The sequence below is a fragment of the Paramormyrops kingsleyae genome, chromosome 17 (genome assembly GCF_048594095.1).
Source record: "Paramormyrops kingsleyae isolate MSU_618 chromosome 17, PKINGS_0.4, whole genome shotgun sequence".
Lineage (NCBI taxonomy): Eukaryota > Metazoa > Chordata > Actinopteri > Osteoglossiformes > Mormyridae > Paramormyrops > Paramormyrops kingsleyae.
The window spans coordinates 6,003,116-6,144,967 of record NC_132813.1 but is presented as its reverse complement, the minus strand read 5'-3'; the positions used below and the strand labels follow the sequence as shown (position 1 = coordinate 6,144,967).

Sequence of the window (141,852 nt, the reverse complement as noted above, 5' to 3'; positions counted from 1 at the left end):
TTGAAGAGATAATAACAGGCGTGAGCGAGAGCTGTCCTAGGGAAGAGGGGCCTTTTAATGGTAGCTGGTGCTACTGGTGGTGGTGGGGGTGTCCTGTAGAACCCTTGCTCCAGTTTCATTGAGATTCCGTTAGGGCAGCGGAAGTTGGCAAGATCTTGCCCCCTCCCCCACTGGTTTGGCTGACACTTGTGCAGGATTGTGATTTTTTATTTTTTTTTTCTTTTCTGACATTTTGCTCAGATGTGCGAGCCAGATAGTGTCGGAATCTTTCTCAGGACTTGAAGGGTATTGACGACTTCCGATTTGAGCCGGTCCCCTTCTAATCATCAAACGTGGTGGTGAAATGGCCCCACTGTCCTGAAAATGTCCCGGCTGGTCATTCTGTGACTGCAGTTGTTTACTTTCCCCATCTAGCCAATGTGGAAGCTGCAGCAATGGTTGCCATAAAGTTTTTTTTTCTTTCTTAATCTCGATAAACGGGCTGTGGGTGGTGTTCTCCAGAACATCCTCCAGGTGAGGGCAGTGTGGCAGTCGAGACGCTGAAAAATGAGGTCCCATCTTTGTAATTCAGTCGTGAGCTGATAGCATCACGCTGCAGCGAACTATCAGGCAGGTATTACCGCCCGCAGACTGTAATCGTTAATGAAGCCAGTATTGAGTTTATAAGGCGCTAAATGATGCAGCCCACTCGAGATAAACACATCCTAAATAAACGATTTGAGTGGTAATTGCACTCTGCCAGGCTCTGTTAATAGAGTCAACTCCTCTGATGAAAGGGTTAACTTCTTTCCGAAGGATCCTCTCACTGGCTCATTGCACTCTCATTTCTACTGAGATCTCGGCATTCCCTTGGTTATCTGTGCACTTAAAAAGAAAACCTAATTAGACAAAAAAAGGCTTCTTTTTTCCTAATTAGGTCCTTAACATAATTAGCAGGTAATGTTAATAACCCTCTTTTAAAATCTATTAAAAAGCTGTTTGGAAGTAAGTGGTTGAGGGAGGATGTCCTGTGGGTGGTAGGGGCCCCTCGGAGGGCCGGAGTATCAGAGAGAGGGGCATGCTGGGACGGTGGCTCATCAGGACTGGAGTGCCTCTGCATTACCACCCTTTCCCCACAGGAGAGCCTGATGACATGCACCACGTATTAATATGACTGCTGTCCACAGCAGCTGCATCTTTCTCTATGTCTGGTTGTTAAAAACCCATCTCTTTTCGGTGCCCGTGGCCCATGTGCCTTCAGAGACGCGGACTGGAAAACTATGGGTGTTTTGGGAGGGCTGTGCAGGCGGCGGGGTGGGGTGGGGGCATAGCCACCATTTGGGTCCAGCAGTGTTTGCTGTCAGTGTTGTTTGCGTTGGGGTGGGGCTAAAATCCACCAGGGGGCATTGTGCGTTCAGTAATGTTCTCAGAAAATTACCATAGAGGGTTCTGGGACTAGCATTATTAACACAGTTTGAGTGATATATTCATACCAGTTCGGAGGTGCTCCGGGTTCTGGTGCACAGTCTGTGAGCTTTGCTGAGGAGGATGAGGGTGAGGAAGAAACCGCCGCCGAACAGAAGAGCCCAATACTCGTCTTTAATTAAGTATCTGAAACATCAATTTAAATGTAAATATCTGTGGTGCCTCTCCACTCATGCGTGAACTGGAGGGCTACCCCGCTGCATCTCTCTTCTCCAAGTCCCTGCTCACTTACGCTGACATCTGCTCACAACTGCTGGGCCCCAGGCTGTCCCATCTCAGACACACAGCCATGCGCGCGCGCATGCACACACACACACACACACACACACACCATCATACACAACGCACTGTCTACATTACCTTTTGTTGTTCCCCTCCTGACGGCCTGAAATCAGTTATTGTGCAGTTCTTATTCAGCAATATTTTGTGTTTGTGAATTCTAGACGCAGACGTTTCCTGTGCAGCAAAAATAAGGGTTACAGTGTTCTCAGAACTGCATATGTGTGTACAACTGTTTATTTTCTTTTTTGGTTATATGTATGGATCTATTTATTTATGCATCTTGTTTATGTGTATCAAGGTACAAGCCTAAAACTAGCTACAGTCAAACCTCATCGCCGTTTATTTCTGGTTTTTAACCCGCCAGATCAATTGGTTCATATTTGCTGCATGGTGTCTGTGCAGTGTATGCGTGTCTGTGCAGTGTATGCGTGTCTGTGCAGTGTATGCGTGTCTGTGTAACGTTTAACCACAGAGCCTCTTTTCTGCTTGAGCCCACAATGCTTTATGATTAGGATGTGACCACCGTGGACTCATCACTCAGCTCACGGGGCTTTTGCTCACTGGGGACTGTGATTCCTACTCACTACATCCTCGCTGTCTCCTCAGCTCAGACGGCCGCCGCTTTCGCTTGGCAAACACAGCGACACGCCGGCTGAATTTCCGCGCCCGCTTTGTGAATTACAGACTCGAGCGCTGGCGCAGAGTAACCCGCTCTGTCCACTAAACGGGTTTGTTTGGCAGGCTCTCCACGGCTCGCACTATCCTGCGTGCCAGACCTCCTTACCTCCATCGCCGTGACGTCTTGGCTCGGGCCGGCGTGAGGCCGTGAGGCGGAACGGCGCGGGTAGCCTTGGCGGCAGTCCCCTGCCGCGAGTGCCGCTCGGTGCTGTTCCACAAGCTCGAGTGCGAACCCGAGTAAGTGCCCTGCAGTTTTTTTTTTTTTTTTTTTAACACCACCGTCATCCCATGCACTCGTGCCCCACCCCTGAGCTGGTGTGGAGATGTCCACTTGGTTTGCCAGGGCGTGGGGGAGTAAGGCGATCGAGCAGGCCAGGCACGCCTCGCTGGAGCGTGATGGCGGGTCTCCACCTTCCCTGGCTGTTAGGCGATCAGGACACATCTCATAAAGGCACATCAGGAGGCGGGATGATTTAATGGGGGACGATGTGGGGAGCAGATCTCAGTTACAGCCCCCCGAGGAGCCCCAGCCTCTTATCCATATTACCCCACCCTAATGACCGGAGAGTGGCTTGGTAGGTACCACACACTGTTCCGCTATATAGCTCCCTTTACCCACAGTACAGCAAATTAAATGACTAATATTCAGTCATTTGTATGAAAGGGGGTAAAAAAAAAAAAAAGAAAAGAAAACGCTGAGCCTCACAACCTCCTTCTGAGTTCATCATTTTTTCTGCTCTTTTTTTTTTAGATTGGGCTAATCTAGATCATTATATTAAATGGTGACAGTCTTGTAATGCCTTAAGAAAATCTTAGCGAAGCACTTAAAGCTGCGTGGCCCAGTGCAGGGCTGGATTGCTCTGTACTCTCTCACTGCCCTTTTAGCCCAAACCAGAGTAGCTGGAGTGACGTTTGCATTCCGTTTGACTGTATAATACATGCGCAGCCGCTGTTGGGACTCTTCTTTACTTTTGTAATTGATTGCTCTGCAGCCCTTGTGACTGACACACTGTCATGACAAAGCAGACGCAAATGAGGTGACACTGCAGTGTCACCGTTATAGCTGGCCCATCACCTGACAGGCACTAACCCATCCCAACTGCCGGCTTTGGCGGGGGCTCCTACCTGCCAAAAAAAAAAAAAAAAAAAACAGAGGCTCCATAATCTCTGGTAATGCCTCCCACGGCCATCTAATTGAGGATAGGCAAGACCCGCGGAACCATGATCCATGAGTCAATTTGCAGCTCCGTCCTGACGTTGTGATTTGTGAGAAGGCCTGTATTCCAACTCTGAGCGGGGAGAAATTGCTACCCCCCCCCCCCCCCATTCCCAGGGGATGTGGTGGGTGTGGGAATGGGGGGGGAGCCGGGATCACCCGTGTGCCAGGCCTGCGCCCGTGCCCATTGGCAGCGGAGGCGTCTCGTTGAGGGACTGGCCCCCCACCAACTCCCCTCTGCGGTGAGGAATTCCCCCCGCGCTCACAGCAGCAGACTGAACCCAGTGCGTGCTGGCATGGGCCCCTGTGCCCATTCTCAGTCAACAGGATTAGGCTTGCCTATTGCTGCCTCTCTGGGATCACCTATACTACGCATTGTGTGTGCACAATGCTGGCTCGCCAATTTGGCTACGACTCTGCCCCCCCCCTCACCACTCCCCCTTTGTCTTTAAATTTGTTTTTGTCTGGTGTGTCTCTGTGTTGTGAGGGAGGGTATAGAGAGACGATTGAGAGGAAAAAAAAATATCCAGGCTTGGCCTCTGAATAGTGGGCCAAGTTCATTAGCGGTGATGTTTACAGCACATTCTGCCTCGTGTTAGTTAAACACACATACATAGACAGATATTTGCCTTTGGGCTTGTTTTCCGTGGCAAATACAACACCAGGGTGGCTGGTGCCAAGCCTCTAGAGTGTTAAATAAAAAAAAAAAATAGACAATAAAAGTTGTGTGTTCTAGCGGCTAAAGTATTTACGTTAAATATTCAGTTTGAATGGTTCATCCAATAAGCCCAACGGATATGCTGTGCTGAATTTGCCGCTTAAATCACTTCTTCTCCCATTGGTTGAAGTTCCAGGTGGGTTACTGCCAGACTGCGTCTGGTTTCTTCGACTGAAGACTCCGTATAACGTGAACCTTTAACCGTGCCTGCTCTCCATCGCTAAGCAGTGTAGCTTCTCGCCGTGAGACTTCACGAGTTGTGTTTGGCGTTTAACATGTCAGAAAATTCGCCGACCCCCTTTTCCCTGTGTGTTCGGCTCCACCGTGATGCAGTTTGAGGCTGGTCGCTGCTCCGCCACTCTCCGCACAAGCACAGACCATGAAAGACCTATTGAACCTAATTTCGCTTTATTTAACTTGCTGGGATTTGTTTTGTCTTTGCATACAAGGAAATATTAATGAGTCCAGTTCACATGGCAGTAGTCTTACAGACCTAGAACCCTAGAGATGGTCCCCTTGCATGGTGAGATCATTGTCATGCAGCGAGATTCTTGTCTTGGCGGCGTGTCTGTGATGCTCAGCTTATTATTTGGGTTTTAGGTTGTGCCTGGTGCCATTTATGTCCCATTTAAAATGCTAACAGTAAAGGGGGGAATGTGTCATTTACAGAATCGGGGCGTTTGCTCCAGAAAATTAATTCGGCTAACCCCTCTCTCCTCATTCCTGTCTTCAGGCCAGTATTATGCTACTCCTTTGACAAGAGTAATATTTAATGAATAGGGCTATTAATATCACCAAGGTCTCCAGGGGTGTTTCTTGGTAACTGATAGGCCCAGACAAGATTATGTGAGTGAGTGTATATTGTATGTAATTCAGTTTTTGTGCACATGCTCAGTATAGATGTGTGTGTCTTTAATGTGTGTTTTAATATAGTCTGTTTGCTTACATGCATGTGCTGAATGACTGAGCAAATCCCAGACTTACACCTGCCTTTCTGTTCGCGCTTGTTGTATTCTGCGCATGATCACGTCTGCGCCTGAGACAGTGTGCATGTGTGTGTGTGTTTTTGTCTTTTGTCTGTGTGACGACAATAATGATCACGTGGTGCGAGTTAATGTTCCGTGAAAATAGAAGGCAGGAGTTTAATTATGGACCATAGGGAAAAGGGAGCCGTGAACTTGGTAGTTATTTTAATATTCCTAATAAAGAATTTTTCATTTCCAAAACAAATGGCATATTTACTGCAAATGAAGAAAGTCTAGCCGTACTAGTAGCTCTTTGGTTAAAATTCTCCCCATGGTATCACATTTAAAAGCCTTCAAATAATTGTCAGTGCTCCTGGGTTGTATTTCAAATGTAGAAAAATGAAAATAAAATAATGATAAAACGTTATGGTTTTGAAAAGCGGATGTGTTTGTCATAATTTGTTATTTTTATTTAATTTTATGGCATACTCGTGATAAATTACGAAGGAATTACCGCACAAAAATAATAACCCATCTAAGGAAAGCACAGCACATGTATTAATTCTGTAGGGAATCACCTAATGGCTCAACGAGCTTCTCTTAATCTGCATGCTGTTTACGTTATTGCGTGAGTAGTGGACATTTCGGTACCTTGATGGCAGACACTAAGCGAGACAGTGGCCTGCCTCCTCGCCCCCTCTGACATCCCTGCAGAGTGGCGGCAGTTTGTCGCTGACCCCCGAGTGTCCTTCGCACCAAGCGAAGACCCCGTTATAAGTACGGCGGGGCAGACGGGCAGAGGCTCAAACCACCAAATAATAAAAGCCTGGAGAGGGATCCGGTGAATTACGAGGAAATATGGCCTTCCTTTACAGCGAGGGCCGTGAATGAAGCCGTAAAATTATGAGCAGTTTTTATGATGGCCCATTGAAGGGGGATGCTTGTATATTGATGGTTCGCAGCCTGTATCCCTCTCTCCCCCGCACGGGGGAAGAGCTGGCGAGGGGCCCCTGTGTAACTATTTTTCATGCATTTAATATATTAATTATCCGGTAAATGTTCCCCAGGCAGTGCTTGGGATGCCGACGAGTGACAGCTTTCCGATGAAGCTCCCCAGTAGCCCATCAGGCTGCAGTGTATTACGTGGGAAAGGTCAGCCCGGGGTTAATGTAACTTTTTATTTGCTGATTTTTCATAGACGGGGAGGGAGGAAAGAGAGCAAGGCTAGTTTAGAGAAAGAAAGGAGGGGGAAAAGACTGCGCAAGGAAAGCTGCGAGGCCAGTACACAGACAGATAAGGCTCCAGGGCTGGGTATCTTTCTCCTTATATTCTGAACCTGGGTTGGCTCAGTCCCCTGAGCAGACACCTCTATTGCCTGCCTGTCCCGGAGGATTGACCTGACTGACATTGTCCAACAGAAGAGGGGAAAGCATTTATAAGGTGTTTCAATTAAAAGTACCTTCCGTTTGGCTGGCATGGCCTTTTTTATAATGTTGTCATTTGCTAATGAAGTTCACAAAATATATTATTAATTTAATATATGTTTGGAACATTAAAAAGTGTTTATAGTGGTTATTTAAATATGTATCATCTACACACTGGCTAGACATGGCCAGTAATATTAGTAGATGTTTATGTGAATGATTTGTTAGACTTTTTCATGGAGGAAATTTTGCTTTTCAGTCCTCATTTTCTACCTTGACAATTGAAATGTTCTGAAGTGCTGTTGAAAGACAATTGAGTGGAGTGGGTTTGAAGTGATCAATTGTCTCTGGTTCTCATTTTCAACACATTCCACTGTCTGATTGAGTTAATTACGCTGCCCTCCACTCTGCTGATTGGATGTAAACATTAATATGCCAGAAAATGACTCTGTCAATGCTTACTGCCATGTTCCAAGGCTAACCAAATTGGTCAGCTATTGAAAAATCTTTGCTAAGATTTCGTTTCACTGTCAGAATACTTTCTGTCAGAAGTCTTATTGTTTAGCATTTCCAGAAATCTAGAAAGTGGTTCCAGAATTTAGTCAAGTCCTCTGCCTGAAAATTTCTTTCAAATCTGTTTTTTTAAGAACAGCTACTTGGTGATAGCCCAGCGCATGCCTTCATCAGCGATGCAGAGAGAATCCACAGCAAAAAAACAACACAAACTAGTTAATTGGTTAATATGGGATAAAAAATATGTTCATATTTTCTTGTTTTTGTTGGGTTAGTATTTTGCATGAGGCTTTACTTGCTGCCTACAGTCTATGTTAATACAGTCTATATTAATACAGTCTATGTTAATGTGTTTCAGGTGTTCTGTCTGCTTGAGCAGTCTCAGGGGCTTGGCAGCCTGCGAAAAAGCCTCATGCTGTTTAAAACCGCATTTTCTGTGCTTGATCCTGCAATGCCACTGTTAAGATACCCAAAGTAAGCATCGACAATAATATAAATATGAAAGGGAGATCCATTTCTGTACAGTTTCATATTGGAAACTGATCTGTTTCAGACACGCAAGGCCGCACTCAGGCACGCTAGGGGGCAAACGTGTTGTTCCCGGTGCACCCAGTAGGTGGCGTTGTAAAAGTAGGACTGGCACTGCCCTATAGCGTGTTCACCTGACCCATCATCAGGGTGCACTGGTGGCTTTGAGTCACTCTCCTCATTGCCGATTTTCTTTTTTTTTTTTATTCTGTACAGATACTGTAATTACACTCAGTACAGGGGTGTTATGGGGACATTTTTCTGAACAGTTAAAGCCTAATGAACTGTCTCTAGTGTATGATGTGAAAAAGCAGACCTACGCGTAACACTCCCAACACCTCAACAAATTCTGACTACATTTTTTTACCCAATTTTCACCACGCCCTGTGGCATTTGGATCATTAACATCATATCAATCAAAGGCTATTCCTGTTTTATTGTTGTATTACTATATTTCTATATTTTAATGGCGAGAGTGATATGGACACCTTGCTCCTGATGAGGAAATGTATGGTTCTCTGAATGGAAAAGCTACTCACTTACTGATCTTTGCAATCAGTTAAATTCAGCGATTGCGCTTGGCTTCTGAATATGGTGACGGGGAGTCACTCATTCTTAGTGCTGAAACCTTGCTGGCATATGTATAATACTCATCCATATTTACTTTGAGTTGGAAGTCTGGCATTTATTTGTTTGTGTAAGTGTGTTGTTGTGTGCATGTGTGTTTGTGTTTGTGTATGTGTTTGTGTTGTTGTGTACGTGTGTTTGTGTGTGTGTTTGTGTATGTGTGTTGTTGTTCGTGTGTGTTTGTGTATGTGTGTGTGTGTGTTTGTGTATGTGTTTGTGTATGTTTGTGTGTGTGTTGTTGTGTGTGTTTGTGTATGTGTTTGTGTATGTACGTTGTTGTGTGCGTGTGTGTTTGTGTATGTGTGTTGTTGTTCGTGTGTGTGTTTGTGTATGTGTATGTGTGTTGTACATGTGTGTTTGTGTATGTACGTTGTGTGTGTTTGTGTATGTGTGTTGTTCGTGTGTGCTTGTGTTTGTGTATGTGTTTGTGTATGTACGTTGTTGTGTGTGTTTGTGTGTGTGTTGTTGTTCGTGTGTGCTTGTGTATGTGTTTGTGTATGTGTGTGTTTGTGTATGTGTTTGTGTATGTACGTTGTGTGTGTTTGTGTGTGTGTGTTGTTGTTCGTGTGTGCTTGTGTATGTGTGTTGTTTGTGTATGTGTGTTGTGTGCGTGTGTGTGTATGTGTTTGTGTATGTACGTTGTTATGTCCGTGTGTGTTTGTGTATGTGTGTTGTTGTTCGTGTGTGTGTTTGTGTTTGTGTATGTGTGTTGTTGTGTACGTGTGTGTTTGTGTATGTGCTTGTGTATGTACATTGTGTGTGTTTGTGTATGTATGTTGTTGTTCGTGTGTGCTTGTGTTTGTGTATGTGTTTGTGTATGTACGTTGTTGTGTGTGTGTTTGTGTGTGTGTGTGTTGTTCTTGTGTATGTGTTTGTGTATGTGTGTTGTGTGCGTTTGTGTATGTGTTTGTGTATGTACGTTGTTGTGTGTGTTTCTGTGTGTGTTGTTGTTCGTGTGTGCTTGTGTATGTGTGTTGTTGTGTACGTGTGTGTTTGTGTATGTGCTTGTGTATGTACATTGTGTGTGTTTGTGTATGTGTGTTGTTGTTCGTGTGTGCTTGTGTTTGTGTATGTGTTTGTGTATGTACGTTGTTGTGTGCGTGTGTGTTTGTGTGTGTGTGTTGTTGTTCGTGTGTGTTTGTGTATGTGTGTTGTGTGCGTGTGTGTTTGTGTATGTGTTTGTGTATGTACGTTGTTGTGTGTGTTTGTGTGTGTGTGTTGTTGTTCGTGTGTGCTTGTGTATGTGTGTTGTGTGTGTTTGTGTATGTACGTTGTTGTGTGTGTGTGTGTTTGTGTGTGTGTGTTGTTGTTCGTGTGTGCTTGTGTTTGTGTATGTGTTCGTGTATGTGAGTTGTTGTGTGCGTGTATGTTTGTTTGCTCAGGAATGTGCATAGGGCTTTTCTCCACTCAGTCCTGCCAATCCCCCCCCCGCCCCCCCAAACCTTAAGGATATCTCTCACCACTTCCGCTCTTTCCTCCCTTATCTCTCTCTCGAAACCCGCTTTTACTATCTTTCTCTCTCCTCCCATTTTGACTTTTCTGCCTTGGCTCCCTCTTCCTCCGTTGCTCCTTCCCTCCCACCCTCCATGTCTCTCTCGCTCTTTCTCTCTCTCGCTCTCTCTCTCTCTCTCAGCCTGCCTGCACAGCCGTCACTCTGAATTATTTTCAATGAGCTCCTTTATAGTGGGCGCCAGATCTCAGCTCGAACCCATCACAGAGCGCCGCGTTATGGACGCGCTCTGCATTTCTATCAGGGCTGCTCTTTCACTGTGCTATTAACCTCTCTCTTTCAGTATATATGTACTGTGTGTGTGTATATACATTTTTTATATATATAAACACACATTCATTTTTCTCTCGCAAACTCTTTCCCACCTACGTGTTTAGCCACACTAGCTAACCCTCTCTTTTCTCTCTCTTCCTCTCTCATTCTCTCGTTCACTCGGTTTCTCTTTCACCTGGACCAGCAGACGCCCGATCCTGCTGAAAGGACGACCCACAGTGCCAGCCACAGTGCAACACACACAGATTATACAATCTGCAGTGTACCCCGGAGGTACTTGTGCAAACAGGTCCACTGTAAAAACCAGTAAAGCTTTTTCTTTTCAGTTCTGTCTAATGTTGTTCTGCCTTTTACTGTTGCAATAAAAGAGAGGAAGATGTTTATTTGCTACAGGATCCCAGTTTTGGGCCAGTTTCTTTCTCAGAAAACAATCAGAAAGTCAAAAAACAAGTTAAACAGTGGGGCCGCACCATTTTTATGCTAGTGCAAAACTTTAACCGTGGCTTTAGGAGGCTGTCCAGAAACTTTTTGAAAGAAACCCTTATTTTCCTGCAGCCAGATGTTGACTGCTGAAGTCCAGCATTAAGTGGTAAATCGCTCCCAGTAATGACAGCCGAGCAGCACTGTTATCAGATGGCTGGAAATGAGTTTAATTAAAATAAGAAAACCTGTGTTCTAATATGATAAAATGCACCCAGCTCTCTCCATTGGATGAACATGGGATCAGTGTCCAATGGAAAGGTAGAGTCGGGTGTCACATGATCCTCAGCGAGGCTTCTTCTTATAACCAGGATGAAATTATGTTTGACTGGATAACATCCATGCTAACTATGCTACGATCAGAATGCTCCTAGCCAGGATTAAGCTATGTTTTTGGAATTCCTGGAAGGGATGTCTGTCTTTTTGCTGGTGCTTTTTTTTTTTTACCTGAATTGTTCTACAGCACTCATGCTTACTCTGCACTCAAGTAGTAAAACATATTAATGGAGAAATGAATTCGAATCAGGATGCCGAATTGTTGATGTGTGCATGAGAGGTCTACAGGGAGGTCAAGTTCTTCCTGCATGGCTCTTCTCTTTGATAATGAGCCTGTTGAACTAGCTGTACTGTAATTTGCTTATCTTTTCAACTAAAACTCCAACACCCGCACATTGTTTTGAAGTGGCTGCAAAAAAAAAAAGAACTGATCGTATAGAGGAGATGGGAGGAAAATGAGGTTTGGTTGTTGTTGTCTTGCAACGTTTAAATGAGTTTTTGTGTGATTGAGTACTCAGCTGTGCTTAAGCTCAGTCTTGATTGTAAAAAACAGAAGTAGCTTAAGGGTAGGCAGCAGATTAAAAGTCAAGATTTTATAGGCTTGTGTGGTTTTAGGGCCATTATATGTCTCTCTGTCGGGCATGTTTGTTAATAGACGGTTTGTATAGGATGTGTGTGAACCCAATGAAATGACAGGACAGTATGGGCAAGAGGGTTTGAAATATATCACTGGAATGGCAAACATATTTTTAAACTATCTCCCCATCCCCCCAGCCCCTAATGGCAGGATTTTGGACAATCATGCTGGGTTGTCAGTTGATCATGTGTGTTGATGCAGTGTCTCCATATTCATCAGGCCAGGGAGTGATAGCAGGTGGTTCGCCCATGGCTCCGCTGTGCATCCTGACCCTACGGCTCATATCAACGCTGCCTCATTACTGTCTTCTCATGTGAAGTAGGCTTGCTAATTGAGCTCTCGCTGTCATTTTAAAAGCTGCGCAATTGGAAGGACCGTTGCGTCCGTGTAATCACTGTAATTGTTGCATCTGTGTGTGAATTCTGAAAGAAAATTTTGCCATCAGGATTCCCTAGACACGGGCCTCTGTGATTCGTACGTGTAGAATTAGCCCTGTTGAATCTGTTTGCTCATTTTTATCTATAGAAATGTTAATCTCATGTATCAGGCTGCAAACGCCCATTGCTGTCGAAGGCTGATTATGCCTGTTGCTCATTCCGTTAAGACCTTAAGCTAGTTGCTTGATTTGGATTTCCTAAATAAGGTTGTCTATAAAATAACCACAGAGAAAATCTTGACTAATGTCAGTGAGCCTAGATGGACGCATCCACTGTTTAAGCGCAAGTATTATCCTTTGATTGGTTGCACATGAGTAGAAAATGTGTGGTAGCTGAACACTAATCGTTGCTAATGTGCAGACGCATGCGGTGGGGTGGGAGGGGGCCGCACAGTCCAGTCTCCTCTATCCAGATGCCGCACACTCAGAGTAAACACAAATAACCTACATAATTGCCCAAAGAAGAAACTTTGCCTTCGCCATAAAGGGACTGGGTTAACAAGTACTGGCAGCAATCCAGAGGAAAATAAAAAATAAAAAAAAAACAACAACAACTGAAACACACAGTTTATATATAAATTAAGCTGCAAAGTGCAGGAAATTGCAGACAGCACAAAAGACAGATACGAAAGTGAGGTCCCTGTCAATAAAGGGAGAGGTGATTATAGTAGATAGTAGTAACTATTGCATATAACCTCCCTCCCTCTCACCCACCCATCCATCCCCCTGCCCATCCCTGTTGCACTCCCCCTACCTTCACATAGCAACCTCTTCTCCTGTAATAACAGTTTACAGAGCAACATTGTACTGCAACATAATAGCCGTGTTATAATTTGCCCTAACAACTCCAATTATGCCTCTTATTGATTCAGCCACACATTTAATAGGAACAGCCACACCTCTTGCATTAGGAGTCATTAAAGGTGTTGAACAGTGAAAATTTAAAATTGTCCCTTCCTTCATCCGTGCTGGATGTGTCTCTGACAGCATAATGTGTCCCCGATTTGAGCACTGTAAACACCCCACAACAGTCGTTTTGCTCTAGCCATTTTTCTTCTGTAACAAAAGACAGAGGCAGTAGGCATGGAAACAAAAAAAAAGCAAAAAGAAAAGCAAAAAAAAAAGAGAGAGAAACGCCACAAAGGTTGAAAAGCTACTTTTTGTTGACTGTATTTAAGTGGGTCAATTTCTCTGACTTTTATTTTCCTTTCTCTTCTTTGGGCCTTTGGTGCTTTCTAATTGCGGCCCGGGCCTGGCCGCGCGTTAGCCAGGCGGAGCGGCTCGGCGGGCTGCCGCCGTCGCTCTCCTCCGTCACCCTCACGCATCGATCTTCGGCAAAAACGAACTCCCCCTCTTCTGCCGCGGCCTGTGTGTACCCCGTGAAGGATGCGGGGATTCCGCTGTTTCCTGCCGGCGTGTCGCGGCGATGCCGGGGGCCCGTTAGGCCTATACTGAATCTGCAGGATGGCCAGCCCACGTCGGTGCTCCCCAGATGCCGGCGTGGGGCGAGGGCCTTCAGATCGGTTCCTGCGGCCTGTTGATGTTGGAGGTCCTGGAGGATGGGCGATGTCCCCCCATGGCCACTTTGTTTAGACCAGCCCTCGCTCCGCTGGCTCTTTAAAAAAAAAAAAAAGAGTGCCCTTCACACGCCCCATAGTCCCTCTGGGCCATATTTCATTTTCAATACACCAGCAGTAAAAGGAAAAGATAAAATACGGGTCACCTTCAAAGCGCTTGCCTTGGTTATTGGCTAATTCACCGTCAGAGAGGGTGTTTTATAACGTTTTTCTGACAACTGACTCGCACCACGTTCGTGGGGTGGGGTGAGGGGGGTCTTTACCTGTGCATAAAACCTTTAATGCAGTTCACAATCGCCTTTATAAGAGATGGACATTAAGATAAAGATTTGAGCTCGGGGTTTAATTGAATTCATAAGGAGCGAGGCATCCAGACCGTGCTTCTGAAGTCTTTAAGTTGGCTTTAACAAGCCCCTTTCCCTGTTCAACTTATGACTAGAAGTTCAGTTTCTAATGAGGCAAACTAATAGATCAGGCACTTGGAGTTTGCCGGCAACAGTACGGCTGTAACGGGGTTAGATGATTTTTGTGAAAACGGCACTGAATAAGGTTTGAATAAGAATAAATTTTCGACAAGATGGATAAGTATTGAGTTTAAAGTATCGCATGTACCGTAAGTCGAAAGTACATATTCTGTGACTTTGATGTTAATGCCCGTCGGCTTAGCTGTGGACGTGTAGAGAGGTGCCAGTGTTTATTTTCGGCCCGCTGGTGTTTGCTTGTGAGCTCGGCTCACTCGGAGGGACCGGGCCGCGGTGCGGAGTGTGGCTGGACGTCCGGGTCGGCCTGGGCTCGCAGCCGGCTCTGCTGTTTCCACCACGTCCGACAGGCCCACGCCACAGAGCTGCATTGTCAGGCCCGCAGCGTTGTAGGGGCCGGCAGAGGAGTGCTTCCAGCTTCAAAGTGCGAGTGCTCACACCCCTCCCCCCCCCCCCCCAACCGAGCCCGCTGCCCCCACACACGCTGACACTGACCTGTGGATGAGCGAGGATAGCGGGCAGGTGTGAAAGGAGGCGGCCCACCAGTTTGCTGCCGGGCCCAGCTGGCGGGGCGAGCCACGCATGCGGTTCCTGGAACAGACGGGGTGGGTTTGTGTGTGGGGGGGGGGGGAGGCCTACGCACACACACACACACAAACACACAGGCATGGCACAGCACCCCGCCTCAGGCTGGGAGGGTGGCTCTGTTTAATTTTCAGCCTCCCTGTGAAGCGTTTCAGAGGCGCCTTTGAGGCAAACGACCCGGAGGCGCCGCTGGCGAGGTGCTGGGCCGGGCGCAGGGCACTTCCCCCCCCCCCCCACCAGTGCGGCAGCCATGATCAGACATGCCGGTGAGGGAGAACGGAAGAGGCGGGGGTCGAGGATGCTGTGTGGCAGTTCGGTGGTGTGACATCAGCACCGGCCTGGCTCAAGGTCGGTAGGCTGGGCTGGCCGAGCTGGGGCCCAACGGGCCGCAGATAAATATATTCCCCATTCTGCTGCTCCCTACAACACTCCGTCTTTAATCCCTGCTGCTCTGAGTGAACTATATAAACTATTAACTGCACATCCAGTAAATCCCACTGCAGAAAGGGCTGTAAAATTGCATCCCCCCTAGCAAACACCACAGTAAAGTGCCCTTGCTGTATGACATGATGGGGGCCAAAAACAGTCATTTCCCACTACAGTGTTTTCAAATTGAGTCTTATCCACTCTTGCCACCACCCCCCCTCCCATATTCGTTGCCCCCCCCCCCCCCTTGCTTAAACCATGCTTTTATCATCAGCGAGTGAGGGTTGGTGGAATGGGGCTGACCCCGGAGATGGGATCTGACTGCACCTGTTCTATAGTCAGTGCGACTAGGCCGCTTCATTATCTCAGTGACGAGCCGCGGCACCACCTTGGGTGATACTGCTTTTAACCTCTTAACCCCCCCCAGTCCGCCAAGCCGCACTCACCTGCGTCTGGCGTGCGGCACGGGCGCCGGAGGTGCACGGCTCTGCGATCGGCGCTCCGGAGGTAAGTGGCCCTGTCCGTATCGATCCGGTCAGACTGATTGCGGTGCGATTCACTTCTGAATGCCAGTCTGGGATCGGATGGCACATGGGGAGAGGAAGGTGACGACGCGCTTTGGTCCCCATCCGGCCGTCACCTGGGCGGTGTCATGTGGCGGGAACACAGACCCGCTTAAGCATCTTAGAGAAGCTGTGCGTCTCTCCCCCGGTAGCTGTAGTGTCCCCGGCGCTGTTTGAGTTCCCTGGACCTGGCCTTTGTAGAAGGGGGTTCCGAGTACGCGGCTCACTCCCCCCCCCATACAGCTCCCCCTAAAATATCTCACCCTTTACATGTCCTCTCAGTGGGGGGGGCGGGGGGGGGAGTGCAAAATCACATTGGCCATGCTTCCCCATCGCTGACCTGAATTCGGTGACGGGCAACAGTGTGACAGTTCACAGGGAGACAGGGAGGGAATAAATAGATAAATAAGGACTGGGGAGGGAAGAAAAAAACAGAAATAAATGACTAAGAGGCACCCGGCCGGAGGTCGGCCCTGAGAGCCGGGGCCAGATTGGGGTGGGTGTAAATGAACCGGCAGCACCTTGGAGAGGGGGCTGCTCTTTCTGCACGGCTACTCTGCTCCCCCACCCTGCATCCTCCTCACCTGCCCCTGTTCCCCGCTCTCCCAGAGGGGTGCTTCCTCAGCAGTGCATGCTGGGAGTGTCTGATTTCATCTACCAGACATCTTTCTGTCCCACCCACACCCCCCCTGCTGCCCGATCGCCATGGTTTTCTGCCGTTTGATTGTTTTAATTTCTGTCTGAAGTCGGGTATGGCGGCGCTGGGGACCACACAGGTGGTGATTGATCTTCCTGGCCCAATATCCCGCTCCCTCCGGGTCCCCTTCCCCGCAGGTGACTTCTCCGAGCCAAGCCAATGCTTCCTGTAAAGATGTGAATACTGTAGCCCGCCGGCCTTCGTGGGGACAGCAGACACAGAGTCCCACCTGCCGCTCCGTTAGCCGGCGGCGAAGCTCGCGCTCCGATCTAGATAAACATGGCAAACCGACAGCATTTCCGTGTTCATGTTTTATTGCCCTGTTTATTGTTATCTGATGGTTAATTGATTATGTTTCGATGAAGAAAAGCCATACGTGTCACAGTTAGCTGCATAGGGGTGGTTGTAGTGGGGTCTTATACTACCCTACTGTACAACGTGCAGCTCCATTGTTCTGGAAAGTGCTGTTATGGCCGTAACATCGCTTTCTGTAATGTATATCTTACTGAGTGAAAGGTTTGCTGCCAGTGGGGGCAGATCCATACCAGCCCCCTCTCCTCCACACCCCCCTACTGGGGGACTTGGGGTAACTACGCCCCAAGGGTTGTTGGCATGGCGGGGGGATGTATGGCAACTGCTGCTTTACCCTTTGCATCTTCGTCATACTCAGGCTATGTCTGGTGTGCAGGAACAATAGCAAAATAAAGCAGAAACAAAAGCGTTTCGTAGCATTAAAGTAGCTGCAGTTTCACAGTTTTTTTTTTCTCTTCAAATTAATTCATTAGTGTAACATCTAGGAGTTATTTTCACCAGTCAAAGGAAGGTCACGGTGGTTTTGAAAGGTATCTCTGTGAAATTTTTCAGTTGATGTCAGCACATTGTCTGTGAGACGCACATGTCACGTGCTGAATATGTTCTGATGCAATAAAACCGTATGTCGTAATATATATCGGCTTCTGCAACTCTAGTGGGATTTGCGCTCCGAGTGCAATACATTAATAAATACAGGCAAACAAAACAGGGTTTTTTTTTTTTTTGATGAGCCTGTATTTATTACTAAATCATCTCCTACATGGACTCATGTAACCGGCACATGTATTAATAAGAGGCAGAATGTCAGGATGGCAGTGATGAGCGTGCTGTTGGGATGTAGCTTGTGGCCGTGTGGCCTCACAGCAGCTATGGTGATAAACATCGGGGGGGGAGGCTGTTTGAACTTTACCGCCCACTTGCATGTAATTTAACAGTCCCAGAACACTGGGGGGACAGGCGTTATGTACACCGGCAAAAATCTACACCCGCTGTGAAGGAACCTTAAACACAGTCCTGTGCTTCCACCTGGGTTAACCCAGACCCTGCTGAGTGTCCCAGCTGCCCTGTACCCCTGACCCCCCCTGCCCAATGCTGCGGGTGGCTTTACGGCTGCGGGGGGGGGGGCAGAATTGGCCTCACGGCAGGTTTCGAGATGATGTTAGCTTGAGACACTGGAGCTGTAAGCTGAGGGGCCCTTTGATGGCGTTTCCAGGTTTGCCATCATGAATAAATACAAACAGGAGTGTGTTTGCTGTGCACGCGACCCCCGCCCACCCCCCCCCACCAGACAGCTGGGTGCAGGAAGCTCCCAGTGGCTTTGCATGCGCCGACGTGCTGTTTGCTACGTGACGCGTGGGGCAAGCCATGGAGCCCACGTGGAGTCCATTACCTTTCCAAGATAGCCCCCCCCCCCTTCCCCAGTCCCAGAGCTCTAACAGTAACATCCCTTCCATTTTATATTGCGGGGGGGTGAAGCAGGAAGAGATAGTAAGAGGAGCTGTAGGAGCGAGGCGAAAGGGGTGGGGGGTAGATCCGATGCGCGAGCACCTTACAAATGTTTGCGTCAGTTTCCTTTTTTTAAAGCAGAGGCCAGTGAGAGGCAGAAGGAGCTGTGGAGAGGGACGCAGGAAAGTAATGTCCACAGCTCGCCTTTTTTTTTTCTCCACCTCTCCTTTTTTTCCCCCCCAAACTGTAGTGAAAGTGAAAAGATTAAATTGTTTACGAGCTGGGAGCCTGGCTGGCTGGAGCGGATGAGCCACGAGCGACAGAGATAGACATTCTAATTCACGGCTGTACTTAGCGCCCTGGTCCCTCTGTGCAACCACTAATTCTTTTATCTGGCTTCAACACTCCAGGCTGCAGCCACATTCATAATAAAAAAAACTAAGTGAAAGAGGCAAAAATTACTGTTTTATACGCTGTACAACTGATAAAAAAATCTCTACTTGAATACTTGATTTCTTTTTTTTTTCTTTTTTCCCCTTCCCTTCTTTCTCTCCTCTTCCCCTCATCTCACAAAGAAGAGGCCCAACTATAGTCTTTAACCCTTTATCTTTGGTGAGCAGAAAGACTTTTACGACATCTCCTCGCTGAGGCTGCTTTGGCGGTGGCGCACCGAGGGTGCTGGTTGGAGGGGGTCGGATATTGTCGGGTACAGCTGCAGTTCGAGTGTGGGGCTGCAGAGATTGGTGTGAGTCGTTTTTTTTTTTTTTTTTGGAGGGGGGGGGTGGTTGGTGGTTCTGAAGGGGGCAGGAGATACAGCGTGGTGAAGAATTACTGTTATCTCCGAGGCAGAAGAGGGAGAGCAGAGATAAGGAGCAGCCGTGGCTGGGAGGGAGACAGGCACGCAAGAAGTCGTGTTTCGAGGGGGCCGGGAAGTTGTAAATTCGCCGGATATTCACGGCGAGCTGGCCCCGTGTGTCCGTCACATGGGGCTCTGTATTTTTTTTCCATCTTCTCCTTCTCTTTTTTTTTTTCCTCGAGGTCTGCTCCTCTGATACGGCGCATTGTGTGGACCCCACTATATAGAAAGCTCATCAGCGCTCGTTGCCTTTCGGCCGTTATCGGCCGGTAAGGTAACTGCGCGCTTATAGACTGCACGCAGATAATAGCAGCAGAATAAAAGAGATAAAGGGGGAACCTCTTCTCATTAACAGCTATCTCCAGCGCTGCAGACGCTGCCAGTATTGAGTGGTTAGTATGCCGGGCATAAATTAAAAGAACTGAAGAAATAAAAGGGGAGGGATGGTGGGGGTGGGGGTGGTGACTGGGTGGGAGTTGGGGGGGGGGGTAGTCAATGAGTGAAGGAGAGGACAATGGTACAGGTAGGCCATGGCTGAGCCTGCTGTCTTATCCACACTCAGGGTGATGTAGGGCTCCTTTACAGGTCTGTGAGTGTGGTCGGTGTGACCAGGAGGCCGCCTCCATAAGAGGCCTGTCTGTGTTGCCTTCTTTGTGCTCTTTATTGAGCGTGAGAGCTGGCAGAATGGCACCGCGAGTCGAGGGAGATCGCCGGGCATTGGTTCTGGTGAGTCATCTAACACTGGGACCCTCACAAAAGCCTGATGGATGTGCATTTTTTTGTTGTTGTTGTTTTTGTTTTGTTTTTTTGTTTTGTTTTGTTTTTTTGCCAGACCGTCTACGGGGTGGCACGTGGCCCATCCGAGTTTGGCAGCACTGAGGCAGAACAGGCGTTGCATTTTTTAATTTGCGGAGCCCATAATATTATCCATCTGAGGCAATATTTTCAGCTGACGTGCCCCTTTAAAGGCCGTCCTCTTCCGGGCCCTTGCCCTTTACGGCATTGCGCCTGACTGGTATGTGTCACGCATGGGTCATTTCCACCGGGGAGGTGGCAGCGGCGGCGACGACATGCACGGGCGGGTTAAACCCCTCTCAAACGTCTCTTACACCGGCTGGCGCCGCATCTGAGAAGCAGACCCGTAATGTTTCTCATCTATGAGATTTAAACTCACTTTTAAGGCCGGCAAAAAACGTCCCCCTCGCATCGCCCCCATAGAAGGGAAGAGCACAGAATTGTCAACTTCTAAAGAGCTGGACGGAATGCTGGGTCGATTCTGGGCACCTCCCATGGACACCCACCCATTCAGCACACCAATAGAATCATGTCGCAGCTCTAAAAAATGAGATTGTGGAGAGGGCAGGGTTAGGGATGGGCCATGATGGGAACTAGACCTCCCTGCCAGGCAGGTTTATCTCATCTCTGCACGGGGTTCGCGGACGACCATTGAGCTGTAAACAAGGTGGCGCCCTAGGCGGCCCCCCGCACGGTTGGGCAATCCGGGGCCCCTCCAGAGTGGGGGGGGGGGTGGGGGGAGCATGGCGCTGATAAACCGGAGCTAACCCGCAGCATCCACAATGGGGCTGTGGCTCATTTGCATGACACAGCCAGCCCTCCGTGCTGACGTGCTGCGGCCAGACAAGTGTAGCATTACGGGGGAGAACAAGTTACCATGGGGAAGGTTAATGTAGACAATGGGGGAAGCAGATAATGTGAATTGGGTTCCTGTTTTGCAAACCTCTTATCGGGGAGCTGAGGAAAAATTGGCCTGCTTTGAATAAAGGGGTTTAAAGGGCCAGTGTACTGCAGCGGCTGTCACATCCTCGCCGTCATCCTCACACACACACAGACTCACACACATTCTCTACAGTAAGGCATGTCATGATCCCCCCCCCCCCACACACACACACACACCTCCTGATTGTGGACAGTGTGAGTGATGTTCGACACCTCTCTACACTGTTTAAAAAGCTGCTTTTGTGTGTCTGCTCACTGTTTTCTGAATATTAAACAGCCAGCGCTTAAAAAAACGCATTAAGTTGACAATTCTACGTATTGCTTCAGTTTTTTTTTTAACTGACTGACGAAATTGCACGCGCATTACGATAAATACTAGGCAGTGACAGTGGGAATAGCACTGGTCAAAACGTAGATTAGGATATGACAGATTATTAAATGAGCATTGCTATGTAAATTGTATTAAATGAAATCTGATTTGTATGTGGTATAACATTGCAATTAGTAATGAAGTGAGCCCATTTGTTACTTGTTAAAGCCACTGTTTATTTTCTTGGCCATTTTCATATTTCATGATTCCTCTTCAATGACACAGTAAGAAGTGGTGTGCTTGTAAGGTGTGCATTGATTCTCTACTGGTTTGGCACAGAGAATAAAAGACTGTAGTTTTGTTTTGTTTTCCTTTTGTTTTGTTTTGTTTTTGTTTGTAGATTGCAGCATAAAATAGAAAAGTAGTGGAACGTAGCGTGAATTTATATCTGATATCTGAGTCTCTGATAATCCGTTTATCTGCGTCCATCTTTCAGGAAGGGAGGAAGGTGGAATCAGAACAGCCCGTCTCTCCTTTCAGGACTCTCCGCTCTTCTCCTCCCGGAGCCTGGCCAGCAAGCCTCCATTACCATCCTTTACAAAGGCCCCTAACAAGGCGACAAAAAGCACTAATTTTTAATTTAATATTTGGGCTGCTGATGAGCGGAGGCGGGGAGGGGCAGGCAGGGGCGGCACTGAGGGGGTGATTGGGGTGGGGGGGGGGTTGTATGGGGGAGAGAACGGACCTGCAAGAGCCTCCCACCGTGGCTCCAGATGGGGCTTGCTGGCAGAGAGGTTGTTAAGAGGGACGATTGAGTGCCTCACGCTCGGAATTAAGTTTGAACCCTGGGGTATCTGGGCTCTGTGGCAAAGGCTCTAAATCACACGGACCGGGCCCTGCACCCCTGTCAAGTGCTCCCCATCACCATGACATTTAAACCATTTGGTAATTAGAAGGGTGTGTGATGAGGTTTTTTGACCCCCCCCCATGACCACCCCCTTTTCCCTTAAAGAAATAAATAAATAATATATCTCACACACACACACACACACACACACACACATCCCACCCGGATCATTCAAAGAAACAGTCGATATGTATCCAATAGGTGGAGAGTGGTGGCGTGATAGTGGGTCCAGGGAACATGGATCCGTTAAAACATTGAAGCGAAGAGCCGGCGATGGGGTGGGGGTGCCGGCGATGGGGTGGGGGTGCCGGCGATGGGGTGGAGGTGCCGCCGATGGGGTGGGGGTGCCGGCGATGGGGTGGGGGTGCCGCCGATGGGGTGGGGGTGCCGCCGATGGGGTGGGGGTGCCGGCGATGGGGTGGGGGTGCCGGCGATGGGATGGAGGTGCCGGCGATGGGGTGGGGGTGCCGGCGATGGGGTGGGGGTGCCGTGTCGTAGGCCTGCCCTGCCGGCACTCGGGGAAACACCGCGATATCCTACAGCATCAGGGGCTGCAGGACATGGGTGCACTGGTCTCTGAAGCAGTGTTCCTGTGCTTACAGGACCATAATATGCTCTGCGATGGATGGATGGTGGATTCTGTATTGTGGCCAAGGGACGGCAGTGCTTGGGCTGATCTTGTGTTTTTTTCCCCTGTGTTCCTATGTGTTTGTCAGAATTAAAGTCTTGAGTGTATGTGTGAATAATTTTGTCTAGGTTCAGTTTTATGAGTCCCGCAGATGTGTTTGTGCCTCGGGGGGGGTTATTTATATATTACATTGTGGAGACCAGTGTGATAAAAACTTGCTATTTTGACATTGTAGGCACCATTTTTTTGTCCCCCACTTTTTTGGATTAGGATTGTGGACAGTCCCCACAAAGATGTGAATATGTGTGTCTGTGCGTGTGTGTGTGTGCGCGAGCGGGTGTGTGTGTGTGTCTCACCATGTTGATGTTTTTGACAGGTCAGTGCTGAAGGTTTGTGGCTGGAGGTATTGATGCCTAAAAATAGAGGCACAGGGATGGGTTCCCTTCTGAGGATGACACCCCATTTGTTTTCATTTTGCAGACGGTCCTAGAACCCAGATTACACGGCTGCTCACCCGCTGGGCAGCAGGCTTATCCACTATGGCTGCCCCCCCTAATGTTCCTCTTATTATCCATTAATGGATCAAAGGGAAAACAATGACCCCCCAGTAAAGAGCAGACAGAGAGCTCACCTATGATTTATTTATTTATTCTCTCGCTTACCTTTGCAGGTGTCAAGTCAAAAATTCTGTTTCGGGTTGGTTTCTATCCAGAGGGTCCCGGCCTTTATGCCCAGTACAAGCAGAATTAAAGTCTGGTCATGCCCCATTAATCAGTTCTGCGTTGTGTTATGTATTGTGTATTTTTGCCTTTGTTTGGAGATTTCAGCTATACATATATACATGTTGTATGTACCAAAAATGGTTGTTTACTGGATTACACACTTGTACATGCAAGGGGTACAACATTTTTGGCTTTTTATGTGGTGTGAAAACAGTTCTTAATATCATTGGCATTGCTGGAGTAGATACTGTAGTCGTCCTTTAAAAGTATGACGACTTTAAGCTTGTGGTTCTCGAGTAATTAAAAACAGAGGACTGAGGAAGTGGTGGGTCGTAAATGGCAGGAAGATGGCTTTTTCTTTGGACATTCGGGGAGGGTGCACGTGCCATTTAGCCAATAACGGGAATTCTACTCCAGCTCACGTCGGGATGTATTATTCATACAATTTTTTTTATTATTAATTCTTTGTGCTTGTTTTGTCCAGACTGATGCGGCGCTCTGATAAATTGCCTGGTTAAATTTTGATGAAGGAAGAGGGGCCAGTAACGGTGCCGGTGTGCAGGTACACAGACAGTCTGTCTGGAGGAGGACGTCCTGGACCCTGGCAAAGCTGGCAGCCAAGCCTCCAGCTGACTCTGCTGGGTGTCAGAGCACAAGCCCAGGGGCGTCGTGGGGACATACATACCATGACAAATTCAGGGGGCCCAGCATTTTGTAGTGGCCCCAATCCCCACCTCTGGCGCGACGAAATCAACTGAGCACAAATCAGAACTGAAAGTGCCAACCCATTGGGGGGGCCCAAGGTGACATTTTCTCAGGGGGCCTGGGATGTCTAACTACCTCCTGCACAAGCCCACCAAGTCTTGGGAGGGAGGGGTAGCTGGTTTACCAGGTCTCCGCATACTTAATATAAAAGGTGTAACTGTTGTAATGATCCCAGGGTGCAGAGTGTAATGATGGTGATTCCAGGTTTGGATTAGCTCTGATAAGGGCCCGGGGGGCGGGGGGGGACTCCTCCCCCTTAGATTTTTTTTTACCCAACATTAATTTTGTCTGTATGGACTCATGCAGGCTGCGTAGCCATCTTAAGTGCCAGTCTGAGACATTTGGGGCTGGGGGGGATGGGGGGGGGGGGGGGCGAGGATAGGTGCCTCTTGTGACGCACTCGTCTCCTGTGCTGCTCGGCAACTCTTTGTTGTCAGCAGAGATTCATTTTGCGGTAGAGCCTGCACATGCTGCCTCCTTGGGGGGCACCCCCCCCCCCCCCAACTTCCCCCTCCCTGCCCGCACCAATTATTGACCGTTAAACTGTCAATTAACATGTTCCCTGTCCTCCCTGTGACAAGTCCCCTTTACATTTTATAATGGAAACGCCAGCCACAATTTATGTGACGTGGTCACTTTGCAGTGTTTTTATATGTACGTTGTAAACCTTTACCGGCTAATGTTTTAAGAATATCCTCCTTAATAAATTCATCACAAACACCCTAAGTGGGCCTCGCTCCTTTTCTGTTCTCTGCCGTCGCTGTATTTTCTGCTGAAGAAGAAATAACAGAATTACCATAGTCCATAAAATTTGCCCTCGCTAGAAACCTCATCCCCCATCTCTCTTATCCTCTGCCCATACCTTCTGGCCGCTCCCCCCCCCCCCCCCGATGTTAGTTAAGGTGAGCAGTTTAAGGGTTATTTTATCTTAAATTTATCAGGGTCAGACTGTTCCCTGGTCATTGTGAGGCAGCTATAACCCTCCGCGTCGCCCGCATTGTGCCAGGTGATAAAGTGTCGGGGGCCAGACGGGTGGCTGGCGCGAGTCGTGGCGGCCCTTCTGCCCGCTCCTAATGCGTGTGAAGATGACTGCAGCCCGCGTTCGCTCAAGTGTACAATACAGGAATGTCGTTTTGAAAAACACTCAGGGAAAAAAAAATTATAAAAAAAAAAAGAGGGGGAGAGAGCGAGCCCATTTCCATCATCGCACCCCAGGATAAAAGGCATCATTTCAGGATTTTTCATTGCCCATTTAACCATCCCTGTTCCCTAGGCCTAATATGGCCTGTAAATTATCATTTGGGAATCGACGCGGGATGGCGCACGGGGTGGCTGCACTATGGGGCCGACCCGTGGTCTCCCAGTCCTGCTGGTGGTACTCACACCCTGGCCAGCCCCCCCCCCCCCCCCCCCAGGGAATCTCCCCTATTAGATTTGTAAATCAAAAACCAATATATAACATGCAAGAATTAATCTGTTTTATATTCCTTGGTTACATTTTTCGAGGAGCACATTCAGAAGATTTAGAACATATTTGCGCCCGCTGCTTTCAGCCATTATATGCTTCAGTTCATACATCTATTTGTGAGGCTGTAAAACAGGCATTGACTACCCATGTAAATTGTGTTCCCCACAATAAATTATATGCATACTTGCAAAAATAAAGGACTGCTGTCGGTTCCTCTGTGTATTCAGAATACTAATAACAAGGTGGCTTGAGTCAGATACTTATATATTCTTTTTTGTTTGACTAGAATTTGGGGAGGTCAGTGTCAGGCCGCTGAAGATGTCATCGTCTTGCAGTGACGCTTGACTTGGGGCTTGTATCACGCCAGCGTCATGCCGGTGCTGTGCTCAGTCAGGCCAGCCGCAGCGCATGACACATATTGCCACGTTTTACACACCCAGTGCGCGATATAGATGCGTACGGCCGGGCATTAATCATACCTCGCGTCGTGATTAAAGTGAGCTACCGGGCCAGACTTTGAAGTAATGTGGAGGGTTTGCTTTATATATGTGTGCATTTACATGGGGACTTTTTTCATAAATGAAGCAATAGAGAAATATATTTATTACAGATGCAGGGAGCAGTGGATTAAAAGGGCAGGGAAACAAAAAGACACAGATAGATGGTAACGGAATAGCAATTAGGAGCGTGTGGCGGAGACCCAGTGCCAGCCTCGGTGTGGGAAGCACAGGCTGAATCTTCTCTTTATTATTACTGTTATTTACATGTTTAGCCAGCACTTTTAGCCGAAGGGACTTGCAATTTTACCCATTTATACAGCTGGATATTTTGCAGGCAATTTAAGTCAAGCATTTTACTCGAGGGCCCTCAGGAGGGGCCCCGCTGGCACTGGAGCGGTCGGCATTCTCGTCCGCCGTGCTGCCAGCTGTCGCCGAGGTACCGGGGTCCTTAACTTTCCCCCCAGTCTGCCCTGTAGTCAGAAAGGGACAGGCATGGGATATTTCGGAATGGGTAGTGTCGCTGAGCCAGAGCACGGGGGCCACACACCCCCTCACCCTCACCCCCCCAACACAGCCTCTGCCGCTGCCCTCGCCACCGCAGAGCGGAAACCAATAAAATTGCAAATTTCCGAGTATTCCACAATATCCTAAATAAACAGGAGCTGAGCACACGTCCCCCCTCTGCCTGCATCAAATATTAATCTGGGCATGGCTGGGCCCGCGTGCCGCTGCAGCCGACCCTCTCTGGGTAAACAGTCGGGAGATTGGTATTCACTGCCTCTCATCGGCACGCTGGCTGGAGAGCATGACAAATTCTCCTCCTAATTACAGCCCACGCGGCGTGCTCTTCTGTGCTGGAAACCCACCCTGCACCCGCTCTCCACAAATTTGGGATTAGGACTCCATGCCCCCCCCCCCCCCCATGCCATGTTTGAAAAGTGGGGACATGCAAAGTGGGGCAGGCGATGAGTCGTCCCCCCTACTCCTCGCGCCCCATGGATGTCGGATCGCGATGGATCAGTTGGAGGACAGAGCCCCCTCCGTGAAACTGCGTGACACTTTGCAGACTCCTGCACGTATAACCCAATAGGTACAAGAGGCTCCCATTACTACCCTGGTTTTGGCCAGATCTATAAGCAGGATGGATTATTCCTGGTGTTTTATGATAGGGCTCTGTGAATGACCAGTGTGACGGATGGTCAAGGATGAAAGCCTGTGAAAAGTCACAATAGCATCTGTGCCACCGTGTGGTGGGTGTGGTTGGCCCTTTTTACCCGAGAGAGGTGGCATGGAATGTGTTGTGCTGGGCATCTCAGCTGGCTGTGGGCGACAATCAAATCCCTCAGGGTGGGACTGTCATAAGGTTCCCATAATGCCACTGCATTAAATAAAATAAAATAAAAATAAACAGAATAATCTGTTAAATAATGATTGGTTTATCATGGATTTCTACGGTTCTTTGAAAACAGCCATTCAGAAGAACAACTGTAAACAGAGACATGCTAATGCTGTCCTGTGCCACAAGAGGCAGCAGAGTACGGAGCATACTAATTCAGTTATTTGAGGATTTCCCTTTCAGGCATGGACCGTGGAGTGTTACCCCAATCAAAAAGTGGATCTATGAAAGCATTAAAAAATCATAGCATAGCTGCTGACTTTCAGGTTTAATATAGTTTGCTTTTCCTCAGCATTTACGCATATGTGTATGTGTGCGTATTTTTGTATATATAATTACATCATTGTGTGTTTAAACTTTACCCCTATTTTTGCTTTGCCTTTGGGCTTTCGAGACATAATAGTTATAGTCATATTGATTTCTATGCTCAAAATTGGCTGTCATTTTACGCATTATTATTATTATTATCATTATTAGTCATAGTAGTAGTAGTATTGTTAGTATTACTATCATCATCATCATCTCTTGTCAACTTTATATAAAGTATCATCATTTTCCTGCTATAACATTACTGTATAGTGATACCCATTAATGAGCGCAGGTCTTATGTGAGTGACCCTCTCATTCACTTACAAATTTCATCTCGGAGTGCTGCCCTGTCCTTCCTTTGATGGCGCTCAGACGCTCTCGTGTGACTAAGTGCATCCGAGTGCACCTGTCACTTCTGTTCATCTGGCCTGGGATGTGAGACGGTATGGTACCGTGTATCTCTGCATTAATCTTTGGCATTAATACCAACAGACTTCATTAGTCTCCATCATTAGCGTGAGCGCTGGGAGGGGAGTCATTACTGGATGCGTGACGCTAGGAGACGTGCCACTCGTGTGAAAGCGTCAAGGAAAAGAGGCTGTACCGTGAATATGTGTGTGTTATTTATGGGTTATTGTAAAAAGCATTTGTAGAACTCCACTGTGGTCTCTCACCAGCTGAAAATCTTTGTAAAAGTAGTGGACTGCTCTCATCTCTGTACAGTTAGGATTTTGAGAGCAGTTCATGGTTAGGAATTGACCAGTGGTACTGAGAATGTGCGACTGTGCTGGATGCTTTTGGTTTGTGATCTCTGCATACTCACCTCACCCCTTCCTGTTTCTGTGTGCATCTCGGCATCCACTCCAAAAGCTTCCGCCCCTCCCAAAGCTTCGCCGGTGCATCTAACGCCACATCAGCCCGCTTCCTCCTAATTTCGCTCCCCAGCGATCAAAGGCTCCCCCCGTCCGCTGATGGGCCCTGTCAGGCACGTCCCTGCCTCCCCCGGACCGTGCGATTGTCTTACAGGCATGCCGCAGACACCCCGCAGGGCCCTACTGACAGCCCCCACCCCGCCCCGGCCCATCGCTGATTTACTGGGATTGGCTGCTTCTGTCACAGTGTGTGCCTGCGACCTCCGTTTGACCCGCGCAGGATATATATCGTCCCAGGTTATCTACATAATGCAGGGGGAGAGGTGGAGAAAGCCATTAGAGGGAGCGAGCGGGTTAGCCGTTTTAAATAGACAAAGGCGTTTGTCTGTTAAATGACTGGAAAGGACCTTGTTTCCTGCAGCCTGCAATGGGCCATGCTTCAGCGCTGGCTCCGCTCACTTTCTGCCCTCGGTGGCTGACTCGGGATCAGCCCACCCCCACCCCCAAGTTCTGACCATAACCATTACGAGTTAAGCCCATTGGGCTGATCTATCGCACACTTTGACGGCGTAATGTACCTAGGTCTTCCAGGAGACGGACCTGTCTGGACAGGGTCTACGTGAGTGGTCCTGAGCTCCCACAGATTTACGTGATGCATCTGTATGGTTTTGGGTGGATTGAGTCCAAATAACAGCCAAGTATGGCCCATTGATCATCACTGAGTATGCATGATGCATGGCATTCCCCTAATGCTTTTTTCATAATCATAACAGCCAGTCCCAGGAATGTGCACAAATAAAAAGTAAGTGAAATTATAAAGAGATGAATGCGTATGGCTTTCTGTTTTTAAGAAGTGGGCCATTAGGAGACATTTCCCACTTTTACGATACTGAATGATCAATTACCCATATGGCAGGAGCAGGAAGCCTTGGCGATGGAACGCATTGGTCTTTATGACCGTACACATTCTGCATGTGGTTCTCAACAGCTGCTGCCTCTGTCGGCATTCACCATCAGCCGTTTTCCTCGGGCTCATGTTTCCATAACTAGCACCTGTGCCACGGCCATCCAAAGCCGCTGTTATGTTGAAATCTAGTCAAGGCACCTCTCACAGAAAGGCACCTGAACAGGGTCATGTGGTTTAAGGAGTAAAAATGTGTGCCCCACCCGCAAATGCTGATGCCTGTTAAGTAAACTGAAATTAATATAAGACTGAAGCAAAAGTGTATTTAGCCAGTATTCTCGTCTTCAGCTCACATCGGTAAGTAATAAGCATGTCACTGTCAAATAAAGTAAATAAGTAGTCTTGCTTCCCATTAAGCTAGATGGAGTTAGAATAGAGCTGAGGTGCTGTGGAGAAGCCTTGGGAATGAGTGGAAGAAGGGGGTGGGGTGTTTAGGGATGGTCGGCGTCCATGTGTGGGTGTAATTATAGTCAACGTCAGCCAGTGGGACTCATTATAGTCAACACCAGCCAATGAGCCTCATCATGGTCAACGCCAGCCAATGGGCCTCATCATAGTCAACGCCAGCCAATAGGCCTCATCATAGTGAAGGCCAACCAATGAGCCTCATCATGGTCAACGCCAGCCAATGGGCCTCATCATGGTCAACGCCAGCCAATGGGCCTCATCATAGTCAACGCCAGCCAATAGGCCTCATCATAGTGAAGGCCAACCAATGAGCCTCATCATGGTCAATGCCAGCCAATGGGTGTCATTATAGTCAACACCAGCCAGTGGGCCTCATTATAATCAACGCCAGCCAATGGGCCACATCATAATCATCACCAGCCAATGGGCTTCATCATAGTCAACACCAGCCAATGGGCCTCATCATGGTCAACACCAGCCAATGGGCCTCATCATGGTCAACGCCAGCCAATAGGCCTCATCATAGTCAATGCCAGCCAATGGGCCTCATCATGGTCAATGCCAGCCAATGGACCTCATCATAGTCAATGCCAGCCAATGGGCCTCATCATGGTCAATGCCAACCAATGGGCCTCATCATGGTCAACGGTAGCCAATGGGCCTCATCATGGTCAACACCAGCCAATGGGCCTCATCATGGTCAACGGTAGCCAATGGGCCTCATCATGGTCAACGCCAGCCAATGGGGCTCATCATGGTCAACGGTAGCCAATGGGCCTCATCATGGTCAACGCCAGCCAATGGGCCTCATCATGGTCAACGGTAGCCAATGGGCCTCATCATGGTCAATGCCAGCCAATGGGCCTCATCATGGTCAACGCCAGCCAATGGGCCTCATCATGGTCAACGCCAGCCAATGGGGCTCATCATGGTCAACGCCAGCCAATGGGCCTCATCATGGTCAACGGTAGCCAATGGGCCTCATCATGGTCAATGCCAGCCAATGGGCCTCATCATGGTGAACGCCAGCCAATGGGCCTCATCATGGTCAACGCCAGCCAATGGGCCTCATCATGGTCAACGCCAGCCAATGGGCCTCATCATGGTCAACGCCAGCCAATGGACCTCATCATTGTCAATGCCAACCAATGGACCTCATCATGGTCAACGCCAGCCAATGGTCCTCATCATAGTCAACTCATGGCATCCTTCCGAGGTCAGGCTTTGTGGCCTGACACTGCTAAGTCGCCGGAATGATGCCTCAGTGATGTCACATCGTTTTGTGTCTCTGTTAAAAAGCCACAGAGGCAAAGGCTAAGCTAACGAGAGAATTGCTGTTCCTCTTATTGAGTGTTACTGTTTATCTGGTGCTGTTTAAGGCACTGCTTTAAAGTGTGAGGTGTGCCTCAAGCTAATCCCCCCTCACCCCTCGGCAGGGCACAATGCTTGTGCGTGTGTGTGTGTGTGTGTGTGGTTGTGTTTGTGTGTGCGTGGTGTGTCATTTTTGTGAAAACGGTGCACTTGGAAAAGCAGGTTGTGGAAATGGCATCTGATGTGACCTCCATTTTAGAGAATGGAGCTGTGATAATGGAAACCCTGGGGGCTGGTGAGTGCAGGCTGCCCCCTGGCCCATGCAGGGACCCCTGGCCAGGCATTAGAGGGGATGAATGACAACAGCGGCAGCATGCGTGTGTGCTTAATACACAATCTCTAAGCCGCCTCCTCTCAACAGGGACACCGCCTTCTCTCTCTCTCTCCCTCTCTCTCTACAAATCACTGCCTGTAACATATATGTGCATATGTGGAAATGCTTCATTTGTGTGTCTGTCAGTGCATTTCTTGGTTAGTAATGCTGTGTTTATTTCTGTCATTTCGTGCATGGATATGACTCCTTCTTCCCTCTGATACAATAGTCATTCATCATCACGTCAGCTTTTCTAGGGTCTCCGCATCGCAGGGTCACCGACCTTCTGTTTTATTTGTTGACTTTTTATTCTCCCAGTTTGCGCCGTCAGGGAGCCCGACCAGCCGCCCGCATCTTGGCATCGGGAGCAGATTAACCGCGGTAATTAGGTAGGTTTTTATTTTGCGGCGAAAGCCCTTGTCACGCCGGTGCCTTTCAGCGTGGATGAATAGGTGGCGTAGCCTCGCGGGCCGCCGCCTTTCATACCCGGGCACACGCGACGAGTCCCTCAGCCGGGCCAGCTGCCTCTTCACACAGCCTCCCAATTAGCCACATTCACCCAGAGTGCCCTGCTGAAAGGCAGGGGGCGGAGCTCTGACCCGCAGGCCGCCCGGCGTACCCGCTAAAGCACTGCCATCGCTGCCGCCAACCTGCGCCGTCCCACCGATTAATCAAGAGGGACAAAATGCAGGGCGGAGGGAGGCAGGGCGCCTTCGGGGTGCAGGTTTCAAGATCCGTTCCGCACAAATTCAATTTTAACGCGCAGAGTTCACCGTGCGTGATCTAATCTGGGTCGGTGAGTCTAAGGTGTGATGTGAGGGAGGGGCCCGGCTACCTGGGTCCCCCGAAGCAGTAGGTGGGTGACATCATTGGTGGGTACGTGTTGGTGAAGACGTGCGAGCTGTAATGTAAGTATGTTTCTTATGTCGCTGTGCCTCCCTAATGAACATGAACAGGAGCGGTACGACTATATTTGAGATGATGCTGAGATGCGTCATTTGTTGCTGTAACACACCACTTGTTGATGTAAACGGTGTGTCCCCACCATGGGCACAACATTAGTCCCACACTCCTCCACATCTCTGCTAGTGCCATCTGGCTTAGTGTGACCCCCCCCACATCTTTTTTTTTTGTGCAGCCGTGGATTCGGCGACGGAGAGGGTCAGATGCCAACCCCCCCCCCCCCCCAATTCCCTTCGCCCCAGGTCGCTGTGCTTTAATGAACAGCTGTAGGCTCGTCATTAAGAACCAGAGCAGCCTCACCACCATGGGCAGAAAGGGGCTGGTAATGGATGCTGTGACCAGTAATTAGGGTACAGTCCTGTGGTAAAATGTCGGGACTTCGTGAAGCCGATTCGCGAAATAATTAGTCTCCAGCAGTTTATTGATGACACTCTGGCAGTTTCCGATGTGTTCCTTCAGCCCCTTAGCCCACATTACCAACGCTCTGGGTCTCCCCAAACAGTCATCCTGTCTAATTAATTGAAATTAGGGCAGATCAAATGCATTTCAAGTTTCTCATATTAAAAATGACCTGAGGGAATGAATTTCCAATTTAGAACTTGGGATTTCTGTCTTGTTAAATGGTGTTAAACGATGATCTTAATATGCACACAGTGATAATGCAATGAAATAATGACTGAAAATCAGTAGTGGATCTCGGAGTATTATTCTTGTTGCTGTGTCTCAGTGCTCTGCGAGTTCGTTTCCCCAGACGACGAGGGAGCCCAACCGGTTAACCCGGAACCTCCTCCTCGCTCCCCCGTAAGTCCCCTTTAAAGGAAGGAGGAGCCGCGTGTGATGTTGTTTGCCCTCGTGACGAGCCTGTCCTTCGTTTAATATTCTGGCTCTTCATTAAGACAGCTGCTGTGGTGTCTGCGATCAGCTCGTTTGAAATGCTGAGCTTTGGTTGGCCGGCGAGCAGCTACCTGCTTCCCGGACTGACTCCGCCGCAGTGTGACTGTCACTCCATTTGCCCCGAGGCGGCCAATCGGCTTGGCGTTCCCCGCTGTGAGGGCGTGGCCCTTCCCGCGTAAATTATTTAAGGGTTAGCCGGCGCGCCCATTTACCGTGTGTGACTCCTCTGTGTTTAATGTGTGAGGTGAGTGCACACAGGAATGCCTACGTGTGTCTCTGTGAGTGAATGTGTGTGTGTGTGTGTGACAGAGAGTTAATAGGCATGGGGGGGGGGGCTGAATTATACATAGTAGCACCATCTTAGACCGGAGGCTCAATCCCAGACCGTAGTGATAAACCACTGGTTATGAGCTGTCAGAGCTGCCCAGTTCTCTCTCCCTCAAGCTGCCAGACCGATCGCGCTGCACACCTCTGTGGCATCGTACGAGGGGACCCTTCCATTTTTCCCCCCTTTTGGCACAAGGACCTGTCTCATTCAGCCGTTCGTTCAAAGAAAATTAATTAAACAAACTGAATGTGGTAGGTTAGGGGGCCAGGGCAGGGAGCAGCATAAAGGCTGAACGCTGTAGTAGCTGATGTTGGTGCTTAATCTGCATCGCTCCATTAAAATAGTCAGTTATATAAATGACATTCCTCGGATATAAGCGTCAGCTTTCAGCTGCCATTTCACTGTTTGTTTGCCACCAAGACTCTGTTAATGTTCGGTTTCATTTCGCTCGTCTGCTCCCTGTTTACTGACCGGGTCTATGAGGGCAGCAGTCCCGACACACTCGGCTCCACTTTCTCTATCAGTCCCTTTTCGTCTGGCTCGGTGCGTGTATAAGCACGGCCGAGAGCAGGTCTTTCTATCCCGAGTAGCTTTTTGTCTTTATGTTTGCCTCCCAGTGTCCCTTTAGGTCATCGGTGGCTTTGCGGAACTGCTTGACAGATGGGCGTGGAATGCAGCGCAGGGACGCGTCCAAGGAGTCACTGCCGCTCTCCTGTGTGTCCCTATTAAGGGGACTTATTGGCGTTTTGCTCGCGTGTCAACACCGCCGCACGGCCCCCCTTAGGTGTCCGGCTGGACGAGGCCTGGCAGATTGATTAACAAAGAGGGCAGCTTCACGCTTGTCACCACGCAGCCGGCACAGGGGACGTCGGCCCCAAGCCCCAGGGGCCCCCGGGGAGCACCAGCATTTGAGGGGAGTTGTGGACCCCGAACCCTCCCCCTGGCCCCTACAGCGGCCCCCACCCCAGGAGTGGGATTAACCCCACAGCGCCACAATAGACACACATGTCTCCGTGGCAGTGGCCGGTCCATTCAGAGCGGCGTTACTTACACCCTAATAAGGATTAGGCTTAATGAACTGGAAGGAGTTAACAATAATGAAGAAGTCCTTAAGCAGGCACTAATTCCATTTTGTGTCGTGTCGCCTTTCTTTTCCTTTTTTCTTTTGCTTCTATTTGAACACAAGGTGTAATCCTCTTGAATATCAAAGGTGGTTAGAGAGTATGAATTTAGGCTTCCCACTCCTGGTCCTGGGCAGATTAACTCCCCAAATGAATGTTTCTGAAGATGACGACTCCTGCACCCACCATCTGCTCTTCCTTTCTGCTGCCACCGCCTCTACACTTTCTTTTTCTCAGTCCCACTCTCCTCTTTTATAATCCTTTTCGTATCTTTAAACCTAGATTTATTCCCAGGAATAAATCTGCGCTTTATACGAATCTGCACTTTGCCTTGCCGCTGCCACTTTTGTTTACGCTTCATATTTTATTTGGGATTCTGTAGAAGTAATAAGTGTTCCTGCGATTAAACTCCTTTGTTTAGGCTACAAAACACTTGTGTTTATTACTCTCTGGGTATACTGACCTATGTTTAGTGTGTCCAGCTATTGTTTTTTCCTGGGTTTCTTTCTGATGGTGAATCATCTTATACGCCTTTTTATTCTGCCTTCAGCCGCTGCACAACTAAATGACAAGCTACATAAAGTACTTTTAAATTTATATTTAAATACAGTCAGAGATTGTGTTGTGTACTATTAAACTATGGCTTACTGTTATGTCAAGCTTAATTTTTCCTAGGAATTATATATTTTTTATAAAAATAGACTAGTAATACGAATGGGAAAAAAACTCTTCTGTTACTAGGAACAAGTACACTATGATTTAATATTGTTACTGTAACAGATGCATCATCGCAAAGCTTAGATATCTTTAGTGCAATGAGGCATTCTTTATTTCTTTCTACACAGCAACCATTTCTCCTGGAGGTACTTACGGACAGTTCCGGGTGTCACCAGACCAAAGTATGCTGTCTATAATTTGTATATGTCTGTCTAGACTCTGTGTACGTCAGTTTATACACTATTTGCCTGAAGATTGTCCTGCAAAAATCATGAATAGCGGGTTAGTTTTGACAAAGGAAGAACCCAGTCGATCTGAGGTTGTTTGTTCCAGTCCCAGTAATCCCAGCAATCTCTGGGTTGTGACTGGCAATGAAGACAGCTGTCGGACATGATTTGGGCTGTGGCAACACTGGGAGAGTTTGCCTTTGCGGGGAACTGGGTCTTACCTACAGACAGTTAATTTCATGTCAAATTTAAGTTCAAACCCAACAAGATGACTCTCTTTGGGCAGACTGTTTTGTTTTGGTTTTTATTTTGACAGGGAATTATTCCTTTTAGGTTCAAATACGACATTAGTGAATAATTTGAATTGCATAGTTTAAATTATTATTTAACACAACAAATTATGATTCAGTATCAAACTGGGAGTAAAGCCTTTGGGTTAGCCAGCTAATTCTTTAAACCATGTTGCATTTAAATATGTTAAGTTTTAATACTCACTTCGGATGATGTAATTTTAATTGCTGAAAGCCATTTCCACTGACAAGTTTGTCATGCATTTTTAGAGAACAAAAATGCAACCTAAAATTTATTTTACTGCAAAAGTCAAAACATGTAACAATATATAGATCTCGCATTTATTCTGCAATGTTTTTTCACTTGTTTTGCCTGTCTTTATGAGAACAAATATGTAGGTTAGTCATATAGCTAATTAAGCTGCAGTAAGCTTTCACTTGTTTTAAAGGTTTAGTGTTTCCTCATAAAAATGTACAACTTAAATGCTGTACGTGTTTTCGGAATGTGATTTTTAAATTTTTTTGTGGTGTAAGAGAAAGTTGTTGTTGTTCATTGGGTCCCACCGTGATTGTGATGAAACTTTTTTTCAGCTCTGTTTTTTTAAGATTCATGTAGTTCTCTAGACAGATTGACTTGTGAGTTGTTTTTACTGTGCACCTGGGGGGTTTTATTGATGAAGAAATCAGCCGAAGGGCTGAGGGCTAACATGGTGGAGGTGCCCCAGTGTGTGTGACTCCCCATTGACTGCAGGGGGGCAGCCAGCTAGATCGTTACCTCTGCTTCCCTCTCCTCTGATCCCCACCCCTTCACTGGGAAAGTGACATCTGCCTGCAAACAGACTTCAAAGTGTCACCCGGCAGGCCATGGTGGAGCAACGATTTGTGACGTGTTGGGAGTCATCACCCTGGCTTGGGCATCGTGTGCCCCCCCCCCCCCTTTTCAAATTGAGCAGGCCCGCATCCCTGAGCCATTTTATACAGGGTCCTTTTATGGCTGGTGACCCTGCATAAGTGTCTGGTATTCAGAAGCCGTTATGCGTAAACTGGTGTTGACACTCAGGAAACAATGCCGCCCTAAGTTCACTGGCGGTCCTACCCCTTTGCCCGGGTAATGAAGCTCATTCTCCATCCTTTTTCTGATACCTAATGTGTTTATATACCACATTATGTAAAAGACACAAGAAGGGAATGTTTTGCTCATCACTCATGCTTTGGGTGTTAAGGTAGAATTATGGTATGAAGAGTCAGGGGCTCCAAAATCAGTACATAAAAGGTATGGCAGATGTTTGCTAGAATTTGGATGGCTTCAGTTCCCTCACAGCAAGTCAAAATCTTTTATGCGTGGAAATGAGAAACACTCATTGAAGGTCGATTGAACACGTTTGTTCTCGCGATTGATTTGTCAAAAGCCATCCTTTCCGGCTCTGATCAGAATGGACATGCAGGGAGAGCCACCCAAATGGAGAGATGCTCAGTGTAATTTGCTGCAGCCTCAATTGTTGGGAAAACGTAGTGGGCGTGACTGGCTACAGTGCTGTGTGGGTGCTAGGGAGAGGCTCTTTTCCAGGGGGGGGGGGGGGGGGCGTTAGTCTCTGTGGAACCTGCGAGCATCGAAACTGAAGATGGCTCTTTGGATGGAAGCCCATGACCGTGAAGACCAGCCATGGTCTACAGATTAACTCGCAGCTCTGCTCAGCAGATTCCAGTGTTGAAATAGCAGCAGGCAGAACTTCTGGGAAACCACTACTGGTGTTACCAGTATGAGGGCCATGCAGTCGGGAGTGTAAGCTGAGCTGCAGGAGTCACTGGAAAACATCTCAATCCTATACAAAAGAGGAAGTGGTTGATTTGCTGTCAGCGTGGATATTGAATAGGCATGAGAAGCACTGATTAATTAGGGCTGCTGAGCTGTTCCTTGTGCGCTGCTCTTTCGTCCGGTTCTCACTTCAGATTAACCAATAATTACTTGTTCGGTCAGTGATTATCTTTGATTTCTACCAACACCCACGCTGATGTAGAAATTAATCATTTGGAGAGACCTGGTTTGTCCACTGGGCCGGGGTATCTGATACGGAGATAGAAGTGTTACTGAAACCCGGATGCTGTGTTTTTCATGTCCTGGTCGCGTAGAGGCTTGTCAGGGAGGTTGCCTATCAGATTCTAAATGACTGAGTAACGATTTGGCAAATGGGGGAAACTTTTGGAGCTCCTATCGTTCTCTATTCCAAAGGCTTCCATCACGTCTGAGATCCCAAAGCCGTCGCCGTAATATCAGCGGTGGCGTGAGCGCTAATTTCTCTGACGTCTCTGAGAGGACGGCTCTGAATCAATTCCAGCTGTCAAAGTCTCGAACACAGGTGCTCTGAAAAGGCGCTCGGGCCGTGCAGTGGAGGGGCGGGGGGGCATTTACATTTATATGTATATGTAGATGCGCGCACCGTGTTCCCGGCGACATGTAAAGACGCTGACATGTTAATCACAGGGCTGGGGGTGCCTCCTGTCCGGCTGCGTGACAGGTAGACATCAGGCAGACAGCGCCTCACGGCAGGAACACACACCCCTCAGATAACGGCTCCCAGCCATCACTCCCCTGACAACATTCACTATTATGCAAATGTGCGTCCACCAGTCACATCCGGGCTCCGCACCTCGGTCGTCCTGAAATCCGTTTTCTGCTGCAGGTGTCCATCTTCTGTTTTTTGTTTGCTCCCCCCACCCCTCGCCTGACTCTAGAGCTGAGGATGCACAATTAGATAAGGTCATCTGTCAGAATCTGCACCAGGCCAGCAGCATCGCGGTGCACCGCATCGCCCTCCACCTCATCTCTTTCTCCTGGTCTGGCACAAATGGCACGGAGAAAAATAAAGAGTCATGTGTCCCAGTCTCAGTTGTGCCAGCACTTTGTGTGTGTGCACATATGTGTGTTCAGTATTTTCCTTTCCTGGCCTTGTGGTACCGACTCACTGTTGTGAAGTTTTACGCTGAACTCTGAGGGCAGCTCTTTGAGAACAAGGCCCAGATTCACATTCTCAGCCACCACCCCCCCACACTCAAACCCCCCCCCAGGTCTGACCTTCTCAGCTCCTTTAGAGCTCCTGCTTGTTTGTTTGAGGAGGGCCAGGTGTCCCTCTCTCTGTTCCAGGCTATTTTTTCCCTGCCTGATTGGTGCTAAGGTCTGAGAAGGTCACAGTTCAGGTTGTGCAATCCAATCAGATAAAGGAGAGGGAAAAGGTGGACAAGGAATCTCACCTCTGACCCCTGCTGTGGACCACCCGAGGACTTCACATCCAAGTAAATCTCATTCAAATAATAAAGGTACCCTTTAACTTCTCAGCCAGATGTTGCCTCGGAAAGAGGATTTGGATGATTGTGAATGATGTTGAGTGTTGTGTGCATGTATTTGATTGGCCAGGTGTGGTGTGACCAAGACCTGGGAGAAAGCATCAGCTAGCCTGTTAGTGGTGCAGAGCCTTTGGGTGAAGGTGTATAAGGAAGTGAAAATGTACTATGAACTTTACGCAGAGACATACCACCAAGACAATGGTGATTAAATCCGTCCTCCAACCAGACAGGCTTTTTTTTTTCCTCATTTACATTATCAGATTTGCCCTTCTTCATCCTCCCTGGTCAGACTGAAGACCATTTAAGGCGCACTTATTAAACATAATCTAGTGAAGTTATTAAAACAAACCAGCTTTCCGAGATCTCTGCCACAATTCAATTACCTGTCTTGCTGGAGGGGAGAGCTGACAAGTCCTGTGCTTTTGCAAAGCCAGTGAGGAGCGTCGTTACCGCGGCTTCAATTAACATAACGGGGACGGGGCAGTAATGAGCTTCGGGAGGATCTGACAAAATAAAGTCGAATCGGGTGACTGTTGCGAGCTCCCGGGGCGCGTTTTTGGCAGGACTTCCTCGTGTCGTTTCTCGTCCGCCGAGGTTGTGACGAGGTGAGAGTGTCCTTTGGGCAATAGAGCCTCGTAACGGGTATCGCCACGGCGCCTGCATCGTCATCGTCATCGTCAGCTCCTCTTTCAGTGAAAGTTGCTGGTGTCTGTTGACTTTCCTGAGACATGTTACTACCGAGAAGCGCGTGTGATCGTGTGTCACACACGTCACGTGAGTGAGGACGTTTGTAAAAAGGCAACACCTGTTGGTCTCTTGCAAGAACTGGGGAATAACAAGTTGCACCCAGACACCTCCACTGTGAACAAACAAGCAGTCTGAAAGGGAAAAATGGTTCTTCCACTTGGGCATGCATGTGCCCGCTCAGGGTTTTTTCACGGGTCTTTGGGTTATCACTGATAATTGGATCTCCTCTTTGTCATGATGTCTTGGCGTGTTTGTAGATAGTCCATTTTTAATTTCTCCTTTGTCTTTAATCTGCAGTAGCTGGCCCCAGTGCAGTAATCCTGTAGATAGGTGGCAGACGGATTGTGTTTCCGAGGAGTCGCATCCAAACGATGGCGGCTGTTTATAAGCTTGTGTAAATATGAGCGGATATTCAATCGGGGGTGCGGACGGGGAGGAGGCTGTTGTTTCACCGCTCTCGTGCTTCGGGGCCTCTCGGTGGAGTGTGAAGGAGTTTGTGGAACTTTTGAGAGGTCACACGCAGGTCAGGAAAGGTGTTTGCCGAGGGTCAGGCGAGGTCCCGGTATCAGGGTTTCAGTAAAAACAGGCGATGGTGTGAGCAGCCCCTGGACTCTCCAGCTGAAGACCAATGACCATAGTAGCTGCCTTTACAGCCAAGATAAGAGCTTAATGAAATCCATCAAAACCAATGAATGCTTCGCCCTCATAAAAGGCAAGATGCCTCAGCGATCGGTCCCACAGCCAAGGCTCAGTGGCTCCTGGGAAAGGGTCAGGCCTCCCTTGGGAAAGCCACGGTGGGAGTTATGGGGCAGTGGGGGGGGGGGACCTTCCAGGGTCCTGAGGATGGGAGGATCTGACAAGTGAAATTAGGTAATCATAAATTTTAATCAGGACTCCCTTTGTCCATAGTGGGAAAAAGCCACAAACTGCAGCAGGTGGTTGAGAACAGGGTGCTGGGGCGTGCAGTGGGAAAACTCTGCCGTGGGACTTCCTGGAGAATTTAGCAGACGAGGCGTTGTGAGTCACACTCAGATGCAGCCCCACTAGAGAGCTAACGTCTATCATTGTTTACTTTCCATTTGTTATCTATCACTTCACCAGCGTTTGTCTGCATCTAGAACAATGACAAGCATAGTTTTTGCCTGGTGGAGTTTTTATTACCTGTAATGGGTTGGTGCCCCGTGCTGGGTTATTCCCTGCCTTGTGCCCAGACCTTGCTTAGGACAAGCGGGTATAGAAGATGGATGGATGGATGGATTTCTTATAACCAAATATAAATGTTTAGTTTTAATAGTTGTTTGCACTCTGTACCAAATGCGTACATCGCAAGTTTTCAAATAGGGTAGAGAAACTGCTGTATATTATATATGCGGTGAGTGTATTTGTTCATCAAAATAGAAAAAAAAAAAATCTTTTTGTTAGTTGTATGTAATGGAGCTAGTTTCTTATTCTGCCAAGGAACCTGGTTGTTCACTCATTAGCAGAGGTTGTGATTTGTGTATGTGTGGTATGTGTGATACTTTACGGTGTTTATCTCTTTTTCTTTCTTCTTTCTTTCAGCTAACAGCTTGAATGAGATTTTATTTCAGTGTTACGGGTTTTCATTTCATTTCAAGCAGTATCCCCTTTCTATTGAGGGTTAAAAGAGGATTATGGGCTGGGAACAATATTAATATCTCTTCTGGGGAGCCAGTCCACATAAGGATACACATTCCATCTGCTGCAATCACGATTCTCTTGAGTGCCAATTACATCGCGGGTCCTTTCCCTGATAGTCACCCAATAGGCCATAGACATCACATCACAAATTATACCACAGACCTACGCAGCTGGCTGTGATTGGCCGAAAGCTACTTTGTTGTTTGCTCATTTCTGTCATGAGATCCTGGCTGGCCACTGCGCATCAGATGTTTATCAGGCTGTCAGCGTGCAGGGGTTGGAATGGTGGGGCAGAGGGTTGGATTGTCCTGGCACTCAGGCAGACAGTCTCACTCTTCTGAAACTCGGACACTTCTCTGCGTTATGGAAACACACCTAATTCAATTAATGGAGAATTGGACGCCTATGAGAACTTTCACATGCTCCTCAAAGGCCAGGAAATCAGATCCTTAATCTTGTCCAGTTTGCACGCCTTTTTGAGCCTGTGTCATCTCTTAAGATAAGTCATAGCGATCAGACATAGGCCAGGAGTCCATCTTGATCCTCTGTGCTGTTTGTGCCAAGGGTAAAGACAGTCTGGCCAAAATGCATGCCATTGCTCCGTGCTGGATGCCAATTCCCTGTTGTAGTCTGAGGACAATAACATTGTTGTGATCCTACAGTTTCATGACCTTAAATGAAAAGCCAGTACTGAACAATCGGCATGCCTTTACACAATGTTTTTCCATTAAAAACATGTTTTAATCACAGCCCCGAAGTAAGAATTAGATATGATGTTTAAAAAACAATTAGCTTTTTGTTTATGCAAATAAGAACACAATGATACCAGCGTCTAACGCATAAGATGAGGTTGCCAGTGGGAACTGATGGAGTAATTTTCTGCCTGTTAAAGCATAACTTATCAGAATCAAAGGAGGAACTTTGCAGGTGCTCAGAGAAGCAGGGAAGATGACTCTAAGGAAAGCCAAGGCTGTGTTGGCCCGCGGATGCTAGTCCATAGGAATTTAAACACGTTTCATATTTTTATGCTGCAGTTCAGACCCTGTAACGCTGATAATCCTGCTGTTATTAGGAGCTTTTCAAGGGTCACAGGGATACATAGTCGATGGGATCAGTGTAAGCATTCATATATATTTCCTTAGCTGTGTAAGTGCAATCATAGTTAGGCAGATTATAATAATTATCATTCTGTTTGCTTCAGTGATGTGATTTGTGCAGCTTAGTTTAATGTCTTAACTACCACTAGGTCTTAACTACCACTTAGTACTGGTAGATGCTTAGAAGACAGCTGTTGTGTTTTTGGACCTTTTACCTTATTCTGTTTGCTTAGTACCAGGTATTGAACATTTAGGCTAGACCCCCTACCCCATGGCCTCTCACGTGTCCTCATAGCTGTAATTGTGAATCCCACAGTCATCCAGCACAGGGCCGGTAGGAGGCTTTGCCGTAGCCCAGGGAGTCTCCAGCAGCCGATGCCAATTTGATCTGCCCTGTTTGTCTGCTGGGATTGCATTGCTGTTTGTTTTAATTAGCAATCTGTTTGCCAAAGGGCTTTTTCCGGAGACGGGAGTCCTTGTGCGGTCTTCTGTCATGCAGGGAGGACAGAGGAGAACTCTGTCTCTGGGGCTTTGAGGATCATCGTGAGGACACAAGCCCCTCAACTGCTATTTGTGCATAGTAGACATGGGGCAGCTGCCTGAAATTATACCCGGGATCATCCTAGGCTGATTCAAAGCAAGACATGGAGATGGTCCGCAGTTAGTTGCAATGCAGAGTTTTCCCAATGTCTTCCATCCCCTCCTCCTCCACTTTTATCTCCAGACTTTTTTTTATCTTCCTCTGTGGTGATTGTCTGGAACACGGTAGAGCCTCAGCTATTCCTCAGACGTGGAAAGAGCCTCGGGATGGAATTATACCCCCTACCCTCCTTGCTCTTTCTCTGCCATGAGCCCTGCACTCATCCTGCGTTCCTTTTGTTAACTTCAGAAAGTTTGTTTACCTATCAGTCGCCCGCCTGATATCTCTTTCTCAAACAACTGTGAAGGGAAGCGGAGATGTGATCCACCTTGGCCTCTCTCTGAATCGTCCGCTTGAAGCACCGTTAGATGTAATATCTAATTCAATCACTTTTTTCCCCCCAGAAAGCTTTTAGCCACATTTTAGCACACAAAAGATGTTGCTTTTTCCTTTGTAGCTTGAGCTTCTATTTAAGAAGGTAAGAAAAAAAAATCAATAAACTGTTCTGGTTCTCAATCTTCCTGGGCCTGGAGTGAAGGAGTTTTTGGGGGGATGTTTTTGTCATTCATAAGCTTTGCTGACAAATCCTTGACATCATTTGCGGATTGTATCGATAACTTCTTCCTTTGCTGCAGAGGACAAATAGAAATCATTTATCTGTCTGCGCCGGGGGAGAAACCACCAGAGACAAAGGTCCTCCTGCCAACCGCCCATGACATTGGCAGCTGAAGGTATTAGCACTAAAGTTCAAGTTCAAAGGTCGCAAAGGACAAGTCGGTTGTCATTGCTTTCTCACAGCCGCTCGAAAGGAAGGAAACAGCTGCCGATTTCCTGAGGCTGGGTACTGAGCCAGGACAGCGTGGATACCGGGGCCAGAGCACGTCTTGGTGTTTGCTTACTTCTCCATACACATAGCTCCTTCCTGTAAGCACAGCCCCTACTTTTATGAAGAAAAAAGTAAACTTACAGCATGTGTCCGTGCCGCATGTGCACGACATTCGTAATAGGATGATTTGATTACAAAATGAAATCCAGTAAGATCTCATGGGACACATTGCTGATCAAAAAAATCTCACATGATATGCGAAAGAGGGCACGTAGTGTTGTAGGATGCTGGGTTTTACAGATGTTGGAAAAATAAAGAAGTGATATTTTTAGGTGGCTCGGTATGTATCAGTTTTGCCTTGTACCTGCAGTATTGGGGGTTTAAATTCCGCTCTTCATGTGGAGTTTGCATATTCACACACCGTGTGGGGTTCCCCCACATTCCGTATACATGCAGTTAAGTTGATCAGTGTCTTTAGTGTTTGGATGTGTGATGGACTGGCATCCTGTCTATGGTCTTGCTGGGGACTGGCTCCATGACCCAGACCGGAGTAAGTGGTTCGATGATGGATTACATTGCCCCCAGAAATGCTGGGTTTTTCAGCTTAAAGGTGCATGGATTGGAACTTGTTTTCAGCATGCTGGGTCTTTGGAACCTCTGGTTTTGAATGATGGGCAGTTTTTTTGGAATCACTTGGTCGGCCACCCTCTCATGCGTAGGCCGGAGATAGCAGGCACACTTGGAGGCCCGCGTTAACGGTGGGTGGGTTTTTGGGAGCCAAGGCGGCTTTCGTAGGCAGTACAAAAGGATAGAGGTTGGGGGGGCGAGGAGTGAGGAGGACGAGCTTTTCCTGCTCAGTGTTTGTACAGTTGTGTGGTTTGTGAAGGAATGGCAAATCTCTTAATCCATGGTTTTTAATAAAACGGCGCGAGTGTGGCTAATGTCCCCGATCAGCTTCAGGTCCACCCCTGCACTCGCGTTGAACTTGGCTGCGGGTTCTGGGGCGAGGGAGTGAGCTGGGTGTTGAAGATGTCAGAGCTAGAAGTGAGAAAACGGAGAAGAAGCGTGACACAGAACCAACCCCTAAAGAACTTGCCCCGGGGCCGGTTCTCTGGGCCCTTGTCCAGCCCTCATGCGGCACACTGAAGAGCCCGCATGTGCGAGACGGTGTTAATTGCAGCGGGGTGTCTGGGGCTGTGGTTTATTTTCGGAGTCTATTTGAGCGCCGGTGTGGCCTGCGTTGCTCAGGAGGCTGGATTAATCGGCTTCAGCCGTGCCGGGTCGCTCAAAAAGGTCACTGGTTTTGGGACGTCGTGGACCAACCTCAGCCGGCTGCGCTCCATTCCCCCCCATGTCTCCCACATCCTTTCCCAGCGGCCACCAATGCAGGCGGCCTGTTAATAAGGAGCTCGTGAATGGCTTCGTTGTTTAGAGTGCAGAATCGCCTCCAAGATGCTGGCAGCTCTATCAAAGGCTTCTGCTTAAAACCTCCCCCTTTCTCTCAGATTGGCCTTTGTGCTGGGTGCGTGTCTGATTCCACATCGGAGTGCTTAATTTTCTTATGTTCCAAGGTGATGTAGATGTGGAGCAGGCAGGAAGCACGTCGCATTTTCTGCAGCCTATCGAGTCAAACCACCTGCTGTCTGCTACAAAACCCCAAGACGTACCTGTTGGCAGGTGCTTCGCCACGCATCTCGAAGGCGCCTACGTTTATTCCTCATGCGGCACAGAGAGCAATGTCCCCAGCCTTTCCGACAACATGCAACAGAGTGGGAAGAACTGCGGAATAACTGCACAGACTAACAAAGAAAGTACAAATTTTTATATAGACACATACATTATACGGTCACCATTATAACATGCAATTGTTATTGCAATCCTGGAAGTATTGTTCTTCATCAAAACCCACTGCATCAGAAGTCTGGGGCTGGCTGTGTGGAGAGTGGAAGAAGCAGGGGCACTACAGAGTCACTGAAGTCAGAAGTGGAGGTATAGAGAGGGAAGAAAGTGAGGAAAGTATGGGTGGAAAGAGGGTGCCATAAAAAGTGGCAGGAAGCAAGGACAGACACAAGGTCAGAAGGATGCTCTTCAGGAGGAAAGAGCATCAGGGATACAAACCCATTTCTCTGCTCCATTGTTGTGCCTATCCTCCTGTGCATCCAACTTCATTTCCACTTCAATTTTTATCAACCTTCTGCTTGCCTCTCAAGGAGATAGGATACAAGCTCTGACACGAATTAGCCCCCAGATTGACTGATACTGCAGTGCCCAGGGGATGCTGGGTAAAGAAGCCTCCTGCCTTCCCCCCCCCCCACTCCACTTTTTCCCTCTCCCTCGCCTGCTCCTTCTCAGTCTCCTCCGCCTTGTTTTCCCCAGTGCCTCCTTGTCAGTCACCTGTCTATGCGACATCACCCTCCCCTTCAGCCTGACGGACAGGCGCCGCTGGCTTCTGACGGAGTAATTTGCTCCGAATTTACAAAACGCGCGGCATCAAAGATGGCAGCCGGGTCGTGTGGAAGTGATTGCATTAAGAACGGAATGGAGAGGTCTATTTCCATTCATCACTGCTGCTGACAGACAGACCCTAACTCATCTTTTTTTTTTTTAAATTTCGTTTTCCTGTTTTTTGAGATGCATTTTGAGGGCATTTTTTTGAGGCCTCACATTCTAGGACCTGCAGGAATCATTGCCCCATTCTCCAAATATGGTGCTCATCCAAACCCGAAGAATTCTAGCATGGGGTCCACACAGAGCCATTTCACCAAAACAAAGGCAAGTCACAGCCGCGCTCGCAACCTGCCGCTGAAACAAACCACGCTGCCTTCTCTTCTTTAGCCAAAGTTATGCATCAAATGCAGGAAGGACCAGTGTCAGCGGTCATTGACTGTGCTGTTAATGAGAAGGTCTTGCACGTTTCTAATAGGGAAGAGCAGCAGCTGTTTGATGGGCAACAGGTGTGGGGAGATGGAAGACATGGCCGTCATTGGAGCGGGAAGCTCTGCGAACAACCTCCTGCCTCTCGTATCGACTGAAAGGTGAGGGCTCATCTCTCCCTACCTATGACGCACGATTCCTCACCAATATTATTGATCCACAGAAGGGAGCCTCATTATTTCAAGTCAACTCCAAGTGGACAAATGGGCTTTTGGGCTTTATTGCTGAGCAAAAGCATTTCCCTTCAGCATGCAGCTGCGCGAGCCAGTTCTGTAGCTCTTGTACCACTAAACCGTCCTTTTCAGCATTAATATATGTGGCTTATGTTCTTTAACTGTAAAAGCTAGCTGAAAAGCTATCCAATATTGCTGAGGATTAGCGTAATACATTTTAGCTACTTTAAGCTAATGAACAGGAATGTTTCCTTTTGCAGTCCGCATCCTTCTGGTTTCTGATTCTCTGCACCTTGTGTCTCCTGTGTTTCCATTTTACATAAACATGCAAATGACACATAAGATGTGGCCTCATCCTGGAAAAATCTCAAACAGTGTTAATTCTGCAAGCTTGTCCCTGCCTCACTGAAGAGAAGCATCTCTATGCCTTGGCCAGAAGCATCAGTGATTCAGTGTCAAGTTCCATGAAGCAGGAACTGCATTTAGGGAATGCTGAGCATTTCTCATACTGGTTGGGTGCAGAAACTCTTGACCTCCTACACCTCTGCCCTGTTCCAACCCCCTCCATCCTTCAGAAGCAGGCCTCAGCTGTTTTGGGGAATTTCCCTTGAGAGCCAGTCAAAATTCGTCCTGTAGATGCAGCTCTTTCCAGCTGGGATCCCTAGAGTGCCCCCCCCCCCAAACTCTCCCATATCCCACCCTTGGTTTGAGAACCAAACAGTTTAAATGAAAACTCGACAGTCAGGAGAAAGAGCGCCAGCCATCCACACACCAATGTGAAGTCATTGTGGGCCAAGCAGATTCGGCCTTCATGAGGTTAATTCCCCCCCGCCCCCCCCTTCTTGCCAGCACCAGGAAAGAATGACTTCTGCTTAACGATAAAATAATGAATGTCATTTTCAGCAAAGAGGGGCGGGGGAGAGGGTGGGGTGCATTGGGGTTGGTGGCTGGGGGGGGGGGTGCATTACTGTGCTGCTGAATGTGCCCTGTGCCAGGGAGTAAATTTGAGTGAAGCAGTGCGATGTGACATCATTTACTCAGAAATCCCTAATTTGTCAGCATTAATATTTCAGCTCCAGTGCTGCCTGTCACCGAGTGCCAGAGAAGACTGATCAATCTATAAAACGGCTGCAGCTAATTTATTGAATATTTATGTGCAATGTCATGTGCAGGGCGAAGACAGAATTTATTTCGCCCGCTCTGCTTTCTGGTTGAGAACTTTTCTAACTAATCTTGAGTTTTTCTTTTTTTTTTTTTTTTTTTTGTTTGAGAAATGCGTAGCAATGGGATCACACGCCGGCCGCCACTAATGGGAGGCGCAGTGTCGTATTTCTGTTCGCGGAAGGCGTGTCCACTCAGCCTAGGTTTTATTCACAGTCTACTGCTGTGCCTCCCTACCCACCCGTGAATCACCGGCCTGCGCCTGTGCAGTGTCTGGGTCCCAGTGATTCACTGATCTCCATGCCGCTCTCGCAACTGTCCATTATAGTCGCTGAATTCTGGCCAAGTTCCTCTTAAAGCCGATTCTGTGTGAGCAGGGATTCATTTTTAACACGTGATTTGAAATAAATCTGAAAACGTTTTGGCAATGTTGCTATTTTTGGCTAATGTATATTTAGCAGATACAATAATTCCGCCGTATGCTGTGTTTACATGAAGGCGTGCCGCAAACAGACACACTGCTATGAACGTCTGGAGTTACAGGGCTTTGTTCTTTAAGTAATTAACATATTGGATCTCTCCTCAGCACCTCAGCATGGTTCACTTACCGGCCGTGCCGCGGCTTGCCTGCCCTTCTCCGGGTGAGGCTTGTCCGCTTGTCGGGGCGAGACCTCGACACCTCGCTATGGGTTCCGTGCTAACCGGTGTCGTGGAGCTGCCCGTGGCCACCGACGGGTCCTTTTAGCCAGCCGTGGGCTTCACAGTGCAGCGGGCAAATCCATTCCTCCTGCATGGCCCACGTTAGCCCCGCCAATACCCTCATTATACCGTCACTAATTACAAATTCTCAAGTCAGTGCCAGGCATTAAAATAAGACAGTGCGCCGAGCATATGGCATAATATCCTATTAATGAACACTCTAAATTCAAACTCAGGTCAGCTGCTCGTATCGTGTACGTGTCACGGCTCTGAAGGGGGAAAAAAGTGACCTTCTTTTAAAATGCACAGCCTGATTTGAAGGCACGGGTGCCTCGGGCAAGCTCATTGTTTTACTTGTTTAATTTTTTCCAGCAATTATTGATATAATATTGTGATGGCAGAGCGGAGGGGGGATTTTTAAGGGGGCAAAAATAGAGATTTCTCCCAATATAATTTGCCTGATGACTGCCTTCGTCTCGTCCGGCCCCTGTCTCCGTGTCTCTCTCCGGGGGGAACGTGATGCTATTTGCATCTCCTGTCACAACAATCTGAGAAACAGGTTCCCATCATTGTGCTCCCTCTTTGCGCGCAACATTTTAATGCGGACTGTCAAATGAAAGAGAGATAGATACCCCCCACCCCACCTCCCCCCTTTAAAAACCGAGGATGCAAATAGACACATTTAGTGTGATTGCACTAATACATGTACCGTTGCCAGCTCTCTCTTGAATCTGTTTTTTTTTTTTTTCCTACCCGAGTTAATGTGTGGAGATGACCCTGTCCAGTGTGACGGGAAGTGGGGGAAGCGGGGGGGGGTGCACAGTCCGTCGTTAACGCCGTCATGCTGCGGGGCACTAACCTCAGGTCTGCAGCTAAAATCAGTGCAGTTAGCGCTGGCATCAGTTTGGCATGGATAAAACCGGACGTGAGCCCTTTAATCCGGGCTTAAAGCACAGTTCGGTCTCAGCGGCGATGCCATGTTGTGATGCTTGTGCTTGCTTAACGCTTGATCCCGTAGCCTAAATGAGCCCTACCAGATGATCATGTCCCTGGATCCATGCCTAGGAGCCATCAGTCGGGGAGGTCCACACACTCTTTCCCCTGACGGGGGGGCAGTAAGTTTGTGCTAGAAGTCCACATCAGAAAGCTGCTCTGGGCCCCAGAGATCAGTTTGTGCAATGGTTTGTTCTAAAGACCCTTAATCCCCCCAGAACAGCTGTCTGGGATTAGGGCTTGGCTATGTGACGCAGGGCTGAGAGATGGTTGCAGGTGTGGGTCCCGCTCTCACATGCTGGTGGATGTGTCTCCTGCCCTGGGTATCAGCACCAGGACCATGGGGCTGCTAGGGTGACCAAGGGCAGTGTTTGCAAGTTAGAGTTTACATTGATTTTATTTGTTTATAATCTCATGTAGGGTGTTTCCCTTCCTTGTGCCCTGTACTGCTTGGGATAGGCTCCAGGCCACACCATGACCCTCACCAGGTAAGCTGTAGATGGGTGGATGGATGGATGGATGGATGTGTACTCATTCAATTCTATTAAACATTGTGATACTCAGTGGGTTTATCTTCAGTTTTATGTTTTGTGGTTTAATGAAAAAATAAGAAACAAAATAAGGGGGGTGCACAGAGCTGTGCTCTGAGAGTATATGTGTGGGGGGGGGGGGTTGAGGGAGGGAATCAGCCGCAAAGCAGAGGGGGCCGAGGGTGGTTTCAGTGAGGATGAGCGTGATTAAAAAAAAAAGGTCTCACTTGTCCTGAAGTAAGCTGAATTTATTGTGTGAGCCGGCCATGGAGGCCTGATAAAAACCGGCTCAATAAAAACAGCGCGACCTATGCAGTATGCAAATGAGCCCGAGCGGGGCGTGCGTGGTGCCCATCACTCTTCATGCCCGTGCCCTTTATGTAGCCGTTGGCCTCACGTCTTGCCTGATAAGGGGACGGGGGAGGCGTGATCTCGGAAGGCCAGCCGTGGCGGCTGGGGGATAACCTCAGCTCAAGGTGAGGTGGATTCGAGGCCCACACAGGCTGGGTGGAGGGGGTGGCATCCCTGGTTTGTTCCTGGTCCATCTTAGTGGTCACCTGGCCTCAATAGCGCCTCCAAGTGGTTGTGTTACCTGTTTTTCTGTCTCCTAGCAAAGCTTTGCTGCTGCGTCGCCAATGAGAGCACATGTGGGGCAATGGGGAAAACTAACCCCCCCACACTCTACACCCACAAACCATTCAAGGCCAGCAGGGGGCTGTCTTCCACCTTTCAATTGATTTGTTTAATTGCTTTAATCAAGCGGGCAATTATTAATTTGCATTTTGACTATGTTTTGAATATGTATAAAATGATGATGCCCAACCCTTTTATCAATCTTCTCTCTGAAATTTGACTTTAAATTATCGCCGACGAACTGCGGGATCACCAACACCCACGTATCACGTGTGGCAGTGTCACCAGGACCCCGCGCACGACATGGTAACGGATCACTGACCCCCCCCTATCAACACAGGTCCCGGCTCACTGGCGCGTCCACAGTATACGGTCCGAGATCACGACATGCCCACATCGGAATGCCCTCCTAATGTTGTGAGCGTCAGTTTGCAGATGGCATGGGGCCCACGTAGGTTGGTGTTATGTGTCAGAGAGAGGAGGACAGGATGCCAGCTCAGGCAAGAGGGAAGAACGCAAAAAAAAGGGGGGTGCGAGTGGGAGACGAGGAGAAGGGGGGATTAAGAATGGAGGCAGCAGAGAGAGGCAGAAATAAAGGCAGGCAGAGAGAGAGCGAGAGAGAGTAAGAGAGAGAGAGCAGAGAAATGCTGGCTGACTCTGGCACTTGCTCCTGGCACGCAGGTTTGCCAAGTTGTAGGATTTACCTTGGAGCCTGAGGGTTTCGACATGAAAAGACGTTATCGGCTAGAGAGCCCAGCGGAAAGCTGCGGTGGGGGCTGGCGTCGTCGTGGCAATGGAGTGGGGAGAATTCGAGATGAATAGGAGAACATAAGGAAGAGAGAGACAAAAAGAGAGGTGGGGAGAGAGGGAGGGGAAGCAGGCAAGCGGTCTGCAGACATCAGCCAAGCTGCAGAGACAAAGAGGGATGGGAACTATGCCTGTAAGCGGTTAGGGGTTAACACAGAGTCCACAGAATGATTGACAGAACTACACACAGAGACCACTGGCTGACCAACAGACACAGACTACAGACTGGCCAACAGAACCAGGTGCAGACAGACTGACCAATAGAATTACATACAGACTGACCAGCAAAACCACAAAAATAGACCAAAGACTGACCAGCATAACCACACAAACAGACCAAAGACCAACCAACAGAATCAGGTGCACAGACTACAGAGTGGCCAACAGAACCAGGCACGCCGACTACAGACTGGCCAACAGAATGAGACACAGACAACAGACCGACCAACAGAACCAGGTGCATGGACTACAGACTGACCAACAGAATCAGGCACATGGACTGCAGACTGACCAACAGAACCAGGCACATAGAGTACAGACTGACCAACAGAACCAGACACACAGACTATAGACTGACCAACAGAATCAGGCACATAGACAACAGACTGACAAACAGAATCACACACACAGTCTACAGACACCAACAGAACTACACCCCAAGTCTACAGTCACCAACGGAACCACAAACACAGACTACAAACTCACCAACAGAACCACACACTCAAAATCCACAGACTGATCATCAAAATCACACGCGCCACAGACTGACCAACAGAAAGACCTAGACACACTACAGCCTGACCAACAGCACTATAGACAGACATACCTCTTGATAGACAGTTCATAGACCAGCCATATACAAGCACACACTCAATATATTGACCAATAAACAAGAGTGTGTAAGATGTACATGGCACACAACAGAGTTTTTTTCCTCATTTAATGGATAATGTCATGATTGTTTAGCGGTTAGGTTAATGGCGACGGATGGGGCAATGTTTATTTTGATAGGAGAAAGCTAAGCCATTACTGCCCTCTCTTGCAATGAAGTTTAAGGCTATGAATCACTTCAGTGAATTATGGAAGGAGGCCGGAGGTGTGCCTGTGTGTGTGGCACATACGGGTGGCCGCCGCCTGGCCCCGCAGCACGGGCCGGCGGGCATGGCCTCGCTCCGCCAGGCTACAAGCTCAGCCGCCGCGCCAGGAGCACATGGTCAAGTGGTCAACAAATGGAAATGGAAAATTGCTGCTGCTCATCCAGGCCGCTGAAGTGCGAGTGCGTGAAGATGAGCGGGTGGGTCACGCTCGCCACCCCCTCCACCCCGCTTATTGAGATTATTGAACAAGCTAACGTCATTTCTGCAGATTTCGTGTTTTTTATGCTTATGTATGTCTAGCTATATCTCTCCAAGTGCGCCTACTTTTTGGTTATAAATATTACAAAAGCTCTTGTTTTTGTTTATACCAAAGCCGCCCTCTTCTGTTGAGTGTACCCTCATTTTATTCATAATTTACATCCCAGAGATGATTGAAATATTTTCTGTGTTTTTCACATGCGAAAATTAGGAGCCGATTTAGACTTCAGGATGCACAGCACGGGGCCGGAGCAGATGCGTAGGCGATTCTAGACCTTTCAGCCACCCTATATTTTTGTCTCAGCCCCTCTGAAAAATTATTATTCTAAACACATTATACAATTTTGTCCTTTATTCCTTGGGGGGAGGGGGTTGACCCCCAAGAGTCAAATCCTGGAATCACCCCAGTACAACCTATCCACCCAAAAAACATGTGGTTCTGGAGTATACTGAGATGCTGCTATTGGTTATGCTACTGATAAGAAGGGTTAACTGGTTGTCTTTGTCTCACCCCTTGGTTACAATGTGTCTCACTGCGGGTCACTAACGGCATCCTTCGTCCACAGGGTTCCACTGAATAGACGACAAGATGCCATTAGCAGAAAGGTCTGTGCAGATATTAGCATGGAGGTACAGAGGCCTGCAGTGTAACTGAGACAATGAAGAGCTACTGATTCCCTCCCCTAGCAATTAATATCACATCTAAGACCCAATCTGGGCAACCATTCCTGCAAATTAATTGCCGCTCAATCCCACTGAGTCGCTGGGATTAAATAGGATCCCGGTTGTCCCACGGTTCCACAGCCGTTTATCGGGATTGCTGAACGCGCTGAACCTGCGCGCTGGAAGAGCCACGTGTCATGCCTTTCAAGTTTACCGGGCCAGGTAGGTTGCAGGGGCGTGACGCCTTCAATAGCTGACCCGCAGGAATGCAGCCGGTGTTATCCACCGGCCATGTCTCTCTGGGGGGGGGGGACGTCAGAGGAGGATAGGGCAGCTGGGTCGGAGGGAGTGAGGTGAGCCGTGCTCCAAGTGGGCGCAAAAAGCCCTGGTGTCAGCATCTCTTTCCTGGGGCCCGGGAAGGTGCCCCTCTGTACGGGGCATTGAGCCTGCCAGCCTGCCTGTCAGCACCCCCCTCCCCCCGCCCCCAAGCAAGGCACCTGCCTGTAGTCCTCACCCATCACCCGGTAGCCATGATTTAGACACCAAGCCGAAATAAATCACCCACTGCAGGAAATACAATGGCCTCTCCTCCCTACCAATTCACTGGGTATAATACCAGGTTTCTTATTTTTTCCCTTTCGCCCCAATCTTCCTTCTTCCTTTAAATGCCCCTCATAAATAAAATTATTTAAAAATGAATAACATGCAGTATTAGGGCCATCAATCCCCTTGAAAGGGGTAGCCGTTCACTCCGGCGTGCGTCGCTGCCGTTAGGATGACTTATGTGGAACATGTGTTGAATTTCCAAGATAAAGGGTTAGAACCGGATCGCTCCAGACGCCATTTGATCTGACTGCAATGACTGTTTTGACAGACAGAGGGAACCGTTCTCCCCCCCCCCCCACCACTCCCTCGGCTTGTTTTCGTTATGACAGATTGGGCGGTAAATGGAGTGCGTGCGCGCGTCTCCCTTAAAACTGTGTCGCAACAAATGCGGCAGTTCGGTCGGCCCGCGAGCCCCGTGGGAGCGGGCAGCGCCACGGCGACGGCGCTGATGGCGCCTCAGATAGATTTTATGGAAACGACTGATAAAAGGACCTGGAAAATTAAGTATTAAGCAAACAGTGGCTCTTTAACAAAGGAAGGGTGTCCCGTCAAAAGTGTGATCTTCCCGCCATTACACATCAACTGAAACTGTCCGGCGACTAAGCAAGAGCAGTAAATCCCTTGCACCTTCCTGTCTTTGTGTCTGCCATTGTAGCTCTGTCTCCATCCCTCAGTGTTTCAGAGAAAGGGAAACGTGCCGCAGGTGCATTGCAGCCGTGCACCTTTGTGCATGTGTGACTGTGTGTGTTTATTGTGTGTGGTCACTTGTGTGAGGGAGGAGGAGGTAGCTTAGCGTAGCTTATGGATGAATGCAGCTACGCTTCTTTCTCTCTATCTCTCCCTCTCTCCCTCTGCCATCATTAGAGACTCGATCCTCCTGTGGGGAAACAAACTTTATAAAATCCTCCATAACCTGCCAAGCGGAACCTATTTTCCTCTCGATGCAATTAGCTGCAGCAACATTTACAATAATATGATTACAGCCACTTTGGCAAAGTCGGGGGGAAGAAGGAATATTAGGTATCAGCGAGGGGTTGATCGTAATGGTCGTATTTTCGAGAGACTTGCATTTTCTTTGAGCAAATAAAGCGCTACTAAATTCTCCTTAGGCAGTAAAAACCAATGCAGTGGAACCATGATAACAAACATGGGCAACCAGTTCTCTCCTCTCTCCTGTTTTTTATTTTGGCTCCTGCTTTTTCCCTCTCTTACATACTCCAATTAATTAAGCCTTTCACGGGCATGTAATTAGGAACATTAGCAAGTCATAAAATTGCCACGAGTCTCTAAATTATGTGCAGGCCCTTAGCAATTTGTTTGTAATTCCTTTTTGAAGACAATGACACTGCGGGGTCCAATACATCTTCATAGCAGCCCATTGCTTCACCCTGCCCGCTGCTGCTCGACCAGCTCTCAAGGATGAGCTCTCAGCTGCTGAGCCTTTGCCGAGGCATTCTGGGAGATCCCCCCTGGCGCCACGCTCGCAGCTGCACCTTAACTGCGCCCCTCCCGTCCGTAGCTGTACGACGCGCCACATGGATTAACACTCCCCGCTCGCTCTGTCAGAGAAACACGCACAGCGTAGTGGAGCCTGGATGGGCCCTTGGTGCGGCAGAGGCGGACGGGCTGGAGCGGGGCTCCCCTGAGGCAAAAAGCACAGGGGCAGGGATGAATGAGGAGCGCCTTTGTGTGCCACGCGGCAGGAGAAGGTTAAAGGCGTGTGCGGCAGAGAGCGCGGCAATCCCCAGAATGCGTGTAGCACAAGGACCTAATCATCAGGCCTATCAGCTGCGCAAGGCCTGACCCTGTAATAACCATATTGCATTGTTTCTGTTTACTGCCTCCAAGAGAGGGAAAAAAAAAAAGGCCCAGCGATATCGATTTGTGTCCCCACATATTGAAACCAGATATTGATTTCCTTTCTTTTTTAAAAAATAGAGAAGAAGGGAAAAAAAAGCGCATTGTTCCACAGGAGGAGATTTCTTTTGGGATTTCACTGGAGAGGAGCTGGAATGAGCATCCCCTGCCGTGGGTTCTCAGGACCCAGGTTTCTCTGGGAGTAGGTAATTGAATTTAGTGGCCTGACCCACGCATGAGATATCTGAGTTTGGAGGGAAGGAGGCATGTGGCTGGGGCATGCGTTAGCTTTCGGGGGAGGGGGGGGGGGGTGTTCCACCATCCCCCCAGTAATGCGTCTGTGCAGCACAAAACATGCAAGTAAACACACAAAACCTGTGATGTCGCGGGTCAACCCCTGAAAAGGTAAACCATAAGTAATGCCAGACCGCCGATGTGACCGCGGAGGAATTCCACGGTCGAATCACTGATTAGCGACCGTGTTTCTCATTCGGGGGCACGCTCCCTCCGACTGCTGAAGCCCCGAGGCAGGTGGGCGTCCATGGAGAGGGTTGCTTAGCAACCAGAAGATGGAGCCTGGGCACCTGTGCAGGGGGCACATCAGAGGGATGTGGAGGACTGACGTCACTCTCCCAGTGCACACCCAGTGTGATGGCGAGAGGACCACCCTTTGCTTGTTGACTAGGACCACTGCCTGAACCCTACCAGTGACTGCTATACGCACTAGCAGGCCTTGTCATCGATCTTCCCCCTGCCAGTCTCGCCCTCCTTGCTCCCACCCCTCCGGGATGCATGTTACATGTTTAGGCTTGCCGGCAGTGGGCTGGCCTCAGAGGAGAAGATCACAGCAGGGGTGCAGTGAAGCTTTGGGGCTGGGGGGGGGGGGGGCGGCGGTGCAGAAGCGATGTTATCCTCCACATCTCCTGGGAGCTGTATCAGTATCAGAGCACAGCACGGAGAGAGACACGGGGGGCACCGATGCAATCTGCACTAGTGATTCAGTGGCGCAAGGCAGGGGGGCCCAGTGGGACAGATGCCCCGAGCGCTGGTGTGGGGGTGTTTTGGCTGTGTGGATAATAACTACTGCTGTCAGGTGCTAGCAGCATTGGTTTTTGATTGCTGGGGGGGGGGGACTAAAAAAATCGGCTTAATTTCTTCTTTGGCTTAAAATATACTTACCACCCTTACATACATGATAATCTCCTCAGTCCTAGAACTGAACGTTCTAGTGAAAGAGTTCAGGTTGTTTGTGCACCTGGGGAATCCCCCCCCCCCCCCCCCCGTTGCAGGTCCTGTTCTCTACACACTGCCTATGCCCTGTACTCTGTGCTGGGTGCCGCCCAGAGCCCCGTCGCGTGGGACATTCCGGACCGCCTGTGGCCGTTCACACGGCAGTGATTTCTTACCCAGAGGTCAGCCCCTGGTTACGGCTTCCGTGAGCCACCTCATTTCCCCTGCATCCCTCTGCGCTGTTCCGTGACCCGCTCCCATTTCCTCCCCGGTGTGGGAATGACTCGGAGCACAGTCTCTGGTGCCCTGCCTGTGCCCTGACCTGTGCCTGAGCCTGGCTTCTCTGGGCCGGGCCTTTGTGGTACATGTGACGTGGTCTCCGAGGAGCCAGATTTGCCAGCTCTATACTATACTACCCCTTTAAATTCTAACCTTTGTGTCTATTTTATATGTAGAATGGACTCTAAAGAGCAGTTTAGTGTATAGCAGATAGTCACTGTCCAATGAAAACCATGTATCTCTGCTTCTTGATTATTTTGACTTTTAGTATAGATGGAATATGCCCCTTCTCTGTCTACGAATTGCGTTTGACATCTAATTGGCCAAAGGAAAGATGTTTTATTAAGTCATCTATTTAACTAGTTTTTATGTTTGTACTAGTTAACATTTGTTTTCATGATGCTTGTCTGTATGGATTACTTTATATCGCTTATTTTAACTTGACGTTGATAGCTGGACAACTAGCCAACTACGTCCATTTAAAACCTTAAATTGTTCACTGTTGGCTGTGTAAACACAGGATTCAATTTGAGGTGCTAAGGAGGTGTTTCGTTGCATTGTTTTAGGTCTATTTTATAAGGCAGTGTCTGAGAAAACATTGAAATAATGCACTGAAATAATGGACTGTTGGAGTTCTGTGTTGTTCATCGGGCAGTGACTATATAAAAGACTGGGTGAGTATAGCTAAAATAGAATTGTCAATTTAAAAACATGTAAAGTAGAATATTACACTTTATTGTTTAGTACAGGGTTCTTCAACTCTGGACCTCGATTCCAAATCCAGGCCATGTTTTCAGTTCTCCCAGCTAGTTGTTTAATAATTACTGATTCTGATTGGTCAGAGGCTTCACACCTGACTGACAGGTAAAGGAAGGCTGGAAAACCAGCAGTGCTCGAACCTCGAGGACCATGAGTTGAATAACCCTGGTTTAGTAGATGCTTTTATCCAAAGTGGCATGATTTTTTTTTTTTTTTTTTTGAGAAAGCAGGGTAAGACGTCCCTGGAGTGACCTGGGTTACGGGCCTCCCCCAGGAGCGCAATGGGTGAATCATTTTGCTGGACCCAGTATTTGAACCGGCAACCTTCTGCTCGTTGTAACCCGTCGATCCACACATTTTCAACTCTGCCCTTCAGCTGATGGGTTCCATAATACATTAATACCTAATGATAATGAAGCTAATAATGGCTTTTTGTGTCCATCAACATATGATGCTATTTAATCAGAGGAGGCCCAGTGCACCAATGTCCAGCAGGCAAAAAAATCCTGTTCTGTCCAGTTGAGCAGGGGTGGGGGGTCGGGGGGGCAGATGACCAGGTACATAGCAGCACTCCAGGTAAAGAGAGTTGAGCACCAGCTCCTCTTGTTGTACGCCAGTGGAGGAGAGGAGCACCTGCCCCCCCCCCCATCTGTATTCATCTCAGTATCAGTCACTATGCTCTGCCGGTGTCCCCCTGAGCTGTTTCAAGGCCCCCTTTCAGCACAGAGCAGTTTGCAAGCTGTCGGACAGTAAACTGTTATTTCACTGTACAGACACACAAACACATGTGCAGGGAGACATCCACCCACACGTGCAGGGATGCTGGGAAAGGCAAATTGACTGAGCAAATGGCAATATTGCCACACAGTGGGGGGAGAAGTGTGGTATTCGGCAAACAAAGCAGTACAGCCGCCAGTGGCTTTTATGGACGGGGGTGGGGGGGGGGGGGGGGGGGTGGCGAGGGGGCTGTCCATTAACATTAGACATGTATTTAAATAAAAACACAAACAAACATGGATGCGGGATCTGAGTAGTTTGGGTAATACACTGGTCGACTGAGGCCCTGTATGGGAGGGGATTGGGAAGTCCATGGGCAAGCAGATTGAATGGGACTGGTTTGTTTGGGACGGGAGCATGTCTGGGTCATGGGGGGGGGACGATGCAGCCCCTGCCCTCGAGAGCAAGTCGCTGTCTCTTTAAAGCGCGAGAGGCGACAAGGCCAAGTGTGGATGTCAATGACATAGAAAACCATTTGCCGGCTAAGAAGGGGAGGGCAAGCCGAAGTCAGCGCTGATTATGATATAATTCTGCCTTCCACAGTTTCATAAAGCCGCCCCGCGCTGGCCCGCTCGCCGCGGGGGCCGGCCCGGGCCGCGCAATGTGTATTAGAAAGTCCTCAATTTCACACATGCTTACTCTTGAGTGAGTTTCGCATAAAGGGATTAGGAGGGGAGGAAGTGCCAGGGAAATGGGATGTTAGACATCCTGTTTAATGGACTGACGGGTCCAGGCTTGCTGTCCTTTCTGTTTCCAGCTGCCCGCTCGTCTCTGCTCCGGTGCACCGGCACTCTAATCCATGCTGGCCGCTCACGGTGCGGGAGCCCCGGACTCGCAAAACTCACCAAATCCCGCGCGATGCCCAGCCTGCCCAGCCTGCCCGCCGGTGAGGCCCCGTGCTTCACCCCCTGCACTCCAGGCACTGTTTCTGAAAATTATCCATTCTGCTTTTTTCATTTCTTTGCCTCAAAGGCGGCCGATCTCGGGTTCCGGAGGTTGTCTTTCACAAAGGCATGTCTACCCCCCCCCTCCAAGAACCGGGCCAGATTAATGCGACCACCATCCCCCCCCCCCAACCCCCCCCCCCCCGTCAGCCTTAAACAAATAAACAAACAAATGAAAGTGAGAAGACCTGAGTGGCCAAATTAGCAAGCGCTTGAACAAATGAAGGTGCGAGGCGGCCAGCGGGCGCCTGACGAATGTGTTTGGAGCTGATAAACACCCCGGTGCCCCCTAACGCCCCCTTCTCTGCTGGCTGCCTCTGCCGCGGCCCGGGGCCCGTGTCCTGGGAAAGGTCTGAGTAGAATCCATTGAGGGGGGGCTGGGTGGCGGTGATCACTGAAGCATCCCCTCCTTTGTCCGTGTCACACGCCACGTCCTCCCTACCTCACCTCAGTGCTAACCCCCCCCCCCCCACCTCCTTTGCACGCCCACCCCCCCCAGCCACCAGCCTCCTCCCCAGGCAGCCTTCTTTCTTTTTTCTCTCGCTTTCTATTTCTGTCTCACTCGCTCCCCCCCCCCCCCCTTCCTGCCACTTCCCGCTCGGCTCGGCTCCCTGGCACAGGGAGGGTCAGCGACAGTCACCTCATTCCTGCCGTCTGGGGCAGATTGTGCCACCTGAGCCCCCCTTTCAGGTCAATCTCGGGAGCCACGGGCACTAAAAGAAGCAGGCCGGGCGGCTATGTGGGGACGGGGGGGGGGGGCCTCTTGGACCTGCTGGGCCCCGCCTGGGCGGCGCCGACGCCTGTCACCAGCCACCCAAGACATAGCATTCTGTCCGGCAGGTGGCCCGGGTGGCCCGTGTGCCTGGCCACGTGGACGGCTTCAGTAAAACTGGGCAGACAGAGTGCAAAGGACCGTTTGGGCCCCAGTCCAGGCTGCTGTCCCAGCGGACCCAGAAGCTGGACGTCTTGAATGGTAGCGGCGAGCATGTGCGAGCCATCGCTGACGGGAGGCAGTGGGAGATAAGGCCCCACTCTGATTGTGTGGTCCTTTATCCGCACCTGCGATAGGCATCTTGTACACATCGGGGAGGCCCCTTTATGCATTTCACGCCACCCGAAGGCCGCATGCATGGCTGTTACCGTGATCCTCGGGGCCAGCGCCGTGTGCTTGGGCTCCGTGCATTCAGGCTGTCCCAGAATCACAACTGCGTCGTTGTACTCAAGAAGATACAAGTCCGGGTCTCCAATGGCCCGAAATAGATTCCATTAACAAACAATCATCTATATTTAATTAAGGTTTTAATAATTGTCAATGAGCACTGGTTAACTTTTAATAAGTACTGTCCTTAAAAGATAATTTACATGTTAAGTAATTATAGTTTTCTATTAAATTCCCTAATATGGGATTTTACCAGTCATTTTTAAACAATTTGTACAGTATTTTAAGTAACTGTCTTCCAATTCGGTTATTAATTTCCCTTTAATCAGATAATTGGTCACTTAATTAAAAATCTGTTAACTTCAGAAATGCCAATTAAGGTTGTGCGAACGGTTCCTGAAAAGTTTACGGCTGATGGACGGATGGAAGTGGCCCAGCATGGACGCCATGGCCGTGGACGTCCCCAAGACGAGGCCCGTGACATCAACATGAGCCTAATGCAAGATTAGATACAGCCAGATAAGATAAGGGAACCCTTATAAGTGGTTTCCATGCAGCTGTGTGCAGTATTCAATTTAGATGCTGTGATATGCATAAATTAAGTTTTGCCAGGGAAGATAATCGCAAAGTACATAGAGTGTAACTATTTTTGGATAAATTCCATGTATGACATGCATTATATCAGATGAGCTTATTACAGAATAGCTGTGTGAAACGTTCAATAAAACGCAGCCATTGTTTGGCTGTGGGAGCTCACGGATGTTACCAATAGTGATATTGATTCGGTAATTCAGTGAATCATTCAGGACCTGTTGAGTCCTCTTGAATGAGGATACACTCAACCTAGGATGGTATGTCTTGAGGCGTGGGCTGATGGGTAACTCTGCGTGACACAGCCTGCGTTTGCCGTTGTGGCAGATGTAGTCAGTTCTGCGTAAGTGTCAGTGGGAGGGACATGATGGAGAGACGGGGAGGGCACGTCCGCCATATTGGCCAACCTCACCACATGCCGCAGATCTGATGAAGAATTCCAGCTGCCAGGCTGGCTGTGCGTCGTAGACGGTGTGAATTTTTCATCCTGTAATGTGTGCACGGGTCATTAATTGCAGGTTGCCATAGGTCCACTGGGCTTGTCATTTGGGTAGAGCACATCTATACATCTGCTTCCTGCACCCCAACCCTACTGTGCATCACCCATAGCCTTCGGTGGCTGGTATTGCCTGGGATCCCCTCAAGAACAGACTGACCCATTTTTCCTCTAAAACAGATGGTTTTCCTCCAAGTCACTTTGTTTTGTTTCTTTCCTGTTGTGAACTGCATGCGTAACTTTTAAGAGCAGGTGTTTAACTGCCGTCCTCGAGTTTCAGTAATTGGACTTAGTTTGTCCCTATAAGATTGCACATGTCACAAAATCGTAAGCCTAATGCTAGTGTGCATGTGCAGGCGCAGTGACTGGCGGTGCCAAGCACACCATTGCTAAAGAATCCCTTTTCCTTTGGGACAAACCATTAGGACCCTGTAGTGGAACAACAGGAGCTGTCTAGGACAAGGGCGAGGGATTGTTTTGGAACGCCAGTCCAAAAGTCTTCTGGAACCATCTTGAGGCAGCACTGTTAGGATGGGTGATATTTAAAAGCAGTTAGCACCATTAGCTCAAGGGTTGGGAGTCCGAATCCTACCTGCACAGTGTATTCGGTGACTTTGCATGTTGTGACTGTTTCCTCAATGCTACTCTGGGTTTCCTGCCTCAATCCAAAGAAACATCTGTGTGTGTATGTGTGTGTGCACCCTGCCCTGGCATCCCATCCTGGGTCTCTCCCAGCCTTCTGCCCATTCCTGCATGGGATAGGCTATAGCCGACCCCCCCCACAAGCAGATAGAAGATGGATGGGTGAATACCCCGGCGTTGTTTAGGAATGCCAAGGGCATGTCAGTGGTAATGGTCAGGCCCAATTGCCGTAATTGATTATATATATTTAGGAGAGGTGTCAGACCCAGTGGTATTGAAGAAGGACATTGAGGTCTTGCTGAGTATCAGTGAGGGGTTTTAGTCCTTGATCCTGTGCTTTTGGATGGAGACATGCCTGGTGGGTGATGGATTGAGCAGGATATATGTGTAGCTGGCGAGGCGCTTAACGGGGTGAGAACACAGAGGGTTTTCACATCCCGCCGCCCAACTCAGTGTGATATAGGTCGCGATGGTTGGTCGGTCATGGGAGTGGCGACGGCTATTCCGTATTTTGTCCCGGTTATTTGTGTGTGGTCACAGGACCTAGGTGACCTTTGACCCTGAGCGCTAGTCCGTTCTCAGCTCAGGCCTCAGCTGTTCACCTGCGCAGATCCATTAACCCCTCTCACGTGCACCCAGCCCCCTCACCTCCATGGAGCAGTGAACCCCCCCCAGCCTATCCCTTTACAATAGTCGACATAATTTACTCATGTTTTACATGTTATGTACAGACCTGCTGCTGTTGCTGCTTTTTTTTATTGTTTTGCCTAAAATATCTAATTATGTCTCATGATTAAGAAGGCCAGACAATGGTAATTATTGGAATTGTTCTTGTGTAGAGTGCAGTCAAAAGAATGAGCAACAAAACACTGCTTTATTTCCCTAAATATCTGACACTGACTGGGTGCTTCGGTGGGGACGCTGACAAAGCTCACGCGTGACAGACGTGTAAATCCAGCTGACGGTTTGTGCACACTGCGGTTTTTGTTTGTTTCTTTAATTAAACAGATAAAGAGAGAGCTCTCTCGTTTCCCCTCTGCAAACCCGCAGAGAAATCTGCAAGTGGCACAAAACTCCGCAAGCCTGAATTTCTGAATGATTTCTTATTTATTTATTGGTTTGTGTAATTTCCATGCCTAATTTGCTGTGGAACGCCGGGGATAATTTCCTGAAGAAAACCTCGTTAATTAGCGTCTGGCCAGCTTAAGGATCCCCTCCCCAGTCAGAGCTGTGAGGACAGGAATCAGGTATCAGACCAAGAGCCTCCTGGCTCTTCACAGGGGTGGAGACTCAGAGCAGATCTCACCTACGTAGTGGCAGGAGGAAGGCTGGTCTGTGAAAGGTGTCAGGGACAGGCTGGGATGGGGGAGGGCAGGCCAGGGGGGGGGGGGGGGTGCATTTGTGAAAAAAAAAGGGAGGGGTTTCCCATGAACATCTGCAAGCTGCCCTGACAAGAGGTGACTTTCTCCAAACGTGACGCATCTATCCCTACTGTGGCCAATTAAACAAATTGCAGCAAAAGAGCATTTTATTAGCATTCGCCCGTAGCCACGGCGCGTCGCAATAAATTTCCTTCAGGCACGCTGGAAAACAAATTGGCACATTAACTTGTGAATGGCTAAAGAGGCTCTCTGGCGTCGCCCCCGGGGCCGCCGGGCATCAAAGTGTCTGCCGTTCAGAGCAATCTGTCTGCGTTATCATTGGCTGGCCGGCGCGCGGCGACGCCGGGGCTGTGGAAGCAGCAACCGCGGGGGGCGCGCTGGAGGCGTTAGCTTGGCCTCCCTTGGCAAGCCCAAGCTGTCTGCCATTGTGGTCTGGAGAGTCCTCTCTATTTATCTGTTATTACATTGGAATTGGCAGATCAAGGCGGGGGTCCTCCTGCTCTACCAATGTTGGCTCTATGGCTCTGCCTGTCTTTTGTGCTCCGTCTCTCTCCTTTTCCCTCCCTGGTCCACGCTGCCTCCTCTTCCTCCCTTTCTTGTTTCCTCCTCCCTCCGATTTCTTGCCCTCTCTTTCTCTCCCTGTCCCACTCCATCCCCTCCGCATCTGCTCATTCTGGGCATCGTGCTTCTGGTCCAGGCTCTCTCGAGCTGCCTGGTGGTTGCCGCCCCGGCGCCAGCTCACCCGCTGCTCCCGTGCGTAAGTCCAGGCCCTTCCTGCCGGAGGTCCGACCCAGACGTGTTCTGCTGGGCCCGTGTTAAGGCCGCGTCGGAACGGCTTTCCGTGTTTTAATGAGGATTACCGCGCTGGCGTTCGGATGTGTGTTGTGATAATCCTTTTACTGAAATCTATTTTCGCGAAGGGGAGATAATTTATGCGCGCAGTGTGAATGCTCACAACAGCTCCATTGGTGGGTGGCAGTGTGGGGTGGGGGGGGGTGACTCTTTCCTGTCTTGTTTTTTTACTGACCCCCCCCCGCCCAGTCTGAGTAGGGTTTTGTCAGGGTAAGAAAGTGGAGACGTCGCTTGGACCAAGACCAGCAGGCGGGAACAGCGGTGTCCGGGCCTTGTCAGCCGGCTCTGTGTGGGGCTGGCTGGGCTTGGTGTCAGGGCCGTGGGCCCGAATGAAAGGGGGGATTTTCGGGCGCCCAGAAGAGGGGGCTGTGGGCCAGGCCAGGTGGGAGACGGGTGGAGCGGGCGGGGCCCCCAGCGTGCCAGGATTTGAACTGAGGTTGTATGGGGTCAGAGTAGGGGGACGCTCTGGGCCGGGGGCCAGTCAGTGAACTGGAAAGCCCCCAACAGGGCAGGCACCTACCATGAACTGGAGCAGTTACATTTAAAGTCAACAGGAGGCAGTGTAGCATGAAGCACTGTAGCTGGCCCAGGTTACTCACTAATCCATATTAATTCCATGACGAAATGGAGAGTGCGGTGGGTTCCTCTGAAAATGCCTGATCAGTCAGTAGCAGCAGCTTGTGACTTTGTGCGAGACGCCGCCTTAGCTCTGGGGCGTGTGTGACTGTCGTGCCTCGGCTAGCATGCAGGAGCCATGCAGGAGCCTTGACAGCACTCTGGTGCAGTGTGGCATGCGATGGGTTAAACTGCCAGAAATACTGGGAGACCCATTTCCCTTTTCTTTTTTTTTTTTTTTTTTTTAAACTTCCCTCACAGGTCTTTTATGCAGGCGCAAATGAGATCCTACAAAATCTATACCGCCTCTTTAAAGAGAAATAACTCTCCTTCTCTGCAGTGGCATTGACCCCACCAGGGCAGTTCTGGTTCAGTGCACAGGCCCCTCCACTGGGGGGGGGTGTGGGGGGGCTGATGGGCGATTTAAGGCCCCAGGTCGGGCTGGACCCCAGGTGCGCCAAGGCAAGCCGTTAAATTTCATCATTACCCTCTCTTCCCTGAGTTAGCTTTTTATAGTCCTGTTACTGCCAGTGCTGAAGGTGTCGCACCAGTCCCAGTGGCGTACTGGGTAGAGGGGGACAGGGAGAGGGGGAGAGAGAGAGAGAGAGAGAGAAAGTGAGGGAGAGCGAGAGAAAGAGGGAGAGAGGGATCGGGACATCACTTGTCAAGTTGACTGCAGGATGATATAAAAACAGCAGCGAGGGCGGAGGATAAGGGCGATGATGAATGGGCTGTGGGCGTTCATCCATCCAGCTGAAGGATTTGCGGCGAAGGAATTGTGTACAGACACTGAGATCTGAGAGGGAAAGGGGTAAAAGAAAAAAAAAAAGGAAAGAAAAGAAAGAAAGTATGTGTGTGACAGAGAGTGGGGGGAGTGTGGTTGATGCACGTTGATATGGAGGGGGACACAATGCGAGGAGGTGTCACAGCGGCGTGTGGAATCCCCGGCAGGGCAGGGTGACACTCCCAGCTGCCCTGTCATGATGGGGACGGGGCTATTCCAGGGTGTATTCTTACGCCTAATCCAGGGTGGATCATCTGCTAGTAGATCTGCCGCTTAGTAACTAGTACACTTACCTTTCCTGTTTGGTTTAGTAATGACCTGTGAAGATTTTAGTTGAAGTCTGTGTGGCATGATGCCAGCCACTCATGTTGCTTGTGTATCTGTCTGCCTACAACAGTGACCAAGCTAAAAAGGTGGATGCTTGATAACCAGATGATACTGAAATAAGGGGGGGGGTGGGGGGGCTCAAGATTTCGTTTGGACCCACATGTTAACAGGACCACAGTGACAGTATGGAGAGGCTGCTTTCAAGAAGCTGGCTTGCGGATCGAAGGGGATGGGCGAAGCAGGGGGATGGTGTGGGGGGGGGGGGGGTCTGGGAGCCACATGGTACACGCCCCCTTGCCCCCCCACTCACCCCCTTGCCGTGCCAATGTCAGCACAGGCTGTGCCAAGCTCGGCGAGCACGGGCCCGCGCCCCGCTCCCCGCTCCCCGCGCCCCGCTCCTGAGCCGCCACAAACCCGCCGCATATGCTCCGTATGGCCCGGGCGCAGACGCCAACTTTCCGCCATCTGCCGGGGGGCCCACACACACAAACGCACACGTGCGCGCGCCCGCCCGCGCCCAGCGGGGGTCCTGCTCGGGCGCAAAATATGGCCGGTCAGAAAAAAGGAAAAAAAACTAAACTGTCAGACACATAAACACACCTCAGCCCAGCCTCCTTCCACACACACACACACACACACACACACACACCCCAGGCCCCCCCCCTGGCTGTGTGGCGAGGGCAAGGCGACGCTGCTTACAGATGGCACCGGCCCAGCAGTGAGATGTTGTGTCTGAGCATGGAATGAATGGGAATAAAGGAGAGACACAAAAGGCAACAAAGGCACAATCAGGCGAATGAGCACAAAAGCCTTCGGCGTGTGTCCTGCTCCGTGTTTTTCCGTGCACGGAATCAGCCGTAGCACAGAGGAGCCCTACTGTACAGCGGGCGCCGGTCCAGAGCGGGATTAAACCTTCGCCGTTCCTCGACGTGGATTTAAACAGACCATCTGAGACACGGCCGCACCGCGTCGCGTCAGTGCTCAGAACGCGTGCTCACGAATAATATCAGCCTCCTGCAGGCACGCCGCCCCCAGCTCGCTCCGGGCCGGGACGGCCCGTACGGAAGACTGCAGATCCCAGTCCCCCAATGCAGACAGGCAGCACCGGTTCATCCAGGGAGCTCCACATACACACTTCATTTTTTAAGAATTTTGATTGTGTTGCACCTTTGCTGCGAATTAGTCATTCTGTCGGTTCTGTTATTCCTTAGAAATCCGAGCTGGCAAACAAGGTGCGTCGTTTTCAGTTATTGTGTCTTCTCCAAGCACGCCGTCGTGCGTAATTCCCCATCCGAGGCGTTTATATGGCCCCCGTAAGGTGAGAAGAAACTCCTTACAAAGACCTATAAAACAGTTTGACTTCTCCTTGGGGGGGGGATGGTTGTTTTTTCTTCTTCTCTTTTTTTTCCCCGAGATAGCCCATGCTAATCGTTTGCCTTAGAGTGACGTTTCACGGGCACTGATAAGTCACGTGATTGTATTTGTTTGTATAATTTGCGTCTTTGTTGTGATGGATTAGCCGCCTGTAAAAGCAGCATGTGTCAGAGGCGCGAGCGCGCGCCGGCTGTGTGTGCTGGCCCGTGTGTGTGTGTGTGTGTGTGTGTGCGGGCTAAGAGACAGCGGTGGGCGGGCTGGAGGGAGGAGAGGCCCTGTTCTAACGGCTCTTTGAAAGAGATAAATGGCTTACAGATGGCCCAATCAATATATTCAAATGAGACATGTAAAATAGAAGAGCGGCCATCAGAGGCCAGCCCGGGCTTGCCGTGGTGGCGGCAGCGGAGCCACCTGACTCTGCCCGCCAACGCTGCCTTCCTCGCCATCACACTTCACCGGAGCCAGTGGCGCTGACCTTACCGCGGCTTCAGATTTTACACAACAATGGGCGGTGACAAACGGCCACTGGCATCGCTTTCATTCCCAGCTTCAGCTCCATTTGGCTCTGGCGTCTATATGGGATGGGTATTTATACTATTTATTCGGGAATATTTTTGGACGCCCCGATTATGTACCGTTGATTTAGTCCCATGTTTGCAGTCTGATGCACAGCTGAGAGGTTTTGTGTTCAGAATCTTTGCCCATATTGAACCTGTCAAAATCAATCATTTAATGTTCTCCGGCATTTTTTATTTTTTTTTTGTTATTTCATATTGTTACATATTTGCACCCGCAAGCAGATGTTTGGCTGTTAGCTGCAGCCGATTAAAGGTAAATGACTGAACCAACCTATGCAGTGGGTTAGTCTTTACTTTAAAATGACATGACAGCCTTACACCGTACAGCGGGAATGTGTTTAGCAGAACCAAGGAGCATTTTCCAAATTAGAGCAAAATGACTTTCTCGCCTCTCCTGGCACAGAACCTTCAATTTGTATAATAATCTGTATAATTTGTATTAATACACCAGAAAATGTTTTGCTCAGTGGTTGCCGCCCTATTTAATTAAACTTCTGATCTTTTAGTAAGACATTACAGTTTGACTTCTGAAGGTGTTTCTTGAGACTTTCCACGTGTCTCTGCACGTGCTGCCTGGGTTGAAACGGAGTGTCTGCTTTCGCATTGGATTTTTTTGCACGGCGCTCCACGTCCAGCAGCATTGGCCAGCTGGCACCTGGGCCCCTCTGTCTTGGCTTGCGGGGGGTACTGTCATGGTCTGGGGGCCCCTTCCCTGACCTGTCGGGCATTCCAGGTGCCAGGCTTCACGACGCAGAGGGATCCATCGCTGAGGCTGATGGGGTGCCCCTTCGCTGGAGCCGTGAGCCCACAGCACCACCAGCGTTCCCAGTGCTTCTCCCTCACTGGTTTCCGGCGAAGGTTTTCCCGTTTCCTGTGCAACTGGCCAGCGAGAGACATGGGAGGAGGAGAGACCTCATTGGCCGACAGTGAGGTGGCTGTAGAGATGCCCGAATGCAGCAGGACATGGCGTGAATTGCGGAAACGCTTCCAAAGGCGCACATGCCTGTAATGTAAGCGGCGAGAGGCCGGGCAGCGTGCCACGGCCCCCCCACCTCCAATGCCACCCCCGGCGCGCCCTTCCGTCAGTCTGAGGTGCATAGCGGCCGCGTCATGGGCAGAAGACCTTGAACGCTGTGGGGGGTGGGTGTGACACGCTCATGCTCCCTGCCCGCTCGCTCTCTAACGGGGGCCTTGGCCTATTAATTGCCTTGACAGTGATAAAGGAAAGCGGAAGCCCTGCTATTTGTCTTTAATGCAGTCGCGCGCATATTACCGGAAGATAAATGGAAACTGTTTCCTGAGTTGAGCTGGCCTTATTTTTAAAAACCCTTTGGGGGACGATAGGGGCAGGGCATGGATGGAAGGGGGTGCATGCGGCAAGAGGCGATGGCAGCAGGGGGAGAGTGCCACCCGGGGGAGCCGCGTCCTCAGAATGTTCCGGCACCTGAGGTGAAAGGTCAGGGAGAGGACAAGCTGTGAGTGGCCAGTTGGGTTAAGAAATCACCCAGGCTGCACTGGGGGAGCAGGGCTATGACTGATTGTGTGACAGGGGGCGTGGTCATGGGCATTGGTGGGGGGTGCGTGCTGTTTCTGTTCTTGTGTAAGTGACCATTGTTAATCCTGCTTCTGACATGCCACCCAGGTGGAAGTGTATGTGTGTGGGGGGGGCAGGGGGGGGGGGTGCTGTAGCCATCCTCAACTTTCCACACCGGTCCTGTAAGGCACACTTTGTTAACACATTAAAATGAGTGTGATATTCAATCAATGAAGATTAACTTGCCCAAGGTAGGGCCGCTTCTTACATTCCGAGGAAAAGCCAAATACGATTATGCATATGAGGAAATTATACTGAGATGAGTACAGTTTAATATATGGTAATTATTTGACAGGATATACTTACACACCGATTAGCATATCTGGAAGACCAGACAGAGATAGAAAGGCAGTGTGTGAGGAATGAAAGAACAGTGTTGTCTGATAAGGGCCCGTGTTCTCCCCCCTGCACATAGCCCCCCCCCCCCAAAATGTAGATGGAGAATGAGGATTGGGCCGAAAGCAGGCTTTGTTCACATGGGGACATGTACCCCAGCAGATACACTATCACCAGATAGACGGAGCAGCGGCGAGTAGCCGGAGTAAACTAAGGATGAACGGGGGGGGGGCAGGGGAACATGCCGTCGGGTGCATCCTCTGCGTCACATGACAGCACTGCACTTTTGCATTTTTCAGTGCATTCAGCTATTGCCGAACTTATGTTCTGTAAATACTCGTGCCCATAATTATCAATTGCATTCTTCTTTGTCCATATCTCTCTATATCGTGTTTAAGTATTATCAGTGTTTAAATGACTTTCATATTGATATTTAAATTCTGTTTTTTAGTGATTTCTTGCACTGTGACCAAAGTGATCCCAGTATATGACCCATAGATAACAATAAGCATGCTTTCACTTTCACTTTCACTTGACTTATTTGCATCTGTGTGCTAATGCGCACATTGGAAATACAGGAGATTGTGTGTGCGCCTTCATCTTCATATGTGTACGTATATGAGTATGTTCATTTGTTAGTATGACAAACGCATAAATATGCGTGCTCGTGCACGTACGTTCATGCGCATGCACGCGGCATTCCGCATGTGGCATGCGCGGCTGGTGTGGCGTGTGTCACTGCGGCTCTCCATCACACTTTATTGATTCCTGCACTGAACATCCTAGACATCACTGACCGGATGGATTCCCCCGTGTGGATTTTCTTGCCATCTGGATGCGTTTACCTGGATGTGTCACAGCTGTAATTTTCACGTGGGCAGACCATCTTTGAGTTAGAACTGAATATAGCTGAATGATATATACGAACCGCCGGTGATTTCAGCCCACAATTTGTACATTCGCTTGTTTCTGTTTTATCGTCTCTGCCCTTTCTGTACCTTTAGAACCTGCAGCTTCTCACACGTTAGCGTTACAGTAAGATTTTAATTTTGCTCAGCCAAATCCCTCGACTGTAGTAATAGGAGCGTCTTCCTCTGCCGAATCCGAGCCCGGAGTCCTTCCTCTTCCTCTTCGTCCTGCTGCCATTGCCTCTCGTGCCAGTTGCTTGCCAGTGTTTAAATCCATCAAAGCTGCATGGTTTTGTCATGTGTGACATCTGACTTGAGTGCCTGCGCAGATACCGCCCCAGAGGATATCGGGCGCAGACGCACGAGTCCCTGATGTTCCGCCTCCACGTGCGAGATGCCGTAATGATCAAGAGAAGATGACTTTCTAACTACCCCGTCTCTTTGTGCCTCTTCCTTCAAGCCCACTGCACTAATTGAATCACCATAGAGTCACTGTATCAGCTCTAGCTTTGGTATTAGGATGTAATCAGGCATGCTGGTGACCAGCTTGGTGAGGTGAGGGGTCCTTTGTGACGCGCCCATCTGTTTGTGACACACGGCTCGGTCGGGCCCCAGCGGGTTATATGAATGGGGAGGGTGGGTGCACTGAGGCAGGGGGCGGGGGGCAAAGGAGGGGAAGGGTGGCGGGGGGGTCGTAGCCAGTTCCAGAAACATTACAGCGGGCCGAGACCCTCCATTGCTCACCACCTCGTGCGACGTCTGGCAGGGCCCCCTGCCGCATGTGCCCCGTTACCACGGCGGCCCCGCCCCTCTGAGGAGGAGGGGTCACTACTGCCGTGTCAGCCTGGATGCTGGACTAGCTCTGCTCACACTGCCACCCGCTTTGTTGGGGTTCCCTGCTCCTGGGCCACTCACTGGATCTATGGTGTAGATTTTGCACCAAGCTTGTAACATTCCAGGGTAAACGGGCCAGCATTTGTCACCCCCCCCCCCACATCACCACCGGTCCCCTCAGTCACAATTAATCGTGACAATGACCCACCACACTCCCCACCTATACGGTGTAAATGCAGGATGGGGGGAAGGCAACAGGATTAGCAGGTGCCCGGGGGGGGTTGTGCTGGCACAGCTGATAAGCTTTGGTGTTGCCCTGCTGGGGTCACGAACCCGCAGTAAAGGGTTGGGGGTGGCAGTGACTTGCATTAGCACCCTGGAGTCAATCACTGCCTTTACTGTAAACCGGCCTCACGGTGAGTGTGAGAAAGGTCATCAGCCTCCGTTCTTCCCTGTACTTTTCTTGAACTTTTTTTTTTTTTTTGCTCAACATTCCACCAAGCAGACTGGGAGGCTATGGCAGCCATGCAAGACTGCATTTCAAATCATGTCGCGCCGTTTAATTGCTAACACGCCGCCGCTGCTCCATCACTGCTGGAACTTCTTCTACGGCAGTCTTCTGCATCTTTTCCTCGTGCAGCATTTACCCTGTAGACCACATTAAGCTAACTGTTAGCTGCTATGCGTGCAGCATGGGCTATCGCTACGTCGTTATGCATTTGCTTGCATGCTAACACGCTAACGGGATAAAGTTCCCGTTTCACAATGGCGCTGCGGTTTTAACAGGCGGCTTTTAAAGGCAGCGCTACTAAATGGCAGCCGTTTAGGGGACTGTGGAGTGCTGTGTTACATGGAGGGGGGTGGCTGGAGCTGTTGCCATGGGTCCACGGGGGTTGGGGGCCGCGGGGTGGGGTGGGGTGGCGTAGTCTGTGTGAGTGTTACCGTTAGCGTAAGAAGCGAGCACAGTACAGGTCCCCCCTCTTCAGCCAGGCACCATATGCCGCCCCCGTCAAGGCCACCCCCCCTGCCCCTCCCTCCGTCTCTCCAGCTCTCCCTCTTTTGCTGGCTGCACAAATTAGCACAATGCACAGGCAGGGCATCTCAGCCGCCCTCCACACCCCACTTGACACGGGCCTGACCTCTCCTGTGTGCCCCTCATTCGGTTGGCTGGGTCTTCCAGGGCAGACTGTCACTCCAACACCCTTCGTTGCCAACCACTGGGGCTGGAGGGGGCGGGGGGTGGACGGCCAGGAGGGAGGGAGGGAGGGGCGGCAGCCTGCCAGGTCTGGGGGGCCCTTCCTGGGTCGCCTGGTCAATTAAATCCACATTGAGGATAAATGATTTGCAAATGATATACAAACAAGTAAGTGTCTCATACTTGAGAGATATTAAGAGCTGTTCTTTCATTGCCCCTGCTTTGTGTCGCCATCGTTACACAGATGCTCTGTAGATACTGATGCAAACAAGAAGATGGGAAGTCCTGGTCATCTTGATGGTCCTTGACAGAATGTGTGTATATGTGTGTTTGTCCAGTTTTCCGTGCGCTTCCCTTATATTGCACGGCTAGAGTGTTTCCACCAAACAGCACAGTGATGGGCATTTAGTGCATTCTGATACATTTTATGATAGCTTTATATCTGCAATATGTGAGGAATATTGCTTTTCAAAGAATTAAAAATGTCAAAAATCTGAGTATTATTGCAGTCGTTGGAAATACTGGGCTTTAGCAGTCATTTGAAAATGCATCCAGGGTGTATTTATTTATGGCTTTTTCATCTCGCTCTCTTCAAATGTCTCGGTATTGTTCAACTCCCCTGCCACGCACACGCACATGCACACACACGCACACGCGCGCACAGACGCACTCGTCTCCTGCAGCACAATGGGCCTCGATCTCGCAGCCAGATCCGGGGGGTGCGTGAGTGAGAGGCGTGTAACTGCTCCCCTCTGCCTGCTCTCTGAGGAGTTGATGATACTAAAGACACTAAACAGAACCCCGGCTGTGATGGGGGGGGAGGGGGCACGTCAGCCCTGCTCCATTCTGCTCTTTTACAACTTTACAAAATAGGCTTTTAATTTTCCTGAGCGGCTGGGGCGTCTGTGGCTTGCCTGCATCAATCATCATCACGGGGCCGCAGGCGCTGCCGCTGTCCCCGGGGACCTTTCACCGCAAGGACCCGCCCCCCCCCCCCCACAAGCCCACGCGCACACACAACCCCCAATCCCACCACCGCTCCCAGTATCCTGAGCACAACCGACCAACGAGTGCTCACAGCGCCACACTCTGATTGCTTGCTATTTCACCTTCTTCGGAAGGACAGGCCTGGTGTCTCTGCTGGATAGACCCCACCCCCCCCCCATATAGAAAGGATGGTGGCCCTCTTCATTTTATTCCTCTTCTGACAGCCCCCGCCCTGTTCTCTGCCTCTTCATGTCCCACAAACTCATCCCTTTCTCCTTACTTCCGCCTTCAGCTGTTCCAATTCACACTGTGCCTTTTCCTTCACTTTGATTTCATCCGGTGCATATTTTTAGGTTTTCCGCATTTTGACTGTGGGAATCAGAGCAGATGCGTCTCGTGTTGTTTACCGCGTTTTCACCCACATGAAGTTGGCAGGGAAGACTTCTTCCAAAAGCGATTAATTATTTTTCTCCGTGTGCCGCCTAATTTGGAGGGTGGGCCGGCGTGGCTTTGCAAAATCACTGCTGGATTCTAATCCAGATCGCGTTCTCATCCAGAGCTTGGTTTGGATCTTTATGACAAACGGAAGCACAAGGTGTGGGTGGCCCACGGTGCTCAGGTGGGCGGTTTATTAGGATATGAACATCGATGCTAAATCTGACCTGGAGGGGCATGTAGTGGAAGATCTAGCCTCATTGTCCTTAGGTTTGAACCCCTGGCTTCAGAAGACTCTTCTTCGCTCTCCCAACTGTTCCTTGACCTACAGAAGGGATAAAGTTGCCATGTCAAGACCAAAGTTTTCTTTTTCTGAACAGACGCAGCTGAGGAGCCCAAGAACAACCGAATACTCAGCCAAGTCTTTTCTGGGAGATGGAGGGGACTGGATATGTGAGGTATGTCTTCATGGGATCCACAACTGGGGATTCTCAGGGCTGGAACTGAGCGTTTCGGGGGGGGGGGGGGTGTTATTGCAGAATCAGTGACACATTTTATCTGCAGTCAGCTGGCAGGTCGACACCTACCTACAGTACTAGTCAAAAGTCTAGACACACCTTCTGAAAATCATTTGTTTTTTCTGCAAGCCTAAGCAAGTACTGCATTATCTCGTGAACAAGGAAATATAGGAAGAGGCTGTGACATCTAGTCTGGCCCCACAATCCACAGACCAAAACCCTACAGAGCTGGTTTGGGATCCGTTGGATGAAAGAGAAAGAGCAAGGTGGCCTGCCTTCTGGCTAGAACTTGTGGAAGCTCCCCCAGAACTGTTGGAGAAGCATTCCAGGTGGCTACATCTGGAAGCTGGTTGAGGGAATTCCAAGAGTCTGCAATGCTGTTATCCAAGCAAAAGGGGCTAGATGTTATTTCATTGCCTTGAGGCCGTTTACTATAAGGTGAGTAACAGAGCTAAAATAGAGACAAATGCATTAAAAGCAGGTGTGTCCAGACTTTTGATTGGTACTGGTATGATTTTTTAATAGGATGTGTGCAAATCTGAATACTGTAAGGACTGATTTAATCTTGTATGCACCTGTTGGGTCCTGGACACCTTGTAGGAAAGCTAACATGAGCAGACATTACAGCAAAGATCTCATAGAAAATGCAGCCAGTTATTGTTTTCTTCATTTGTTTCCAGGTGGTCCGTGCTTTCTCTGTGGATCACATTGTCTGAAGCCAGCCAATCACGTGTATGTAGCTCAAGCGTTTAACCAATTACATATTACATGGCACCAGGATTCGGCCAATCACTCATATTTATTGCCGTGTAAAGTATGAGCCAGCCATGTGCGTTTTTAACATGCAGTCAACATATCTGCACCGAATAAGCATTTTAGTCCTGGTTTTATTGGGGAGGGGGTTGTGGGGAGAGCTTTCTGGGATTGAAAAGCCAGAACAGAATCCATGATGCAGAGAGTTCACCTCCATTGCTGGGTTTCATGCCTCTGAACACTGGGTTTCTGTCAGACAAAGGAGATCTTAGCCTGAGTGAGGAGTGAGTCCTGCCTCCATGGTGCAGCTCCTGCATTCTGCCTGTGACTGCGAGCAGGAGTGAGAGTGTATAGGCAGGACTGCGTTTAGGAGTGTGTGCGTGTGTGTGTGTGAGCGTGCGAGGATGACCCGTGCTTTCAGATTGTGGCGGCACAGTCCCGTGGAAGCAGAGACAATGGGGCCGCAGATAAATGGCGGGAAAACGCGGGGGACAGAACACCCGGTGTTTTCCTGCATGTTTCGCAGGAGAAGATTGTGCCTGACGTGGCAGCGAGGGGATAAAGTGTGTATCTGGAAAGGCTATCTGTGCTCTCCTCCCTCTCTCTCCCTCGCTCTCCCCGCTCCTCTCTCTCCCCCTCTCTCTCCCCCACTGGGCGCCCCAATCAGATAAATAGCGCCGTGAGGCCCGATAAGGCTTGCCCCCAAAGCACTTCGCCCCCTCCCTAGCCCTCTCCCTCGCCGACACGTTTAGTATGCATAGAGCTGAGCTATCTGCTCCGTTGCACCTTGGCTCCCACTGATCAGACCGACTGACAACACCCCCTCCCCCATCCACGGGAACCCCCCCATCCCCACCCCCAATCCACCTGCACTCCTTCTCTGGGGGGGGTGGTATGGGAGGGGGTCACGGGTAATCGGGGTGCAGGGGAGAAGGGTAAGGGACAAGATGGGAGGTGAAGAGTTGCTAGCAGACAGGCCAGACATGAGCTCCTGCACCCCTGCTGAACAGGACAAGCCGGGGCCCCCCACCCCCCCCGGCTGACTGCTTCCCAATTATTCCAGAGATTAATTAAACACGATTTGCACCAAATGCGCTACACTCCACGTTAAAGCCATCACCGTGAGAGATCTTTTGTCTCGAGGATTTCTAATTAATTCCTCGCCGTAGTATTTTTATTTTGTGTTTCCGGCGCCATTTGGCGGCGGTGAGCCCGGCCGGCGGTGCCGGTTCCTCCCGCCAGCCTGCACTCTCCCGGGAGCCGAGCCACACCGCGATAATGGATCTCGGGGAGCCATCGCCTCCTATCTCCCGGCCCCGTGGCTGAAAATGGGATTTTTGCCGGGTGCGCTGGGCGAAGTTATTATGAATCGGTGCGGCCTGGGGTCGAGTCTGGGCTGGGGGGGCCCGCAGAAAACGCCGCTGACAGGGCTTCCAGGAGGTGGAGTGCCGTTCGTTCTTTGCAGAACGAAGGAGATGAAGCGAAAACGATCAGTGGACTTCCTCGATCCTTGCCTCAATCATTAAAGGTTGGTCATTTACCAAACCAGCCAAAGGACACATAGCAATCCACCATCGCTGCCGTGTGGCACGGCCAGGTGTGTGTGAGGTGCATGTGTTTTTTTTTTGCACACATGTGTGCATGTGTGTCTGGATTTCCATTTTTCCTCCTCTGTCTGCATGCTCCTCCTCACAGTTTTTCCCGTTCATTTTATCATCCCATCTGGCCGCAAGTCTCACATTAATCAGAATTCCGAACAGGTTCCTCGGCGGCGTTATCAGCCCGGAGTTGACGCTCACGTCGGACCAGGAAAAGGATGTGGGGAGGGAGCTCCGACAGCATGTCAGCCCGAATGCTGAGGTGACGACTGTCCCACAGGCCGAGCTGTCCCCGGCCTGCTGCAGAGCACACACAGTCACATACAGTCACACACACACACACCTCCAGTACAACTGTCTTCATCCGAACTTCCCATCGACTGCTACTGCTACTAGTTTGAATCTCAGTGGGTTAGAACTTTGTGGCTATGAGCAGAAGGTCATTAGTTTGAATCCCATCCTTGACAGAATAGTCATATCCCCATTGGGCCCTTGAGCAGGGGCCTGAACCCCCTGACATGCTCCTGGCCTTCCAGATAAAGGGTCCGACTGTGCTCAAACCCCAAACATTGCTCTGTACTGTGTGATTTACAGTACTGTGCAAAAGTTTTAGGAAGTCAAACTAAATGTTTTATCTGGGTAGTGAGTGTATATTTGCTCGGGGAAAAATTCAGTTTAACATTAGAACATGTGCAAATTAACAGTGACACAATAAAACATAAACAAAAAGTTACTGATATCTAGTTGGATGGCTAGATGAACACCACTTCAGTTCCTAAACCTCCCCTCAGGGGCACCTCAGCCATTCCGTGTGTTTCTTACATTTCACATCCAGCTCAATTAATTAATTAACTTGATTAGTTAATCACTCAGTGAGGTTTTGATTAGCCCAAAAAGATGAATTAGTGATCTAGTCAAAAAATACATGAGTGTTTTTGATGGTCGCTGCCAATATTGGGGTGACTTTGGGAGAGGCTCTGAAATGGCTAAACCGACACACTTTGGCAGACATATCATAGCTGTACACTAACATGAAGACCTTTTAAGCATCATTTTCTTTGACTGGCTGAGACTTTTTAACAGTATTGTGTGTGTTTGTCACAATGGAGAGCAAGATGCCAAATGCATACGGAAGCATTTCAATGTAGATGCTGAAGGATCGTTTCATTTTCTTAACGACACCTTATCATAAACTGTCAAAACTGAATAGCATTTAAATTGTTAAATTATTGCACATGGTTACAGATGTAAATGACACATCTATAATCTCACCCTCTAGTCACACGCTTGTGAACTAGAGCACATTCAGGAGTCTGTGAAAGAATGTAAATAGCAGTTTAACACACACAGGATGCCTCTGCCGTTAGTGCTGTGGAGAAGGCGTGTAAATATCAGAGGAAATGCTGCACTAAATAGCTGATTTGTTGCTAAATGTCAGACCACAGTGTATGAACACAGTGGTATAGAAACTGGACATGTGACTTAGTTTGCCAGACCGGGTCCCAGAAAATGGGTCACTCTGATGTGCCCTTGGGCAGAGTACTTAACATTAATTGTGCTTAAACATAATTGATAATTAATGTGTAGCTGGGTTAAATAAAAATTAAGGCGTGTGACTGTAAGCCATGTTCATAGCTTCCCGTAAATCCATAGAGCAACGGTAACTCTTAATTATCCAGCTAGCTGTCATGCTTATGTGGCATATTGCTGCATGTGTGAGTGAGGGAGGGGGGGCAGGAGGGAGGGCGGGAGGACTCATCTGACCACTTGGCTAAGCTACCCCCCCCCCCCCATACCCCCCACCATGGCTCAGAGACCTCAGTCACAGTGAGAACAGAGTTATCATACAGGTAGTCTCCCTGAGAAGCCAGGGGAAGTTCACTGTAATCTACAGATTTAGCAGCAGGGGGCGCACCTGCTGCCTCTGGTGAGGGTCTGAGGCGCTGTGTCGAATAGGACCACCTATTCCCCACGTAGGCCGCTCGCCGCATGAGATGTTTAATTTCACACTCGCTTTGCGGAGACAAACCCGCTGATTTGACGGCTGAGAATATTGAATTAACCCATTGTTGCTGCGGCTTTTGCGTGTAAACGTTTGTTTGTTTGTTCGAATTTTCCCCACTCATTCTCCCGCCGTTTCGGTCAGGGCGGGAATAATTAAGGCCGTATTGAAAACTAATAATGTTATGGATTAATGTGGGAGAACTTGACAGGAGCACATCATTGACTGAGACAAATCCATGATATAAATTGGCAGACAAAGCAAGAGGCAGTCAATACGGATTACGGCTAAGCCTGCCCTCTTTGTCGGCGTTTGGACTGGCATTGATAGGCTCTCACAGGTCTGCAGCCTGCGCGCTGCCAGGCAAGGGGGGGTATGCCATGGGGAGCTGGGCACCATGCCACCGAACCCCCACCCCACGCACCCCCTCCCTCTCTTTCTCTCCCTGGGCACCACACTGGCACAGTCACGGCGGGTCGGTGCCAGCTGGGCAAACACTCAACTCATTGACAAAATAAACACCACGCAAACAGAGGCAGAGCAGGAAAAGGACAAAGCAGCTGCCAGCCGAACGAGTCGCCGAACTCGCCCGGGGTCCGCCGTCGACGACTATCGTCAGGCGAAATGTGCCCCCTCCCCTTGGCAGGGAGCGGAGGTGCGCAGGTTTGCTCAGGAAGCTTTCGCACAAGGCAAACGGTGCTGGGCAGTGACGAAGCAGCCAGCGAGGACATCCCCCTCCCACCCTCTGGTAGATGTCTGCAAAAGTCCGTGAGTCACCAAAGCTACGGTACGCGGCAGCATCTCCAGAGTTAAACCTGGACTAACCCCCTCAAACGGCCGGTAGCCCTCTTCATTACCACCAGAGTCACTTCCCCTTTTATCAGCCACAGAACAGCCAGACACTGGATGGAAAAATCAATCCAAATCCAGATCTGTTTACATCTATAAATACTAGTAGTCTGAGTGGAGTGTAGGCACTGTGCTTTTCCTGAGTCCCACACTAGAAAATAATAAGCACATGTTTAGGAAAATAAAAACAAATAATCCTATAAGAAGAAAATAATGCCATCCCCACTTTGTGCTGGTAGAAAGGAGGCCAAGAAGGGGGGGTAAGGGGGTGGAGATGTTTTTATTCATCTTATTCATTACTTCTCTTTTCTAATTCTTTAATTTTTATGTTAATGACCATTTGTGCCTGAATCAGACCATTTTTAATGACATATCTCCAGTCCCGATCCTGACCAGCTTAGCGCCAGACAAAAATAGCGGTGAAATCCGTTGAATAATGGCGCCGGGGAGGATTTGGTGTAGCTGAGACTTTGCATTTAAATCTGTGGCCGTCTCAGCAGAGGCCTGCGCCGCTTTATCATGTCTCTACAGCCAGCAGCTTGTTTATGAATAAAAAATGTGGCATGAAACCAGAGGAGTGAGTTGTCTTTGTTTTGTCAAGTGTGCAGAGGCACAATGCTTCCCACGTGCCACTAGCCTCTCTCCCGCTCTCCACTCTCTCCCAGCCTCTATCTTCTGTTCCTCACCTCCTTTTCTCATCCTCCCTGTCTTCCCCCCATGCCCTTTCCCTTCCAACTCCTGTGCTTTCTCCTCATTTTTCCTTCCCCTCCTCTCCTCTCCTTACTCCTTTCTCTCCTCTCTACTCCTTATTCCTTTCTCTCTTCTCTACTCCTTACTCCTTTCTCTCCTCTCCTTACTCCTTTCTCTCCTCTCTACTCCTTACTCCTTTCTCTCCTCTCTACTCCTTACTCCTTTCTCTCCTCTCTACTCCTTACTCCTTTCTCTCCTCTCTACTCCTCCCTACTTCCACTCAAACATCTGCCAGGTCCAGCTGGGCCCCCGCAAGCCCCTACCTGAGGAACCGTTGCCATGGGATTTGTTCTCCTCTGCTTCTCTCCCCGGCTAGACACCCCCCGCTACACACAAATGCATGCACGAACACACAGGCCGCAAATGCTGCACCCGACCCTCCCTCCCCAAACCGCTTGCCCCTCAACCCCTTCGCTCCCACAAGTAAAGTCCTTTTCAATATTCATGAGACGTGACCACAGGGAGGATCCCCAGCTCCTTCCCATTCTCCCTCTGCCTTTGTTTCGGGTTCCAGCTCTGCCTCTAAACGGAGTCGAGGCAGTGTCCCAGTGACAGGCAGCCACTTGATTAACTCATTAGGCCCGTCCAGTTTGTCTTTAAAAGCGGCTCTGATGAGGGCACAAGCTGTCAACGTGATCTTTGCTGCGAGACCCCCCCCCCCCCACCGCAATCCTCTCCAAGACCTGCTGCCCTAAACACTCACTCAAATGGAAGGTCAGGGTGACATGCGGAGCCAGCACCATCACACAGAGACGATGTCGACTGTGCATACCGACGCAGGCCCCCGCAGTGATGCACCAGGGCAGAGTGCTGGGGGGGGGGGGGGGATACGCAACTACTGTACCCGCCTCTCTTCACGTGAATGCGGGCGTGCCCGGAAAAGCTGTCTGTCCACCTGTCAGCCCGTCGCGGTTGACCGAGAGGCACAGTGAAGTCTGAAAGTCCCTGCCTCTGTAGCGCCACCTGTGTTTATTTAGGATATTGCTGTTTGCAGGATGAATGGCTGCACACGTTTACTAGCGTGTGTGTGTGTGTGTATGGGGGGCGGGGGGGGCAATACCCAGGACGGGGCTGAGGGTGACCCAGCTAAGCCCAGCCCTCCCAGGCCCAGGTGGAGCGTCTCCTTCGCCAACCTGCCCGCCGTGCCATCTGACACACATTCACACCTCCCCACGCTGGGCGTCTCCGGCTGCGCGGACCTCGGCCGCCGCTGCGCCGTCTCTCTCGGCGCGTGTTCCCGCGGGGTGTGTGCGTGCGCTCGCAGCTTCACGTCCCAGCGTCTGTCCGACGGTCCTCTAACACGTCTGTCGCGGGGACACAACATGTTGACTCAGTCTCCGAGTAACGCGTTAATAACTCGCTGTACGGCGCCAAGGCGCTGGCTCAGCATGCTTGTCTGGGCTCAGTGTTTATGGGTCTTCATATGCCGGCTCTCAATTGGACCAAAAAAAACAGGCTTCACCACCTAGCGAACTTTTCTCCTCCCCAGCTCTCGGTGGCCCATCAGCTTGCATCATTGCCCCATTGGGGGTCCCTGTTTTGCCCCCAATCTACGTGACGCTGCTGTGTCCCAGTTTACTGATAGAGGCGTGTGGCTTTGGCCAGGTCATCACCACCCAAGTCCTTCACACATAGTGACAGGTCTGCATCACTCTCGGTCACTGCCGGCCTTTTGTCAAATGTGCGCAGGCAAAACGTCTCCTGCCTGCCACTGGCTCCTGTTCCTCCTGCTCCCCTCTTCCTGTCCAATTCCTTCCTTCTTCCCCTTCCTACTTTTATTCCTCCTTCCCTTTTCCTTTACCCTCCCAGCCAGATCGCAGACGTAGCCCGCCTATCCTGGAGTCAGTGTGATTAGCTGTGCCAAGTCTGTCATCACTGTTGCATTTTCCCTGTGGTTGGAAGGACCTGGTGTTACACGCCACTTGTGAAAAAGGAAACAGAAACCTGTGTCTGAAGTCATACGAACTGGCTCTCCGCTCCTCTCGCAGGCCCTCCTTTCCCGTCTTATCTCTCCTGTGTCCCTTCACTATCCCTCACTCTCTCTCTCCCTGTCTCTCTCTCACTCACTCTCTCTCTCTCCCTCTCTCTTTCTCATTCCGTGCCTCGCTCATCGCTCAGCAGTGACTCCCCTAATCTCTGCTGCTCAGCCGGCGTGGCGAATGCCGGCCTCTCGCCGGCGCACAGATGCCCTCTGCCTGCGGGGGCACTTCCTGCGCAGGTGTGCCGTTGGGCACTGCCAGCGTGGGCCGGGCAGAGCTGCGCCAGCCCGGGGGGGCGTGGAGTACGCGGTTCCCGAAGCCCTCCGGAGCGAGAGAAGCGAGACGGCGGGCCAGCCGCACGGGGCAGCTGCCACGCGATATCTGCGCCCGCTTCCTGCGAGCCCCGTTGCAGCATGTGTCGTGTTTTTCTGCTGACTTGATCGAATTTTGATAGTTGTACTTTTCCTGTAGCTGGCATCTCTTAATCAATGTTAATTGGCTTTAATTAGCATATGTTAATTAATGATATTTACTACAAATTAAAGGTATGAATGGTCCCAGAGGGTTTCCTGTTCATCTAATTAGAACCAATTAGCTGCAATTAACACGTGTAAATGAGATGCAATTGAATCCAAAACAAACAGTGTGTAGCCGGCCTGATTCCGGTGCAGTTTAACCTGAGCGGTATGTGTGTTGCTGGCTAACGACAGAGTGGAACTGGCTTCTAATTGCAGACACTTACAGTACAACAGAGTATAAGCAGACAGCTGAGAAGCAGGGTTATTAGAGCGCTGTAATTGGGCACCTCTTTTCAACCTTTTAATTTTTCATCCAATTAGTTCACACTTGCAACCCACTGCTGTACCATTGTGTAAAAAAACAGATGTAATTGTTTTCTTCTGTTTGGCTGTTTGTGTTTATTGTGTACTATGGCGGGTGAAGTTTTAATCTGTTTCTCCTTATGAATATTAATGTGGAAAAAATTAGTAGCTGTAAAATATTGCTCATTTAGAATTTAGGTGTTAGGTGAAAAAATGTGTAGAAAGTTTTCTTTTTTCGGCTGGTTAGAAAAGCAGTGTTTAGTTTTTTTATTGGTTATACAATGCTGGTTTTCTTCCCACATAGCATAGAAACACGTCACCCTTACTCTTCGTGTTTGTGTGTGTGTTTGTGTGTGTGTGTGTGTTTGTGTGTGTGTGTGTGTGCCCAGCCTTCCCACCGGTGCTGTCTTCAGCTGCCTCGTCCCCTCTTCACCTGGCTTTGGGAGGGATGCATTTCCACGGATACGATGCTGTGCCTCTTCCTTTTCCCACCTGAGTGCTATTTCCGGGCTTCTGACCCAAATCACGCAGTCCCGGCGTCAATAAGCTCATAAAGCTGGCGTCAACTTTACATACGCTGCAGATTGATAATAGATGCAAAGTATTCTGCGATCTTTTTCTAAAGTAAATTTTGAAAAAACGGCTTTTGAGATGCAAGTTTAGACCAAGCCGTGATCTGAGTTTGCAGTTTCTGCAGAGCGCGGACAGAAATCTGCACCGAGGCAGGGTACTAGTGGAACCATAGTCTCCTGGTTTTACAGAGGAAATGAAGAGCGCCTTGATGCTTACCATTGTCACAACCTGGAGGTTTCTCAGCTTTGCGGCTGAAAGGAATCTGCTTTGTTGTACGATAAGGGGAAAAAAAGGAAAATACCACACAGGGAAAAAAAGAAGCAATCCAGGGGTTGAACAAATCTGGGAAGCTGTATTATGGGATGGTAAACACGTTTGCAGTGAGAAGCACCGGATTTGCTGTTTCTTATTTTGGGGAAGTGCTGTGTATTTGGAGTGGGACACAAAGAGCAAAGGCAGTATAAAGGGATATGAGGGTGGGGTGGTGCCACTGGCCTTGGGGGGTCAGGGGCGCTGGGGAGATGCAGGGGTTGGGCAGGAGTGTCCCTGAGAAAGGAGGGGGGAGCCACAGGAGGGCATGTGGAGGACGAACATGGGCCTGGGGTGGGGAGCCGCTGCACGAGACAGACCTCCATGCGGACTGTTCATTACCCTCCGGTACCTTCAGCAGGCTCACACGCACAAATAAACCCCTCGTCCCCCCCAATCCTTTCCTCCCGCCTTTTCTTCTGCGGCTTCAGCTCCCTCTTTCTGCCATGCTGGCTGCCCATTCGTGGCGTGCTCCGGAGCCGGGTGGTGGGGGGGGGAGGGCCTCATGTTCGCTTGGCTTTCCTCACCAGTACGGGTGGGTTTGACGTCGCTTCTCAGAGAGCCCCGTGTCAAAATGACAGGAGGCTACCCTTTGTTATGCACTGTCTGTCACAAACAAACACGGACGTGCTGCTACCGTGTGAATAATGGCGTTCAGGGTATATAAAAAGGATTATTGTTACGAGAACTTGTACATCAAACTTCATCTATAGACAAGTGTTTTGTCTTTGCAGTTCATGTCATTTTTTCATGATTATGAGTGAAAAACATACTGATTAACCTTAACATACTGATTAACTCTTGGCTTCACGGGTTTCAAATTTTAGGTTTGAGCATCTCTTTATGTGTATGTGACTTAATACTTACAAGCCAGAGAAAAAATGACAAATTAAATGAGCACACAATGCATTAAGAGTGGAAAAAACAGTTTTTTGCCTTTTATTGACATGCATACCAGATCATCCAGATGTAACAATAAGCGCAGAGTGTACAAAAATCAGGACTGCAATCGTGTTGTTCAGATCCCCCAGCACTAATTCTTGTCCTTCCCGGCATGTTCTAAGGACAGAAACATTATTTCTGCACGCCGCCACGCATGTGACGGGCGTCGCTCCGGCGGATACGCCGGCGTGTGTGATCTCCTCTTGCTGAACAGCGGGTCGCAGGCGTAATCTGAGCTCAATCTGGCGAGCTGCGTCCGTGTGACTGCGGGGCCCGGCGTATCTCTCTCCTTCACCTCGAGCGTCGCGAGCCACATCCGGGGCCCGTCCCGTCAGGCGCACGTGAGCCGCCGCCGCCGCCGTCCTTGCTGGCACGCCGCTCGGTGAATGCAAGAATATCAAATAGTCTATAAAGGCCGATGGAAAAAGCTTTGGTACGTCATCAGCAGAAATGACTAATGGCACTTCGCAAAACTGGCACGCGACCGCAGAGCCGAATGTCAGTCCCCCATCCCCCCAGAGATTAGAAACACGACCGCCTGAGCTGACTGTAACAGGGGAGGGCGGCAGCCCCCCGCTAATGTTCTCAGTGTTTCGGGCTTAAGGTAAAGTGAACTCTCACCCACCCCCTCCGCTGTCTCGCCAAGATAAAAGTTTATCTTTTTTTTTTCCTTCCCCGCGAATTACACAGGGAAGTGAGTCGATAATGTCCCGACAATCAGCTTTTTACACAGAAGCCCAGGCTCAGGTGACTGCCGTGCTCTTTCACAGATCCGTCACGCCGAGAGGACAATACGGCACACCTGTGGGTCCATGGAGGGCCACTTCACTATACTGAGAACATTACGGTAAAAAAAAAGGAAATCCTGCTGAAGTCGATGCTGCCAGGGCTGCACTGCTTAATGACTGAGACTATTACCCCATTAAAGTTTCACGTGTCTTGTTACAGGAGAGAGAGAGAGAGAGAGGGGAGGTGAACACACAGGACTGCTATCTTAACCACACTGTAAGCAAGGTAATAACTGAATAATCTACTGCAGTGATGCTACTTAAATGCAATTAATCACGTCTGTTGCCACCGGTCACAGACAAGAACATAACCTGTAAACCATTTCCTGATTCCTAAAAGAGAGAAGGAAGGTGGATGAAAGGGGGATTTTTGAAAGGGTGACAGTCACATGGTGTCATTGCAGGAAACAGAGAAAGGTAACGGATATGTACTGGCATGTTTCACGACTGTTGGATATTTTATCATGGGAGACACTGTGAAATGTCCAATTTTTACGATTGTGACTTTTTACTGTAGATGGAATATGGCCATTCTCCTGTCTACTGATAGCGTTTGATATCGCAAAATATTTTACGAACTTGCCTATCTGTCTCATTAGAAGAGTTTTATACAATGGTAAATGTACAGTAGGACAGGGCACTGATTACGTCCAAATATTTAGACTAGCTGCCGATACCCTAGCGAGTTCAAGGTTCGAACTAACGATACAGCACTGGAACACATCAGGAAACCCAGGAAGTTCACTCACAACGATCCACATTAAACCATTCGCTGATGGCTGTGTAAAGGCAGGTTTCCATTGGGCTGCTAAAGGTGCCTCGTTACTTTGTTTTAGGTTTATTTCGTAAATTTCTGCGGAAATGCTTTTTTCACACTCCTGAAACTATTTTGGAGATACGTGTTTTTCATTGTACAGCGATGATATATCAATAATAGGCCAACTTTTCTTAAGAGTGCTTAAACAATAGAAAGTGCTTAAGTCTGATGCTACACCAGCAGCATCTTAGCTCCTTAAATGCGATGGAGCAGATTGGTCTACAACCCGACACTCGAGCTCACCTTGGCCGCCGGGGCTCACTTAAAGGTGCATGACTTGAGGCCACTTTCATTACTCTGATGGCGATATTTGTCAGCTTGCAGCAGTATTAAAGGGAGACGCCCGTAATTGCATCATTCGTAACCATTTCCAATTGATGAAAGTGCGATTTTCATTACCATCGCGAGGAAAGATGCACTGGAGTTCATTTTCTTCAGCTTTGTGTTTTTTTTTCTCGTGCTGTTTTTTTCTCCCCCAGTTTTTCTGTGTAGAATCGATCGAGTTCCTTCCTCGTACTTCACATAATCGCCCCGCAAATGCTGGGATGGTGAACTTGAGGAACAATGTCTCCACAGAAGCCTGTGTCTCCTATGAATTCCCAGGCCACTGGCTCAGAAAATCCAAATTTAGATTCAAATGCTGAACGACAGGATTCCAGTGACATCATACAGACTGCAAATCTCACATGCAAAGGATCGGAAACCTGATCAAACCTATGTTTAATTATACAGTTTTTCCTCTCACTACAATCTGCTAACCCTTTTCCATCGTCCTTCTCATTCATGCTACTTGGATACAAATGGAATATTCTTTCCTATCACAATTCATCTATTACAATGTAAAGTAACCACAGAGCCACAATATATTTCACGTAATGGTGCCCTAGTGTGCCGCTTGTGGTTTGATTCATGACAGCTCACGGCATCCCTACAAAGACACGGGAAACACGGGATCTATCCGGCCATCTATCTGCAATGGATGTATAGTTATCACAACCGAAGGTGTGTAGGAAAAAGATGAATTCCCAAATAGATGCATACATACAGATAGATAGGGAGACGGGCTGCCGCTAATGGACATCAGTGTGCGTTTCTGAAGTCAGAAATGTATGCGTGTGTATGGGGGGGGTGATCAGCCTGCGATGATCTGATAAGAGGATTCCAACAGCACAGATTACATCTGAAGCTCTTTTGTCTTCCAGTAGCACGGATTACATGATTTATTAGAGAGCAAGGTTTAACTGTGTTGGGTGCTAATTCCCTCCCACACCCTAAAGTCCCAAAGAAGTTAATGCATATTAAGCAGCTGTGGTTGGGGGACGGGTGGGCAAAGTACTTCTCCCCAGGTCAGATTTTGATTGTTTTGAGATGGCGAGTTGGAGATGCGCCTTTGTCCCTATGTTCTCTTTGTTTTTATTGTGACGTTTGGTGATCCTGTGCATCCTGCGCTCACCCTGGCCCGGTCCACTCCATTTCAGCCAGTTCCAGTTAGAGGATCTCTGCCGTGCATGATCACCATGCAGGATCGCCATGACAGGGTGCCGTAGAGGCTCAGTATAGGAATCACCATGTAGGATCGCCATGACAGGGTGCCATAGAGGCTCAGCACAGGAATGGGTGCCATAGAGGCTCAACACAGAAATCACCATGTAGGATCGCCATGACAGGGTGCCGTAAGGCTCAGTATAGGAATCACCATGTAGAATTGCCATGACAGGGTGCCGTAGAGGCTCAGTATAGGAATCACCATGTAGGATCGCCATGACAGGGTGCCATAGAGGCTCAGCACAGGAATGGGTGCCATAGAGGCTCAACACAGAAATCACCATGTAGGATCGCCATGACAGGGTGCCGTAAGGCTCAGTATAGGAATCACCATGTAGGATCGCCATGACAGGGTGCCGTAAGGCTCAGTATAGGAATCACCATGTAGAATTGCCATGACAGGGTGCCGTAGAGGCTCAGCACAGGAATCACCATGTAGGATCGCCATGACAGATTGCCATAAGGCTCAATATAGGAATCATCATGTAGGATCGCCATGATAGGGTGCCGTAAGGCTCAGTATAGGAATCACCATGTAGAATTGCCATGACAGGGTGCCGTAGAGGCTCAGCACAGGAATCACCATGTAGGATCGCCATGACAGATTGCCATAAGGCTCAATATAGGAATCATCATGTAGGATCGTCATGACAGGGTGTCGTAAGGCTCAGTATAGGAATCACCATGTAGGATCACCATGACAGGGTGCCGTAAGGCTCAGTATAGGAATCACCGTGTAGGATTACCATGACAGGGTGCCATAGAGGCTCAGCACAGGAATCACCATGTAGAATTGCCATGACGGAACGCCGTATAGGATCACTATGGGAATCACCATGCTGGACTTCCGTGTGAGATTGCCACGGGGATCATTTTGTGGGATTGCTGTGATGAAGTGCCATATGGGATCACCTTAATGGCATGCCATACTGGGCCGCCACAGGTATCACATGGGATTGCCACGAGGATCAACTAGCGGGATCACCAGGACAGAGTGCCACATGGGATTGCCACGAGGATCAACTAGCGGGATCACCAGGACAGAGTGCCACATGGGATTGCCACAAGGATCAACTAAAGGGATCGTCATGAAGCAGTGTCACACGGGATTGCCACAGGGATCACCTAAAGGGATCCTCATGAAGCAGTGTCACATGGGATTGCCACAGAGATCACCTAAAGGGATCCTCATGAAGCAGTGTCACATGGGATTGCCACAGGGATCACCTAAAGGGATCGTCATGAAGCAGTGTCACATGGGATTGCCACAGGGATCACCTAAAGGGATCCTCATGAAGCAATGTCACATGGGATTGCCACAGGGATCACCTAAAGGGATCGTCATGAAGCAGTGTCACATGGGATTGCCACAGGGATCACCTAAAGGGATCCTCATGAAGCAGTGTCACATGGGATTGCCACAGGGATCACCTAAAGGGATCCTCATGAAGCAGTGTCACATGGGATTGCCACAGGGATCACCTAAAGGGATCCTCATGAAGCAGTGTCACATGGGATTGCCACAGGGATCACCTAAAGGGATCGTCATGAAGGAGTGTCACACGGGATTGCCACAGAGATCATCTAAAGGGATCCTCATGAAGGAGTGTCACACGAGATTGCCACAGAGATCACCTAAAGGGATCCTCATGAAGCAGTGTCACATGGGATTGCCACAGGGATCACCTAAAGGGATCCTCATGAAGCAGTGTCACATGGGATTGCCACAGGGATCACCTAAAGGGATCCTCATGAAGCAGTGTCACACGGGATTGCCACAGAGATCACCTAAAGGGATCGTCATGAAGGAGTGTCACACGGGATTGCCACAGAGATCACCTAAAGGGATCCTCATGAAGGAGTGTCACACGGGATTGCCACAGAGATCACCTAAAGGGATCCTCATGAAGCAGTGTCACATGGGATTGCCACAGGGATCACCTAAAGGGATCGTCATGAAGCAGTGTCACATGGGATTGCCACAGGGATCACCTAAAGGGATCGTCATGAAGCAGTGTCACATGGGATTGCCACAGGGATCACCTAAAGGGATCCTCATGAAGCAATGTCACATGGGATTGCCACAGGGATCACCTAAAGGGATCCTCATGAAGCAGTGTCACATGGGATTGCCACAGGGATCACCTAAAGGGATCCTCATGAAGCAGTGTCACATGGGATTGCCACAGGGATCACCTAAAGGGATCCTCATGAAGCAGTGTCACATGGGATTGCCACAGGGATCACCTAAAGGGATCCTCATGAAGCAGTGTCACATGGGATTGCCACAGGGATCACCTAAAGGGATCCTCATGAAGCAGTGTCACATGGGATTGCCACAGGGATCACCAAGCTCAAACCCAATGCAGAAGCAGTCAGGGACAATACAAACAAGCTGATGCAGTGCCAGGGATCGCAGTCCCTGCTATGGCCCCAGTGCTGTCACAAGCAGCACCCTGGTCCTCCTCATACCTGCACTGCTATTCAGACCCCAACCACCACCGCCTCATTCCCACCACACCCACACCTCGACGCAGAGGCCAGATCTGCCCCCTTCCCCACCCTGTAAAGCAGCACCACGAGGTCGCAACCCTCTCACCTCTTCAACTCATTGGTAGGCGGGAAAGGCCTCGCGCAAGCCACTCCGCCCCCACAGCCACCCCCCCCCCAGCCCAGCCCAGCTCCCTGCAGCTTCTACCTGATGGCCCGTTCAGGCAAAACCCACACAGGGAGCGAATCTCAGGGCGCGGAGTCAGCATCTCATCACAGAGTGTGCTGAGGGAAAACAATTTGCACGGCCTCCCACCGACTCTGCTTTCACATGGCCGTATGGGGACATAACAGCCTCCATTCCGTAAGCAAGTCAGCCTGGAGAAGCTAACAGCGGCCGCACGCAAGACCTAGAGCACATGAGCACTCAGCTACCCTTTCAAACACCCCAAGAAATTCCACATCCCGCTACACACCTGCTTTAGCGTATCCTGATTTAAACCATCGTTTTCATTTTTCTTATTTCATTTCATTTTTTCAGTCATCTAACTAAAGCAAGATGAGTACTGGTGACAACAGGTTTAACAAGGTCATGTCGAGCATTAGCAGACACATATACGATGGTGAAACTCAAGCAAATGTGATGTGTAATGTCGGTTAACATTATGTTATCGCTATGTTCAGCAAAAAAATCCCAAATTATCGAATAAAAATGCAGGATTCAAATTTTTTATGCATGTATAAACTGTATTTACGCCTTGTTTGGGCCTGCCTTTTCTAAACTCCCAGGGTAGATATCACGGAGTACCATCCAGTCTAATTAACAGGGCGACACCCCCATGGTGTTAAATCTGCAGTGTGTTTATGCCTTTGCTGTGGTTGTCTGCTAAATGTCCTCTTTTCACAATGTAGTGAAATATAAAGAAATAATCGCCGTCTTCCACGACCATGTTTTCTGCACTGACACGACCTGTATTATTTCCGTCGCGGTAGCTAAACTTTTTTCGACTCGTCCAGATTCAGTCTGAAAATTTGCCTTACGTCGCCCATACCAGTAGGTTTTTTTTTTAAAAAAAAAAACGCGGTACCGTAAGTTGAACCCGGAAACTCAGCTTCGGTATCTGGCGGTTTCTCTTAGCCCCTCTTGATCTGGGCCACGGACCGTGCATGGCTATGCTGCAGTTTGCTGGACTTACCTTGTTCGTTATAAAGTACAGTAAACCTTCTGCCTAGTGGTTTGGGTTTACAAAAAATATACAAAAACACACACACAAAAATCTGATTCCCTGCCAATGTCTACGGTTTAGCTTTCGTTGAAAAGCCGCCACAACTATTAGCATTGGTGTGTGTCCACGGAAATGAATGGGCGGTCCATTGTTAAATTGGGATTTCGAATCTTTGGGACTGCGGGAGTTCTAATTCTCTTTTATAACTCTACAGTAAATCACATGTGTTCTGCATACATGTCGTAAGACAAATACGATTGTTTGAATCTTCCATAATTTGATACGAATCCACATCACGTGGCTTTCACTAAGATTATTTGCCGTGTACTGTAATATATGTGCTGATTTTATACGACCAAACAGTGTCACTGAACCCACAGCGAAATATATGATTATTTGTAAGCAGTTATTCCAGTATGCAGTAAATTCCAATTACGTCTTTAGATTTCCATTTAACATGGAAAGAAACATGACGGGGTTGTGTGTGTTTTAAAAAGGAATTGAAAAACTAATTAACGCTGTCTTCGACTGGATTTCAGGACTTCTATCTATGTTGAACTAAAATTAAACCAGGGATGATCAAATAATTAAAAAAACAAGGCAGAATCTGTTTCAAGCTTAGTGCAAAACATTTTCTCGTGGCTTTTTACGTGTTTTATTTACGTTTTTAATTGTCTTGCTTGTTAACATTGCGTCTATAGCATCTTCACGTAGATGTATACATTTATCAGGGGAAATTACGGGTCTCGGTTCAATCCCAGTTTTGCTGTATGTGTGGCTCTAAAGAGGCCTAGCGTATTTATATCCCCAAGCTGCAACCCCAGCTCGGCTCCCACAGGCCCTAAATCCCCGCTGCGCTCCCCCTCCGAGCGCCCGCTGACGTGCAGCATGCCGGAGCGGCCGCGTTTTGCCTATGCATTAGCCATCCATTTCCTCCGCCTGACACCTCTCCAACATAAAACCGTAAGGCGGAGGTAAAATATCTCTCTCCTGACGAAAATAAAGCTTTGTCTCCCTCCTGATCTATAGGATATAAAATAAAGCCACGGCTTTGATGGTGGCTTTACCTTATGCAAGGCTTGCTTTTTGCGCACACAGAAGGCAATGAAGACGAATGGCACGAGATTGCCTGTGGTGTGTCTCTCGTGCTCCTTTAGATCACTGTGCCTCCATCTCCACCCTCAGTTCAGTTGGCTCGAGTTCTTTCAAATAAGTTCTTCGGGCAACCTTTATTACTGATTACCTGCCAATGGCAATGGCACGTTATATTTATTTATTTATTGCCCAGTTCAGTAGTGATAATTGAGGCTTTTGTATGAAACAATTCTCCGGTTTTCCTGGTTCCTCTCCCATTGACAGCTTGGTACATAGAATATTTTAGTTCTATTCTTTACAAAGAGTCCGTTTATTAGAACGCGTTTGAGACTTTTTGGGGGGGGGAAAAGAAAAATGCCGTTTTCTCGTGTTTTTGATATGTTTCGTTTTAACGTCCCCGGTTTTTAAAAGCGCTGTATCATGTACGAGACAATTTATCTCTGTTTCACCGCACTTGTGCCCTGGTGCAGAACAGCGCTCCCTTGATTCGTGTTGATCTGCTCATTAATCCCTGACGTGATGATCGTTGCATTGGCCCAATTTTTGAAAATGCCTTCAGATTCTTTGAATTAATTGCAACTTTTATGACTTAAATATTAATAATTTAAAAGCTAAGTCCGGTTAAATTTAGTGCGATAATACACTCGTTTAGGTAAATCATAATATTAATACATACGTTCCACTTACAAAAGATTTCTGGTGAGATTTTTGTTGTTTCATATAATGTTGTGCCTTATTAAATTCAAACAAATAATTGTAAGAACATCCATCCATCCATTTTCTATACCCGCTATCATACAACTTAATAGCCTAATTGATTATGTTGTCACCAAAAATAAAACATGGTAAACAAAAAAATGTAAGAATTTTTTTCTTATCCACTTCTGTACATTAAAAAGACATTATACGACATGTAAAGTTTCACTCCCTTTTTTTGCGTTGTCTACGTGGACATTTAAGATATTGGTATTGTCCGTATCCCACATGTTATTTTCCTTTATTGCCACATACGCAAACAAAAAAAAAAACATTGGGTGAAAGACACCTCGGACCTACCATCCACCAGTCTTTCTGCTTTAATTTATCCCCGGGTCGTTGATATCAGTGGCGGACAGAACCGCGCTCGCTTATGGGGTCTCAGCGCGAGAAAGCCGCCCCTTCAGCAGCTATCTGCCGATTTTCAGCCTCGCAGCTCGTCCCCTGAGCATTGCCCACCGCGCGATAATATCTCAAAGGGAGTGGTTATCACCAGGCATTATATTATAATCATTAGTGATCCTAGCCCTTTCACCCGTATTGCAGAATAAGTGCGGGGAACCATTAATCTAAACTAGAGCAACTGTTCGCTGAGACTACCCGTTTCCCATTCGCGTTGGACAGGGGATAATGTTATAATTTCTCATTTCTCCATGCCACTGTTTTAAAAGGAAAATGGGTCTGCCCACCGGCTTTGTGTAATTCATAGAGAAGAAAATCAACTGCAGCTCGTATAATAATCCCATTATAAAAAGTGTACCTGTTTAATGATTTTAGTTTAATAGTAAGAACATTTTAAAAACTTTCAAATGCTCTGCCAATATGCCTTATAAATGTGGAGGATTTTTTGTGGTTTATTGTTTTTTCCCTTATTAATAATTTCCCTTGGGCTGTTACGTGCCCGTACGTCGTAACTAAAATAAAAATAGTTGTATGGGCTTACAAAAGACAGAATTGGCTGTTTGTTAATTTGTTTTAAGCAGAATGAGTAGAATGATTACGGTGCAATTCCTGTGTCGATATTATCGCTGACGAAGTACTTAGGCGAAAAGTCAATATAAAATACAAAAAGTTGCATTTATTTAGCCGAAAGACTGCGCAATGTAAAGCGATGCGCAAAGTCTTCTCTGTCTTTGATTATTGGTTTTGGGAGAGAAATAACAGCTGTTACGGTGACGGGACAGCCAAAAGAGATCTATAACGTCCATCGAATTTCTCTAGCCAGTCTGCTACAGAGTTGGGAAGTCAGGAAAATGTTTTTGTTGAGTTTTTTTTTTTGGTCAATATCCAGAGATGGGTTCGGCATGTCTTCCTAAGAGTATCGGGCCATAAACTTCATTAATTGTACTTGTTTTTCAAATATCATAAATGTATTTCATTTCCAACATTTCAGTTAAAACTTTCGTATTAAAACACTGATATGAACGTACTGCTTGTATTTTTTACATGGATCACTCAGGATATCTGTATGTGACGTGCAGGCACGTGAGTCGCAGATAATGCAGGGAATTGTTCCCGACGAGTAACGTATGATATTGCTGCAGTTCTGCTTGTGCCTCGCCTCAGCTCTCGACGGTAACAGCTCGCCCGTGAGCTCCGATCGACTGCACCGTTACTTCACGGAGGTGCGCAACTGCAGCACCGCAGCGTTCATCCGCTCTGAGTGACAGGGTGTCTCTCTTGCGCCCACCTCCCACTTGTCCTTACTGCGAAAATAAAGACATTTTTAAAACGTACAATACACATAGCTCTGCCCGTTATGAATATCTTCCTCGTTTATTTAGTGTAGCTCAGGCACGAAAACGTAGCTATATTGGTGACTAGGAAATACCGGCCTTTTAATTACACGGTAGCCAATATCTTAGTTGCACACCTCAGACTTCAGTGTCAGGTTTACGTTTTTTTTTCCCACCAGGAAGCTATATGAACAACGTAAGTAATCTTAAACGGTCAACAAAATTAGTTATTCTAACACCAAATTTTTTGCATCATGTTAACCTATTATGTAGACCTACACATATCTCATGTTGTTAAATAATGAGAGAAATGTATAAAGTATATACGTTTTTTCCGTGGTTGTGTAATGGTTATTCTTTCGCCCTGAAACTGATGATTTGTGTGTGTGTGTGTATATATAAAAACTTTTTTCCAGTTTATTGACGTCCGATGTTGCATTTCAAATGGAGATGTAACCTAGCATATTTTATGTTTTCAACATAGTTTATATTCTCTAACAATTAAGAACTTTTTTCTTCAAGACATCTGAACTATTTGACTGGCAGTCAAGGAGGGCTTGCGGTTAAAATATTTCGTTAACAATGATTTTCATTTGAATGAAATGATACTGTCGATAAAGTAAAATAACAAAGCTTTGTTAATTTTGAAATAGTAAGATATATAAGGAAAGGCTGTAGGCATGCTGCACCAAGCTTTCGCTTTTCGGAAATCATAATGCACCAATTTGCTGCATTTAAGTAAGCATCTGATTTGTTTACAAATAATTGTTAGTATTTGCCACGTGCGATGCTTAGTTTAATTGTGTCCCATATTGCTTCCGTCTGTTAAATTTAAATCACTTGCAATGAAATGTATTTTACGATCTGTTATTCAGTTGTTTATTGTTAATTGGATTTATTTGTTTTTTGTTTTACATTTTATGTAGGTATTCGGTAATAGATCGCACGTTACAGAAGAGCTCTTTATATTCCAGTTTATTGTGAATAAAAATTAACTTAACTGCGTGGTTAAAACCATACACTATGATTTTATGCGTGTGCATAAATTGCACTAAATCCTTTCTTAAATCCATAGATCGATTGAAAACAAAGTACATAAACAAATAAACAATGGCAGGAGGGGGAAAGCAGAGCATTGCAAAGTGAGGCCCTCTGCTCATAGGCCCGCTCTGTCACAGCTCGCGGCAGTACCGCGCGCTCAGCTGATCAAAGCTCGAGTCAGGGGTAATATTTCTCACTTTATTACAAGAGTCACTGCGAGTCTGCACGGCCTGCGATCACAAACTGCACGATGCTGTCATACTCCTTGGGTTTAAGGTCACCTACAGTCATACAATGATAAAAGTATATATGTTATTAAACTAAGAGGCTGTAAGAGGTTGCAATCTTTTCTCTTTCAATTGCATACAGTTTATAAGTAAATGTTTCATTAATCTTTTACTTTCAGTAAAAGTCATGAAAAAACTTAAGGTATTTTGAGCTGTGTCGTATATATATATATATATATATATATATATATATATATATATATATATATATATATATAGGCCTATATATATACACCAAAGCACCATTGATATTTTATGTACTTGAATACCATCGCCTTATTTAAAACTTTCGTCTTATCCGTTCATAGTAAATTGGTTCCATGCATGAAGGAGCAGATTCTTATATCTATGACGAAATCGACGTGTGATACTGTAGGCAACACATATCATAGGCCTACTCCAATCAATGACTGAAAAGGGTAAAAGCCATTTAAATAATTTTATTAATACAGATCTTATATATCGAAATATTAATTCATGTAGGCCTACTTCAATATCTAATTATTTTAGTTTGAGCTCCAAATGCTTTTTATTCTTTACAGTGCGTAGAATCATTTATATGTATGCTGACGATGCAGCGGTTAGCAGGTTTGGCTTATGTGCGCTCGCGATAGAAATCGCTAAACTAAAACGTTTAGTCTAAAATCAGCTTCAGCTGGTGCTGAGATTGCTTGTGGTATTAGGTCCGTGCTGCATACCTGCTTACATGACTGCAAGCTAAGTGCAATGGTAATTCAACTGAACTTGAACCTTCGGGAACTATGGGAGCGGGTCATTTTCCTCCGGATTTAAGTCTGTCGATATTTCCTATTCTGTTTAATACTTGTGAATCTGGCAGTGTAATTACGTTGTGTAAGGGGGACCGTTAAATACGCCACGTCACACAGACACAAGGAAAGGAAGGTAAACTGGTAACAGAAGGGTATGCAAAGTAGTAACATAAAGGCCGATCTGCAGGAGTTGCCGGTATTGATATTTGTCCCGTGTCGTCACAGATAGAAAGCAAGCGAATTTGAATGTACATTGGCCAATACAGCAATTCAACATAATAACCTTTCCGACGTTAAAATTGCTTACAGCCCCTTAAGCTATTAAATGTCACAACAGGGTAGGCCCATTCTACATGGAGAAGCGGGCGCGTGATCCTGGGCACGTGTTTGGCTGGCATGCATTTTATCGTTTGTTTCGTTGGGGCCGTGCATTTCTCGATCGATAGCTCCCTCTAGCCTTTCCCCTGCTCACGGCTGCCTTGGTTTCAGTAATGTAAAGCGAAGGGGGAAAACGCATGCCTTTTTTCAGTCATGAAAATGCATAATAACATTACGGTGAATAATATATTAATAATGACGGATGGCCGGGTTATTATGCTATTAGTAATATTTTCAACAGCCGCTTACATATAGGCATAGTTCAATACATTTTACTTTTAGATTAAATAACCCGTTGGTAAATAGATATAAATATATATTTTATTATGTGAACACCTTTCTTAAAACTTAAAAATAGCATTTCCCCCCTTTCGATGCTTCTGCGTACCCCTCCAGTTCCACAAATGGGATCGCCTCACACGTCTCATGCCATCTCAACTATCTGACTAATCTCACGTGTTATCGTGTCCAGGATGAACTGATCCAAATAAGCATTCTGAGGCTAACATGTAACTTATTTGGAGGGAATCCATGCGCCTCAGAAAATAAGAGAATGTAATCGAGTAAATAACGTCGCTGCCTTTACAATATTTTATCACATTCGTCAGAAATATGTGTAGCATACTCAGCAGTAGTAGGCCTAGTATTTAAAAGGGAAAAATACTGTCATATACTTGATGTTCAGTTTATTAACCAAACTGTGTTCAGCACACCACTGAAACTCACCGAAACCAAACCAACCAGATAAAAATTCACCTCCCTGTACAACGGATTTGACTTGAGAATTCTGAAGGTGTCAGTAATGGCTGAGTTTTGTCGACTAACTGCCAAAACTCCGATTTTTTCAGAAGCCTTCCTGTTGTTTTCCCCTCCCTTCCTTCTCGTCTCTTTGCGACGTTAGTGGAGACATAACCAGATGCTCAGCAGATGAATTAAAATACGCTCGGCGCAGACTTTACAAACAGACAGACAGTCACATGTAAGAGGTCGAGCAAGGGGGTTAGGGGGTGGGCGTCTGACAAAAACAAGGGAAAAGATGCGGGGGCGCGAAGACGTTGTGTGTTCATCTCTTATCTGATATTCTTTCCGCAACAACACATGTCATCTAAGGGTCCCGTAGTCAAAGAAAGCGCTCCCCAGACGATCCTCGGCAGCTGTCACCGCCGCGCGCTGTGCTGTAGGGCCAGTCGCAGCTTTGACTGGCCCTTCCACTCAGCCTTACACGAGAAGCGCCCCATATGCACGAGGCAGGACTGCATTGATTGCAGATTTCAGACGGCAATTTATACCCCGTCAGGATGTACTTATGTGAAAGGATGGCGCTTTGTATTTTAACAGTGCACGCAAGAGTCTCTTCTCGCTTATGTGCCTATATTATAGCATGACGGTAGTCATTGTTGTAGTGAGTTCGTCGTGTGTGGTTTAATAAGTGTTGTGTATGCTTAGGAAACATATGGTTAAATAAAAATGTTAGGTGCAACTAAGATATACCTCAGCTGTACTGTCCATTCGCAGAAAAAAAGCACACAAACAAGCAGTCGTGTGGTTGGCTCGTTTCACGTGGAAAGTTCAGATCTTGTTTGTGAAAACGTTCGAGCTCGAGCGGTGGCACCATGTCTACTACCTTAACATGAAATATCACAATATAAATCGATTAAATAAGCCAATGTGCAGTTATTGTGGGTATCTTCGTCAAAATAACAAGTTATTTAGTGTAGAATATGTTCATGCTGGGTTTTCCCTTGTTTTGAAGTAAAATAAAAGGTAAAGACTCATAGTAAGGGCAAACAGATTAACATTCTTAAGGTTTAAACATTCTTAAAGGCTAGCTGGTCACGTAAATTTTCGGGACAATAAATAATAGCAGTTTAATATACTTATCGTTTCATGAACATAAAAATATTTGTTCGATTACCGTACTTGGTATAGTGTACATAGACTCAAAGACTTCGATTTCTTTCTTTTTTTTTGTTTAGACACCTGAGCGTTATAGTCTTTTAAATTTGGTTTTAGATTTTAAGTTTAGATTTCAAAATACCTAGTAACAATGTAACTGTTACCAGGATCAAGATTCAACGACTTCCTTTCGCCCCAACTTTTTTGGAACGCTGAACGCCAGGTTCAGAGTAAAGTGAATCATCATCGGCAAAATGTTATTAAAACAAGAAAATGTCGGTGCCCTCTGGATGTTGATTCGTGTATTTCAGATGGATAGACTTAACAGTCCTAATTAAACATGCAAAGGTGTCGAAACCATCAGCAGGTGTCAGGGTGATCTAACAACCTGTAAACTTTAGTACCTAGCCGTCTTTCACTTTCCGCCCTATCCGACAAAAGAGCAAAGGAGAAAATAGCTGGGCCAAGATTCTGTCTGTATTAATACGCGCATTGAAATTTCCAGTCGTAATATTACTAAAACAAATTGCTTTGACTTTATTATAATTGGGCACCATAGAGCAGACTTTTATGACAATCTACGCATAACTTAGAACTGTATTCTTTGCCCCTCGTTTTTAGATGCACACCGTATGAAAGTGGCATAGTAAAATGAAAAAAATATCGATAATGAATTTAAGAATGACGCAAAAGCGGCGGCTTAAAGGTAACGTAAATAATCACTTTTTAGTTGAGCGGACTTACCTGTAGGCGCGCTCCTGAAAGCAGACCTCGAATTCCAAAACAATTCCCCGGTCATTTTTCTATTTTCAGGTCCTACGAAGCATGTGACTCAGATAGCTATGCAGTCTCTTTATAGGGTATTACATGCGCTTTATTGCTTTACATATTTACACAACTGAAGACACAACTGGCGTTTTTTCGCCCGTTTTCATTCTGTCTTTTGTTGATTTATTGCGTCTATTGCAATGCAGATTCACACAGATTTCTATAACCAGGAAATTCAAAGGGATGCGTATTTCTGTTCATCCGCCGTCCTGATAAGCAAAGTCATAATAATTTGTCCTCGTATTTTATAGTCAAACACACCAATAATCCTGAATATTTTTGCTTCTTTCTCTAATAATCGGCATGATGCTCCATAACCTATAACGAAACGCCACTGAGAAACTGAACTTATTTACGGATATTAGGTTACTGGTCTCAGGCCTTCAGACGAACAATCGTATATTCGTCTACGAATTGTACACATTTATAAACTTGGTAATAAATACCTTTCAGATTTGTTATTCATATATACCTTGTCAAATGAGTCCAAAAGACGTCCAAATAGTTCCGTGACCATACGGATAATTATTCTTTCACCTAGACCGTTTGTATTTTTTAAAGTCGAGCCACCATATTAACTAACATATGACAGTTTCTGAGATTTTTGACAATTGGTTTGTTCTGTTCCCTATAAATAGTACAGAGTGTACCGGCAGAGCTTGGACGAGATGGCTAATGGTTACTCGGATGGCAGGACGCTGATTGGCTTCAGCAGAGCGTGACGTCACGAAGCTGTGAATAAGGCTGGCTCGTGTGCTTTCAGGAACATGCAGAATACTGAAGGCTGAGCGAGGAGCGTCAGCCCTGCAAGGAGATGACAGACGCGCTTTTACAACACTAGCATCGTGTACTACACCGAGGGAAACCACAGAACCGGAGGGGAAGCACAACTAGTCACTTCTAGTCAGACGGTTGGGTATCGTTTTTCGACGGGTATTCACCAGTGGATAAACGGTTATGACAAAGTATATTATTATGCCTCGTGGCTTGTTTGTACTACTGTATGTCAGTATTGTAAAAACAATAATTTGATGAATTTTCAGCATTTACGCACACAAAACGATCTCTCGCCAATGCTTTACCTTGACGAACACGGAGAACTGCTAACAGGCTGAGGTGGTTTGAATTTCTTTTGATGGTGATTTGATCTTCACTTCTATAAATTTATATTTTAATACCGACTCATTGATTTGTATGGAAGAAGAACGAGAAGATTGACTCCCGAGGCTTCAAAGGCTGTGGTGCTACCTCATACCTGAGAACACTCTATTAATCTTTTTCCCACCATCACCTGCCGTTTGGACCCTACGGATCTGTTCGCTGACGACTTGTACCGAGGAGGGAAGGAGAGGCGCCGTTATTTGAAAATTTCCGTCAACACAACCACGCTAGGAACTTCAAGCAGATAGAGAACCAAATCCCGTCATAAGAAGAAAACAACCCTTTTAAAAGAGAGAGAGAACGAGAAGAAATTAAACAATCAAACGAAAAAGGCAGAGTACCACAGTAGATTTGTGGGAGCAAGTCCAAAGACGATGGTTCACTGTGCTGGGTGCGAGAGGCCTATATTGGACAGATTTCTACTCAATGTTCTGGACAGAGCATGGCACGTCAAATGTGTACAGTGCTGTGAGTGCAAATGTAATTTAACGGAGAAATGTTTTTCTCGGGAGGGAAAACTATATTGTAAAAACGACTTCTTTAGGTAAGCTCTTGACTCAAACCTCTCTTTTCTTTTCTTTTCTTTTCTTACCCAAGCAATTCTTTAAACTGTTTCATTTGGACAGGCTGCATTAAAATGCAAAACGCAAACAAAACGGAATTTCCTTCCATCGGTAATAAAACCGCCTTAGATGGAATATACATTTTTATTATGGCGGCGTGATTTATACTATAATTAAAGAAACAGATTTAGTATCTTTGATAGGTAGCCCAACCTCATTTCCTGAAACGCAACACAAACTTACCCAAATAATGTCTGTGTAAATGGACTGCAGGTAAGTTTAATTAATTCTGAGCTAGGCTGAACTTTTATGATGGGATGTTTTTCAGAGCATTAAACAACAATTGGTAATACTTTAATTGTAGCCTTTAAAACTCCATTTATTATTATTATTAAATGCTAAATGGCATTACTATTGAGCAGTATGAAACATTCTTAAGATAAAATCTAATATGTTTATGCTGGTCATGCATTATATAAGGCTAACATACCAAACAATTTTAGGCCTAACTTGCCGTTGTGCCTGATTACGCATAGTGTATATAGTTTTCAATCTCCTTCATTCCAATAATCAGACAAAATAGGACAATATAATTTCGTGACAGTCAGTTAACTTAAAAGAGCGATCTTTCGATTTTTTTCGTTTTTTTTCTCGGAATTTTTGCTGTTTTTCGACAGTGGAAAACTATTTGAAATACCCCGCATTTTCCCGACCATTTCCACGTTTAGAAGGTGTAGCAACCTGCCCGGTGTAAAAATGTGTTGAAGTGATATATGAGGAACTTTTTATTAGATTACCGACTAATTAAAGGCTTGTTCATTTGTATTGTTATGTAAAGCAATGGGCAGATACGTTACAAGTCTGTGTGCTCATCCTCGGTAAGGGGCTTTAAGGAAATTGCGCTTTGTTTACAAGGCGCGCGAGCCAGGGAAGCCGCAGGGATCAGTGCTCCGCCAGGGTTCCAGGAGGAAGTGTAACCCGGCCCAGTGGCAGGCTGTCTGCACAGACTCGCGTGTTTGCCGCGGTTCAAGTGAAGATGTGATAAGTGGATTTGAATAATGAACCACTTTTAAGGGGAAACCCGCAGACAAAGCATCACAGACGTGCAGTCGACATATATTTGTGCATCGTTTCAATAAGCGCTGTTTAGGCATGTACACAGTTGACAATTACCGGAATTGTGCATCATTGTTGTTCTTTCTAAGAATCTCGCATGTTTATTTACAATTCAAACTGACAGTATTTGCGAAGTGACAATGTAAGTAATTTAGTTTTATATTTTATTTTAGAAGATGAAAAAAGATTATATGCCTATTGTAAAGAAGACTGGTAATGCTAGTTGGACCTAACGCTTGGCTTATCGGGTTAAGACAATTTATAAGACTGAAATACAATATATATTATAGTAATTATCCAGTGTTCTTTTATAAATTATTCACATCCTTTTTTCCACAACCATATGCAAAAGCAGATTGTAATATAATTGTATCCAGTTTTATTTCATGCTGAGAGTAAAAAAAAAACTATATTACGTGCATATTGTCGGTGTATTATTGATGTTCGTCAGGATTTTTATTTTATTTATTTTTTTGTCAAACAACGGGGTCCTGTTATCCCTCAGAAGACAAGAGTGACTGAAGTGTCAGTTGCCTATATACAAAATTGTAGAATTACATATTTGCTGAAACAAAATTATTCGGCATTCAAACTGGCCCGGAGATAATAATCTCCATACCCCAGCACGATGTTATATATGACTGTACTTAAACCTCCTTGACTTTTATGCTTGAAACCACTTTTCGCATTTCTTTCCTAAAAAGGGTCATGGCAATGAAATCCACGAGAGTTTGTTAATGTTTTTTTTTTATTTTTATTTGTTCACAATGGCAAGTATTTAGCTAACGTTGCTCCGCCGTCTCTTTCTTCGCTCTCTTTTTGCAGGCGATTCGGTACTAAATGCGCAGGTTGCGCGCAGGGGATCTCGCCGAACGACCTGGTGCGGAGAGCGAGGAGCAAAGTGTTTCACTTGAACTGCTTCACTTGCATGATGTGCAACAAACAGCTCTCTACCGGGGAGGAACTCTATATCATAGACGAGAACAAATTTGTTTGTAAGGAAGATTACCTGGGCAACGGTAACGTGAAGGACGCGAACCTCCTCTCAGGTACGACGAGATGCCGGTGCAAGGAAGCCAGCTTAATTCAGCAAGCATGTACAAAATTATCGGTTTATTTAATTTTATGTTGCTTAATAAACACTACTATCATTACATTATCAAGAGTAATTTAAAACCATTTTAATCACATGTATTCAAATATGTTTATATGCACTGCCGTTCAGTTACGATTTCCAAACAATATTCAGATATATAAAGAAGTATTTAAATCAGTATGTAATCTGATCACCGCATTTCTACATTTTCCTGAGCCGCAACATTTTTATTTGTACATGTTTCGTGTGGATATGCGGATTTTTTTACGTGGTGACGGCATATTTCTATTAATTTTGTCAGTTGCGTGACGAGGCATTTAGGCCACTGCTAAAATTTTGGCTGTCGTATAAATAATCATTTTAATATCCATTCCCAACTCATCAGCGTTCATAGACAATACTTTACTCTCAAAAGAAAATTTTTCTTTTGAAACATTTTGATGTGTGTTTCTGTTCATCAAACTGGCTTCGTAGTATTTGTATTACAGGCGATTTTTATATAAATATAGAAAATACATATTGAATACATTGGACACCTAATCTAAAGTAGGCCTACATTTAATCATATTCTGATTTTAATGTTTTATCATATATTTTTCCAACAGTTACGGCGTGCAGTGACCCCAGTTTGTCTCCAGATTCTCAAGATCACTTGCAAGACGACGTTAAAGACTCGGAAATTGCGAATCTGTCTGACAAAGAAATAGTAAACAATGAAAATGACGACCAAAATCTGGGCGGTAAACGACGCGGGCCGCGAACCACCATTAAAGCCAAGCAACTGGAGACTCTAAAGGCGGCGTTCGCGGCCACCCCGAAGCCCACGAGACACATCAGGGAGCAGCTAGCACAGGAGACGGGGCTCAACATGCGAGTGATTCAGGTACAACGGAAATAGTCCACCGGCAAGAAATGAACCAGATACCTGTAAATAAGTATATAACACAAAAATTACAGGATGATAAAAGGATACACATATGCAGAGATAGCGCAATATATTATCTCAGTAAGATTTGTAAAAATTTGCAGCGTTTTGTCTTTCTTTCCGTGACACGTTTAAAACTAACTGTAAATTATGACTTTGCTTTTGGACCAGGTTTGATTGAATTTAATTTACCTAAACACAAAAAGCCAGAGAAAATTCGCCGTTATTTCAATAGTCTTCCGGGCGAAGAGGACGGGTATTAACTCCCAGCGCTTTAGGCGTCTTATAACGCTACCAACAAATTAAAACATATGATGATGGCTTGTTATATTATGGAAAGTGTCACACCGGACGCCCGGGCTGTCGAAGGGGCACACGAGGAGAGCTGTCCTTTGCCATGGCCTCTCTCCATGTTTCGAGTGTGTCAGAGGCGCCGCGCACCGAACAGCCACCGACACCGAACACGTTTACAAATCACTTAAATCCTATAATCGCCTGTATGGAAATCGTAGAGACCGGGGGCATGCTTTCATCGGAGGATGTCACACTGAATTCAAAAGCGAAATATTTGGCATTTGGCTTCGTATTTTCAAAGAATATTCATGTGGCTATTTTAGATAACTGGCTAGAGTAACGGTTAGATATGCCAACTGGCGTGACACTCCCGCGGACGCTGGGAGTCTTGGCAATAGGGTGGCATCACGTTTTGCGACAACATTTAAGGCCTGCTGGGCCCTTACGTAGTCAAGTGGAAACGCACAAATCTGTTTCAAATTTCTGAATGCTGTCGCGGCCTTGAAGATGGTGAAAAATAACAAGGATGATCATGACCTGATATTGATTAATAGTCGTGGTACTTGTAGCAGCCTATTCTTATTTTTATTATTATTATTATTAGCAGTAGTAGTAGTACTACTGTTGTAATAACAATAATAATAATAATAATAATAATAATAATAATAATAAATAATAATAATAATTATTATTATTATTATTGTTATTGTTATTATTATTACACTTGGTTTGATTTTACGCTGCAGGCTATTTATTTTCAAGGTAACGAGAGAAGATGAAAAGCGGGCTACATTGTTTGTATTAATAATTTGGATGCGATGAAAATATTTACCTACAATATATTAAAGAACATATACATAGGTATTATTGTGGATACGTGGTATTAAGGTAATGATTAATGTAAAACGAACAGAAAGCTCAAGTCAAAAGCAGGGTACGAGATTAACAGGGTGGAGGAGTTAGATATTTAAGAACGTCGCGGTAAAGTATAATTAGCAGTCGGAATTCAAGGATGAATATATAGATTACGAAATAATAACCTCGCCGAGCCGGTTAATATATCGGTAACAACCCTCCTATTAAGTATTAATTGGAGATTTTAAGTCCTTGGTGTAGCCCTACTGTCGGGGTAAATGGAGGGTTAAAAGATCATTAAAGTGAGGTTAGATCTGAGAGTCTCGGAGTGACGATAATTAGGAGTAATCTTGTCACGGCAATACGAATTCACTCAATCACATCAACTCATCCCAGTCGAGACTTGAAAGCACTTTGCGCATCACGCAGCATCGGGAGGTACAAATAAATCAACTAAAGTAACGTGCAGTGGCGGAGGTTTATGATGACGCCATAGGGTTATTATTATTATTATTATTATTATTATTATTATTAACATTATTCGTGACACAGTAGCTTGCGATGTACCGTGTTTTTTTATTGTCAATATATCATTACAGGTCTATATCTGACCTACTTATTGTTCTATCTATCGTCTTCATTTTGATAATTTGTCATAGGCTAAAAATGTTTTTCATATGTCTAGGGGTTATTAGGCCTATATCGTTCGTTTATTATTTTAACTTGATGGTTGTATACGTTGCCATGCCGTCTTATATGTAGGCCTAATTACCGATGTTTTATTTTATTATAAAAGGAAAAAGATACAAGTTTTTCGGCGAAAATAACCTTTTTACTAGAAATGCAGAATCTGTTTATTACGTTCGTAATTCTGTGTCTTAGTTTTATTTTCTAGCCTATTTATAATTGATGTAGTGATGCACAAAACGGATATTTCAACGAGTTCATGCCGTCTGTTTATATGAAACTTGAATTTAAAAAAATGTTTTTACAATGTGTTACATATTTTGAAATTTTAATTTGTATTTTTTTTTGTCAATGTAGTCGCCGCCGCGCTTTTTTTTTCTTGGAAGGTCTCAAGCAGTAAACCTGTACAATATGTTATATTGTCCTTTGGTCTGGTTATGTACATTCATGACATCGGTATGTCTTCTGCAGGTATGGTTCCAGAACCGGCGATCCAAAGAGCGGCGTATGAAGCAGCTGAGTGCTCTTGGAGCCAGGAGACATGCATTCTTCCGAAGCCCGAGGCGGATGAGGACGCTGGTGGACAGACTGGAACCCGGAGAGCTTCTTCCGAACGGCCCCTTCTCTTACTACGGAGGTGAGATTTTGTGGCTTCACATTCTTGTGAAAAGTGCGCGTAATTTAACACGTGTTCGCTAACGGCTACTTCTGTTTGTACTGCTGTCCCGTGACGCTCAGAAAAACAGCGATGGCTTATGAACTGAAATAATTTAAATAGAAGCATACGACGAGTTAAACTATTGAAATGTGTATGGGTTCGTATGTATTTGAAACGACAGAACAAAAATGCGGACAATTGCGTCCCCTATCGTGTAAGGAACGAATTTTGTCCAAATGCGACATGTGAAACATTTAGTAAGAGCTGTTTTTTAAAATAGGCCTACACAGGTTCGAATTTGCAATTTCAGTAACATTTCAAATTAAAATGAGTGACAAACACTTTTCGTTAGTTTTATTGGTTGCTGGAGCTTGAACTGAAAGAAAATGCGTGACTACCATAAAATTATATTTTATTAATTGAGTAGGTTATATATTATTAACCTAATAGTAATATTAGTAATATTTCATACTTGTCTGTATGGTATGCACAGCGGATTTTTATAGCATATGTGTGTGTGTGTGTGTGTGTGTGGGCACGCGCATGCGTGTGTGTACGTGCATATAATGTGTGTGTGTGTCTGTGTGTATGAAATTTGAACATTACACATCACTACTGAATGGGATATGGATACTGTTGAAACAAGGACTGAAATAATATGAGTAACAATAAGAATATTAATACTTTCAACAACAGTAACATCAATGAAGCTGTTATTGATGTTGTTGTGGTGTCTCTTGTTATGGTAGTATTTATAAACCTACATTTAAGGCATTAATTTTTGGTATAGTAATCAGTGTCAGGTATACCTGATTCTCGTGATTGTGTCGGCACGTCGCCTCAGCCGACAGTAATGGGAAACACACCTACAGCAAATTCCTGGGGCTGGTGTTCAGTTTGGGAAAAGCCTGCAATCTCCATCCGGACCGGTTCTGTTAATTTGTAACTAGACAGTTTCATTGGGGCCGATTGGCCGTCAGACCTCCCAGCAGCCAGCTTTTGTTCTCTTGCTATGTGAGGAGGCAGAACAGGCTTTCAGGAAAACCAAGTGCAGTTTCCCCACCGCTGACGTGTGTGTCAGTGTGCAGCCTGGATTTAGACCTCATTCTGAGACGTGGCTAACTCTTAATGCAAAGACAAACCCAGCTCCTGTAAGATGATGAAACCATTGAGTCATTGACTTTCTTTTTTTTTAAAACCATTTTAACTAAAGTCGACAGCTACCATCTGCAGTTCTGTGAGGACTTTTTCAGATGGAAAGAAGTATAATTTTTCATTAGCTTATTTTTCAAAATTAATATCCATCCATCTGTCCTTCTTCAGATGCTCTACTACATAAACATAAAGTAAAGATTAAATATGTATACAGGCCTTCTGAAGTGTTTATCAGTGTTTGAGGTCATATTCAGACAATGGCATATAGAACAAAAATGATCAAAATTTGCTATCTTGTTAATAAAAGACTATGAAGTATAAATAATTTTAAAAAATGAATTTATTCTCAGTATTAATTTTTTTTTAACCATAAAGCACTTATCAGAAGGTAAAATCACTAATGAAATGTTTTTTGTAATTAATTTCTGGAAAAAAATGTTCTCTCCACCCAAGATTAATTTTGATTTAAGTGTAACATTTTCTGTGACTAATGTGGTAAAGAAAACTTTCCCCATCGAGACAAAAAACAGATTAATCCAAAACAGTGTTATAACAGAGCCTTTGTTCAAAGTCTTACCCTGATATTTTCATTTTGTTTTTATCAGATTATCAAAGCGAATACTACGGTCCTGGTGGCAACTACGACTTCTTCCCCCAGGGACCCCCATCCTCACAGGCTCAGACCCCCGTGGATCTACCCTTCGTACCATCCTCTGGCCCCACTGGCACCCCTCTTGGGGGCATGGACCATCCCCTCCCGGGACACCACCCATCCAGTGAGGTCCAGCGCTTCTCTGACATCATGTCCCATCACCCCGGCGACTCGCCCAGCCCCGAGCCGGGCATCCCGGGGCCCCTGCACAGCATCTCCTCCGAGGTGTTTGGGCCGAGCCCACCTTTTACCTCACTCTCTCTGAACGGCAGCGGATACAACAACCACTTGTCACACCCGCCCTCGGAAATGAACGAAGCCACAGTCTGGTAGCGAGAAAGAAAGAAAGGACAAGCCAGGAGGGAGGGAGAAAGGAGAGCGGAGTGGGGGGGGGCCTGTGCGAGACTTGGGGGGTGGTGGTAGGGGCTTGGACGTTGATCAATTTTTGTCATTCTTATTTATTTTTTCTATTTCCTTTGTCCATATGATTTTGTAAGGAAAGGAGCGTACAGAAAACGGCAGCACCACTGGACTGAGAGGTTGTAAACATATATCTTGATATTTTGTTGATGTTCGGTTGTTTTTTTGTAACAATTTAAGAACAAAACCACGTAAAAGACTGGGTGTGACTGTTTACCTGTGTTTATGCTCTCTGTATGCTGTGGGCATGACGACTCCGTCATGAGGTCCGACACAGCAGAGCCCCGCCAGAAATATCCACTGCACCACCTGGGAAAAAAAAGAACCATTTTAAATTATACCATTTTTGGAACGCAAAAGCATCGCTAACTACTGTCAAAGACTAAATGGCTACATATAAAAGGCCTAGAACAGTAGGTTTTGTGGCCAGTGATATTGACTCTAGAACAGCTGAAATGAGTCAGCCTTGTGTATTCTTGGCGCTAGATGTGCCCCTGATATCTATCTTAATGCTCCTCAGACCTCTTTGCCGTTCAAGGCTCCGCCATATTGACACTTAAACACCTTTTTGATGCTAAACATGTTTCTGAAGGGCAAGGGATTTATTTTTTTTCCTATCTTGGACTTTCTGTTTCATTCTTTCAAGAAATCCACCAAATCCCAAGAAGTTTGCCTTCAAAAGGTAAACGTTAAAAAGTTATATGGATTGTAAACCCTTTATTTAATGGAAGAGAACTTGAAATGTTGCTAAATGAAGTCTACCTTCTAAAAGTCTTTTAACGGGGGTCTGAAAGGGACTTAGAACAGTCAACTGTTTACGTAATATATTTAATTCAGGAGTTAAAAGTATTAACCATGTTTTAGAACCTCTTGATCCAGATGAAAAAAAATGTTCCAAGCAACCAACCAAACTTTTGTATTGATTTTATTTATATTGTATGAAAAAAAAACAAGTTTGCTGGGGTTGTGGTTCACTGTGCTAGTTTGTATAAGATTGTTGTTTACAAAAAAAAATTTAAAGAAAAAAAAACACAAGTAAGTAGACAGTTGCCAAATAAAGGCATAGCACAAATACTGTATAAGTGCTTTGCACCATCAACTGCAAACCGTGTTGAAACAAGTGTCAGTGTTTAAAAAAAAGTAAAGAAGTATTTACTTCTTGATTTTCTAGTCTGCTGAAAAAAAAACATTCATAAAATTGTTAATATAATAACATACTTAGACCAACAGGTTTTATTTTTGTGTCTTTAAAAGAAAATCCAAAATATTAAAATTGATGGTCGAATATGCAGCCCGACGCTGCTACTTTCTTTAAATATTAAGCCCCTCATGGTATGTCTTTAATTGTTCTAATAAACCTAAGCTTATGTGCCATTCAGTGCATATTAGACCATTCACTGTATAAATACAACATGTTGAAAGATTTGTGAGTTTTTAATAAAACTAGAAAATATAAACGTCGTATGGTTAAAAGGCTTTCTTTGGTAAGGTTAGTCTGCCATTTCATCTTGTTTAGAATATGTGAGGGTCTGTGTACAACAAAATATATTACAAGAATTATACTTATAGACGAATAAATTATTATGGTGTTTATTATTCCATTAACCTTTGGTCTATCAAGCACCTTAACGTTGCAACTGGCGATTTTATGCTCAGAACAACGAAAGAACACGCGGTTATAAAGGATGACGGGAGCGCAGGGGCTGGATTATCCTCCGCATAAATAAGTATTTGTCCCTCACGTTTCACCTGTGCATCCCTGCAGAGGAGAGCAGAAGACCAGCCTACGCACTTTCATAAGACCGCAACCTTCTCTAAGATGTTGGCACAATAAGTAACAAAAGATAATCTGCATTGGCCAGCAGTAGTGGAATAGCACGCAGCCTTATCTAGCGATGCATCATTTGCCTGAGAATCCAACGTGAGAGATTTGCATTCTAAGTACATCCATGGCTGAACGTGCTGCGGTGGCACCTGTCAATCTCTTTGTGTTTATCGAGGTTTCACTGATAGCGGACTGGGGTGCGATGAATCCTGAGGAAAATGCCCCACATGGTTAGAAACAACGACTGCTGCTTTAAAATACAGCAAACAGTGATTCCATAAAACGTAGGCTATTATTTAAACGTTTCCCCTATTTTATATCAGATCAACAGTTTTGCTCTTTCTTACTTTCCGACTGATTTTGTTGTACGTAACATTTGAGTTAATGGTACAGAAACCACATTTAGCTGTTCTTCTGCCCCCCTGCTCGTATTTACCCAAGGGCCTGGGAAGCGGAATCGAGGAGTGTGAGAGCGACACCTTATTTGACGCGTGTCTCCCGGCCAGCTGGGCTCCCGGCGGCGGCCACGCTGCGCCGCCTCTCGCTCGCCTTTGTTTACAGCAGTAAGGAAAGCAAACGAGCATGGAGGCTTCCTCGTTATGTGTCTCCCAGCATGACCGAAGCTCTCACAGGCGTCTCTCTGAATGCACCAACACACCGGTGCAGATTCTTAGTTCCCTGCAAGTCAAGGAAGCGCCAGCATCTATATAAAGAATATAAATAAAATGAAACTGGCACGAAGCATTGTGAATGCGCGTTAACTTTACTTGACTTTTTTTTCTTTATTTAATCGATTTAAATTACGAAATGAAAAATGGTATAATGCGCCATATTGATTTGTTTTTTCAAAGAAGTGTAAAAATTATTCAAAGGCGCGAAAGGGCAGAGCAAAGCGGGCACCCGGGTGCGGTGCATTTCCAGGGGGAAAAGCCGTTATCTCATTGCGCTGTGTGGTTTAGTTTGAACAAGCCCACTGGTCCCTCCACAGCGCCCAGCGCATAATCCCCTATGAATTAATCATGGTCCTGAGAGTTAAACAGGCCCGGTGCTGCTTGGGCTTGGCAGGGGGGGGGTGGCTCTCCGGAGCCGTGCGGCTTAACCGCGCAGCTGAATCCATGCACCTCGACCCAGGAGGGCACAACTCTTTAAATTCAAATTCATATTGATTGAATATCGGGTACTGGATTGAGCTGACCTTCTGGAGATGTTAACTATAAATCCTCTTTAAGAGGACTGAATTATTTCAAATTATGTTTTAATATTTTAAATTTAGAATAAAAAAAATAACAGGATACAAAAAATTAGACATATGACAAATTCTTAAAACTGAAATAAAAGACTGCGCACACAAATCCAGTTTATTGAATAAACAAGTAAAGAAATATAAAGCTAAGTTTAAAAAAGCAATTAGCATTTCTTGTAATAACGACCAGTTGAAACGCGCTGGCGATTTTTTATGACGTAATCCGGCGCCGTGTGTCGCGTGTAGCTGAAGGAAAATGGCTGCCCCCATAGCCCAGCAGCTCGAAGATTTGTTAAATCCCTTACCAAAATTCGCGGACCCAGAAGACGACCAGGATGAAGGTAAATTTCGACTTATATTGGTAATTCTACATTAAGCAGAAAAAGGAATGTAAAACTGTCTTTTGCGCTCATTAAATGGCTTTGTTCGCATGATCTTAGGAACACGCGTGGCAGAATGTAGTGCTTGCTAGAGTAAATTACTTGGAGTACTAATGACAGCCTTTCGGATTGAACGCGAGTTATAGTTTCAAAGTTAAATTTATTGGTATTTATGAATGTATAATACAAAACATAAATCGAATGAAGAGTGTAAAAGCGCGTGCGGTTGGTTACTATTCTCATTGGAAAAAACTAACACCGAATCATCCAGGATACATCAAGGTAACAGTGCAATTTGACGGGACTCTTTCACGTGTTATCACCAAAACGATCAAAAAAATTCTCGTATATTGATCAGATGTTTTCGCTGTCATCCCATTCTCAAAAAGGATGAAGGATGCTTTCTTATGGTACTGTCGATTGGACTCTAGACTTTATTTCTTTTGTATAGACTCGCTTTCGGCACTTTTACATCAGATCTATACAGGGATTCATATTTGACAAAGAATATATCGTTTTGCCTGTTGTTTTCTATACAACTCGTCATGTTAAATTTGGAGTGGGGGGCTCTTTTCCACGTCTGTCATTTACATACTATTTTTAAATAAGATATAGAATATTTATTTCCGTGGAGGCAATTAGTGGAACGAATACCGGCGCTCCTGCCCGAAAGATTAGGATGGCAGCACAGAAGAAACCGCACATACAAGCGGGGGAAAGGGGCTTAAAACATGATTCTAATAGCGGATCCACCATTTCCGTAATGGCTTTAAATCGCTTGTTGAAAATCGTTACTGGTTTTTTGCTTGGCGAAACCTTGTTGATCCTCCGATGGGTAGCTGCCCTCTTCGTGGAGCTTGCGGTGGGACCGACCCGGTAAGTGAGGTGAGGAGTGCAGCTGAGAGAAGTGGCGAAGATGCCGCCTTATGGCGACCACCAGCCTTATGACGATTTTCGAGGGTTTTCGGAGCGACTGTGTGTGATTACATGTGTTTGGAATGCACAATTCCCGCATTTATTTTGTTTTTCTACTACGATAAACGAGATTTGAAAACTGCTTTGATAATACGAGATCATATGCTGAATTTGTTTATTTTTTTTATGTTGTTCAAATTTTGAACATGCGCTATTGCGCGTCTTATCTACATATAATTCTTCCCCTGGAGACAGTTGTAATACACCTGAATTAATAATAATTTTATTTGTTAAATATTTTAAAAACAGGTTAAATACTCATAATGGGTTTATTTTCTTAAGGTATCTAGGAGGCTTCTAGTCGGTTCACGAGCTTATATCATGCCAGTGGTGTAATCATAAGGAAGGACTTAGTGTTTTCATTATTATTTATTACCATGTTGAACCATACTTAGGTACTTGCAATGCCCATTTTCTAACCATAAAGTAGGAAACCTGACAGGAATGTTATGTTTATACAAATGAAATAGCAGCTTGCATTTGATTTGTTTTCAAAAGAGGTGGTGGATCATCGTAAATGCCATGAATTTGTTGTCTAACAATTAATGTCTTGATGTGTTCGTCTGGGGACTGCGCATGTGTATTTTTGGAGCAAAGCGGTCATTCTTTACCTTATTTAATTTTTAATCTTTTTTTGAAAGGCGGTAGAAGAACGAGAATGATATAGAGCTATTACTGATGGAGTCGTTTGATAAAAATGGATATACAAACGCATAAATAATGCCACAGTAGACCTTAAATAATTAACTTTAAAAAGTAATATAAAATGTATTACGCCAGTGGTTCCATTTGTGAGGTACTTGAACAGGAAAACCCAAGATTCAATATTTGAATCCATTCATTATTTACTGGCTTATGCCTCAGCCCATGATCCTGCTTCATACATTTGTCTTAATAGGATTCATTAAGTAACAAATCGCTTTTTGGTAGAGCCTGTGTGTTGCTAAAAGTCACCCCTGGCCTCCATCCCCACACCTTGCAGAGACCCGAGCCAAGGTGATAGAGGCGTTCGACGAGGGAGAAAACGAAGACGAAAGTAGCAGCGGCCTGCGGAAACGAGCTTCCGCCCCGCTGTCCGATACGGACCGGCGGTACCGGGGCAGGGTGACGTCGCGTAGGAAGCTGCAGGAGGAGACTGAATCTTCTGGTAAGTCTTGGGGGGTGGGGTGGGGACAGATAGATTACGGGATGGATGTGTTAACTTGTGTCATGAGTGTATGTTAAATTCCCGTCGCTAGATCAGTGCGGATGGTTAAACGTCAGATGGGAAGACATTATAGAGACTGATGAGGAAAGTGTAAGGAATTGGATCTGGCGAAGAAGTTGCTTTTACAGTAGCAAGCGACCTATTGATCATAAGTGATTGGACATTTGATCTCCACTCAGAACCCATGATCAGCTTGATGGAGGGGTGGGGGGGGGGGCAGACAGATGTCCCATTGTGCTGTAATTGAAGCTCCAGCTGTTTGTTTCTCTGTTACTGTACAGAAAGTGCCTCACGTTGCTGTTAATTAACAAAATCCCCGCTTATCCTAAGAGGGAGATACCTGGATTAAGGCAGAGATTTGCAAGTCAGACTGGAGACATTGCTAATCAATTTTAAACCTATTAGACGATTAATTTACTTTGGTTAGCGAGCATGGTGGCTGCTCGCCCTAATCCCTCCTGCGTTGTCACTCTGGCTGCTGATGAGTGCTGAGTTGACTGTGAAGGTTGGCTGGTCAGACACCTGTGAGCTGCAGGGAGATGAGAGAAGCTTTGCATTTCTCATTTGACCTTGGGACAGTCCCATGTCCATAAAAATTCATTCACACATTGTGGTCCAGATTTCCCGATGTCCTGCCCACTTTTTCTATTGGTTAGTAAAATTAATGATTAGGGAAGGTGTTTTTTTAAAATGGAGTTTTTGCTGTACCTTTTTTTAGGAGATGAAAGTAAGGACGCTGATGAAGACGATGAGAGTGAAGACCTCAGTGATGAGGAGGTGGAGCGGGACTTGGATGAAGAGGATGATGAGAGTGAAGAGGATACCGAGAGCTTTACTGCTTGCACAGCAGAAGCAACCACCATGAAGACCCTGGTGAAGAAGATGAAGGAGACGGACATTACCTTCCCCGCTGATGTAGACTTCCGCAAGCTAACCGAAGGTATGGATGATGCTGGGGACAGTGAGGAGGATGAGGATGAAGACAAAGAGGATGAAGGGACAGAGGAAGATGAAAGCGAAGAACTGGAAACAGAGGAGGACATGCAAGAGGATGACTTGGATGAGGATGATGGTGCTGTGATGACCTTCTCCACGGCGAAGGTCAGTGAGGAAGTGGAAAAGGGGCAAGCCGTGAAGAATCAGCTTGGTATGTATGTCTGAATTTCACCTCTGCTGCTGAATTTCCAAAAGCTGTATCACTTGAACCTTCATTTCTCCTGTCATGCTTTTGACTCTCCAGCTCTCTGGGACCAGCTTCTAGAAGGACGAATCAAATTGCAGAAGGCTCTGTTGACAGCCAATCAGCTGCCCCAGTCGCACACTTTCCCAGAGTTCAAGGCCAGAGGTGGAGCAGACTTCACTGACGCACTGAAGAACAGTGAGTAGCCTTTTCCGCCAGCATTTATCCCCATTTTATTTTTATTTTTCCTGTATAATAAAATCAGCCAATCAGAGAAAGCCACCATGGGCGGGGTCTTCTTCACCGCTGCCATCTGTAGCCTGGTAATGTGGCCCTAGATGTGTCCTGCTGATTTCAGGGTGCTGAAGTTTTCTGCCTAAAGATCTCGAGTTAGCCAGCTCACAAACCCGAAAGCTTGGTTATTTTTAACATTTAGCCACGAGACTTATCCTTCCTGTCTTCTGGGTTTGGTGCCTAACTATAAAACCCAGAATGATATATCCACTCAGCGAGGGTGTATGGTATGAATAATTAGTGTTGCTCTGTAAGATGGGGACACTTTGCTCGTGCCGGAGCCGCTCGCGGGCCGCCGTCACCCTGCCGTGTCCGTAGGCTGGACTTTTCCCTGCTTTATTTTTAAACGCTCTTTCCAATTAAAGCGGCCTTGTGAGAGGGCAGCCAGGCAGCACTGTTATTCGATTCCATTAAAATGAATGAAGCGATGGCATGTGACAATGCAGTTAACAGGAATTAAAACCGGGGGCAAGATGACAGATTACAGGCGAAATTGAGTGCTGTGTGTGCAGGCGTGTGTGTGTGCGGGCGTGTGTGTGTGCGGGCGTGTGTGTGTGCGGGCGTTTGTGTGTGCGGTGCGGGGAATCCACCTATCCGCCTTTCTCCCTCATTCTCTCTCTGTCTCTCACACACACACGCACACACACACAAAACCCCCAGGTGTTTAGGTGGGTGTCCAGATTATCAAGTCCGATTTCCCCCATCTTTCGAAATGCTTCCGAAGCCCGGCTTGAGGAATTGTTTTACATGCCTGTGTCCAGGAGGGGAGCGTCATCGTTAATTTGTTGCTATACCCTGCCGACACCCTCAATGAATCTGCCACATGACTTTTAAAATTGTTTATATAGTGTGTTGTTTATCCGAAACCTGTTTATCTTCAGTACCTCCTTCAATGGTACAACAGCAGGTTCCCTCTTTCCAGTGGATCTGAGCCTGTAAAAACTTTTGGTCATTACTCAAACTTAACCACTATATTAGCAGTTTTACCCCGAACCCTCCCCCACCCCACCCCCCCACCCTTGCACAAAGTAGCCAAGCATTTAATTAGAAACAAAGACTGGGAATAATTAATTGGGCTGAAATTCCTTTTCATTTTATTTTATTTTACCTCTGCCAAATATTTTAATGGAGTGCATTAGTTAAGAGAATTACTGGGGATGTAATTCATTTAAGTTTCAGGACTGGGTGGAGCATGACAGATGGATGGTGCCGGGTTCGCCGGTGCCGTTCTCTTGCGGAGGCGGAGCTGACCGCCACGTTGGCGGGGGCTTGCAGCGAGCGTGCGGCTTTCGTAAGAGTCCGTGGGTTTGAACGGCCGTGGTACCGTCCCCCTCTGAGTGCGTGAGAGATCCATCAGTCTGTGCGCTGTGCCTGCCTCTCCGGTACGAGATCAAATGCCATCCCACTCCGAACAGGAACAGAGTAGTGAGCTCAGAACCAGCCCACTCTAAGCTGCAGAACCCACACGTACAGACAGGGGGCAGGAATCAAACCCCCCAACTCCTTAGCTCTAAGGCGACCATTCAGCTAGCGCGGCATGATTATTAATTATTTAATATTAATTAATAGTAAAAGTAACTTGTAAGTTTTTAAAAAAAAAAAATAATCATATCTCTCTATTTAATTTTAATGCGTTCAAATTGTTTTGACATTCGCAGTAGGCCAAAGTCATGTGTGCCTTTCAAGGTGCAGTTGCCCAGGTCATCCACTGTGAGGCGCTGTCCGCCACGGTGTGTTATTTGCATAGGAGCAATCAGCGGGGTGTCGTAATTACCCCCAAAGGTCAGACCTCTCCTTAAGGCCCGGATTTGAGCCGCTAAACAGCAACAGTAACTCAGTGAGACCAGCTTCTTCCCAGATAGAAATCTGCATGTAATGCCCCCCCGCCCCCCCCCCCCCCCTCACTGTGTTGATGCCAATTAGCGGCCTTGGGGCAGGGTGGGAGTTCGCCTGTAGCTGGATCACATCTGGATGCAGATGCTTTCTGCGTGTGGATTAGCTGTGGAGTGGCTCTGTAAGATGCCCCCACAGTGTTATGGGGGCGCGAAAACAGCAACAATCGGTGGCCACCCTGATTACTGCTTGTTCATCTCTGCCCCTGCAAGGCCGTGAGGAGTCCGTGACTGCAGGCGTTTTTCTGGGGGTAGGTAAAATTAGCCCATGGGGTGGGTGGTATCATTACGCAAGGTCGGAGGGGGGGGTCTGAGGTAATTTTCCCGGTGGTTCCCCGTTAATCGTGCCGAATCCCAGGGGCCGTTGTCCCTGATGACCGTGACCCGCCTAAGCCCCCCGCCTTCGGAAATTGCACAGTGATACCGACTCTGTCAGTCGGCGCTGAACGGTCAGCGTTCAGGTGCGTTTGAGGGCTTGTTCCTCTTACGGGACAGAGCCGGTTTAAATGTGATGCGTCTGAGCTGCTGAAGGGTTAATATCGCCGCCCCCCCCCCCTACCCCCCCATCTGAAATACCTTGGGCCCCAGCCGCTGCAATGGCTGCCTCCAGGAGTCGCCAGTTCTGCTTGATGATTTACCGCAGAATTGCTTATAAATTGAAGCGGGGAATGTTTTGCAGACCTGGCAGCTTTCAAGCTGCTCTCCCATTTGTCAGTCGGGGTTTCCTTTTGTGTATAGCGCCGGAATTAATTAGCCTCTGCTGCCAGAGAGCTTTACGGCAATAATTTATGTTAGATGGAATTTCTTGGAAAAAGGCCATTTTGTACCTTGACTGTATCGCTATAATTTTTTTGAAACTGTTTTTGAAAAGCATAACCCCCTTTATCTTTAGTGTGTCTTACCGCTGTGGCGGTGGTACCTTCTGGTAACTGTGTTTGTCCCTGAGACACTGTCTCTGCCCTGGTGTGTGTGTGTGTGTGTGTCTCTGTCTGTCCCCTTATCTTGGCACACAGTACTGAAACTATTTTCCTGGTTACTATGCTAATTAGCATCGGTTAGTAGCCATATAGGATGCACCTGAATCTCATTTGCGCACGCGCATGTGTGTGTGATCCCTGTTTTTCAGTTTGCTGTCCCACCTTCACCCTGGATCACATTTCCTTCCCCTTTCTCTCGACTCGCTGCTGGTCCCTGGGACATTCCGTCTCATGAGCTCGGGTGTCCATTATGCCTCGCCGTACCGCCGTGCGAAAGGCGAAATGCCGTAACTGCATATTTTTTTATCAGATTCAAATTTGAGTTATGACCAGAATCAGGCCTCTCAGGCTCTCTTATACAACTCATAAGAAAATACTCTTGTTCAGCTATGCTCAGTTTGGAAGAAAGTTAAAACCAAGGCAGACTTACTGTATTTGCCTTGGTAGGGCAGCATAGACTCCAGATTTACCCCCTTCGGGACACTGGTACCCGGTTTTAACCCAGACCTAGGTGGGGTACCTTAGAGCAGGGTTTCTCAACCCGGTCCTCGGGGACCACCAGACGGTCCATGTTTTTGCTCTCTCCCAATTCCCTGCCAATTGGGAGAGAGCAAAAACGTGGACCGTCTGGTGGTCCCCGAGGACTGGGTTGAGAAACCTTGCCTTAGAGCATACTCGCTGGTGTAGCTATGTACACACGTACGCACAGAAACTCGCCTGCTTCCAGCCGAAGTCGCTCCGGATCAATAACCGGAGACTTGGTTCTCTACGCGGCATATAGTAACCAGCCCAGCTGTGTATGGGCATCCCTGTGGGCGCCTCCTGCTGGTCTTATTTAGCGGTGCGGTGCCCACTGCTTAAGGATCCTGGCTCCCTCCCCAGGACCCCCCACCCAGCACCGGCCATCCCACCCTTGTTTAGGTCTGATCGCTTGGCCCCTTCCTCTTTAACATCCCCCCCCCCACCCCCCCATGGCTGCCTAGGTCGCCTGCGTCTCCGTAATCACTCACAGTGCTTTGTAATCAATGCCCACAGAAATAGGATTCCTTCGGCCAACGGCAATTAATAAATTTGTGTCCCTATTTTATATATTTATTTATAATTTTTTTTCTCTTCCCTTCCTTACACTGGTGAGCTGGGTTTGAAATTACCAGTGACTGACTTCCCTTCATTTGCATATTTATTGCGGTTGGGGGAAAAAATGTGCGAATGATTGATGTGGAGCCTGCCTGCTGAATCCCAAACAGCACATTATTATGACACGGGGGGGGAGCTACCAGCGTACAGTTGATTAAAGCTGAAGACGGCGAGATCAGGAAGCATTTGCGTGCGTGCCTGTGTGTGTGTGTGTGTGTATGTGTGTGTGTGTGTGTGTGTGTGTGTGTGTGTGTGGCTTTTTCAGCCGGGGATAGTGAAGGAGTGTTTTTAATAGATGCTGACACAGAGTGAGCTAACAAAAGCAAAAAGCCAAGGATTTGCTTGAAAAGATTTAATCAGACGTGTTTGGTGGGATTAATTGGCGGGGGGAGGCGGGAGAGCACGGCGCCGCCGCCGGGCCCCGCATCGGGCCCCGATTGTTTCTGGGGTCACTTCTGTGCCTCCTGTCATTTTGAGCGATAGTTTGGAAATGTCCTCTGAGTGATGCAGAGAAAGCCCCCCCACACACACACACACACTCAAAATTATGAGTGTAGTTTTTGTGGCGATGGGTACATGCTCTGCCCCCCTCCAGCCCAAGTGTGTCCTCTTGCCGGGTTTTTGGGGCGATTCGGGCGGCTTCTGGAGTGATAATTGCTGGAGGGGTGACCATCTTCACCTCATTGGCTCAGATACCCAGTGTTGGTCTGACCCTAAGACTGGGTTCTCCTGTCCCCACCTCCGCCCCCCCCCGGAATGATCCCTGAAACATTGAAGCACATTCTTTGTGAGCCCAAACTCAACGGCAAGATGGTTTGAAAGTCGAAGAGCAAAATGGGTTCATGGCTTGGTCCTGTAGCTGATGTTGGGAAGCGTCTGGCTTTCTTAAAGGCTTAATACTTTAAGCATTCTCACTGCGGCCACATGAGGATTGACGTGTCACCCAATGAGCCTCCATGATTATTCTTGTTTGGGTTCAACGTTATGTTTATAAGACAACGTCGTCATCAGAGCTCAACCCGCACGTGGGCACCGTGTTTTTGACGTACTTCTGCCAGGGTGATTTACGGTGCATGGGGGGCTTAGTGCACCATGGGGGGGGTGGTCCGGGATGGCGGCCCGTGAGCCTGGAGTCGTCCCAATGCCGCCTGCCTCTGCGCATAAAACTTGCTCGGAAGTGAGGGGTGAGGTCGGATTTGCCGGGAGTGCGTGCGCAGCAAATTGGCAGCTACATCAAATTATTCCCGCATTAGCGGTGCGGAGTATAATCCACCGCGGGCCGCCGTCCCTCCCTCGGCGTGTAACTTTTGTCAACGTAAACTGTGGATTTCATGCCCTGTCATTAATCTGTCAGATTACGTTTGGGGTTTGGGAGAATTGTATTTTAATGAAATTCCTCTCCTGGCTTAACAAGAAGAAGCACCCCCCTCCCCCCCCCCTTGGACGCAGGTTTGCCTCTTTGTGCCCCGCTCCCCCTACCCCTGACTCCTTACTGATGAGAGACACCCCCCCCCCCCCCCCCCCCCCACTTTCTAGCCCCCTGGCCCTCTGCTGGCCATGGGTGGTATTACCTCCCCGTGCTGCTCTGTTGCTGTCCGTGGTACTGATGCTGCTCACTTCTGCCAGAGGGAGTTGATCACATGATCTCTGTGCTCTGGTGCTGTCTCCCCCCTGTACTGCTGCTGTGTGCCCTGTGACCCGGCCCCCCCGCACCTCCATGCCTCTTATTCCTCGTCTCCCTGTCTTTCCAGGCCACAAGGCTCTGAAGGCCCTCCAGAGGTCCATCCTGGAACTGCAGGACCACCTCCTGTATCAGAACCCAGAAACCAGACCTGTCGTGTTGGGCAAAGCCGGTCCAAACAGGTTCGCTGAGCCCCAGTAACCCCCCCCCCCCTTCACCTTGGGTACTTGTCTGAACATGCATCCAGCTGAGTTTTAATGTAACAGTTAGATCACCTTCAGGCTTTGTGTGTGTGTGTGTGTGTGTGTGTGTGTGTGTGCGTGTGCGTGTGCGCGCATGTGCGGACTCTCCCTTCACTCTGTATGTTTCACGCAGTGAGGGTGATGAAGTGTGCTCTGAGGAGGGAGAGGAGGATGAAGAGTGGCAGGGACCCCCGAAGCGCAAGCTGGAAATGGCGGACTACCCCGAACTCATGGCGAAGCGATTTGCTGCCTTCAAACCATACCGCAACGGCACTCTGCAGAAGTGGCACGACAAGACCTGCCTCACCATGGGCAAGACCGGCAAGGTACCCCCCCCCCCCCGATTCTCCCTGAAGCGGTAAAGTGCAGATTCGCCGTGGTCAGAATTGGACCCTCTGCCCTGAGCCCACCAAGGCTGTTTAAATCTGGACTTCAAAGTGCGGCCGGGCCCCTGTCTGTTAAAAGGCCTTTGAACACCCCCCCCCCCCAAAACAGGTCTGCGTTCCACATCCCTAAAAAGCTGTTACCAGGCCTTGGAAAACCGGCACTGAAATCAATAGGAAAACCGCAGGCTGGCATTGGGGGAGGGGGGGGACGACCGTGTAAATTTGCATCGAGCCAGTGTGTCTGCCTAATTCGACTTTGATCTTTATTTCCCGGAGCTGGGATTGTGCTCCACCCTCTGGAAGTACAGGCCCGCGAACAGTAGCCTTTCAGCACCGATCTCCGGCGCCTGCGCCCTGTCCTCTGTTAGGTGTCTGCTGCCCCCTAACCCCTGTTCTTCCAGGACGGGCGTCTGCCATGAATCCGGCTCAGAGGCCGAGCCTCTCGGGCCGCAAGTCTGCGGAAACCCGCATGCCGATCTGCTTCTAATGAGTCTCAAGCTGGGCCGCGGTCCATTTCCGGACGTTTTGCTAGCATGTTCCGTGTGTCGACAGTCTCTTCTACCCCCCCCCTCCCACCTTGCAGGGCTTCGGAGCTTTCGACCGGAACATCCTGACGCAGGTGGAGCAGGTCCTGTCCGAACCGGAGCGGCTCATCCGTCGCACCCAGATCAAACGCTCGGAGTACCGTGTGCTGGGGGGGCCGTCCTCCGCCTCGCCTGGCCCCGCCCCGGGGGGGGCCACCACGGAGGGCGAGGTAAGACTAGGGGGGAGTTAGGAGGGCCGGGGGGGGGGGGGGGAGCTGGTTTAACTGAAGCCCCGATCCACAGTCGGTGTTGTTGCGTAGCAGAGACACGTGCACCAGGTTCTGCGGAGATTTGGACTTGGGGAGAGTCAGACAAGATCATAGAAGAAGATAGAAGACGTGGGTTCTTGTGAAATAATGGCTGAGCCGAGTTCTTACGAGACCCAGGGTGGTAGCTTTGATATAAATGATATTCCGTCATCCAGCAGCAGTGGCGCTGTTTGCTGACCCCGGATTGCTGTCAGCTGCACCCCGTCTACATAACACTGCTGTTACGGCCCCCCCGCACCCCCATGCTGCGAGCTACATTCATTACTGTGTGGAGCAGGGGTATTAAGATCCGGTCTGCATTAACAGAGTAGTGCTGTATCTTAATTGAATCTACCCCCGGAGTGTAGCATCTGGGTTATGTTTACCTGAAATATCAGCAGCCCAACACCGGAACATGGCCACACTGATAAAACACTGGTTTATTCATCCTAACCCTAATCCTGGCTCCCCTAATGTAATTTGTTCCCTGGTGAATGTGTCTTCCTGATGCCAATTCGCGATTGAGTGCGCAGATGGGGCATCTAAAACAGCAACATTTGCAGGTTGGGTAATACATTATGAACCTGGTGGGTATTCCCCCCCCCCCCCGCCTCATGTCAGTTCTGAGTGGCTCCCTGGTGCATTTGTCTTCTGTGGGACGTGATTCCGGAGGGCGGGGGGGGGGTCACCGAACTGTCTGTCTCTGTAGTGGGTCTTCAAACTTGGTCACATCCCCTCCCCTTCTCCCTCTTCCTCCAGGAGTTGGCTTTGAAGGCCAACGCGCATCTCAAAGACCTAGATCAGGAAATCTTCGACGACGACGATTTCTATCACCAGGTACGTGCTCTCTCCAGCGCGGCCTTGTAAGGGTCCGCTGTTAAGTGTTGAGCGTCTGGATTTGGAGGGGAGCCCCTCGAGATCGTGGCATGACTCCATGTTGGGACCCCTGCCGGTTCTGAGGCGGCCGAGATAAGGAGCTTCAGAGACTCAGATCTGGAGGTCATGCATCTGCTGAACTCTGGTTGGACCTTTCGCCTGTCTGTCGGCCTCGTTGTCTGGGGTTCATGGCCCGTCTTGACAGGAGGGTGGCAGGACCAGGGAGTTTCGAGTTGTGCCATGTGCTCTGCTTCTGTGTTGTCCAGGTGGGGGTCCAAACTTGGGATTCTTTGTTCCTCTGCTGAGGCAGTTACTGGGGCCATAACATTGCAGTGTTTTATTCAAGATTCAAGAGATTTATTTGTCACATACATACAACATGCAGTGAAATGTATCTCTTATGTGGCTGTGTAAAAATAGGAGAGAAAAAATGTAAGAAGTAAAGTCGGAGTAAAAAAGAGAAATTACAATTTATAAATACTATGTAAGGAACAAAATATATAATCTAAAATATACAGTGCAGATATAAAATCTAATTTTATGTCAATACATCAGTATTAAAATATCATGCTTCAAGGCTGGGGAAGTGCATAGATGTGTATCTATGTATATTGACAGTACTGTCAATATTTGCAAAAAATGTGGGCCCCATATCCCTGTGCGATTGGCTGTCCGTGACGCAGGCTGTATAAAAGGTTCGTTTTGCTTTAGGCAGTAACTTCTTTAGGGGTGAGATCCAGCCGTCTGCTGAGCTTTGTGACGCTGTCCTGACCGAATGTGCTGCATCTTAACGCAAAGCGGCAGATCCATAGCGCAACGTACCACTGGTGTAACATCGACCCTCCGTTTCAGGGGTTCTCAGAGCGCGGCCAGTGGTCCGGATGCGAACGGAACCGCACGTTAATCCGGACCCTACCGATAGTGCATCTTATGAATCAATATGGTTATTGTGAAAAGGCTTAATGTGGTTTGAAGCACAAACACAGAGGAGGGTTCTGTTGGGTGTGTGTGTCTGTGTGTGCGGCTGCGGCTTGCGTTCCGCCCCGGTCCACGGAGCAGATGCTTGGAGCTCTGCCTGTGCAAGCAGAGGGGAGGGGGTTAATTGGGGTAGAAGTGGGGGTTAATTTAAATTAAAACTTCAACTAATGGAGGTCAGGGAAGTGTCTGCAAACACCTGATTAAAACAAATGGTCCTGCCAGTCAAAACTTTATCTTGGTCACCAACTCCCCCTCCCACCCCCAGATGAGGAGGAGAAGGAGATATGGGGGAGGAGTAATAGGGGACACTTGTTAGTGGCGTGTCTTCAGGTACGAACTAGAGATGTTGTGCCTTCATTTTTTTTTTTGGGGGGGGGGGGGGATCGGTGGTACTACCCTCTTGTGTGTCTCCTTCCTGGTGCGAGTGGTGACTTCCAACATCTGGCTCCCCTCCCCGCCAGGAGAGTGGGACTGCCCCCCCCGCCATGGCTAAATATGGCACGCTCCTACCTCATGCTCCCTAATCACTTAGCCACTGTCTGGCAGGCGGTGAGGGCCTGGTGCAGGCCCCTCGTCGTGCATCACTCCAGACATCTGCCGAGCCGGCAGGCATTTGCGAGTCCCCCCAGCCCCCCCCCCCCAGCGGTGTATGTTCCCTGAAAGGTGTTGATCTGTGAAGATTACTTTAATCATATGCCAGTATTACACGCCTCATTCTAAGACAATTCCTAACTCCTCCGACCAGTAAGGTTCCCTCCCCAAGGAATGGAATTCCGGGATCCTTGGGTCAGATCAGGTCTGCACAGCACCGACTAGGGACACCTGTTCAGTTGGCGCTTCTGACCCCTGCTGGGGAGACCGTGGAACTGCGGCCCCTCTCCCCTCCAGTGCACGCCCTTCACTTTTACCCTAATTCTCTTATGATAAATAGCATCGTAGCAGTCAAATTGGTTTTCACGTGCAGCAGATGCTGTGAGCGGCTTGTTATTGTAACCGTGGCGATCGCTGACACAGGAGTAGGTAATGGCAATGATGTCAGGACGTGCTCCAGCCTCAGCTCGCTTATGTCTGCAGCCTCTTGTGACCGGTGCAGTGCAGGTCGCATCCGGGGGGGAGGATGCAGTGCAGGGTATGAGGCCGAGGCGGCCATGTTGATGTTGACCCTAGCGGTTCCTGTTATGAAGCAGGGCCTGAACATTTATGGATTTTTTGAGAAAAGATGGTAATAAAAACAAATTAGCTTTCATGGTATATTTTCCTTTGAGGAACCTTATGGTATGGCCCAAATAGGCCAATGACAGGCTCGTTGGTCTGTCTGTGCACGTGTGTGTTTGTGTGTTTCTATCCCTCTGTGTGTGTGTGTGTGTGTGTGTGTGTGTGTGTGTGTGTGTGTGTTTCTGTCCCTGTGTGTGTGTGTGTGTGTGTTTCTGTCCCTGTGTGTGTGTGTGTGTGTTTCTGTCCCTGTGTGTGTGTGTGTGTGTTTCTGTCCCTGTGTGTGTGTGTGTGTGTTTCTGTCCCTGTGTGTGTGTGTGTTTCTGTTTCTGTCCCTGTGTGTGTGTGTGTTTCTGTTTCTGTCCCTGTGTGTGTGTGTGTGTGTGTGTGTTTCTGTCCCTGTGTGTGTGTGTGTGTGTGTGTTTCTGTCCCTGTGTGTGTTTCTGTTTCTGTCCCTGTGTGTGTTTCTGTTTCTGTCCCTGTGTGTGTGTGTTTCTGTCCCTGTGTGTGTGTGTGTGTGTGTGTGTGTGTTTCTATCCCTCTGTGTGTGTGTGTGTGTGTGTGTGTGTGTTTCTGTCCCTGTGTGTGTGTGTGTGTGTGTGTTTCTGTCCCTGTGTGTGTGTGTGTGTGTGTGTTTCTGTCCCTGTGTGTGTTTCTGTTTCTGTCCCTGTGTGTGTTTCTGTTTCTGTCCCTGTGTGTGTGTGTTTCTGTCCCGTGTGTGTGTGTGTGTGTGTCTGTGTGTGTGTGTGTGTGTGCGTGTGTGTGTGTGTCTGTGTGTGTGCGTGTGTGTGTGTGTACGCCCCCCTGCCCGCCTGCGCGTGTGTCGCTGTACCAGCAGCCCCGTCGATCCCGGCTTCCTGGGAATCTGTTTATTGTGCCCGTGGCCCCCGGCAGCCCTGTTTACGGCGCGGGCGGCTCGCCGCCTTTACAAGCTCGCAGATGTGTGTACTGGCGGATTTGCGGCTTGTATTTAGCTGGCAGGAGTGACTGTGATGAAGTAGCTGAGATAAAGTGATAGATTGGCTGGCGGTGCGATGATTTGGGGAGCGGGTCAGATAAACGCAGGCGGAGAAGGCGCGCTCTGTTCTGCTGATAATGAACTTGTCGCGCTGTGGCTGCATTAGACTTCAGACCCGTGGAAATTACAGGGTGTGTGGGGAGGGCGGTGTGTGGGGGGGGGGGGTGTTTTGGGGGGGGTTACGTGGGTGGAATTAGAGGTGGTGGAGCGGTGGCCTGGTTTGTTGGCTTTGTGAGGCTCTGCGGATGGATGGGTTTTAGGGGGGGGGCGGGGGGGGGGGGGAGTCTGATGTGATTTCAGATTGTCCCCCCGGCATGCGCTAGTTGGAGGACATGCCGGCGTCCTGCAGAATCAGCACCTCCCTCGAAAATGGCCCGAGCGGGTTTTTAAATGTTACTCTTCAGAAGCTTCCGGAATGCTTCCTGTTAACACGGCTGGTACGGCTTAATTTAATTCCTGAACAGGCTGGCTGTGTGAAAGGGCGACAGGCAGACTAGCGCTCTCTGTGATTTATTATAAGATGCACTGTAACTTCTAATAGGTGGGAAAGTGCTGTCTAATCTCTGCTTTTTTCATATTCATAGAAATAAACAGCCCTGCACATCATGCACAAAGGAGATCGGGCTTAATCAGCACCTCCCATCGACGTGTGCCCCCCCCCGCCCTGATCCGCACGCTGATAGGGCCACTAATCCCCGTCCGTGTCACTTATTTGTCATCGGAGTCGTTTGTGTGCCGGGAGATGCAGAGAGGGGACGATTATGCCAGATCTTTCCAGGTGGTGCCTGGGGGGGGGGGCACCCGGGTGCCACACCTGGGACAGCGGGTGTCCGTCTCCTTTCACAGCAGGGGCCAGGGGCCTCACAAAGAGTAACTGACGTGCCAGTCTAGGACAGGTGTCTGCGGCATGGTTCTGGCACGCCTCGGGGCCCCCCACGGGGCCTCCAGCAGGCTCGGCGTCCCCCCCCCGCCCTCGTACCCGCAGCGGAGCGCGCGTCCAGACCCGTCCCACTGCTCTGTGTTTTCACGGGTCATATAAGCGCCAGATTGACTTCGGCACAGGCTGCCTCCTTAACTGCGCCGTCCAAAACGCTGACCCCTGCTGGTCGTACAAGGCTCTGCTGATATTTGGCTAACCAGTGTGTTTACTGGTTAGAGGGCAGCATGGAGGGCGCGCTTCTGCAAGCTGAGCTTTGAAGGTCACTTTGATTCGGAGAAATATTCTGTTCCATCTCTGAGCAAAATGTCAGTTATGTCCAAAAGCTACTCACATCCAAAGCAGGAACATAAAGAGGGGCGGGGCTACAGGGCCACTGGTTACAGCCGAGAGCTGATTGACCCTCAGAGTGCCCTCTCCCCTGTCACTCACTGATTCAAGACATATCATTGGCTAATGACAAGGTTACCCCCTCAGTATGAATTATGGCTCTTTTTATACCCCCACCTTAAAAACAATCTTAGAATTGCCCCTGATCCTAAGATCCCACTATGAAGGATTTCTCTTGGTTGGAAGGGTAGATTTATTTCATCGGACCCATGTTGGGTGTGGTTTTGGTTGCGGCTCTGGTCTAACTGACACGTTCTCCGTTCCACCACAGCTTCTGAGAGAGCTAATCGACCGCAAGACGAACGCAGCCGACCCCAATGACCAGGTGGCCATGGGCAGGTGAGGCCCACACGGGAGGGGGGGGGGGGGGTGGTCGCGAGTTCCACTTTTATTTCTCACCATGTCTCCTTCACATAGGCAGTGGCTGGCGATCCAGAAACTACGCAGCAAGATTAAAAAGAAGGTGGACACCAAGGCCAGCAAGGGCCGCAAGATCAGGTCAGTGACCCGGACCTCCAGCGCCTGCACCTCTCAGCCCTGAAGTCCATGTCATGCTACTCTATTCCGGTTTCTCCTTCTCCTGAATAATTTTGGTCAATTTGTGATCTACAGGTGAATACACAGGATAACAGACAGCAGACTTATTTATCCACTGTGATTATCTGTGTGTTTGTATGCGTGTTTTGTCTGTCTGTCTGTTTTCAGTAAATCCCTTCTCCAAATTAATATTTAAACTGCCTTGCAGGCGGTGGCCAACTCTTGGTGTAAATGATAGTCGATTAATCTAAGCTCTTTAATTGATCCCTGGTAACCTTTCCGTGCTGAATTTTGCCCACACGCCTGCCACATCGTGGGTCTGAAATGGACTTTGGCTTTCAGTTAATTATCTCTAAACTCCGTGAGGGAGATGCTGTGTTGGGACCCCCCCCACTGTGGATGTGACCCCCCCCACTCCTCATAACCATCCTATTTTTTGTTTGGCTACCTTTCACCTCCACCTCTGTGGCGACCCCAGCCCCTTGGAACAAACGCAGGTCCCCTTTATCTGCAGCGGGTGGGGGAAGGGCTTTCGGGGGGGCGGGGGGGGGAGTGCAAGCGCTCTCACAAAGCGACGTCTGGCCGATCGATGTCAGAGGATAAATTAGCCATGGAGACAGCTGCTGCTCTGTTGATCTACAAAGCCTGTAATTGTTAGCTATCAATATTATGATCTGACATGTCACACAAGGGGAGATACTCACGGAGGGGCGGTGGGCTCGCAGACGAGGCCGTCTGATTGGCCGAGGACCACGGATTGGCTTGCCATTGGCTGTTGAACTCGGGGCCCTGTGTTCCTGCTGAACCCCCGTCTGGGATGCCGTGTCTTCTGGGGACCAGAAACCGTTTGGAATGAAACATGAACGGTTGAGCAGAAACTGTTTGGAATGACCACAAATGAGATTCATATTTTCAGTTTTTGTTTATTAAATCAAACGGGGGGTCATTTTTATGAATAACGGGGTTTTGTGGACGAAATGAGCGGGACGTCTTTAACCTGGCTGTCGCGGCTCAAACGCCGGGGATGCGCTCGGACTGTAGCTTTATTATGGGGCTGAGCAGAGGCTTTTATTTTGATGGGAAGAGAGGCTTTTATTTTGATGGGAAGAGAGGCTTTTATTTTGATGGGAAGTCACGGCGTGAAAGTGGCATTTGGCGGGAAGTGACAGTGGAGAGGATGAGTGAGGGCTGAGCCGCGCGGCTGTCAGGAGGATCCGCGAGGAGCTAATGTTCTCCGTGGGAGCCGCCGCCGCCAGGCCCGGTTCCCCATGCCGCACGTGAACGCCGCTCGCACTTAATTATCTGTCCTTATCCCGGGAAAACAGGGCTGCAAGATCGTTTAATTTTGGCTGATTTGCCGCGTGGGATCTGTGGGGTGCGTCCTGAAGATTTTCCCCTCAGCGTTGGGTTCTAGGTTCGACCGTCAGCGGCACCAAATGTTTTATGGGTAGTTTTGTTGTGGAAATGTGATGTGTGTTGGGGGGGGACTAGGTGGACAACGTGCCTTTGGAAAGATGTGATATAGAGGTATGTGATTACCTGCTGAGGGGAGGGGGGGGGATCTCAGTGAGGTATAAAACCCCTAGTTAGGTCTCTCTTCTGGTTCTTCCCTGGGGGGTAAGGGGAGCCCCCTATTGACGGTCTCCTCTCTGCTGCAGGTTCCATGTTCACAGCAAGCTGGTGAATTTCATGGCCCCCATCGACCACAGCTCCATGAACGACGATGCACGGTAAGTGGCCAATTTGGCGACCGCCCCCCCCCCCTCCCCCAATTGAATCCCTGTCCATCATGGGTGTCATTGAGCTGCTGTTAGCCCCCCCCCCACTGGAGCACTGGTGTACCCTATTCAACCATATCTGCTGTGGGCACTAATCTGTCCGAAAATACCCCCCCCCCCCCAGTCGCCGCCATACCTCCCCCAAATACACACAGAGCCTTTGGGCCTGTAAAATTTAGGGAAACACATTGCTCTCCATTGCTGTACCGCCCCCCCCCCCCCACGTCCATTAATCCATCTCATGCCAGAGATAAAAGACGAGCAAATCAACCCCCCCCCCCCCCCATCCCCCACAGTGCGGATGCCTTAATTGATCTCCACATGGTGGTGATGTGGTGATGTTTCACTGGCAGACGCCATGCTTTTCAGGGGGGGATGCCCCGCGTGTGCCGCGCTTTATCAAGGAGGGGTGGTGCACATCCTCCCCACGACCCTCACCCCTGCCCCCCCCCGCCACGCGCTCTCCTGACGGCCAGCGACAAGCTAGAGCTTTGCCGTCTAGCCTGTGAAAAATTAGCCGTCCGGCAGGAAGTTCCATCGCAAACATGATCTATCGAATACAAATCAGGCCTATAATATATTCATAAATCACGGCTCTTGGCAGGTGCATTTAATTCAGTTTGATTAATAGTGACGGACCGGAGCAGGTGGGTTCTGAGGCACCCGCTCCCCTTTTGGCGGCCCGTTCTGATCCTTTTTGGGGCCCGCTGAACAAAGGGGGCGAGCGTTTGAAGCCAATCGCCCTCCCCCACTCCCCGAATGCGCAGGCAGGCCAAAGAGGGCAGCAGAAGAGGCCGATGGGGGAGATTCGGGGCAGCTGTGGATGTGGAGCCCAAACTGGCAGGATGCTTCAGTGTAAATAAGCACATGTCATGTATTTGGGGAAACGACGTCCTTCTGTCTTGTTTTCTGTCCGTCTGTCCATCCATCCAACCCTGCTCTGCATGCGTCCAGGACCGGTCTGACAAATCTACATTCGGCGACGACTTCTTACAGTTATCAAAAGTACTCTGTCCACTCCACTTCCGGCGGGTGGGCTGGGCCGGCCGATGCATCTGAGGCATTCGGGTTTCCACGGCAATCTGTGTAGGCTGGGGGGGGGGGGGCGGAAAGGTTGTCCACTGTCTCACTGTCCTGCTGTCTTCTCAGTATTGTACGCCCCCGTTATGATGTCTTCACTGCATATCAGAGGCCCTTGCTACAAACGCTGGTCCACCCTGTCCCCCCCCTTGCTGGATCGTCCTGTGTGGCCCTTCACTCGGGCCCCTTCCGGGACGTGCTTTTAGCCGGGGAGCCACCTCACATACATCATCATTAGGGAAGCGACCCAGGGCCTGTGAGCGGCCAGCGCCTCCTACTGCCGCGACGCTAAGGACAACAGAGGCTCTCTGATGGGCAAACCGACTGCTCCAAATGTGCCGGAATTACTCGGTGTATGTGTGTGTGTGTGTGTGTGTGTGTCTCTGTCCCAGGGGGAGTTCAGATACAAGGGTGACTTTGCGGGACCAGTGTAGACCGGCTGGAAGGATTAGGGGAGGTGGGGGTGAGTTTAAGGGACGGGATGATTTATTTAAGTGGGCAGCAGCGGCAGCCCACGCGATGCCGGCTTGATGGAGATGGAGCGTCCTCGGTGTCCTTGCCGCCGAGAGCCGGGCTCCTCGCGGGTCAGTCCTGGAGGGACGGGATGCCCGTGTTCCGGGTTCGGGTAACCCCAAAGCATTGTGGGAACTCCAAGGCACGCAGTTAGCAGAACTCTGCTTCCTTCCTGCACAGAATCGCGCCTTATTAGTCCAGACTGTTCTCCTGGGGAAGTGCGGATGCCAAGCCTGAGGTTTGGTGTGTAGCGTGCATGGGGGTGCGCACCGGAGCGTGCCCGTGACCTCCCCCCGCCCCCCCCCCCCCCGAGGACTGGCCCGCCGCTGATTCATTTGCATGTCGGTCGATAAACTACAGTAATAACTTTGATCTATTGCTGCAGCATTACAGTGTCCCCTGACCCGGTGACCTGGGTGCCTGCTGACCTTTGGGTGTGAGGCAGCTGGAAATGACCGCCCCCCCCCCGGCCCTTTATGGCTGCTGACACGGTCAGCTGGGCCCATGAATGTCAATGTTGGTGTGTGCAGGGGTCTGGTGGGGGTGGGGGGGCAGTGCACCCCTGGCCCCCCCCCTTGCTGCCAGGATCATGATGTGTCGGCTGCGTGGCGACGCATTTTCTCATGCATGCAGGAGTGCGTGTGGGGGGGGTCCCACCCCCCCCCCAAATATCTTGCATGGTGCTGTAGGCTCTCGCCCGCCCCCCACCTCCCGTTTAGTATTCCGGTTCCGCGGCCGCTGGTGCTCCGCCGGAATAAGAATGCATGTATTATTTGATAATCAGAGTTTATTGTAATCCTTGACCCTGGGCCCTGCATCTCAAACAGGGATTGAGGATTAGATTCCCCCCCCCCTTCCCCCCCTTCGTCGTTTCTGCCAGGCCACCCCCCTGGGGCAGCGATTCACCCCCCCTCCCTAATGTAATGGGCGGCCAAAGCCCCTGCGATTTATGAAAGCGAGTCGTTGGCCGTCCCACAGCCGTGCCCCCGCATGCTGCCGGCTGCATGCGCACGCACAAGCAGACACATGCGCAGACACATGCGCAGACACAGAGCTGCATAGGGTTCCAGATACACACTGTTTTGTTCATGTTTTAGTCTTTGTGTTATTTTGGGCCGCCCCTGCTCTTCCGTGGGTGAGGTGGGCAATGGCCACACCCTATCGTCTTTCCGTCCTCCTCCGTCTTTTCTGTACCACCATACCCCCCCCCCCCCACAATCGCAGTTAATCGAGTTTCCCTGGTTTATCGCCGGCCAGCCGCCGCTGATGTCCTGACTCTCGTGACCGACGCGAGCACCAGCCTGGGTGTCTGGAGTCACGCTATGCTAACTGCCGAGCCTCGGAACTTTTCCGGATGTTCGTGGAGCTTGGAGGCTCACACCGTGCTAGCTGTGACCTTTTTTAAAAGGTTTACTTTAAGGCATGCTGAAAAAATACAGGCTTCGTCGCAACAGGATCGCATTGGTAGGGTTTCAGCTGGGAAAGTGAGCTACTCATATCGGCAGGCTGGTTGCTCCACCACTGGATCGTTTGCCTTTTAATAAATTCTGTAAGTGCTTAATGAGAGAATGAACTCAGCCCTGGCCGCGCTCCTCCCTCCCATTACCGATATTAATTGCGTTCTAAGAAGTTCGACAAACAGCCGCGTTCGCTGTGGTCCCGGAGTTTGCGCGGCATTGGCACACGGCGGGTGGGCGTGACACAAACAAATAAGCGACAAAAACACGAGAGCGACGTTTCCGGCAAGCGGAAGCACTCATGGAAAACCACGGGTATCTCGGGTGTCTCGCCCCCCCCCCCCCACCACCCCCTCAGTAGCCGTTCTACCGGGCCATTCTCTAGGTGCTATGAACTTCTGGTGCCTTTTGTGAAAACGACAGTGGAACCCCAGAATGACCCTAATTTTGCCCCTCCCCCCTCCAGAGGGCAGCAAACTGAATCAGGAGGTAAATGAAACCATACTACATAAGGATGGAAATAAACTACATTATGGGGGGGGTGATCAGTCGAGCCTAAACACTTTCAGGGAATAGGAGCTCCTGGGATCTGCATCTTGAAGGGGGGGTAACATCCCAAAGATAGAAATGGGGGGTATTAATGGGACAGGATCCTGCTGCCCGGACTCTCTCCTGCCGGGGCTCTCGGGGGTTGCTGCAGCGACAGGTGTACAACACTGCCATCTAGTGCCGCCGGTGAATATTGCCGCTTGTATCACTGAACGGACAGACACAGGCCACTGCACGGCGGGATGGAAGCAGAGGAATCTTAAATCCAGGGATCCCCTCCCTTACACCCCCCCCTTCAGAAAGGCTCGCCGTTGTCTCTCCGTCCCTCAGACGCTCCGTTAGGCCGCCTGTCCCACTTCTGTGTACGTCGAGCCTCATGGTGCCACGGAGGCGTCCATTGGTCGCTGTGCCCCCCCCCCCCCCGCACCTTCCCAAACTTAGGCAGCTGCCATTAGCCCCAAACGAAGTTTTTAATTAAAAGCGGCGCGTGCCCGGAGCGCGCCCATACCCGCGGAATCTGTACGCTTGCCTAATTACCGTGGGCATATGACCTCTGGGCTGTGACTAATACGGAGTGGCGAGGAGCTGAAGTTAATGGGCTTTAGGGGCTGGCCTGCACTTGCAGGGTGTGTCTGATCCAGCCCACTGGCCCGGTTTAAAACGCGGCCGCTCTCCGCTATTCCCGGACTCCCCTCCCCCGATGGACCAATCGTTTGGGGGTGGGGTGGGGGGGGGCAAGGTTAAACCTGCGGGATTAATGAGCTGCCTCCAGCCCAGCCCAGCCCTGCCCACCCCCATCAAACGGGGTGGTAATTATTAATTAGGCCCGCCAAGCCCTCCGCCAGCGCTGGGGAGGATCTGCCTAGGGGGGCCCGCAGCCCAGACCCAGGCCCAGCTGCAGATCAGGATGGATCTCAGTGAGACGCCCCAAGATGGGGAGGTCACCTGAAGACTTGTGGCTTCCAAACTTGCCGCTGGGATGTTTTGCTGTGTTCTTAAATTGTTTTGAGAATTTGCGTTAATATCAAATGTTTATGTCCAGCGAGACTTGCTAGTGTCTGTAAGCACAAAGTGCATTTAGAAGGTTTAATAACCCCTAAACACTTTATCATAGTAGGTAGCCATTAAATGCACATAAATGTGTAGAGTATATATTTGTAGACTGGGTTTCTGTTAAATTACTTTTAGGTTTATTTGATTAGTATGGGACTGACTGAGTTTGGCCAGGTTCTGCTAAGAGTGAGATCAGCCCAGCCCAGCCCACTTGCCATGGGTAACATACAAACCTCCACTGTATCGTTCACCTTTGCCATCTGTTATACTCATGTGGGCTGATTACTAAATTACTTCACTTGAGCGGGTATCTGGTGTTGGGTGATGATGTCTGTGGCATCCAGCAATGCATCCCAGCTGCGTTAAAGGTTGCGCAGAGGGCACCGCTTCTCTTGCTCGAACCTTTGACCACTGCACATATACCCATGGGGGCGTCCGACCTCCCCCTCACCCTTTTACCCTGCCCGTGGCCCCTGTCAGTTATCCCTGCCCCCTCGATACAGAGCACTCCCCCTTCCCCCGACTGAAATAAGTTTCCGACGGCCGGAAAGAGTGGAGGTATTTAGAAATAAATATTCCCTGGTGAAATGATATGCAGCTGCGACCCCCCCCTCGCTTATCTGCCTGGGCTATTGCGCCCGTCTTTATCACGGGCTGACACTTGTGCTGAACTGGTAATCAGGCGGCCCGGCCACCATAAAGGCAGAGCGCATTCTAATCTCAACTGTTGCATATCTAATACTAATTGGAATCTTGCAACTGGGTCACCGTCATTGTTTTTCAAGTACTGTCAAGTCTCGGAAACATACGAAACCGAAATTATACCCTGTGCCGTCCGCCTGATTGAGGCCCCTTTCAGCCGCTGATGTGCTCTCATCTGTCCTATTAAAATATTCAATCTGCCGTCCGCCGGCCTGGAGGACCGTGCCAGGGAGAGCTGATCTCTGAAACCCTGGCCGATTCTGCCCCCCCACCCACCCTGGGCTCCCTGGGGGTCTCCGTTGCTGGCTGTTAAGAAGGGTGGCTTTGTCTGTGATGGGGGGGGGGGTAATTATCTCCTGACAATTTTATTTTTTTTTCCTCCATTCTTGTTTATTTTCCCGATTTCCCCTCGAACGTATCCCTCCCAACGCGATCCGATTAGCACCCCCTGCCCACCTCAATGACCGAAACGGCTAAATCAGACAGATGAACAATCTATATGTTTTGCTTTACCCATCATGGGCGGTCTTAGCTAAATCTGGACTAATGTTCTTGAGGAGCGATGCTTAGCGAGACATCAGATGTGTGTGAAACTGCAGATGAGATACGGGGTAGGCTGGGGGGGGGGGGGGGGGATAGATATGGATTAGCTTTGGCAACTTTATCTGAAATGAACTCTGCGTGTCAGGCAGCCGCGGTCTGGCGGCGTCTGTTTATGGGCGGGTCCAAAGCTGGCCGAGCGGCAGACCCATCGAGTGCGCGGCCTCCCGTTTGCCCGCCGATCCCCGATGTGACTGCTTTGTCACTTTGTCCTCTATTATCTCCGCTGGAGATAGCGAGTCTGATGGCAAATTGCACGGTGCTCCCTCCCTCCCTCGCCGCCGTCCCCCTGCGCGTCTCTATGTAAATGCGCTCGCGTGCCTCGACCCGCACGCCCCCCCCCCCCAGAGCCGCCTGGCCCGGGGGCGACGCCAGCATGCAGCTCGCGACGGCGACGATGACAAACGCGATATGTGGATGGCGCGTTTCCATAGCGCCTCTTATGAAAATGTGCGTGATGGGAGAATGTGCCGGCATGGAAGCGGTCTTCTGCCACGGCGGAAGCGGAAAAAGTTGTGGGTGGGGGATGGGGATAATTATGCAATTTGAAAAATACCTGGAAAACATAGAGGCTTCTCAGGTGTACAGTGTGTTCATGGCAAATGGGCTTTGACCCAAACAATAAGTAGATGTGGAATCCCTGTTACACTGTTAGCGGTTTAAAGACCCTGAAATACCTAAAATAGTTTCTGTTGATGCTCATGACCGAGTCCCAGATAGCTGTAGGCTTCCCCATGTCACCTGTGCTTTTGGTTGTTTTCGTTGAATCGAGGATCCAGATCTGGGGAGTTTTCAGGTGCTCACAGGGCGCCTCTCCTCCCTCCCCTCCTCTTTACCTGCATCTCTTTACTAACCCCCCCCCCCATCTTTTCTGCAGGACGGAACTGTACCGCTCGCTCTTCGGGAAGAACTCCCGCGTTGACGAGGCCCCGCGGGACTGAGGCGCCCCGGCTGAGAGACGTGCGATTGAGCCGAATGGGATTTGTACTGCTGCCCAACACATCGCCTCCTGCTGGACGGACGCGCGTTCAGCACCTTGCGAACCGAACCGGCCTGGATTGCGGAAGCCGAACCCCGACGAGTGCCGCCGGGACTCCACTTGTCCTAGATAAACCCACTCGGCCACCTAATCCCTGCCAGGGGATCGGCATGGTGCTGGACCCTGTAGCCTCAATCAGTGACGGGCAAACTGCAAGTCCTCCTCAATCCCACAAGGCTTTGCTGTCCCATTTCTCTGCTAGCCTGCCATGTCTCTGCTAAAATCCCACTACAGGAAGTGCCTGAGCCCCTCCCAGGAAACAGGAAAGCAACTGGGTGTGCACCCTGAACTTCGTTGACCGATTAGACATTTTTGGTAATATTTTTATTATTAATTCCATACAAAATAAATACAAGGATCGGACAAACATGACTATGCACTCTTGTCCTCACGTATTATGTATTATAAATATATATTTCTGTCTCAGCACGACTTCTGTTCTTCACAACGCTGGAAATGGTATTTGGAAACAAACAACTTCATTCTGCGGCGTGTCTGTAATTAGCTGTGGAATTAGCGAGGCTGACGTGCCTCCATAGATCAGCGGGACCCTCCAGGGAGGGCAGCGGGACCGA

The 141,852-nt window shown here is 48.2% G+C and overlaps 2 protein-coding genes and 1 long non-coding RNA gene across 3 annotated transcripts; 2 read left to right on the top strand and 1 right to left on the bottom strand.

Annotated features, from left to right (window-relative positions):
• Window positions 1-87,046: 87,046 nt before the first annotated feature.
• Window positions 87,047-103,348, bottom strand: LOC111849772 (uncharacterized). Its single transcript, XR_002839633.2, has 2 exons — window positions 103,198-103,348; window positions 87,047-87,478 (listed from the first exon to the last, which is right to left on the bottom strand). It is a non-coding gene; the product is annotated as an uncharacterized lncRNA (long non-coding RNA).
• A 143-nt stretch (window positions 103,349-103,491) lies between these two features.
• lhx1a (LIM homeobox 1a) lies at window positions 103,492-113,768 on the top strand. The gene is made up of 5 exons (XM_023823023.2): window positions 103,492-104,430; window positions 106,391-106,614; window positions 107,267-107,544; window positions 109,894-110,059; window positions 111,841-113,768. The coding sequence occupies exons 1-5, from the start codon at window positions 104,261-104,263 to the stop codon at window positions 112,218-112,220; spliced, it is 1,218 nt and encodes a 405-aa protein (XP_023678791.1). The 5' UTR covers window positions 103,492-104,260; the 3' UTR covers window positions 112,221-113,768.
• A 1,711-nt stretch (window positions 113,769-115,479) lies between these two features.
• aatf (apoptosis antagonizing transcription factor) lies at window positions 115,480-141,649 on the top strand. Its single transcript, XM_023822922.2, has 12 exons — window positions 115,480-115,716; window positions 117,713-117,877; window positions 118,656-119,084; window positions 119,178-119,315; window positions 125,169-125,280; window positions 125,474-125,666; window positions 126,310-126,480; window positions 127,318-127,395; window positions 132,241-132,308; window positions 132,387-132,467; window positions 134,165-134,236; window positions 141,116-141,649. Exons 1-12 carry the CDS (start codon window positions 115,632-115,634, stop codon window positions 141,177-141,179), a joined length of 1,656 nt encoding a protein of 551 aa, XP_023678690.1. The 5' UTR covers window positions 115,480-115,631; the 3' UTR covers window positions 141,180-141,649.
• Window positions 141,650-141,852: the final 203 nt, after the last annotated feature.

Excerpts from the sequence above, each read along its gene's own strand:
- lhx1a (XM_023823023.2), top strand. The coding sequence starts at position 104,261 with ATGGTTCACTGTGCTGGGTGCGAGAGGCCTATATTGGACAGATTTCTA. Across the intron at positions 104,431-106,390 it reads TGTAAAAACGACTTCTTTAG|GCGATTCGGTACTAAATGCG; the intron begins GTAAGCTCTTGA and ends CTCTTTTTGCAG. Across the intron at positions 107,545-109,893 it reads TCAACATGCGAGTGATTCAG|GTATGGTTCCAGAACCGGCG; the intron begins GTACAACGGAAA and ends TGTCTTCTGCAG.
- aatf (XM_023822922.2), top strand. The coding sequence starts at position 115,632 with ATGGCTGCCCCCATAGCCCAGCAGCTCGAAGATTTGTTAAATCCCTTA. Across the intron at positions 127,396-132,240 it reads ACGACGATTTCTATCACCAG|CTTCTGAGAGAGCTAATCGA; the intron begins GTACGTGCTCTC and ends GTTCCACCACAG. Across the intron at positions 132,309-132,386 it reads GACCAGGTGGCCATGGGCAG|GCAGTGGCTGGCGATCCAGA; the intron begins GTGAGGCCCACA and ends TCCTTCACATAG.